Below are 139,812 nucleotides of genomic sequence, written 5' to 3' on the forward strand. Positions count from 1 at the left end.
CACGCCCATACAAAACATACAGGTGTGAACATAAAGCAGTCATTACTGCAAAGCGCAACAAGATGTGAGCTACCAGGAAGTAAAATGTAGTCGAGGTTCCAGTAATTCATGGCAGTAAAGGACACGGCAGACGTGTCAACGTGGGAGTGAGAAAACTAGCTTGACCAACTGAGTTAGGGGAAGTTGGGGCAAATGAGTGTCATGTAGTCTTGTGTCATTGGCTGAGAGAAGCACCATATTGGGAAATGACGATCTACAAGAAGTCACAAATACAGGAACTATGTGAAAATGTTGTGGACTTTCTATTCAATTGGACCCATGTATGAATTATTGAAATTAACCAGAAATTACAGTCACATATAACAAACAAGAGTGGGATCAAAACGTCAAACCGGAAAACAGCAATTTCCCTTCATACATGAACAGGAACTGTGTCCAAGCTGTTCTATTTGTTGGGTGTGGAAACAGAGGCACAATCACTTTATTCACCAAGCACACATCAAACGAACCTCATTTGTCCTAATGGCCGTGCCGCAGAGACGTAACTTTCACACTAACACAGTACATGTACTGTGTACTTACCAACTGTGCAAAGACAGCAGGACCTCAGTTAGAGACAGTAATAAATCATACCCCTGACGGGTCATTTCCTCCTTGATCCGAGAAGGTGCAGCACTGTGCAGTGTCAATCACATTTCTGTACCCTGCTATCTCCATCACAGTGAGTCAGCTGGAGGCGTGGTGGAGAGCAAACTCCCTGACACTTCTCCTGTTCTTTCTGAATCCACCAGCTGAGCTGCAGCATTTCTGGGGCTGTAACGTGGCATTACCACAGCCCTGGTTAGTGTTCAATTCCCCTTATCCTTTTGACCAGAGATCTGGGGTACGGTGGTTATTTTGGGGGAAATGTGTTACTGAACTATAAAATAATTGGCATGTTGCTGTCAAGAATTTGCCAAAATGTGTTTCAATCCTGTGTTAGGTCTTGCATAAGAAGATGGTCTGTTGCCCCAAACAGTCTGTCTTACTTCCCTTTGTATTTTCTTGTCCATACAGCAGTTTGTATGCAACCTGCATGTTCAGCTACAAAAGCATTTTCTTCACCGTCTGACTGCATTTTCTGATGAAAATTCTGCCTTTTTCTCAACCACAGCACATTTGGATATACTTCCACGGCAACACGTTCTCAAACAAAACACTTGCTGTTACCTATTGGGCATACTGCTGCATTTATATTTATATTTAAAAGATGACAACTAAATGAGATGCTTAAGTACTCTAATGGTTCTTGTCAGTTATTGTTCCCTAATAAAATCAACTTTCAAATTTACCAGCCTTTTTTTGCCCAGAGTCTCATTACTTTCTGACCCTGAAATGCACCAAAGCACTGCGAGGTGCTGCAAGCATCCTATAAATGGTAGATGAGTGCTCTAAGTAGGACAGCCGTGTCAAAAAAGATTAGACCATTCCCTCCATGACTTGAGGAAAAAGAAAAAGACAAAAATGGGGGCAGTTGTAGCCTGGAGGTGGGTGTATGGTCAATGTTAGAAACAGTTGACCTGCGGCTGAAACGGGGTAAATAACAATGTGCCCTCCTTTCAACAAATCATGTCTCGTTGCCTGTAAGCAAGTTAATAAAGGCACTAATCGTTCCTTTAGAACTCATTAACAGCCAATAAGATTCTTGAGGCAGATAATGAGACACCAACTTACACAAACTATACAATCCCAAGTTAGTATGTGAACTTTTCTGCTGCCAAATTAGATGCAGGAAAACACTTCATAGGGGCATAATCAAAACAAAACACAACACAAGGGACACAATGTGCATAAAAGTGGCAACACAACAGGAAAATCTCCATTAGCAGTGGAGACTGTTGTGTCTGAACTCATTTCAAAGAGCACAGTAACATACAATGGTGGAAACCCAGCGCATACTCTGATGCAAATGCTATGGTAGTAGAATAATGACTGACGAAGTGGTCAACAGGTACATACTTTTGGGCTGAACAAATTGAGCCAGAATTAACTTGTGCTGATTCATTGCTCTTCAGTAGCAAACAGACTACAGACTACGGCCACTTGACTCTTGTTTCCAGTAAATGTGTTGTAATGTATGAAGCAGAAACACTCATTGATACCATTCCACAGAAAAGGGTATTATAAAAAAACACAGTGAAGTTGCGGACATGTGATGAGGACAGAAGACCCTTTAAAATCGAGTACAGGCCTGGCTGGGAGGTGAGAGCTGATATGTCTGCTTCTTTGGCTGGTTTTGGGAGAACGTTTTCTCAGCTGTGTGTGACAACATTGGGATGAAAAAAAACTGAATACATCATATACTCTATACTCCTTCTTTAAATCCTGATAACTCCATTACAATTATACTAGGTTTTTTTGGGCAGATCGGGCAGACCCATATCTGCCCAGCATGAGCTGAATATGTACATTTCCTGATAATTGGTGTGCTTCAGGTTAATCAGAGGGGAGAGCGTCTGACATTTTTAAACAATGTATGAACAGGAGGTAATGCAAAATCATGAGCTGTATCTAGATGGCACCTACAAACAGACTGTGAAATTACCACAAACCAAACACATCATCATCTTGGACTACTGCTAATGCATTAGTCATATTTGCCAGACACTTTGGCAAACATCCAACACAAAAATTTAACAGAGTTGTCAAGCATTAGAAGTTGTGCATGTGTGAATTGATGGAAATGATGCAACATCAACTACAGCCTGAGGATAACCACATTATGGCTGATTTTCAAACACGTTTTAGTTTGAAAATTTTCTACATATGCCAAGAAAAAAGGATTAGCTATGCAAGCTATGTTGATGGCCCCAGTAACAACAAACTGAGCAAATCTGACGTGCTCCACCGATCAATTATAATCCAGGTAGGTAATAAGGAACGTGCAACATGTGCAAATCTCTGCTCCATCTGCATGTTAGCCAACAGACCATGACATGAAATTAAGAGACAGACAAACAACGGATAAGGAGAGAGACGGGGATAAACCCAACAGGATCAAATTAACAGAGAGGGATTGATGCAGAGAGCAACAGGGAGCGCTCCTGTGATAAACACTGTCAACGAAAATAGAAGGACGACAGCTGGCAGCAGGGGTAAGCCTTTTTGTCAAATTCTGTGATTCACTTACTACAACGGACGTTCCCAACAGGAATGTTCAATTCATGCAACACCCACACAGAGCCAGAACTTATTGTGATCCCTTTGAAATAATGGATGATCCTAATTCGACAAAGCAGATCCTTTAACTCTCCTGACTAAACGACACATTTTTTAAAAACAAAGACACTGTTTGATCTTGTTCTTGTCTTTCAATCTAGCCTCCACTTTGGGGATGGTTAAGTATCCTGTAAGCTGCCAATACTTTTGACAGCTGGCCAGCCGATCAAACTCACTCACGTGTCACCACAACCACTTTGCATCAAACACAAAACTATTGTTAAGTGTTTTTGCAGACCAATAACGTGTTAATTGAAACTGTTCGTTCTGCATCATTTCCTAGTATGACACAGCTTTAAACGCATTATTAAAGTGGTTACTGTGTGCTCTATGATTCATCAGCCTGTCCTTTAGAAAACCCCACACAAGCAACAGTTACATCTAAAAGCCAGTGTGTGTTTAAGCCAGGAAATACCCCACGCAGTCTTCAGCGTGGAAAATTAGCCCCAGCTTAATGATGGCTGACTGACTGCCGGCTGATGAATATTTCAGTTTCCGACAGAAACTTGGCAAGTGTTTCTCCTCTGACACCTGACATGCATTTCAGTGGGTGGTGAAATTTAATTTAGTCCATTATTGGGAAGAGAACAGATTATTCTTTTTACCAGTGTGTGCAGCACACGCATTATGAAAAACACACCATGAACAGTCTCCCTTGAGACTGGTTGGTGATATGTGGACACTAATAGGGCTATTGGCTTAATGCAACAACGGTCTAACACACATGTTGAAGATGAAAGCTACAACACGTGTGTGCTCAAGAGCATGTCGGGGATCTTGGTTTCTAAAAAACTGGTCATATTAAAGCAGTCTTCAGACCTTAAACCATCTGTGTAATCATCAATGCTAGATCTAATGCCTCAATAAACACAAGCTTGTTAACGAGCACATCATTTCATAATGCATACTTCCGTTTTAAGACTCCAATCCTTCTAATCTAATTTTAAATAACTTAAATAGCTTAAATAAGTGGACCATTAAGACTAGGATGAGCAACTGTTGCACAGAAAACACTGACAACACAAACTGCAGATTCAATTTTAAAATGACCTGTTTGGAAGTAATGCAGGGATGCAATTAATTTACATTATCATGGATTAGAACATGCTCCGTTTCACAATTAAAAAATTTAAGAAATAAAAAAAAAACACCTATTGCGCACGTACCCCTTGAGAAAAAACAACACTACATGGCTAGACAATGCACTCAATATGCTTACTAGGTAATTACCACCAGCCAGATGTAGATCTAGTCTTCAGTCTTTAAATTCCCTTTGTCATCAAAGCGACAGACATATGTGTCATGAAGATGCCCATGTCTATTAGGAGACTTTTAGGCCAAACTGATCAACTGGTCAATTAATTAAAATTGATATCAGCCAGTCACTGTACTCTGATTACATTGCAGTGGAGGAGAGGGTACAATTTTGGTAAACAGCTTCAAGGGTGACTGTGTGTAAACCCAGGAATAAAACCTGCCTCACCATCTGTCAAAATGTATTTCCCTTCCTTACACATTTTTAAAAAGGACTGCCAGGGTGAAATGAAAACCACAATACAGTGCATTACTTCTACTTATCCCTAAAACTATATCGCACATTTCTACCTTTGATTTAATGTTGTATGAAAAGACTAACATACATGTAGAACATTGTCACACCACCATCAATCACAATATGATGACGGATCCATGATTCATCCAGTCCTGGGTGTCAAAATATTTTACACTTATGTTGCGTTTTCTCTTTTAACTAGTACTTTGTGTGGTCTACTAGCCACCGTAGCCAACGCACAGAAAAGTTGTGTGTCTTGCCTGTGAGAGCTCCCAGTGTTTAGTCAAACATTGTTTTTAAACCAGCTAGCTGCTGGGTGGGTCACCAGAAAGATGGCGTCATCACAGAGGCAACAGATGGCTAGTGTGTCCGCAGTGGGAGAATGGGTGGGTGGCCCCGATCCAAACGAAACACCAAGAGAGACCCACACATTTTATACATGCGACTTATCTTCACAATGTACATGACAAAACCTCACATTAGCAAAGCGTGAAACTTGAAATCCCCTTCAAGTAGGAGCGGTGTAATTTTACTCTATTGTCACTGACATGTTCAAAACCCCAGAAAATACAGGCTTAGTGTTGAAATAAAGTGCCCCAGTGGTTTATTTGAAATCAACAGTTTTGAGCAGGTTAGCAAAAAAAAATTAACAATCTACATTAAAATACCAGGAACAGCCATTCAAGAAGTGAGCCGTTAGGAAGCCGCCTGGTCAGGAAAAAAAGCCTCATTGTTTGGCTCCTGCCAATCCAGGCCAGTTTTTACGGTTCCGTTTCTAAGCATTACTTAAGTTTTCACAGTTTACCGACAGCCTACGTTACAGTCTGACCGAGCTGTCTCGGTTTTCGGAGTTCATACACTGAGAATACAGCAGTTTTCCCCTCAGCACAACTGAGTGGCAACTGCGGAAGCGGCGTTGAAATTGAGGTCGGTTAGGGGGAAAGCTAACTTAGCTACCGTTAGCTAACCTCGCTAGCTTTTTAGCTTTGACACCACGGCCTCTCAAAGCTCCGGACAACTTTTAAAATAACCCTATCCGCTTTTAAACTGCGCAACACGAAAGAAGTGGCACTTCACAGCGCCCTGGTGTTCCAGAAAGTAGTTTACCTGCAGTTTATGTGGCGAGCGGTTGGTTTTTTTCAGTGTTTCCCGGAGCAGAGTTGCTTCGCCGACCAGTCGAGTCGCTCGCTGCTGCTTCCTCCCGTCTCAATCTGATACAATGAATTAGTTGACGGGAGCGCGCCGCCAGGGTTTGTAGTTTGTAGCTGGGGGAGGGGGAGCGGTGTCGGGCACGAGCCTGAGAGCCACACCTGCGCGGGCACGAGGTGTGTGAGAGTTACAGGCTCGTCAGCCGTATGGAAATCCTTCACGTTAGGGGCAATTACATCGAGCTATAAACATAGTCTATTTTCAGACGTGACTTTCTCATAACTCTCAGGGCTGACGTGTGTTTAAACTAAACTCACTGTAGATGAGTCTATGTTTAATCTAGAGCTCTACAATGGTGGGTGTGTAATTAAAGGTAATCTAAATAAAGGTTTACTAACTGGGGTCCAGAATGACTCACTGTCGAGAATTACCTCAAATCTCGTTTTTAAACAATTGCTAATCTAAGCTTCTGGCTAAACGAACGATAACTGACATTTAATGGGCTCTACACAGGTCCAGTGTGAAGTAAATTCTGGGGTTATGTCCCTGCTGTGATATAGAAAGCTGTGAGCCAATTGTTTTATTCCTCTAATCAGAGTTAATTGAGCCCATTGCAGCTATGCCAACACTGAAGCCATAACTTTTCTTTCAATCTGACTGACTGAGCCAGGAGCTAACTGTCACAGGCTGTACTTACTGCGCCACCTGGCGGCCAACTTAGGTAACTGAACACATTCAGAAAATAAGAGGGCAAATACAGCAAACATATTAAAGAATAAAATAAACAAATGCATGTCACCCAGATATAAGATGAGGGTGAAAGGTACTGATTAACTACTGCTGATACTGTATTCAAATAGTGCAGAAGGACCTGGAAACAACAGTAGAGTAGTGCTATTATACTGTGGCTCAGGAGGTAGAGTGGGTCGTCCAGTAATCAGAAGGTTGCTGGGTCGATTCCCGGCCCCCCTGCTGCATGTCAAAGTACCATTGAGTAAGTCAGCACCTTGCATGGTCATGGCCATCAGTGTATGAATGTATGGGTGAATGTGACAAGTGTAAAGCACTTTGAGAGTCAGTAGACTGAAAAAACACTATAGAAATGCATGTCCATTTACCATTGAGACCAGGACGTTGAATAACAGCAATGCTAACCTGGGGAGAAGTCTCTAAAGGTACTTAGAGGTAGTTCAAACTAAATATGATACAAAAAAGTCACAAGCCTGCAAAAAATAAAACCCATTTTAGTTTATTGCAAACAGTGCCCACTTGTTCATACATAAAGAGGCCATAATCCAAAACATATATAAAATACCCCACTAATCATGGAAAAGTGCAAGAAATGTCAGCTTAGGTTTAGTCAGGTGGAGGTATTGCACCAGTATTACTCAGTTAGCTACTAACTTCTGAAATAGCAGCAAATTCTTTGACAATTTGATAATAAATAGCAATAATCAATACTTATTACTAATTGACACCTAATATATCTGAAAGATGCATTGCCCAGCCATGCACATGAAAGAAAAGGTTAATGGGTTGGGTCAAAGGGGGCTCAATTACAGAAGAGGAAAAATAATAAATAAAAAACAAATAAATAAATAAACATTTCTTTCCTTTTATGACCTATGATTGTTTGTAGTTTCAGTGGTTAACTTTACAAAAAGTGGCAATAATGTAATTTAACTACTTGACTCACTGCAACATTAGGTTAAACTACTAGTTTAAAGTAGTCACTGTAACTGTGTGTCCAGACAGACCCTTGTTAATGGTGCCATACTGTTTTTTTTGTTTATCATGATAATAGACAGAGTATTTCTCAGTACAGACTCTTTTAAAGTCTTTCATGATAATTATGGTCAACTTTAAGTCTCAAAGTAAAGCCTGTCCTTATAGTAACACCTCATGTGCACCACTGCACAACTGCAATGCAACAAAGACTGAAACACTCATTTCAATTTCATACAATCGTCTTTTATTTCATATAGAGATAAAGAAATATATCTGAAAACTAAAACAGAAGAAGTCTGTGCAACAGCAACAGTAGAGAGGGAAATAGACTGTCATTAGTATCAACAAGATCTGTTGGTGCAAAAGTAGAGACGGATAAGGAAAATAAAAGTAGTGAATACTATTAAATAAAAACATTGCTGTGAATGAATCATAAGTCAGGAATTTTGGGGCTTTCATACACAAGTCACAGAGGCTGGTGTCACCATTTTACCAAACAATTAGATGTGAGAAAGTGGCAGAGGCACCTTTCATTGTAGCAGTATGTTAAGCACTGCAATAACTGAGTAATCAGTCTGTACTTGCAAATGAACAACTTCAAAATTAGCATTTAAACCATCAGATACATTTTATTTCCTGGCAACATTAAAAGCCCATTTACTCCTTAAATTGGTAATTCATTAAACAGAAACTGGAGCAGGGCACGATCACCAGGTAGTGGCAGATAAATCTGGGTTATCTTTGCTCTTCATCAGCCACTTTGCACGGAAACCAACCAGGGAAAAATCAAATTTTTTGGGTTCAAGTGAGAAAGCACTTGCTGAAGATTGAAAATGGCCGACTTGCCTGTGGTGTGTCTTTGATAAAGACAAGAAATTTGTGTACAGAAAAAAACCCAAAAACACTTAAGAACTGTGTTCATGGACTAAAAGGGTTTTGGTCACTGACAAACCCAGTGACAGTACTGACATCATTCATTATCTTCACCTGTAGCTTTTCTAGTTTGTCAACCCCAACTGTAAATTGGCATCATTCACAGAGTATGTGATTGCAGTCTTTTCTTCTTGTTGAGGATGTATACATGGAAATACAGAAAAAAACAAAGGGAACAGGGATGGAGGGGGGACGTGTGGCTGAAAGTCTGACCGGCCAGGCTCAATCTGAAACCTCAGACTGCCAACTACAACATCTCTACGCCTTTTCACTGATCAAATTACACAACTAATTAGACAGTTATCACCGACGTCTATGTTAGAATGTGTTTTGCTGCATTGCTGATATTTACTGTATGATGCAAGCTGAGTTGTGCCAGCAGTTAAGCTAAAAATATCATGCTAGTTCCAGAGTAACTTGCAAGTAACACGGCATGAGAATGACACCATAAGAGAGTGGCTGTTACTATCAGCAGTAACTGTATATACAGGTTTGTGTGACACTTTTCCTCCGTTACTACTGTGAACACTTTTGATGGTATAATGCAGTTTGAGATTTCAGATATTTGACAGCAGCGCAACCTTCTCCACCCTGACTCTGGATTTGACTCAGCTCTACTCTGAATCCATTCACATAAATACCATCACTCATTCATACTGAATTACAGAATGCAAAGTAAGCATCTTCTCACCAAAATAAGAGCACAGTGAAATGAGCAGAAGGAAGAAGGAGAAACACAGGACACAACATAGAATTTCATCACTCTAATATGGCTTATCACTTCCCGTACATAACACGTTTCCATCAGGTGAAAAGCGACCGTTTCATTGCTTTTACAAAAGATGGACCAAGATCAACCTCTATATGTTGAATCTGAATTTGCAGTACCTCATAAAGTTAATCTGGAACAACTGTCAGATTAAAACATCAGGATGGGTTGGAAATCTAGGGGGACAAAATGAAATTAAAGTTTGAATATCAGACTGCTAATGTGATCTTTTTCCCCCCAGTTGATCATTTGGGGCCATGTTTTCCCAGGAGCACGCATTCCTAAACTGGTTGGAGTTAAGTCATACAGCAATAAACAGAAAAATTATAGGCCACTACTTCTGGGAGGACAAAAGAGGAGATTTGTCCTACTTGTTAATAATACAGGGCAATACAGGTCATAAATAAACCACTCTGTCTTTTGTTTTTAGAATTGATTTGGTCTGTTTTCAGTTCGATGTATGCCGACTCAGTGGCAAATAAAATGATCAGCAAGGCCACTGCAAGATTATTCTTCACAAAGCAAATATCAGACAAACAGAAGAACTTTACATTTGAATTAAACATGTAACAGCACATCTGGACCTTACTGGCAACCCACAAAGACAGAACAGCAGGAGCAATCTGCAACTTTATCAGTTTCCCCTGCAAGTTGGCATCACCTTTTGTTCTTTATCCTCCTTGTTAAACATGTGCAGCACAGGTATGTGGTTGACTTCATAACTATTTGGAAGTTTGATTTTAAATTTGTTGAAACAATTTCACAAGTCCAAAAATAATTTATCAGCCTGTCATCACTGCCAACGCAACGTCTGAAACAATTTACTGGCTGCAACTGACTTGAATCAACAAGGACAGGTGGGAAATTGGCAATGCAATGATTTGGTCATTACCATAATATACTGCGACATCTACAGCGATGACGGCCCACAAAACGAATGAATCGCTGACCTTTTGGTCTGCAGAGAATTTACGAAGCATTTTATATGAAACAATTTAGCTGCACGTCAACCTCCCTTGAAAATTACTCCCGCTGGCCCCTGCTCGGCGATTTGATTTTAGAAATGACAGATGTTACAAGTGCAAATGATGTGACTGGGAAACCCTGACCAGGCTGACTACTGATCAGTGCAGGATTCCTCTGTCTATGGAGTCATTTATCTGCATGAGTCAGTGTCTGAGCGTTGGACACATACAAACTCTGCAACTCATGAATCATTATGATTTTACATCCTGCACCTATTCTCTACTCTTCTCCAGGACTTGTAATAGTGCTGAATGAGTAATACAACCATGACAGAACATTTCTCTGCATAACATGCTCCCAGATAACTGAACAGCTCCTGCGGATTCATGTATCATTTCCGATCTCTAGAAGGTGTAGCTGTAAAAGGGTATAGGATGTGGCTCTCGGAGTAGTTAACCTAAAAAATGTAATCAACTCATAACTCGTAGAACAAGAAGAATCATCATCCACAGATCTGCGTGAGTGTAACGCCATTAACATGTCATGTTAGTGCACAGAAACAAGTATTTGTTTTTTGATTTTGTTGAGTGATGAACAGACCCAGAAGAAAAAAATTAAAATACAGAATTGTTCTCCATTGAATGACAATTAGGGGAATTAAAAAAATGGGTACATGGGCGATTTCTCCGCCTGTCGTTACAGAAAGACAACAGGTGGCAACTGAACCTGGCCCAGTAAATTCTTTCCACCTTGCACCTCGTTAACTCTTGAAGTTATGTATCATAGTTCCATTAGCAGGACAGACCTGCAGCAGCTTCTTTCCTCTGGTCCAGCAGTCAGAGCTTCTCGTGCTTCTTCCGTTACACACTTGGTTACAGACTCAGAACCAGTAAATCAAAAGCCAGTGTCCTTTACAGCCATTTTTCAGCGCTTATCAAACCGGTGTGCGTACAGTTGACCTTTCAACGAGAATCAAGAATTCGCCGTGAGTCTCTGTCATTGGCGGCTTTCTTGTGGCAGGCAATCTGAGAACAACTGTGGCTGCTCCAAGAAAGATTTACAAAAAGGAATATTGTACACCCATTCTGTCATTTATTTAGAAAGCAAGAGAAAGAGACACATGAAGCGGTGGACAGAGCTCTGCAAGTTGGGATTAAGTCCGGATGAGACGAGAGAATTTCTGGTTTGAAGGAGAAGTATTAAGTGTCCATGTTGCCCCACTACACTGAGCATTTACAACCAACACGTCTGAACTGAAAGCACTGTACAGTTAGCACCCCTTCGGGCTTCACGATGACATCGACAAAGTGTTCGTGTGTATGATGTTGTGTGTGTGTGTGATATCGGGTGTGTGCCTAACCACAGTCACTGGATATATCCGTATACTAGTCAGGGACGCTGAATACACTAGTATACCTGCCAGTGACACCGAAAAGAGCGTGCGTATCTGTACACGTGTGTTCTATTTGTTACGATCTAGAAGGTGCATCCTCGAAGCTGATAATGCTGGACTCTGGGTGCTGCGCTCCGCCTGTGGATGGCGCTCCGCCGCTCTGTGACAACGAGGACGAGGAGGTGGAGGAGAGGGAGGCGCCGACGGGTCCCCCTGCTGGTCTCGACGTGGAGGAGGAGGGGTCGCGCCCACCTGGGAGGAGCGGCTGTGTGTCGGTTCTGACTTCGTCATCGTCATCGTCTTCCTCATCGTCCATGCTGGGCCAGGCTGACTGGTCCTCCACGCGCTTTAGACGCTCATTCAGAGCCTTGAGGGCCAGTTGTCTGGAAGAAGAGGGAAAGAGAAGAATTAACCCCAGAGGAAAGTACAGATGTGCTTCGACGGAGATGTCATCCAATGCCTCTATAGCATCACAGTGCTTCAATAAATGTATGAAACATGTCCTGTAAAGCAATTTAAACATCAAGCAACAACTAAGGTGAAGAATCCCTCATCTGTTATACAGACATAAAATCCCTACACAGGCAGAGTATAGGGTAGGCCAAAGTGAAGCGCCATTGAGGGTTCAGTGCCTCAGTCAGGGGGCACTTGGATCAGATGATGGGCAGAGTAGTTTTCTGACATTTTTATTTATTTTTTGAATATCCAAAATACAATTTACCTAATAAACATCAGAGCTGTGATCGGCACTGATTTCAACAATCAATTCAATTCCAATTTACAAGGTCCCGATTGGATTGGATAACGATTTGGTTAGAGATATTTCGGTTACAATACCAATTTTGCTCGGATATGAAAGAGGTTCTGAGAGAAGTCATGATGTAAATTGTACAAGGACTCTTCTAACATGATGTGTTATTAAAATATTAATTTTAACATTAAGAATTGAATTAAATGGTTTTGAAAATATGTAGTTAAAATCTAACTAAGGCGGAGTATGGGATATTGTTATTATTTTGGCATCTAATTATCAAAAATGCTGTATTCTTGTGAAAGAAAGACAGATGTCGGCCTATATATTTTAACAAAGGTAATCAATATTAAACAACCCACTCGGCCATTTGAATATTGATTTCAGAGTTTACGAGGTACATCTGAGTGCACCACGAAGTCCCTTTCCCTTTGATGTGTGTGTGTGTGTGTGTGTGTGTGTAGAACGATTTTGAATCAGAATCACATTTATTAACACAGCCTAGTAAAAATGTCATTATATCCCCAACTGGCAATATGTACTTGTAAAAATGTAATTTCCAACTTGTTAGCTGGTATTAGAAAAATCCAGGGAAATAACACACTTTTCACTGATACTGTTCTTAATGTTGGCAATCAAGAAGAAGAGAGAATTTATTCAATAAATGTATTGTTATCATTTGTTGATGATTTTTCCTGTAAAAGCACCATGTATCTTTTAAATCACCATTATAACGCTAATTTCCCATTCAGCAGATCTCTCAGTCACCAGATAATCAAACATTTATAGAAGCCTCGTCTAGCCTAGTCATATTTACTACATATTTTATGACATGACAAAATGCAGCCCAACCAGTTGGTGAATACAAATGTAAAGATGTTTGACAACAGGGAAGTTTCAAGTTGGTGTGTGTGTGTGTGTGTGATCGTTTGAGAGAGCAATTACATCAATCTGTAACTGAATCTGTATGACAGCTTGGAAGTGTGTCTGCAAGACAAGAGAACAACAGAACAGGAGGAAAAGTGACCCCTGACAGCTTGAGAGTAGATGTTAGTGAGTGTGAGGAAGAGTTAGTGTGTTGTGGAGATAAGGCATGAACACGTATGAACTGTTTGAAGAGTAAGACGGAAAAAGAAAACAGACGCCCAGCAAACTTTCCCAGAGTAAATATAACTAAAAACAAACTGTGCTTTGTCTCTGACTAGTACATTTATTTGACTAGATGGGTGTGTGTGTATATTCTACATTGCCTAGCCATTGCCCTGGAGAATTACTGCATTGATTACTATGTTTCAGCTGGCAACAAGTTATTTAACCCTAACTGATGCAGTGAGTACCTTCTCATTTCTTAAACAACCATATCCTGTGGTCTGGAAAAGATATTACTCTGTTTCAGAAGGCTCAAATTATTGGCTTACATCAAGCAAAAAAAAAACAACTAAGGAGATTGCTGAAACTACTAAAAATTGGATTAAGAACTGTCCAAGGCATTGTTAAAACCTGGAAGGATAGTGGTGGACCATCATCTTTGAGGAAGAAATGTGGTTTGGAAAAAATCTTGAATGATCGTGATCAGAGATCAATTAAGCGTTTGGTGAAATCAAATCGTAAAAAATCGACAGTAGAACTCACGGCTATGTTTAATAGTGAAGAGCATTACCACATGCACAATGCGAAGAGCAATGGAAAAAGGTCATGTGGTCTGATGAGTCCAGATTTACCCTGTGCCAGAGTGATGAGTGCATCAGGGTAAGAAGAGAGACGGATGAAGTGATGCACCCATCATGCCTAGTGCCTACCGTACAAGCCTGTGGGGGCAGTATTATGATCTGGGGTTGCTTCAGTTGGTCAGGTCTAGGTTCAGCAACGTTATGTGCCCAAAAAATTAGGTCAGCTGACAACCTGAATATACTGAATGATCAGATTTTCCATCAATTGATTTTGTCTTCCCTGATGGCACGGGTATATTCAAAGATGACAATGCTATGATTCATCGGGCTCAAATTGTGAAAGAGTGATTCAGAGAGCATGAGACATAATTTTCACACATGGATTGGCCACCACAGAGTCCACACCTTAACCCCATTGAGAATCTTTGGGATTTGCTGGATAAGACTTTACACAGTGGCCTGACTCTCCCATCATCAATACAAGATCCTGGCTATATATTATGCTAAAATATTATTCAGTATTTCTTCTGATTATTCTAATTAGGATGAAAAAGCTTCTAAAGCAGCATGTAGACCATTAGGGCAGAGTAAAACTCAACAAGGCCACAGAGGAATCTCCATCACATCTGGACTCCAGTTGGCCTTTACATGATATCAGTGTATACACATACAAACATCATACATACAGTATAGTAGGGCTGCAACTAATGATTATAACTTGTCGCTTAATCAGCAAATTATTTTCATGATTGATCGATCCCTAGGTCTATAAAATATCAAAATTGTGAAAAAATGCTCATTACAATTTCCTAGAGCCCAAAGTGACATCTTTAAATTGCTTTATTTGTCCAACCAACAGTCCAAAACCTAAAGTCTCTTCATTCACTATAATAAATCAAAAATCCTTCCATTTAAGAAGCTGGACCAGTATTGTTTGACATTTTTACTTGAAAAATGACATTAACAATGAATCTACTATCAAAATAGTTGGCAACCAATTTTCTTTCAATCGACTAATCAATGCAGCTCTATTGTATGCAGATGTAAATGTCTGAACTCATTCCTCTTTGCTGACTCACCTCCTTCTCTCTGCGTCTTGTGGGTCTGTCCCTGGCAGGCTGATGGTGATGGAGGAGGGCGCCCCAACGTCATATCTCTTCACCATCTTCCTGCACACCTTAATCTTCACCAGGGCGGCGTGGACCAGTCCCGCCAGCAGCCCCACAGCCGGCTGCAGCGCCTCAGGGAAGAAACTAGCGAAGGCAAAGTGGTCCGACATGTCGCCGCGACCCCGGCTGTGCCTTTGGTAAAAGCGCAGGTAGACCCAGCCTGACAGGGCGCCGTAACTGAACGCAGCCAGGGGGGCGGAGCTGTCGAGGAGCCCAGACAGGCGCAGTAAGGCCAGGAGGAGGAGGACCAAAGCCGGTGCTGCTTTGAGTCTCACCTGAGATGACAGGCAAAGACAGATTTTAATTATTGTGAACAGAAATCATCAGACAAAGGGACAGCTGGCATTCTGTCTACAGACCACCATGACTGCCAGTTCCCACAGTTCACTCAAGTCAGCTAGATTCAGGAACTGGAACACCAAACAATAGCTGGTGTCACGCCAGGGCAGCAGGCCGCAGTCATAGTCAAATGTACCAGAGTTTTGACAGAGCACATTTTCTAACCTGCTCAGCTGAGATGAAGGAGATTAGAGAGAAGTAACCCAGTTTTATACAAACTCATAACAAGCACAAAAAGCCAAAATAATGGTGGCCAAAGTGGAGTGACCTGGTAGTTTTAGCAAATGTGTGCTTCAGCAAATAACTAAACCCTTCTGCGCACACTCAGTGTAAACTGCCCTGCAGAAGGGCATCAGATTTAATCTTAGAATGTAAATTAACAGATCACACTGTTGTCCAAATTTGGAAGAGAATCACATGCCTAAACCAGAGAACACAGGCCAAATAGGGCAAACACTCAACAGTTCAACTATTGGCCTGTAAACCACTGGCATATATAGCTTTAATACAACAGCATGATCACTGTATTCGTGTCTAATTTGACTACCGGATACATGTGTGTTTACAAAATGATTAACCATTCTTACCACACCATGACACCATAAAAAATATAATTGGAGGAAGTGTTACTTGAATGTAACAAGAGTAAAAACAAAACACCAACAAACAAAACAAATGAAAACCTTCTGTTCAACAGGAAAACTAAAACAGAGATCACCAGAAACCAAGTGACACAACAGTATTTATAGCAGTTTTGTGCCTACCCCAGCATTAAACACAGTTCAAGAATTGTGGAAGTCGTCCCACTCAAAGCTTAGTTCGATACTGTCAAATGTCTTTCACGCTTTTAGGTCGCAGGAAGTCCTTGAGACAAATAGATATTATATTGCATGAAGGGTTTGCAAAGTAATGTTTTTGTACATGGAGAAAAACACAGTACACTGTTCAACCAGACTGACAACTGAAAGAGACAAAGACACCTCAGAGCAACATTTAAGTAAGAATATCATTAATCACCAGTTATTGGTAAAAGAAACTGGAAATTTAGCTTCAAAATTTGGTCAGATTTAAACAAGAACAGGTTCCTGTTTTATATGTCATGTGCTGAAAAATCACAGTTTAAACCTGTTCAATCTACCCTCTGGAAAGACTGCAGATAGCCAAAGGAAAACCAGGAGCTCAAATATTTAGAGTCAAATTGGAGTCGTTGTGGTTCAATAACGACTGAGGGTCAGCAAGGCTTTTTTTGGACTGGAAAACTAATTTATAATTGATAATCACATCAGCCAAAAGGAAGTTGTAATCATGTAATGATTCTTCTTTTGGGACAAAAACTTCTATGTATTGTTATTGTTACTGTTGTTATTCCAAACTTTTGAACAGTAGTGTACATTCACAAATGGTTTCTTGATTTGTGTAGTGTAACCTGTCGTGTGTACCCCAAGAAAACACTTGGAAGTCTTGTTGTCCTTACTCTATGTGTACCAATTGTGAAATTCTACATTAATTTAAACAAAAAACAAAGAAAAGTATCTTTTATGCTATTTTGTGAATGTCATTGGGGGCATCCTTGATGTGTGCAGGCCATAATCTTACACAAGTTTGTTTATGTACACACCTCAAAGACTAGTGGTTATGTTTCCAGTGCTGTTTACATCTTGCTGGGCTACATTTTTCAATTTAACTATGCTGTCCCACTCCTCACTGGCCTGGTATTATTTGCAAGCTCTATAAAGGAACATGCCGCTTGCCAACAAGCATTAAGGAATTACTTTCATTATTTGTTAGCCTCACCTGTGGCACTCTGAGCACTGTCGTATCCCCCATGGTCTGCTTCAGTGCCACCAGGACACCTCCCAGGAACCCAGCTGCTCCGTGCACGCGCACAGCAAACAAATAGTCCAGGTCAAAGGTGGCCACATAAGTGAGGAGGTAGGAAAGGCCTGCCAGGAGGCCTGCAGACACATTGACCACTGCGAAGAAGATCAGGAGCTCCAGAGCGCCCCACAGAGGCTCCAGCAGGCGCCCACAGGCCATGATTGTCCCAACATTGGCTGCCACACCCCAGACGTGTTGCTCCACCACCCCATGGGTAACCAGTGTCCACACCCAGAAGTTGGGTGGAAAGAGGTAGCCTGGGGTCACGCCCAGTGCGTATGGAGTGTCGACGGCCCATGACAACAGATAGAGGAGAACCACCACAGCACTTATAGTTTTTACCACCACACTGGTGCTGGCAAGGGCAGCCAGGAAGTGCTGTCGAGCCACCGGCAGGTAACGATTCATTGTGGTCTGTTTGGAGGAGGATCCTTCTTGAGCAAACCAGCTCAAGGGAGCGTAACAGCAGATCAGTTGCCTCAGGTGCAGCAGATGTTGGATGCTGGTGTGAGATTAATAATGCCAAGCAGAACAGGTGACACCTGTATGTCCTGACAGCATCAAAATCCACACTTCTCTGTGAGCCTTCATTCGGGATTTCAAAGGGGGTACAGATAGCTTTGGTAATCAAATCATTACGTCCTATTCTTTCTGGTCCAACCAGGTAAGACACTTTGGGCTGCAGTAGATAAGCCTGAAGGTGTGATAACCTTAGCTAGGAGACCTTCTGATCTAGCTGGCTGGCTGGCGACCTTCAGACGGTGTTGACAGAAGCAGAACAAGCTTACAAATCACCACCAGGTAGCAGGCAGGTGGTAGGGTCCAAGTATGCAAATCCTAAATCAAACAAATGTAGCTAAGTGCCAACTTCTTAAGAGGACCTCGGCGGAGTTAGCTTGTAAACACAGGAGAGCTAATGTTAGCTAGCTGTCAAACTGAAAGCCTATTGAGTTACGCTGATTGATATCCTCCACAGAGGAGCAGGAGAGGTTATGTCTTCGTTTGATTACAATAAACGGCAGCTCGCGTCCGTAAAACCTGACCGTGCAAACTAACCCACGTAGCTCATGTCCCGGTCCTGTGCGATCTCTCGGCCCCGTGTCTACCGGGCTAGCCCGAGGATTTCCCGTAGCTAGCAACAGGCCTTCAAAACAATGTTAGAAACGCTTCTGTACCGTCGTCAAACCGCGTATTCTTCACAGGCTTTTCATACTACCTTCTTCCTCTTCATTCGTTTGTCTTATTGTTCTTCCGTCTTTTGAGAGCAGGTCGCCGGGGAGAATTATATTATTTTGGCAGGCACTCCTCCTCCCAGTTACACCACTCAGCTACTGACCTGCGCCGTCTGCCACCGTCATCAACACTCAGGGAAAAAACGTCAAGTCACGTAACAGCAGAGCACGCTGGGAAAGCGAGTTCTCGACTAATGACGTATCCAGTACGCCAGGATGACAGTAAGATGTAAGTTTAGCCGAGTTAAAATGTATTCAGTAGATGACTTCGTTTATATTTATACCTGTTTGGTGAGCTAGCAATTGCCTGTCGTGGAAAGCAGCTAAATACATTTATTCAAGTGTTGTAAGTACAGTTTTCAAGTTTATTTACATTTTCTGGTTGCCTTCTTCAATACGTCAACTCCACCTCAGTTCAGAGGGAAATGTCTTACCTTTTCCTGCGGTGCATTTATTCGACAGCTATAGTTGGGCTACTTCTTACTTTGCAGATACATATATTTAATAAAAAAGGACTTTAACTTGTCCTACCTTATTTTTTGGTTATCATCAAATAATCATTAAAGATATTATTTTTTCTCTCACTGCTGGTAGTTGCATAGTTTTTTCCTCATAAATTGGAAATGTATTTAAATGGGTGGTAACTGAATTCATAATAACCTTGTTATTAGTGTGGTAGGAATGCCCCCTCCCCTTTCTCCAATGCTATTATTTCTATAGAATATTAGGTCAAACACTTCCTTCAGTTATGTTTATGATTATGATATTTAGGCTAGTAATATTATTGTTCACTTTAAAATGTCTGCTTTGTGTATTTGGTCTCCGAACAAGCTCATCCTTTTGTTTCTTCGTTGAAGTGACACAAAAACACACAAAAATAACACAGATGCATTCATTTTTATTCTAAACAATCAGAACTCACAGTTACTGTCACCCACAGTTACAAAAGAGGACGCACCACATACAAATAGGTTGCAACAGGGAAACATGGAACAAGGACACAGACTGAACAGCAGCCTTCAGTCAGAGTTTACAGAAACAAAGATCACTGCCAGCACTGAATATAAAAAGAAAAATCAGAGATTCATGTGATGATATTCTTTGTGCTTCGTGGTACAGGCTGTGTAGTTTCCCCAAAAATTAAGCACTCACACACCTTTATACACCACCAGCCAACCACTGATTTATTTCTGGCTGTGGCTGATAAATTTAATTACTCTGGCTTATAAATTTGATTTGGAGGCACAACTGAGTTTTAGATTCCTCGGTCTATAGTGATAGTGGATGTGAATTTAGCTATTTACAGTCAATGCGGCTGGTAAATCGGTGTGTAATAGTTCTGGATCAAATGAGATCTAGTGGAAGTGCAGGTGTACATACACAACCAAGACAGGTAGTCAATCAGTGTGTCTCTGCAAAGCCATCATCCTGTGTGTCAACAGGACATTCATCAAATGGCCACATTTGACCTCATTGGAGATGGAAGGTAAATATCCATTTTCTTTTCTTTTGGTGGGTACAATTAACTATATATGAGCCAAAAAATTTACTGAAAGTAACATTCAGGAGACAAACTTGTTGGTTCACACACACAGAAACTCCACTATGTGACTGACCGATCATTTCAGTAGGATGTGGAAAGCAGGCCAGCACAAACCAAACCTAAATTTCATCCTTGATGTTACGCTGAATTAATTTTCTTACAACTACATTAAAAGATCAGGATAATCAAATATACTGCCAGAAGCAATGACATTGAATGTATTGACATCTATATAAATTAATCAACTAAATTGAGATCAGCTATTTTTAGCTGGCCCAATTCCTGCTGTAAACAAAAAGTCTTTCTAAAATGTTGGCAATTCATTTTGTAATTTGGCCTATCAGACTACCAGCTTTCAAAATCTCCTGTATTTTATGTTTTGTTTCAACCATATTGTAAAAGTAGGCTTCAAAATAAATTCAAATAATGAATTAACCGATATTTATATTGGTTCATTTAGAGTCAAAGCTCATCTCTTTTTCAAGGTAAGGAAAATCTAAAACATCATTAAAACTACACAAGAATAGTTTTTCCATGTCTTCTTGATATTATCTGCAATGTGTTCTAAAGAAATCAATGAACAGAATAAAGTAATATCTGGAGCTAACTCCAGATTGACTTTTTAAAATTTTTTTAAATCATGTTTGAATATTTATCGAAGGAAAGAGACAAACAAACCAACAGGTACTAAACTGACCATGAACTGTGCGGTACATCAGACAGTACAGTACAGTTGCTGTTGCCTGTGCAAGTTTAAGGGCTTTTTAGTTAATTTTCTTTCTTAAAAGGAGCCCAGAGTGATTCTACTGTCTGTCTACTGTTAAGATTACACCTGTACTAACTGACAATAAGCATGCAAAGTTTTGTTACGTCAAGACAAATATAATATACTAGTAGTTTACAGTGCATAAATATGTCATGTTTATGTATTATAGGGTTGTGGTTGAGAACAATGTATATTTTTATATTCTTCTCTCCATGTGACTGTAAAACTGTCCAAGTGGAAGCACTTTTCCTCTCAACTTAACATGTGCTCGGTTGCCTGTGTGTGTGTGTCAGGGAGAGACAAAGGGAGGGTACGTACTACATCTGCTACTACTATTGATGTAAAGAAATTAGGAAATGTATTATTTAGAACATGTTTCTTTTTATTTACAAACTTCAAAAAAAACAAAAGGATCTAAAAGTAATCCAAGGTCATACACATTATCCATTGATAAACTACACAACAGGCTTTGACTAGAGCCAATCCTCAAAGACAGCAGCTTTAATCTTCTCCTCGGCTAAAATGGAATTGAGACTGTCGGCCCGGCTCGTCCGGCCGAATCGATTTGTATAAATAAATATGTAAATTCAAGTAGAAAGCTGTGAAATAAGAAGAGCGGTCAGTCGGCGCAGCAGGCGCCTTAGCTGACGACCAAACAGTTCAACACTGAGGAAACTCACTTGTTTGCCGTCATTGGGATAACACAGATGGACATTTCTGGCGATATGGTAATGAGCAACCAAAGAAAAAAACAAAACAAAAACAATGAGAAGCACTTGATATCATTATTTTCTTTTGTTTAAGCTGATGTGTGGTTGGGCTGCCTCAGTTTCTGACCCATTACTTGTGAATTAGCTTCATTTACATGCACAGAAATGGCTCATATTCAGATGAAATACTTGGATTTGTATCCCAACTGTGAACAAACATGTCCGCCAGGATATTATCATAGATAAGAGAGAGGTTTTAACATAGATCAGTATCACGGCTAATATCACAGTATCCCTGATGTCCTTTTTTGGGTTTCTTATAATCAAGAGTTGATCAGCGTGATCATAAATGGGATATGATATCGCGTCTTCTTAAAGATGCTCTCCTGGCTATTCATGTGCACAGTAACGCACTAATTGGTTGGTCCACATGCAAGTTCTGCACAGGTTCACATGCTCTGGGTCAGACTGGCAGATCATCACTTCTGCAAGAGTTTTCCATCTGTAGTAACAACAATATGAGCATACAAAATAAAGAAAAGCAACAAAAGGAAACCAAAAAAAAAACATTGTACAAAAATAAAAATACAAATGAATAAATATGCACCGTCATAAATAAATTAATTTGGTAAATTCAAACATTGTAAAAAGAGGAGAACAAAAAATGAAAACATAAGTAAACTAACAAAATACACAAAAGAGAAAGAACAGGAAATGCTTAGTCTTTCACTGATTTTCCACAAAAGAGCTGGTGATTCTTAAAGCTCTCGCTGCAGCCATTTTAGAGGAGAAGATTTCCCACACAAGGACAGATCAGTTTGTGTGATCAGAGGGGATCAATCGGAACAGCAGAACGATGGTTAATGGTTTATCTAAAGGGAACTTGGTCACATGATGAAGCTTTCAACCAGCCTACAGACGTATACAGATTTGTGTCTCTTTTACAGTGCAGTACAGTGTACAGTGTTACCTGCAAGGTCATACAGAGAGATGGATATGTACTTCTTGACTGTGGAGAGAGCGTGTTGCTGCGGTGGTTTTTTTAGTCTGCTCTACATTATTTGGTCTCTGAAGACACAATCCTCTATGCTGGAGGTTTCTGATGTGCTTGTTCATTTCATGTTTTCTTTTCTTTTGTCTTTTTGGCAAAGCTACACCATCTCTCCAAAAGAATAAAAAAAAAAATCAGTTTGGTTTCAGCAGAGCAGAGGTGGAATATGTGTCAGTCACCAAACCGAGCAACACAAGCTTCTATTTATTTTACTTTTTTTCTTTTTAAACGATTCCTTTTGTAACCCTTAAGAACACAACACACAGATACGAACACAGTAACGACACAAGCGCAACCAAAAAACTTGCGAGCTTAATTCCTCTGGGGTTTGTACGAATACATATATAGGCTTGAGTGAGTGTTTTGCATCGTTTTTCGCTAGGCTACAGTAAGACTGGGTGAGATTCAGAGAGCCGCAGTGACCGCCCGTCTCTCTTTACCTCTCCTCTCTCACAGTTAACATTCAGAAAGATGGAGGCAAAAAGGCATTTTCTGTTGGTTGTTTCTCCGCTACAAGGAGGACACCTCGCAAGAACACAGTTTTTTTTTCTCCTCATTTTCACCTGGGTGTTTTTAGGCAATGATTTTTCTTTAAAAAGTAAAAGAGATTACATATATATAAAAAAAGAAGAAAAATCAGATCTTCCCACGTCTGATGCCTAAATAGAAGGAGTCTTTTCAAAAAGGCCTGGTTTAAAGGCATTTGATTAAGCATACATTCTTTCATTAGAGTTTTAAGGTTTCAGTAATTGTCTTTAACCTCATCCTCAACAAGCCTCTTCATCAATAATTCAAGATGATCCTGTTTTCTTTTTTTTTCTTCAAGGACAAAAACGTACAATACCCCCTGTCCTGGCAGTGAATTATTGAGTTAAATCAAAATGCTTTCTCAAAGTTCTGTTTGATCTTTTACCCTTTCTTTTACCATTTTAAGAAGAGTTCAGTAGCAATATTCGACAAGTGACAGACAATACCATTTCAGTTACTGATATTTAACAAATGTTACTACCAGCTAACTTAATTATCAAACCTTTTTTTTTTTGTATAAGCAATTCCACCCTACTGTCGTCTTTATAATTAGCTGAAAATAAGCAAAAGAGTCTCAACATGTAGCAAAGCTGCAACTAGAATCTCTAAAGTCAACAGTACAACTAGTGGCCATTTGTGGTCACTGCAGGCCCACACTCAGCAGTACTAAGTCCAGTGATTAGTATTTCAATGCCAGTATTGGACAAAACTTGGAAGCCCAAAGTCCTAAGATTATCATTTTCTTCTTCCATCTGGAGCTTTTTTATCTTCCGATATTCAGCATCAAGATTTGTCGCTCTGTGTTCGCTTGCCACTCAGACGGTTTCTCCAAGGCAGTAGAGACGAACAGAGGAATCACTTTAGCAGGGGCTCAGATGTCATCGCTTCAATTGTCTTTTATTTTTTGCCCATTTCCCTCGCGGCCTCAGCCACGGGCTCTTTGGAGCCTTCATCCTGGCAAATAGGATGTCATCCTATTTTGATGATTATTAAATTGAATCAAGCTCAAACAACCACATCGTTCACCTGTCACTGTCCCCTCACCTCAATTACATCATCATCATCATCATCCGAGCTGCTGGCGCTGCCAACATTCCCACCGTTCACCAGCAGTGCGCTCCTGTGGCCCTCTGACCGAGCTGAGGGGGAGAAGGAGGAAGGAGAAGATGAGGAGGAACTGGAGGCAGCAGTGGGAGGATACTGGGAGAGGAAGCTGGCTCCTGCTGGACCAGGAGTGGCAGCTGGACCTGGCAGTCCACCTGGGAGCATCGACCCTGCGTAGAGGCTGGCCAGAGACTGACTGTAAGAGAGAGGAAAGCCTGGCGGGAGCATCCCAGCCATGCCCGCCATGCTGGGGCTCAGCATGAATGGCGGCAGGGATCCTGGAACCAAACTGGCAGCCTTGACTGATGGAGGTGGGGACGATGATGAGGAAGTTGAAATGGCAGTGGAAGTGGTTGTTGTCGAGGAGGAGGAGGTGGGCACTCCGCTAGCTCCGCCAAAGCCAAACAACTCTGGGTACATGTAAGTGGGGTCACCCAGCTGAGTGTGGGGGAGCTGGAAGTAAGGCGAGCCTGCCCCCATGAAGAGTGGGTGCCCAAGTGAGCCACCCAACATGGTGGGGTTGAGTCCCAGAGGTGGGAGGCCATAGCCCCTGGTGAAGGGGAAGCCTTGTGAGGCCAAAGAGGCTGAGGAGTGTTTGCCCGCAGAGGGCTGCTTACTTGGCCGCTCGTCCAGAGGCGGTGTGGAGGCTTTGCGCTTGGACCCTGTTCTCAGGTCTTGGGCGGTGTCGGCATCCATGTTGGGTTGAATTACATTTGTCACAGAGGCATCACGGTGGCTCAGATTTCCACTGCCATTGTTCTGAAGCGGTTTGGTGGAAGGCAGGTTGTTCTTGTTGCTCTCTGTTGGAGCTCCGGAGCCTCCTGTGGCGCCCGTGTAACGCTGCAGCTCGCTTATGATCTCCGGGCTGTCAGGTGAAAGAGGGCGGGGCATGTTCTTGTCCTGCTGTTTCCTGTCAGGTGACAGGCAATCGTTTCTGCCATTGGTTGAACCTTCTTCCGGTGGTGTCTGAGAGTCTGAGAAGAAGAAACAAGAAGGGTTAGATATAAAGTCAAAAGTGTATTCTTCATTATATTCACCTTATAGTGCCTTATCTTTTTGCATCTCAGATGCTTTAAGCTTAAAGTAGAGTTAATATCCTACCTTTGGGTGACGCTGTAGTACTCTCCTCTGCAGTCTTGGCCTTATTAGCTGCTCTGATGGCAAAGATACGACCGTCACACGTTCTGATGTAAGTCCCTAAAACAGACAGAGGTGAAAGAAATGATCAGTACACATAAAATGTTTACTCTGTCTGGCTTAATCAAGTGAAGCTGATGATATGATTGCATATAGAGATAAAACCTTTGACTTTTTTTTCATTTTTCTTTTATTAATTAATGAATTGTATTGTCTGACCAACAGTTCAAAGATATTAAGTTTAATACCATGTAAGAGGGAACATCGCAACACAAATTCTCACATTTGAGAAGCTTAAACAAGTTTCATTCAACAATTAACTGATTATTGTGGTCAACACTCAAATGTTTTCGGATATAGAATAAAGCGGTGTTTATACCTTTGGTGCCCCTGATGATGTGGATGCTCTCTCCAGCGTTGATCCTGGCCTGGACATCTGTTGAGCTGTTGGTGCCTGGAATCACAATATCTGGAAGAGACCAAGAAAGAGAAATTTATCAAGAGGACTGCTGTAGACACATCAATTATTCTTCACCTAATATTATGAGGAGTGGATGATTCTAGGAAAAAAAAGACTGATTGAATGAAGATAGAATAAAAAAAATGGCATGGAGATGGAAAACAAAATAACAGGAAAAATAGAAAAGTACCATAACATGTACAGTTTGTCTACCTGTAGTGGTGACGATCCTCTGCACAAACACGCCAGCTTTTTGCAGGCAGTTGACGGGGAAACCTCCAAGGCTGGATTCCGATGAATCGTCGCTGGGGGCAGAGCTTGCAGACGCCTGTCGGGGCATCATGGGAACTGGAGTCGACTGGACTGGCCGAACATTGGCCACTGGTTTCTCTTCAGAACGAGGAGGTGGGCGCCTGAGCAGAGAGTTTATAGAGATTAGATCATTAATTCATGACTTCATTCATTAATTAAAAGCAGGTTTAGATGTCAGAGACCTTTGATAATCAGTTCCTTATGAAAGGTATCTTTTTTTATTTGAGCTTCTGAGATGTTGATGATCTTTAAGCATTGTTTTATTTTAACTTTGCGTCCTTATATGTCACTTGTACTTGTTACGCAAAAGCCAGTTGAAAGACAAAATGATAAATTAACACACAAAAGTAGGAGAAAGTTGTTTTTTCTAATTAGTTTGTTCATTTTTTTGTGAAGGTCACTGACCAGTTTCTCTGGCTGAAGGCGGGGATGTTGGTGAGGCTCTGGTCGCTTGCTGGGTAGTAGTGAGCGTAGGAAGGGCGAGTGTACGGCACAGAGGCCCTCTTCTCCTCTTCGTAACCCTTCTTTGCCGCTTTCTTCTCAGCGCTGCTCAGCTTCAGCTCCCGGCGGTCTATCAGCAGGGACTCGTGGGGGAATGGTTGCTGGAAGGGAGAAAAGGTGGATGAGAAAAGATGTGAGATAGCTGCCATTCATTCTTTGGTTCTCATTGAAAGAAGCACAGGATGCCATCTTTTTGCCTCGATGTGAAAGCTTAAATTTTCTTGCTTGTGAATTAAAAGCCAAATCGGAGATTCTTTGCCTTACAAAGACAACTTAAAATCTTGTGAGCTCAGTTTTTTTTCCACTGGGAATTCAGCAGGGTTAATTATGAAGTGTCTCAGCACCTCACACTCACAAACCACATGAGCGATGTAAAACAGTGTTATAGAAATAAAGAAAAGTGTAATTGCAGCTGCCTTAGGTCGTTCTCGGGGATTAGAGGGATAATCAAGGAAAGGTTTGAAGATTTCATTCCAACAACCAGCATAACAGCTAGTGGCTTATTGAATAAGAGAAACAGTTTATCATCTCTGGTACTACCTACTTTAAATGAAATCTGTCTTCAGCTAATTTTAAGCCTCACAAGACCACAATTAACAAAGCAAAAAACTAGGCAGGGTTACAGTAGAGCCTACAGAAACATTCTCACATGTCCTACTTTGAAACACCACTAGGAGGCATACAGGAACAGTGTTTCTTTCTCAGTCTCCTCTCTTCACCTACCTTAGTAATCAGGTGAGGGTAGAAGTGCAGCCCTTTCCTCAGGACGCTCTCCATGCTGTCCTGGGGCTGCAGCTGGACCTTGGAGGGGTCCGGCTCCTCCTCCACGAAGTGAAGAAGAGACTCCACTTCCCTCCTGGTGAAGGTCAGCACAGGGTTCAGGTCATCCACCACCCGGTCTAATGAAGGGAGGGAGAAATGAAGAGGATGGGTTCAGAGGACCCAGGTGATTGGAGGAGGAAGAAGAGAAAAGAAAAGAGATTAAACTGTGAAAAACGGTTTGATTTCCAACAGCCCTCCAAGGCATAAGCGGCCTCAATGTGTCTGCCTCGCCAGTCAAGGCTCACAGCAAACACTTGAGACAGTTTACTCTGTCAGACAAGAGCCTCTTGGCAGAAGAACTCTGGTTTCAACACAAAGCTGATTATTTAGTTCTGGGAGGTCTGTCTGCTGGGTGTTCACACAGAGCAGCCAGGACTGGTCTTTACACCAAGTCTGATTCCTGACAGATGTTTGATTGAGTTGTCAGCTGAAGAAATACACAATATACTGTACTTTTAAGGAGACATTAATATTGATTAGTGACTGTGATGTGTTTTAAATGTTAAATTCTTAAATTCTCCATCCTGATCTGTTTATGTGGTTCATTTCCTTTTTCTTCCTGCTTTCATTAGTTCCAGTATTCGTTTCAAGTTTTAAATTAAAAATGGAACTAATGTTCAAAAAATGTACAGAAAACATCCAACGGGCAAATGGTTTTTGCACACAAAAGGAAATGAGGCAAATATGATAACAAATAAGATGCTTTGTTTGTTCTCCATCTGTGAGGAATAAGTCAATTTAAAAAACAACAGGAAATAAAAAACATGTGCACATGAGCACGTCTCTCCTGAAGCCATATTCTAACATAACACATCGATGTATTTTCAGACTCACCTGACATGCCCTGCTTGGAGATCTGTCGGTCGTAGATCTTCTTCTCCAGTGTGAAGTCGCACACCAGCCGGTAGATATGACAAGGCTTCCTCTGACCATAACGGTAGACGCGGCACACGGCCTGGGCGTCGTGGCACGGGTTCCAGGAGGCGTCGAACACCACCACGCGGTTCGCTCCGATCAGGTTTACACCCAGACAACCAGCCCTGAGGCACAGAGAGGTCATGTTATACTTTGTCCTAACCTCAATATTTCTCTTCTTTTGTTTTCCTCCATTTATATTTTACTGTTTTTATGCGTGAGTGTTACCTGGTTGACAGCAAGAAGACCCACGCAGAGGTGTTGGACGGATCATTAAACTGGTTTATCAGTCTCTCTCTCTCTGAGGCAGTCGTACTTCCATCCAGTCCTAAAAAACAGTTAGAATGTTGTTTTCACTCGCTCAGAGACATTCAGTGAAAATACAGTTTTATCTTTTTCTGTTTTTTCTCTCAATTTACCATTTTAATTTTCCTTCATTCATTCACTTGTGTGCTACCCTATGGAATTGAATATCTAACTGCTGTTGTATGTAATCTATAGGTGAAATAAAATGCTCCAAAAGTTCCCACTAAAGATAACATTTGTGCAAAATAACGTAACTGTAAATGTCCACAAGAGATCATGGCTGGCATGACTGAGGTAACGGGTACAGCTCAGGCTTTTGTTAGCCATCAAGACACAAACAAACTCTACAAAAGCTGCAAATTCCCTTCTGTGTCTGTGGGGAACCATAAACAAAAGTCTGGCAGTTATCAAGAATCAACAGCAGATGGCAGCACTCATTGAAAGTCAATGACTGGAGTCATACTGCTGCACAACCAAACCACTGTAGTCAGAAATGCCTTCAAGGAAAAGCCACAAATTTATCAGTGTGTACCATCAGTTAAAACAGCTTTTCAATCAGTCTCCTCCTATTTGTGTGTAGATATTTCGGATATAAAGCATATCTATTGAACCAAATACTGAAAAATGTATAACTTACTGTAGTAGTTGAGGTTGCGGACCCAGTTCTGGTTGGGTCTGTCTCTGTTGGATGTGTTGGGCGATGGGGGAACTGGTCTCTTAGCCAGAAAATCCTCGATCACCGTCAGTGTGTTCAAACTCTGACTGCAGGTGGCAGACAAATGGCAAAATTAGAGACTGCAGAAAAATCTTCAATTGTTAAAAGTACTGCAAAGTTAACCAAATCAGAAAATGAAACTGGAGAAAACCCCATTAGCTGCACAAGTGATTTGTTTAGCTACAATTAGTTTTGGTTCGCTGTTGTGCTCTTTTGTCATCTGATCTTTTACCTGAAGACGAGCAGTTTGTCTCCCTTCCTGACGCTCTCCTCTATCAGGTGGAACAGCAGCACCATTTTCGCTGAGTTCTCCAGGATGCCGGGCTTGTAGTCACACATGATTTCCTTTGCCTGGTCATGTGAAGAGATAGAGAGAGAGACAGTTACACTTTACAGTACTTTTTAACATAACCTTTACATTATTTAATCAGCTTAAACTGATTTAAAAGAAGTGAGAATACATTGCTGGTTTGCAAAGTTTAAACACAAGATGAAATAACAACCAGAGCTGTGAAGCACTCTGCAGTTTTCTGATCCAAAATCAGCTCGTTATCTCAAGATTGTCTCTCACCACGTAGTACAGAGGTCCCACAAAGGTCTCAACATTTCTTGATATTACTGAAAACAGCCAAGTCCCCACAGTTGCTGCTGCTTTCTAGCAGAATCTTTAATCACACTTGTTGCTGCCAGGCAAATAAATCTCCAGCGAGTGTAGTGAGTGGAGTGTAATAAGGCTTAGGAACAATTTTGAGCTCCATGAGGCCTCATATATCAGGAGAGGATAAGTGTTCGAATTTTGCAAACTTTAATCGTTAGAAATCATGTACTTAAAGTTGGTGAGTCCATCAACGTACCCATTCATAAGTGATGACCTGATTGGCTTTCTCCTGCAGCTGGTTGAGACTCAGTCCACCAATGGGGTTGGGATTCTCCAGGGGTTTGGACTTTTGATTGGGTGCGGTTGGACATCGGGCGGGACCTGTGGTAGTGATGTCATCAAGGTCCAAGTCCTGGTCATTGGCCAGGTTTTCCTTTTGTAAGGCCTCGTAGAGCACGTCAGGATGGTTCCAGATCTGAATAATAACAGGAGATCAGCGGAGTGAAAACACTTTCTCAAGGTGAGAATCACTGGATTTGCCAAATAGTATAAACATACAGGAATTTATCTTGGTGCAGAAAAATGTTGACTAAGATAATAACTTGTGTAACAGGACTACAAGGACAGCAGGACCTCATAAAGAACAATATGACTTTTGTTAAAGTAATTTTGATTTTAATCCTCTAATTGCAGATAAAATTACCCTGAATTCAGGTAATGATCCACATACACGCCCTCCTGCTCACCTTGCAGCAGACACAGAAAGCCTTCAGCGGGTTAAGGCTAAGCCAGCCAGTGTTTCCTGCCTCCCTGAAGCGGTTCATGAACTCTGTGTAGAGTGCCCTCTGCAGGGGAGACAGACGCACCAGGAGCACATGTTCTTCTTTAGAGGGCAGCTGGTCCTTCAGGACGTCATGACCTCGTCTGGAATGAAGTGTTATTAAAAATGAAGTCTGAGCAGTAGAACCTTTGTTTCTCTATTAAATGTTTAAAACAGTTCAAGTTTTGTTTTTGGAGCAGTAGTCAGTAGTCAGCTGTCTCACCTCTGTACGAAGCCCTCTAGCAGGCTGTGCAGGACGTGGCTCCTGTACCTCATCAGCTGGACGTCCTGAGGCGTGCTGTCCACACACTGCCCGTTCAGAATGGGACGCTCAAACATGTTACTGAACTCCTGCCGCGTACCTGAAGTCCACACAGGATGTAAAAACTGTAGTTAGAAGATTAACAGGAGAGCAGCCAAACAACCTTCATGACCCTCAAAAATATGTCCTGAAACAAAAAGCAGATCTTGTCCCATACCTAGGAAGTCGGGTCGGACAAAGTCGACCATGCACCAGTATTCAATCAGGTTGTTCTGGAGCGGATAGCCGGTCAGGACCACGCGCCGTCTGGTTCGGATGTTCTTCAGAGCCTGTGATGTGCTTGCGTGGCAGTTCTTGATGCGATGGCCTTCATCACAGATCACCACATCTGGACCGGGTCGAGCCAAGGCTCTCTCGATACCTAAAGGGGGAGGACAGGAAAATATATTCAACGATATACTACATCAATGCTTTAAGTAGCAGAAATGACATTTTCCCTCCATTTTCCACTTCTCTTCTCTTCATCTCTCCCACCTTTGAGCAGCTCCTGCTGCCTGTCCTCTTCATCCAGGTCGATGACAACAGGTCCCGTCGCTTTCTTGCCCTTCTTCTTCCTCCCGGCTACAAAGCTCTTCTTCAGTGACAGGAGACGGTACATCTCATAGCCCATCAGCAGCACACCTCCATCCTGTGCCCAGTCCTCCACCACCTTGGCCCTGGTCGCTGTGTTCCTGGGTAACATAAGAAAGAAAAGGCAAGTTCAGTTTATGCTCGTATTGCACAATTATTTTGTATTACAGAGAGTTTGTATCTCTTTGAATCTGCCCCAAAGCAATACAGAAAGTTGTAAAAGACATTGTAAAGTAACATATCTTCCAATGTAGTAACCCAGCTGCTCTCTGTGGTGGGTTAGAATGTGAACTGTAACCCCTTTAAGTGAAACTACAAGAATGAAATATTTGAATGAATGCAAAAAAGATGAGAAAGAGGGTAGAGAAGGGAAAAAAATAGCTCAGCTTTAAAGAAAAAAACACAAATTAATATCGTCAATCACCGTAATTGTAATACATTCCCAATTATTTACTAAATGAGCAACCGTCATTTAGCAGTGCTCGAACAGCTGGAACACACGCTTGCCAATTTTGATCATTTTAAGGGGTTCTGTTTTTTTAACTGAGCGGACACATAATGAGGTTACTGTGTCACTCTCAGACGAGACTGCATCATGGAACTGCACGCTCATCATGTAGCATTCCTCCCTTCCTTTCTAATCCCAAACACACACACACACACACACACACACACACACACACACACACACACACACACACACACACACACACACACACACACACACACACACACACACACACACACACACACACACACACACACACACACACACACACACACACACACACACGAGTCAGAAAAGTATTTCCAGCAGAAGCAGCTGTTGAGAAAGAGGATGACAGAGAGGACGAGCCAGACGAGGATCAAGTACAGAGGCAGGTCAGAAGGTCAGCGCCGTCTTTTCTCAAATTCGGAAGTAAAGTCTCTCGACTGCTTTACACAAATGTAACTGCATCCAGCCTCCTGAGATTAGCCAAAGACTCTGCTGCATGTGTGTGTGTGACCACTGTCCTGCAGTATCGTATTCTGACTTCATGTTTTTGAAGAAATCAATTAAGTTCCTCTTTCTCTACTATTTTTCATAAAGTTTTGAATAAAATCCTGTTACTCACTTGTGTTCGTCGTTGAGGATGTGAACCTTAAAGCTACGAGGTGTCACCAGTCCGGGATCAGTATCTGTAGGTAACGCCTCCGGGGGTGGGACCCACATGTTGAACTCTGACAACCAGTTCTGCAGCGTGTTCACCTGGGATGAAATCAAGTTCATATTTAGTCCTCATCATCTTGTAGCCTCCATACTGAGTCTGTTTATGTTTCATCTAGCAATGAAATTATCGACTGACAAGCCGACTGATAGATTATGTTACAAATCTAACTCAGATCACTCGTTTTAGAAGCAAAAACACAGAAAACCTGCTAGTTATAGCTTCTTAAATGCAATGAACTCAGTCGCTATTCTCCACTTCATAAATCTTAGATTAAAATGCTTTGCTTTGTTTTCAAACTAAGTAAGTGACTTTGAGACATTAGGATCTTTTGGAGTATCTTGTGATCCTTGTGATTCTTTTCTTATTCACTTTAAAGAGAAGCTGTTTGTCCGGGGGGCACTGAGCATATCATCAGCACACTTTTAATTCAGTGCTCCACATTCCCTGGTATACCAACATTAAATGCACAGGTGCTTACAGGTACGATGGCGAGCACGGTGTGAGCCTGCGTGTGTCTGAACAGGACGTCGATGAAGGAGATGACCTGCAGTGTTTTGCCCAAGCCCATGCTGTGAGCGAGGATGCAGCCGAATCCGCTGCTGCTGCCAAACCGCTCCACAGACTCCACCAGGTTGTCGTACAGGAAGCGGATTCCACCGATCTGAGGAGGAGATGGGAAGGGAAGAAGTGGAGGATGAAGAGATGGGACAGAGAGAAGAGAGGGGGTGAAATGAGGGAGGGAAGAGGGTGACAAAAGAGAAAGATGGAACCATGGTGATAAGAGGGTGAGGTGGCAGAATTTTACTTTAACCATTCAACTGAAGGTCAATTTGAATGTAAGACTTTCTGGCAGTGCAGCAGTAAAAATACCTGGTGAGGTTTGACTGCTCGCGCCAGCTGAGCTGACAGGAAAATGTCCTTCTCTGATTCTGGATGGTTCAAGTTGACCAGTACTCTGCCCTGGGTGTCCGGCCGGTTAAGGGCGTCGTTAGCGTGTGCGCCACTCGGCTCGCTCTCTTCTTCCTCATTGGTGGACTCACTACTGAAGTGGACAGTGTCGTCCTCGCCCGAGCTCAGATCAATCACATCTGCGTGGAAAATTACATTGCAGGTCTTTCAAATAGTTCAGAAAATACATTTTGATCTCAGACTGACATCTGTATATAAAAAGGGATTTTAATCTGCAGATGGTGAAATTAACTAGGATGATAAAAGAATTGTTTTACACTGCTTAACATGATATCTTGTCCCCTCTCTACACAACATATTCCAGTCTGATTGGCCAAATCTTGAGACATTGAGATGCCTCTGCAGCTCCAAACCTCACTGTGACAGTGCTCATCATTTCAAGGCTCCTTCCAGATACACAACAGATGATTCAGCAGTTTTCACATGTGCAATTAATCAGTGATGGAATGTAACTAAGTACATTTACTCAAGTACTGTACTGTACAATTTGGAGGTACTTGTACTTGAGTATTTCCATTTTCTGCAACTTATACTTAACATATTGTACTTTTTACTCCACAATATTTATTTGATAACTTTAGTTACTAGTTATTTTTCTGATTATACCTCCCGAGTGTACTTTGACCCTTTTAAAGTACATAAAGTACATTTAATATGAGATACTTTAAGACCTATGACTTTCACGTTCATCTTTTCTTCGCATTAAAACTGTTTTTGAAAGGGTTTTAAACACCTTCTGATGAAGAACCTTGTAAACTTTATCACAGGACAAACAAGTTAGGAAACAAACACTTAAGCTGCAGCTTTTCCCAATAAAAACAATTACTATTATATTTTATTGGCCTTGATGCATTAATCTCAAATGACGCGGTGAACCGCAGCTCAGTCACAAGCACAACTTGTGGGACGTTACATCAAATGTGGACGTCACTCAGCGTGAGGAGTGGAAAGACTGAAATCCATTTCTGATAAAAAGGACTTTAACGTCAACGGTATCAAGTGGTGAAAGTTACACAAGCCGGCAATCTGCGAGGGCATGACGGAAAGGGGAGAGGTGTGTGTGTGTGTGTCAGTATGTTAGTGTGTGTGAAAGAGAGAGAGCGCTTATATAACCACACTGAATGGCTGGTTATACAAGTAGGATTAGAGTGGAGGGGGAGACTGGTTATGCAACCCCAACTAGAAATGTCACTGTGCCACTGCGAGCGTGTGTGTGTGTGTGTTCGTTATGTGTGTGTTCTGGCTCATAACCAGGATTAGCCAGCTTTATTGCTCCACAGACCCACTCTGATCTGCCCTACAGACACTCTCTCCTTTTCATCTCTCCTCCCTTCATCCGTTTTGTTCTCTTCTTTGCTTTTGTCTCTCTCTGCTCCCAAATCTACATCTGATATGTCTTTGTTCATTTGTTCATCCCATCGCTCTCTCTCCCTCACTCTCTTTGTGTGTGTGTGTGTGTGTGTGTGTGTGTGTGTTGCAGGTGTGTGCGTGTCTTTGGTTTGCCTCCGTCTTGTATGTGTGTTTATCTTTAAATGTGTGCGTGTTGAAAGTGTGTCTATATCCTTGACTGTGTGAGTGGCTCTGTGAATGTGTGTCAGGGAGTGTGTGTGTGTGTATCTGGGAGTGTGTGTGTGTGTGTGTGTGTGTCTGCGCACTCGGGCAATAAGGGAACGGTACATGATGTACCCTGTGGAGGTTTTAAATATTCTGATGCACAGGGCAGCTAATCTACCCGAACCACACACACGGACAAGCACGCACACACATGAACTGAGGAGATTTTTAACCTCACTAGTTTAAATGTGTGCAGGAGACTTCCAGTAATTGGGTTTAGATGTGTCCAAAAAGGCTGCGGAGTCTGTTCAACTTTAAAGTAAGTTAAAGAAAACTAAATGAATGCCAAGTTTTACTTTTTTCCTTTATATATATATATATATATATCTTTACCAAGAGCACAAAAGTCACACAAGAGAACCAGCAGGATCTTTTGTAACACTAAACTGTCTCTCTGACAAATCATCCTTTTTTCTCCGCATCTGAGATGATCTCAGATGAACACTGGCCCAAATATCTGCCATGTTTCACCTCATTTAAATTTTTGGCTTGTTTTTCTATCCTCTGATTTTTTTTTTCTTGGAAATTCAAGTTGATGCAGTCTTTTAAAGCAACTTTCCAGACCCCTGGGCTCCAAAAAGCAATTTGAAACAGAGTGTGTAATTTAATAAACGCATGGCTGTCATGAGGCTATTAAGGCTGCTTTGCTTAATCTCTGAGAGACTGATGCTTTAGAGATGGGAGATTTCCACCAGACACCGAGTATCCTTAAAGTGCACCGGAGGATTGGCTTTATGTCCTGTGGTTGAACTGGGTGGCTGAATGTTAGCTATTAAACACACAGCTGCGTCCTGAAAACCTTTCCAACACAAAAAGTTAACCACTGTAGTCAGATTGAAACACATGCAAATGTCAAGAATTGTTCCAGGGTTCGTTTAAAAATGATGAAAAACAATTTAGATACAGCCTGGGTTGAGGAAAAAATAGAGCTGCATTGTTCAACAAACCCCTGAATTTAAATTGTTAATTTTGCAGCTACACCACAATCTGCTACAGTTCACTTGGATTAAACACAGGCTGGACTAATTGGGAACACCTTTGAAAACCAGTATTGAAGGACTCAAACACCAACATTAAACACGTCATAAATGTGCTGGCAGTTGTACACAACAGTTTAATCTTTGAATAAACCAGCAGTCTGGCAAGAAACATAGATGCACCAGCTGTTTAATAAACTGGTTTAATGCTACTTTTTTTATGCACAAAGAAATAAACTATAGTGAATGAGGCTTTAATTTTAAGATGTTGAGACGAAGCTCCTTCACTTTGAATGATTAAAACCTTAAAAAAAAAATCACATTTCCATCTTGCATTCATGCTATATGCTTACAGTTTAAATTTCCATCAGAACTTTAATGCATGTCATCATTACAGCCTTATCCATAACGTTTCTTTAACTGAAACCTATGATAGAAAACTGATAAAACATGGCTATAACAAATAGATTAAATGAGAATTATTACAGATTTTATGTCTCAAGGGAGCTTCAATCTTTCTTTCAGAACTCGCAGCATAAAAACGCACATCTTTATATGTTGTGGTTAGAAAGAGGACCATGAAACATGCTCTTGCTACAATCAGAAGTCAGTAAAGTAAAGTAAGTTTGTGACATGATTTTGTTTGGAAAATACTGTGTAGACCTCTGACTTTTCTGAGAGCTTTTGCTTTTTAAAACTGCAACCCATCATGGTTTTTGAACACTGAAGCTCTTTATAAATCTGTAATAAGCATGATGATAAAAAAAAAAGAACAAGATCGCAGTAAATCCTGGCTCAGAAACAGTGAAGCAACCCTTTCATTTCTAAAACTGGAAGCTAAAAGTTGGTGTAACTTGACATCTGAAAGAAATCTTCACACGTTGTACCAAAGCTCACACTGTGCTGTTTAGGCATCTTAAGAATCAGCAGCTGGCGTACTTAAGGCTTCATCGAGCTATGTGGACAGCTCAGAATATACAACTGGATGACGAGTAATAAATAAACCTCACAGCTCAGTGTCCCTATCTGCTTTCATGAACTACTAGCCCACTTACACAATGAAAGGTCAAAAGGGGCAACCAGGTCGGAGACCCTCAATGTGTGATGAGTGCACTCATCTGTCATTATTCACTGATAGAAATACAACCCAGTTAACGTGTGAAAGCACTGAACTTCAATTGAAATCTACATTCTTCGGGGAAAATTTGATTTATTTGAGTGTTTTGGGGTCTTTAAGTCTGAGCTTCTCTTTTCATTTCACTATTTTATAAATCATTTTGTAAATATTCTAAAAGTCAGCGGCTGATTCTGATTATTCTGTCCAAACATGGTGGGCTAAGCACATAATCATGCCTGCATGCTGAATTATCATTATGTTTGTCTAGAAGCTTAATCTGATCCCACACTGCTACCTTTCATTTTACTTTTGCTCACTCAGTCATCAACAAAATTTAACAAGGTAATGTAATTGTTTTCACCTTTGAAAGGTTCTTTTTGAAAGACGCTTGTTTTCCACTAATATGCTCCAGGATTAAAACACGTAACACAAAATAAAACACTTCATTTGTTTCAAGGTAATGAGGCTGAGGCATGAAAATCAACACAAACAAACAAACTCCTTCGCTCTGTTCGCTTTTTTGTACTCAATTTCCTCAAATTTGATATTTTAGTAGTTTTCTCTCAAAATTACGATTGAATGTATAAGTATTTAGGTAATTTTTTATTTATGTGCACGTGTCTCACCTGTTTTGCGTGTGTGCTCTGTGGTGGCGGAGGTGGGTACGTTAGTCTTGCCGTCGTCCTTGCTGATGCCTGTGCTGCTGGAGTCCAGGCAGATCACTTCCTGTCTGGCCAACGCCACTTCTGGCTGTGATGCCGATGATGCAGACGCATGGTTTGTCACATCGCCTGGAGAAAGGGACAGGAATGATTAACAGAGTTAAAAAAAACAAAAGAAGGAAAAGAATTGAATCTCATTAAAGCATACTGACCAGATACTAGCAAGCTGTTTGTACTTTTTTTTTTTTAATGGTTGGGTTAAAGAACCTTGGGTGGCGTACAGGTTAGAGAATTAGTAGACGCTGTTATTTTCAATGGAAGCATTTGTTGTGGGGTTGTATGCTCTCACCAGTTGTGTATTCAGGCAGCAGTGGTACAGGGAAATCCTGCTTTCTCTGCTCCTCCAGACGTCGCCTCCTCTCCAGCTCTTCCTGCTGGGCGACTTTGGTCACTGCCTCCAACTGATGCTCCCTCAGTAACTTCCTACACAGACAAAGACAAAAATAACACAGCATAAATATAGTAATATGTTTTTACAAACTGTCACTGTATTTGTCAAAAGCTTGGAGACACTTAGTTTTCATTGTATACATACTCATATGATGATGAATCAATTATGAGAGTCAAACCACAGAGTGATTTCTTCACAGCTGCATTAATCACCATTTATTCATTATGACCATGAAGGGAAATTACTCTGTAATAGAGACGTGACTCATTTAGGAGTTATCACTCTGAGTTCCTTTAGCTAAATGTATTGGTTTAACAATGCAATGCGCAGCAGTTTTCAGCCAAAAAAATCTAATAGGCCCACCGTAGGCTACACTACCTGTCAAGCTAACGGCACATGGACAAAGTAAGCAACTAGTTACAAACATTTACTTGCGTAGGAGCCACATATTTTTCTCAGGAGTTGGTGAATATTGGACCTACATGTACTTGTGGACAGAAGCACGACTCCAAATAAATGTTGCTGGAGGTTTGAGAGCGTTTGCTAACACGTTAGCCAGAGGGGCTGCGTCATGACGGTGTGTCCGTTCTGCTGCTCTCTAATGGCCAAAAATGAATGAATCCAGTAGGGCTAAGTGATTATATGATTATGTTTATTTAGCTTTTGTAATGAAGAACACATTGTGGATTTGCAGGCTATTATTTGTGAGATACTAGATGGAGTTTCAAAATAAAAGCAACCTAAAGCAATTAGCTGTCTTAATTTTAAGTATCATTATATTTTTTTCCGACTTCTATGACTTTCATTGTGCCACTGGCTCCAGCTGACTCTTCACTCAATAAATCTCTACAGAAACAGAAACAAATGGTCAGTCTTATGACAGCTGTATTTCATTATTTGAGAGAGAATTTCATTAAACAAATGATTCATTGTTGAAATTCTACACTATCAGATTCTAGGAAACAAAATCAACAAAGATGACTCCACTGAAGCCAGAGTTTGCTTCTCTGACACATGTTTGATGTTACTTTCGCTGTTATGTAAAAGCAACAGCATACTTGAGGTCGAACCACATCATGGTTATTGACAGTCAGAGGAATGAATCTGCAAACAGAGCGATCTTAAGTATAATCATCGACAGATTTCATCTGTAATTGGCGAGTGCTTTAGAGAGTGAAAATAAGTAGAAAGAGATGCAGCGGGGAGGTGATAAATCCTATTATTCAGCCAACAATGAAGGTTATTAGAAATACAATAAGTGTTGAGTAAGCTGAGTGTTAGTTTACTCTGCATCTCAGCAGAAACGTACTGAGGGGATTGTGTGGTAATCCCTTTCATCTCAGGGTTGACTGGTTACTGCTGCCAAGCATTGAGTCATTTCATGAAAATCTGGTTCAAATATAACAGAAAGCAACTTCTTGTCCAGTTGATTATGTTTGTTATAATAATGTTTTATTGTGTTATTCTCTGGCATAATGTTGAAGCTGTGCTCAATTTGCGTCACTTTTGTTTCTGTTCACGTCACTGGTGATGACCCCAGATGTCCAGGAACTACTGATGAAAGCTGCGGCGTTGAGCAACATCTGGACAAAAGCATGTATGTATCCAATAAAATGCCCCATGAATGTCTAATCCTCTCCTCTTTTTGGCATTATTTGTCTTCTCCCTGATCCATTTAATCTATCCTACCACAAAGATCTCTGAATAATGTCTTCTCATGTAATGTGTATATCTTTTTACAAACCATTATGGTCTGCTCAAATCCATCTCTGCAGTAATGTATTTTTGTATTTCATGGTAACCTGTGCTTTAATGTCATGGCAACAGCCTCTTTCTAATTCTTCTTCTTTAATATAGTAAGTTCATCTCTTCATCTAAAGCTTTAATAAGAAATCTCTGCAGAATAAACAGGCGGGTGTCCGTCTGAACTCTCCTCTCAGGTTGAAGTGAACGAGTTGAGTTCAGTACCTGATGTTGCGTCTCATGTGTGCTGGTTTGGAGCCCCTCTTCTTGGTTCCTGTCAGGGCGGAGGGAGGGGAGGGGCTTTGGCTGGCCGGCCTGGAGCGGGGTCTGGATGCGGGCTGGGAGGGAGGAGGGTGGGCCGGCGTCTCCCCCGAGGGTGAGGTAGATGGGGGAGGGGTGCACTGCCAGGCATCCGAGTCACCTCCCTGAGCCTCATTCTCGGAGCTGAAGGGGGCGCCGTGGGGCTGGTCTGTGCGAGGACAACAGGAAGAGAAGAAAGGAAAAGTTATTGAAAGAGTTGTGAAAATAAAGTTTCAGGAATCGACTATGAATTTAATTCCCAAAAATTCCCACCTCTAGCAAAGCACAAATCCTGCTGTTGTATCATAAATTGATACTGAACATACTGTGTAAAAATACAGTATTGTATAATAAACTTCTGAGTGCTTCCACAACTGAGGAGCCTGTTTCAGGTGTTCACAAATGAGCAGCAAATAAAACCATAACAAAATATTCCCAACTGCCACAACCAGGACACCCTCCCTTTAAAGCTCAGGTGGTTGTGTCATTAGATGAGTACAGTCGGGCCCTCTGGGCGTCCAGTAACGCCTCACCACCTGTAAGTGCTCCCAGCACACACCTATTAATTATAACTGTCAGTACAACAGGAAGATATAAATCGTATACATGAATTATTGGGTAATGTGAACAATCCAAGTCAAACATGCAAATCCTCCCATCAAGCACGCAGACACTGTTAATGCATCAGCACTGTCTGCTTCCATTACGATGTTATTCACTGTACAGTTAACATGTTTGTCCACGTTCAGGCAGGTGTGTGATGAGATTTTCCTCGTCCATAAAAATAAGACAGGGACGTTACTTGGTAAAGCACAGACTGTTATTTCTCTTTTACCAAAAGTGCAGTTTATGAATTTTGGGGACAAACCACAATCGTTCTTTCTCAAGAGACTCTCTGGTCACCATTATTAAAAATATTAAAGGGGCACTATGTAGCTTTGGAGAAGAAATTCAAACTATTAATGAGGTAACACTAAGAAACAGAAATATGTATTTTTTCCCCAGAACACTGTTTGAAGCTAGAAAAGGTGGCAGGGTACGCCACATATAAACAAAGTAAAGCAGTATGAAATGGTGTTGTCCTTTAAGGTCAGTTTGTTTATTCAGTTTATTCAGTCATGAAAAAGTTTGTTGAGGCATCTCTTCTGATTAAATTTCCTTCCCCAAAACTACAAAGTGCACCTTTAAGGCACAAAATCACTCATTTGCCACTTAAAAAAAATCCAATAGTGTTTTTGTGTATATAAGATCAAAGATTAACCAAAGGAATCATTAAATTACATTTTAATGAAATGGTGAAATGTCAATCTATTCACACATCTTGCAGCATGTCTTATTCATCTGGACTTGTTTTTCGAGCTGCTGACATCTTTCCAATTACGCCTTCATCAAAATGGTTCGACTCGTTCGAGCAGCCAGAGCCTGTAAGTTTTCAAATCGATTCAAATTAACATTTAACTTTACTACATTTGGGAAACACCAAGAAGATTCCTCTCATCCAGAGTCGAAGCATGCTTCAATACAAAATGGTGAAAACCTCACCGTATGGCACCTTTAACCCTCTTCAGTTGGTCTCACTTCTATTCTTCAATCTAGTTTTCTCTGTTTCTTCTACCCTCAATCTGCCTGTATTTCACTTTCACCTTTCTTCTTCTTATTCCCTCCTCCTCCTCTCCCTCTCTCAGTTGTTCTGGCAGAGACACACTGAACCAGATCTGAGGCTTATGTAAGAGCTGGATCATAAATATGGACGACTTATGAAACACAAGACAGGACACAAACACTGACACACACACACACACACACACACACACACACACACACACACACACACACACACACACACACACACACACACAGATAAAACCACACACACACACACACACACACACATTCCAGTGGACAAGTGGTCACATAACAATATAAATCAAAACACACACACACACAGACACACAAATGTGTAGGCCAGTCCAGCCAAGGATCTGCCTGGGATGAGTGAACAAACAAGGACACACTGCCAACACACACATGATTTTGAGTTTCAACACACGCACAAAGAAATGCCAAGAAGACATGTTCACTGCATGACACCTGGCAAACCTGCGTTTCAGTTTCCAACATTATGAAAACACACACACACACACACACACACACACACACATACACCCCTAACATAATGGAGCATGGAGGCTGGTGATGAGCTCAGTGCGAGTTGAAAAACAACTTACATAAAACGCCCCTTCAGTCCGAGACGTGATAACAAACTTCTTGATGTGGCTGCTAATGACACGAGCCAGTCACAGTACTGAATCTGTGTGTGTGTGTGTGTGTGTGTGTGTGTGTGTGTGTTATACTTATGTGTCTCAGAACAGCATTTTGAAACAATTCATTTGCAATCATAGTGATATCAAATTAGTTACTGCCTGAGAAGAGAAGAGAGTAAACAAATTAAAATCCATTACAGCACAAATGTATTGGAGAACATTTATGACACTCATACCTCCGCGAAGCAGCACAACACTCTAATTTTTGTATGTTGACATGTTCTGTCTGCACTGGGATCAGCATCCAAATACATCCAGTGACAGACATGCTAGATTAGAGGAGCTCACTGGATCACTCAGCGCCGAGTAAACAAGACCTGGACCGGAGACCATCAAGCTGGTCTTAACTGACAACACTGGATGGATTGCCATGAGGGATTGGTTTGGTTGGAATTTGACATGGCATGTCATGACATCTGAGTTTTGTATTTATATATATTTTTCTAACCATGGTTTTGTATCAGCAGCTGTCTGAAGTGGTATTTTTTTTGTACACATTTTCTAATTTTTCACTCTGTTGTTTCTAAACTGCTTGTTTTTTCAACAGTCCCTGTAATTATACAACACTTCTTTTCTCTTAGTTTGAGCAATTTACATTTGTACTGGTAATCGCACAGAACTTTATAGTCCTCCGTGATGAACACAACACGGCGCAAAGTCGGCATCGATGGAGACTCGCTGTTGGAGGGTTTTATAACCAACTTCCACTCCAGTTTAATGTTTGGTTTGGGACAGTCCTTAATGTGGCGGACCCTGCTTAATGATGGACAAACTGACTAAAAGTGGGTAAGGAGAGGGTGTAGTGGGTAGTTTGAGAAAGGCCTTACTTTTTCTTCAGGCTACAAGTTCAAGGTAGGCCGAAATGTCTCTATGCTTAAAAATGTGAAGTTGCTGCCTTAAAAGCTTTAAAAGTTTTAGACGTGAAATGAGTTCCAGATGATAAGTAGTCAAAACAAAACAGACCCTGATTTAATAGTAAAATGTGTGCCGCACTGTGACGTCTTTCCTCTGTTTAGAGTTGATTGCTCATGCTAACTACCCCGTCCTCCTCTTTCCATGTATTTCAATAAAAAAAACAGGAAACATTAAAACACATAATGTCCTGTGCACCGCATGACTTTCTTTTTTTTTTTCCATGAATGAGCTACCAGACATTGTTTGTCTGGAACAATAATGGGAAAGCTTTCACAAAAATGGACACGGTTTAATGATTATTATACTTGTTATCAGAGATAAGAGCAGCAGAACATCACGATGTCCCAGATTTCAATTACACATTCACTCAATTTACCCCATCTTCCTGCTTTACCCTCCAACTCTACCTGACAGAACAGTTATATAAGGATTCCTGAAATGCACAGAGCCTCAACCATCACACACACACACACACACACACACACACACACACACACACACACACACACACACACACACACACACACACACACACACACACACACACACACACACACACACACAGTGAACATTCGAGAGAGACACTGAGGGGGCAGACAGGAAGGGAAAGAGGAGAGGGGAGAGAGATGAAAGCGAGGTCATCATTCAAAGAGAAAAAGAGAGATGTACTTCAGAGTAAGAGGGGGTGGAAACGCACACACATTAAAAAAACATGGCGGCGACACACAAACAGCACACGCAGACGTAGATTCTGGGAAGAAGGACCGTTTCCTCTGTAGGGTCAAGAGAACAACATGTCCAGGAATTATTCACCGCAGAGAGAGAGAGAGAGAGAGAGAGATGCTGGCAGGGCTTTTATGATATACGTTACAAAATATGATTTTAATAGTTGTTTAACACAACTTGTGACCACATACAGTGTCCACGCCTGCATGCAACACCTGATTTCAAGATGAGTGGTTCAGAGATGTTTCGGTGCAAATGGTTTAAAATCTAGCACAGAGCAAAAAAGTTAAATGGTCACATCAGATTGTTAAGGATTAGGATCTAGAACTTCAGTTCTATCCTTTCTTGTGATGTTTTATATCAAAGTGTGGACACTGACGTCAGTCTCTTATGTAACTTGTCACTTTGGCTGAATGCCAGCTTGTACTCAATCAGTTGTTTCTGTTATGCATTACAAAAACATACTTTGAAAGAGATATCTCACAGAATAAAATGTAGAAAAACAAGTTTTATAACCTCAAAGACACATGTCTACTATCACCTTTCTATAGCTCCATAGCCTCAGGATTAAACTTTGACAGTCACATCAAATGAGCAGCTGTAGCTTTGTTATCGTAGAGCAATTTGGAAGCTGTCAAGGAGAAATGCTTCTCTTTCTCACACACTCACACAGACAGTCATGTTCACAGAGATACAGGGAGACGTACACATTCAAACAGCTTGGGGGGGAGTTTTACTCCATCATCACCAGAAAGTAGGGACAGGTTATACAACTCACACACACTCAAATGCACAAAACGCATTATATAACTAATGAATCATTCCATACTTCCCACTGGGACCATGGAAACTGAAAACCTCTCTGGAATCGTGCTAAACAAACACACACACACACGTTTCGGGTGACTTAGAAGGAAATGATGCTACGACACAAGAATGGCAGCCCTCCAATCAAAATATCCAGTCAAGATAAAAGCTGTGAGATTGGCTGCATGGTGTCAGACACACACAAACACTACATTATACAACACTAATCACAGCTGCATTAAAAATAAATCAACGCCTCTGTTTGTATTCACATAAATGACGCTATGACCAAGTAATTTACAGTAAATATACTTAAGTATTATAAGTAAAAGTAAATTATACATATAGCTAATTACATGTATATACAGTATAAAGTGTATTCTATGGGTCGACCATTGACCTGCCTTTATTTCCAATGGCCAATAAAAAAAATTGAAAACTGTTCTCTGATGCGTCAATCTGCAAAGTAACTAGTAACTAAAGTTATCAAATCAATGTGATGGATAAAAAAGTACATTTGCCTCCAAAATGTGGCAGAGTGGAAGTTTAAAGGGGCAGAAATAGACGGAATACATAGATATACTGATATATGCTACATCTTATATAGATAGAAACACTCAAGTAAAGCACAAATACCTCAAAATTGTGTGCAAGAACAGTATTTAAGTAAATGTACTTAGTTACATTCCATCACTGGCTATGGGTGATATTCTGATGATAGTATCATTTTACTTGTCACATTACGGTGACTTTAGACAGAGCCTCTTTGTTTTACTGTAACTTGAGAGAAACCAATAAGTTAACAGAACTAACCTTCGTCTTTATCAGAATTATAAAACATGTTGCAGCTCGTCACAGATTGACTGCAGTAACCACACAAAGGTTTTAATTCTGGTCTATATTGAGCTTCCGAGACCTCCCTAGCTCATTAAGAAACACTCCCTTGTGCCCGGGTCCAATGGAGGTGTTTTCTTAAGGTGAAAATTAGTGTTTGGAGAGCCCGTGTTGCTAGGCGACTAAGTCAAACTCAACTACGTGGCAGCGAGCGTGGAGGACAGGGCAAAAGAATCGTGATGATCCGTAGGACACATGAGACGATACACAAGGTACGAATGCATTTGAACCCTGGGACTCCATCACTAACACTGACAAACACCACGCAGAGAGAGTGAGAGTGCCGCCAAAGCGTGTTGATGAAATGCTGAATCATCGGCAGTCAGTAAGTGTCAGAGTAAATAGCATCCGCAGCAAATTTTCTAACCATTAATTTTTTCTGTTGGACACTCCCTGTGGGTTAAAGACTTGCTGCTCCTCACAAAAACAACACAACATGGACTTGGGAGATATGCGGCTCAAAAGAATGTGAGGCCAACGGCAACTAAATCATGACTCGTGTGTATGTGATGTGTGTGTTTGTGTCTGTCTCAGAGGGGGGTTGGAGTGGGGAAATGTCTTCTGCAACCACAAGGTTATGTAACCACATACGTATATGTTAAGTGTTTATATAACTCCTCGCACTGCGCTGATGAACATAACACCCTGACCGTGTAACAGCACTGTGTGTGTGTGTGTGTGTGTGTGTGTGTGTGTGTGTGTGTGTGTGTGTGTTTCAAATCAGTGGCATGCCCTGAAGTGTGTCGGTGTTCAAAAGGAAGACAAATAGATAATGAGAGTCCACAGGAAAGATTAAAACTACAGGAGGAGAAAGAGAAAGCAAACACTGTACCCCCATATGAAGAACTGTATCCACAGAATGAATGTGTACAGTATATAAAAGCTACTATACTCCATACACAGTGGGTTTTCCAATCAACTCCTCTGTGGTCGGACAAATGTGTGTGTGAAAACCCTTCCAACCCTCACTGGATAAATTCAAAATTGCATAAGCTGTTTACTTGGCTCTGAAAAAAGTGTTAGTGATACAAAGTTGTCACCCGACAGTGATGGAGACAGCTTCAGACTGCAGCGAGTCAGGTTTTCATGTGAGCTGTCAGTGGCTGCTCTTCAGAGAAAGGAAAAAAATAACTTTTCTGGAACAGATCGGTAAACGTCTGCCCTTGAGCTCGAAACATGAGTCGAGATCATAATCTGTCGTCGAATAACATTATTAATGACTATTATAACAGCGTTGACTGTGACCTCTACTATGCAGTCTGGTTTCTAGGAACAGCAGTCGCAGCACTGAGACCTTTAACTCACAACATCCTGAAAATATCTAAATGAAAAAAGGGGATTTGTGGTGTGTGTCCAATCAGAACAAACAAACTTTCACAAATGCACTCACAATATTTTAAGGCAAATTATATCACTGGTACAGGAAATGTGAACTATTCCCCAGACTAAGAGATGTTATTCTATTTTTGTGAGAACTATTCAGCGACCCATGGAAATTAACTTGCAATGCGTGTTGAGTGTACCGACCCTCAGTTCAAGAACCAATGTCCCTGGATGTTTAACTGCTGCAGGAAACTTGTAAAGTGGCGTAACAGCTACTTTTTCTAAACTCTAAATGCTGTACATTTTGGTTGACGTCACACATTAAAAAGGACCAGCGTGTAGGATTTAGTGACATCTATCCATGTGGTTGCAGATTGTAACCAACTGAACACTCCTTGTTTCACCCTTCCCTATGTAGGCTGCGAAAATGCTAAAAAGGCGAAAGGCCCTCTCTGGAGGAGGTTTGATTTGGTTTGTCCTTTCTGGGCTACTGTAGAAACATGGCGGGGTCCGCCATATGAAAGGCTTCATCCAAGGCAATTAGTGAGCAAGGATCTGACCAATGTAAACGCATGAGTAATGCATGTGCCTGCTTGCAGTGCAGTGTTTTGAGAAGTTTTTATGACAAACTTGAGATTAATGGCGGTTAAATCAGACGCCGACTTCAACAAGCCACAGCCGATGCCGTCTGCAAAGATGCAAATTACAAGCTTTTCACAGCTGCTTCAAGTCGAGGCTTGCTTGCCACTTTTAGGTGAAATATCAGTTTAAAGGTTGTTGAATATTTTTGAAACCACAGACACAGACTGGAATTCAGGTTCATGCTCATGTTTTTGGGTGACGACCTGCAGCTCGACAGAGACTGTTGTTGAATAATCAGATACTGAGGGAAACTTTTTAAAAACATCAAATATCTGGATTAGATTTATTTGCATCTGTAAATCAGGAATTCAAATAACTGAACACGCAGTCACACAGGAAGTCTGAGGTCCTGAGTGCTTGACCTACATACCAGATCCACTTCTGTCACTTACCCAAACACAACAATAATGAGACATACCACACTGCTGAAAATAAGGATCCACTGTTTTCAGGTGTGTGTGTTTTTTCAGCAGCTTCCAACACAAACTCCTAAAGTCTAAGTCGTCTCTGCTCCTGTTCCGCTCCCTGTGAGTCACTGACCTACAGTCTGGAAAAATTATTAAATAAAATGAGCGGGTTGGACAGTCTGTCTGGGTCCTGCCCTACTGTCCGCCAGTCGCTGTCTATGTAAGCAGATTACGGATGACCTCAGATACTACATTTACTACACAGAGAATCCTCTACGTCACACATTTCACAAACACAAGCTGTCTGGTTATCCAACACAGACAGGAGGTTCCAGGAAGTGGACAGGAAATGAAGCCATACAGAGTTCATAGTAGCAGAACATTGAATTAATTCATCTAATCTTTATATCAGAAACCGTCCTAAGGCTCTTATCTGGATGTTTCCGTTGAGAAAAATGAATAAATTGTTATTCCATCTATACTAGGAATTATAAATATACCTACTCTGTCATAATTATTTAATATGTTTTTGGAAAACTTAACTTAAAGCCCTCATTTGTTTTACAATTCACAGCCTCTCTCCATGTATGAACCTGCTGTATTCATGTACATAGTTCTAGCCCAGTTATATCACTACACTTCAGTTACACCAATCCTTAGGTGAAATCAGACATGGTGGAGATTTACAGTTTGTGACGGTCCTGTCCTCCCCATCCTGTGTCTCATTTTCACTTTTCTGTCTCATCATACTTCCCTCTTATCTTACTCAACTCTCATTTAGTCTGCTTCCTCCCCCACTGCACTCTCCTCATATGTCTCTGATTCTACCTGCCAACACCTTCTCTTCATCCTCCTCCTCCTCCTCCTCAATCACCTGGCTGTACTTTTCCCTCATCTTGTTTCATTTCTCCTTCACACCTCTCCTCTCTACTCGTTTGCCACTTCCTCTGCTAACTTCTACCTGTCTTCTCACTCCTCTCCTCTTGATGTCTTGTACCTGTTATATTTCCGCGTTGTCCTTCACCTTACCTCTCTTTTCCCCCAAGCCTCTTGTTCAGTTACATGTTTGAGTGCGCTCGCAGGGCCGCCGCATCCTCCTTGTTACATAAACTCTTCTTGCTGAGGTTTTGTTATAAAACAGAGAAGAAAGCCTCACAGGGCAGAAAGACCTGCAGACGTTCGGCATGCTGCCATCATTATAAGGTTTTATTACATCAGACTTTGACATCACATGTTCTGATGAAGTTTGATCAAATCACACTGCAGAGTTTGTGTTTAAGCCATCGTAAATAACAGAATGATAGACTGAGATATCCTGTATAATGTGAATGCAGAATGAGAATGTATACGTTTAAGCTAATTCAGCTCATAACAATAACGACAAACAAATAGGACAAAAACCAAATAGGAGGCAATGAGTGTTACTGTATTACTAAAGTGGAAATACGACAATGTTTGAGCAAAACTGAACTTAGAAAAACAAGTAATCATAGAAGAATTAAAGCATGAGATGCCTGTTTCAGAGGGAAAAAAAAGGTTTATCTCTATTTCAAATGACAGAAGAGGAGAAAAATCCCATTTCCAATGAGAGTTTGACATGATTTTATTTTTGTAACTGATCAGAACAACAAGGCACTCCCAGCAAAAGATCAATTCTCTAACTTCATCCAAGAGACACATCATTTCCTCGTGTCAAGTCTGGATTTCCTCTCATTTCGTAAATAAATACAATAACCTGATCCAGCCTTGGCTTGTGGTCAAACTATCCACCTGATAACATGGAAATCTATTCCGTCCTGTTCTTGAGAGGTCCATCAGAATGACAGCCAAACAGGCTGACAAGGCAAAACACATGTACATAAAGACAAGAAGGAAAACCTCCTTGAAAGCCGAGATGTGATGGAAAAACACAAAACACAGACGTCAAGAAACAGGAAGCCAGATTTTATCTGACAGTTTCCAGCAGCTTCCGATTCAGTAAGGTGTTTGTGTTTGTGTTAAAACGTCAGGAGGGGGTCAAAATGTCGACGTGACAAAAATGGAGACGCGATGAATGTGAAGGCGTTAACGAGGTCAGTGGGTGACGTGTGACGAGTCGAGGTCAACACACGTAACTTCTCTTATTCTCTTTTTTAGTACCACCTCGAGAGGCTGCTGCACTCAATGAGACGACCTGCTTTATTAAGAGTCTAATTTGCTTACACACACACACACACACAGACAGACACACAGACAGACACACAGACAGACACACACACACACACACAGTCTCACTCAGACAGAAAGTTGCTCTCTAACAGACAGTCAGGCCACCGACGCTGAGGCTGGTCGGACAAGGGGGGACGCTTATATAACCGCTGCCTCTGGCTGTTACACAACCAGCATGTTCACAAGAACCTCACGTCCTGCACGCACACACATACGCACACAAAGATGTACCACGTCACGCACACCAGAGCTCACAGACCCAGACGAATACGGTGGCATTTCAAGAACATCTAGACTTTTAGAAACACATTCGAATATACTCTCACAGCCGCACATATGCCACGATGAGTATGTCTGCCCGTGTATGTGTGTGTGCTGCCAATGTCGTTATTTTCCGCCTCTTTCCTGCTGTTTAGCAGCGTTCATACTGTTCTCTCACTCTTACGGCTGCTTTCCAGCTATCTCAACAAGAAAAATGTCAGAGTGATGCAGGTGGGGCTGATGAGAACATAAATAAGAGGACAAACACAAAACCGCAGATAAACACGTCAATAAATCAATCGAGAACGAGACAGACTGAAGAATTAAACTCTGATTTTCCTGCCAGATACTCGCTGGAAGTCATACACGGTCCAGACTGATGCATTAAGCAACCAGATTCTTACTAAATGTCGCATTTCTCACTCATTGCTTCCACTGATTTCATGAATGTTTGTTGTTCTAAACTCTCGGTTGATTTTATCTTTCAATGTACAACAAGGAACTTTTAACTAGTTATGAAACTGTATGAGGCCTCTGTATGACCTTCATAATCAAACAAGACCATCAGTCAGAAGACTGGATATTCCTTTACATATAAATAGCTAATCTAAATGAGTTCAGAGGATGACTCGAGGAGTCTCACAGCCAGAGGAAAGATGCTGCTCTGTAGTCTGGTGGTAGCCTACGGTACGGCACTAAAACAAAGTTTACTTTGTTTGACCGTCATCATGTTTGGTTGCCAACACTGATATAGTTGTTGGCAACCCCACTGGCCCCCCAACTCCCGAGTGTCAGCAATTTCTACTGAGCACATTGTGCAAATCTTTGAGGTCTGAAAGCACGCGCACAAAACAAAAAAATGCTCAAAAACTCTAAAGAGTACCTTTAAAGAAATTGATGTTTTATCTACAAAATGCTAATTTCACTTCCACACCTTCTGTTTCAACCCATCATTGCGTCTGCAGGGGTGAACAGAGGATACATCTCACATCAGACCCAGAGTTTAAAAAAAGAAGCCAAAACCAAAAAAAAAAAAAATACTTGTGGTTTCCTTCCCAGGACAAATCAAGATTTATCAGGGTTACATAACTTGCCTTGAGAAAGACAAAAAAAAAACCATATAAAAAAAACTAATGCAGCTTTCAACATGACAACACACACACACACACACACACACAGCACTGACACACACAGACACACACACCTCTCTTACATAACCGACTGCCCTGAATGAGTTATTAAGGCTGCTTTATTAGAGCGAGGCAGGTGAGTTATGAAACCCTCCCGCTGGCTGCATGTGTGTGTTCAGTGTGTGTGTGTGTGTGTGTGTCTGCGTGTCAGAGCAGCCAGAGGCGCTGAGAGACAAACACGACAAACAATGAAGAGAGACAGAGAAAGAAGAAACGATGACTGTGTGGCAAAGAGAGAGAGGTGAGGCGAGGTGGTACGCTCTGTTCTGTTTGTAGGCCAGTGTGTCACTGCAGCAGAGGAGGGAGGAAGAGGAGGAGGAGGAGGAGGAGTGAGAGGAGAGGACACACATGCACGCCTGGCTGCTGCCACACATTACCACAGTGCTGGTCAACCTCGGAGAAATCTCACCTACACAAAACCAACACAACAAAACCTTCACACCTCTGCAAATTGTCTATCATAATGTATCAGACTGAATATGAGCGTTTTACTTTTACTATTCTTTTACCCCTTGAAATTGCTCCATACAGCTCATCCAGCATGATTCAAGTCTCTGGAAGCGGCCAGATCCCAAATTGTTTTGAAAGGACGTTGTTCGCACCCTTTCGAACGCCGAAATTAAATGTAGCTGCTAAGCTAACAGTGTTAGTGCGCACCTCATCTGAAGTGGGTGCACAGGCTTGACCACGCGTGTGTCAATATTGTCTTTTCAGATCAATTTGGGGTCTCGGGGCTTCCACAGAATTGGACCAGCTGGCCCCAAAGTTCCTGTGCTAGCCGTATGCCATCATATAATCCATATTATATATACCCAACACTCCCCCGGTGCTCCAAGCTGTTGTTCTGGACCACTAGCTGCACCAACTGAGCTAACTAGCTAAAGGTAGCTCCAGAAGGCTGCATTCTGGTGATACGCAGCGCCCCATTTGTTTTGAGTATGAATTCAACAAGAGGCTAATTTTTATATACTGCTCCTTTAAGTTTCAAATTATGAACAGTTTCTAGTCAGATTCTACACAAATAAAAGCTCCACAGGCTTTATATAAAGGTGCCTACAATGTGACTGGTTGTGGTTTGGGATGGACGCTGCCGTCATGAAATTCACTCTCTGATCACGAGGCTGCTGTAATGTAACACTATACAGCACTGCAGCCATTTAGTGAGAGAGAGGGTCGAATGAGGCAAGACAGAGACAACAGCAGTTTGTTCATGTGAAGGCAGGAGGGAGGGATGAAATCTGCACTGAAAAACACAAGGAGTGAGAGACAAACAGAAAGAGAAGAAAGAGAAGCAGAGAGAGAACACAGGAGGGAACAAAGTGACTGGCATTGTGCAGCAGCGAGATAAAAAAAAAAAAGAAATCAGCCAACAAAGAGAACCTAAAAGGGGGAAATTTACATTGAAATGAGAACAAAGACAGCGGCTATAGCATCTGACGGGAGGAAGGAGAGAGATCAAAAAGCCCAGACGTTTAACAAAGGCGACATTAGGGAAGTGGGAACGAGAGCCATGTGGCTGGCCCGGCGAAGCCTACATCCTCTCTATGTGCTGTGGCGTTATGAAAGCAGCCAGACTACACGTGCTCCTGGCGTTGGCCCTGACCCCGGAGCTGGTCTGAACTGGACACGTTGTTCCTGCCCGGCGTGCCGAGGACAATCGCAAACCGAGCAGAGCGTGCAGCGCAGCACAAAGGAAAATAGGAATCAGGACAAATGGCTCCATCCTGTTTTGTTGGACCATAGAGGGGTTGTTACTGCTGTTGAACTAACTCACCTTTTTTTCCAATCAACCATCCAATCAATTAAGATTATTTGTCACATGTAATCTTGGTGTTCAAACGCTTTAAAGCCCTCCTGATGTCACGCTCAGAAAGGGTGAAAGGTGTGATTGGTGCACCCACCGACCCACTAACCTCTGCTTCAGCCATTTTTGTCTCTTGACAGCCTCAAAGTGAGCATACAAGTTGGTGTCTCAGTTGCTAGAGACGTGTCAGCACTTGACAAGGAGGGGTGGGTGGGCTTACATTCTGTCATAGTACCCAGACCTTCCAACATGTTTCTGGGATTGACCTACTGGAGTCGTTCTCCCATCCGTGACGTCGACGGTGGTGTCCTGGAACACGCTCCAGACTGCGTCATGCAGTGAAGTCTTTTCACAATAAACATTTCATCACTGATGGACAGACTGTACTCGCAGGAAGACGGTCATAAAAACACACTCACGCACACACCCTACATAATGCATCAAGGGAGAACAGTGTGTTCTTTTAGCCTTTATCACTACTCGACACGCCACATTTGCAGCCATGACAAGGCACCTAGTGTCTTTGCACAGCGAGCCAAACACCCAGAGCAATCCCAGGAATTACAGGCACGTAGATGTTAGTTGGTTCTGAATAAACGATCCCTGTGAATATGTGTCGCGATAAATGCCAACACAGTGAGAGGCAGAGGCAGAGAACACGATGCACCCTGAGCAAAACCACAAGGAACGATGACTAATGATGAACAAATAATGAAATTGTGTTTTGTTTTTTTTGCAAGATCCTTCACTGATCAGCGCAGAGGTGCTGAATAATGAACTGATGAACTTTTCACACAAATTTTCACGTCACATCTACAGCTGTAAATGAACTTGAACTTGTTTAGTAACCTTCATGCTGACAAAATCTGCATTTTTCTAATGTCAGACACAGCCAGACAGTACAGTGGAGACTGCAGGCAGTCAGGAAAATTATATGTTTTTCATTGTTTTGTCTCGGTGCCTTGGATTTGAAATGAAAATGACTGTAATGTTGACTAAGAGCTTTAATTTGAGACTGTTCACGTCGGTTGGGTGAACACTGGGACATTTGCAACGAGAAAACAATACTCTACATACAGACATAGTGAGGAAGGCGTTTTTAAACGGGCCAGGCTTAAAAGATTTTTACTGGCAAAGTGAATCACATGACCTTAATAGACCTAATCATGTCAATTCATCTCCTGAGTGTCTGCATATGTGAGTGAGACACCAGACGGTCAATTTTCAACAGACTAAAGCAGGGGTGGACAAAATTTTTTCCCTTGGTGAGACAAAACTGAAACCTAATGGTGTCTGATGGGCCAAAAGCAAGCACCTATTGTGTTAACATGCTAAATGAGAGGCAAGTGAGAAAAGAAATTCTGATGATCAAATTAACACATTTTCTCTCCAGTCTTTTTAGAAAAAAGTTTTAAAAAGGATAATTTTTCAAAGTTCCTGACGAAAAAAAAACAGCCACTATCCTCTCTGGGTTTCCATAATTCCCAAGTTCCCTCACAAACAATTGAACAACATAAACAGCGCTTCATAATATCATTTTCTTTTTATCATCACTTGTTTTTTCACTAGAAACATCTGGCGGGTCGATTCAAACCTTAAAACCAGCCCTGGACTAAAGTTTACATTAACTCGTACATTTAGTCAAGATCCCTAAAACTGTGAGGCTTTGTAGAAAAACTCCTATAATTCTTGTCTTGTTCACCTGAGGTGAATGTAAACACCTTTGAATCAAAGCTGAAAGTCAACATTTAAACTGTACTCATATTTTCATTTCAAATCCAATGTGCAGAGACGGCACACAAAATATCACTGTCCTACCATTTACACACTAGAAGTGCACAAAACATTATAGGGCGGCCTTTAAAAATAAGTAAAAACCCTTTGGTTTGTTGTATATTGCATTGTCTACACTTTGAAGATGAATTCACTGTCTTTTAATGGGGTGTTAAAAGGCTTGTTTGATGAAAAAAGCAACAAAAACATTGGAAGCAGGGATTTAACGCAGGGTTAATTGACCTGAAATTAGCTGAAATGAACCGTACCGGTGTAAATTCATGGCACAAATCCCTGAATCCAACATGAACTGTTAAAAATACTCTTCTTATCTCCCTTTCTTGTTGGTAAAATAACACTTTGAACTCTTTCAGTTCCTGCCTTGCCTTTGCTGACTGAATAAATGAAGAAATAGAGCACATTACACTGAAAAAAAATAACACCACTTCACAGATTTTCTCCGTTCATCCAGACAAACAGCGGCGGCGCTCTGTCCCCGCCTGCCACCTCACGCTTTTACCCCCCTAACCCACTGGTCTGATGAACCATATGTTTTCCTGCCTCCACATGCTCACACTTCCAGCATGGCCCAATCCTACACAGACCCACCAATCAGGCATCGGCATTGGTTTAGGTAACCGTAGAAACAGCCAATGGGAGGGCGGGCCTGAGACCACAACACGAGAGCGAGGCAGCCTGCAGCATGGGGAAAAAGACCGGCTGAGAGATGGAGAGAGTCTGACTGAGGGAAAGGAGAGAAAATGGGACGAATCGAACACAGAATGATGACTGTGAGCGAAAGTCGAGAAAAATGAAGAGCTCGATAGAAGAGCAGAGAGAGGAAAAGGAGAGAGAGAAGACAGATCGACCGTGCATGTTTAAGTAGGTATGGAGCCGGTGTTACACAACAACGTTAAGTAACTTCACAAGCGTCAATTAGCTGCTGCTCATTCTTGACATTTCAGCTCAGTTTTCAGCTCATCAAATCCTATTTTTACCTCCCTCATGTCCTCTCTGGCTCATTTTACAAAGCAGTGTTCATCATCTCATCATCAAGAGATGAACTACTGAGTATCTCTGCAGCAACTCTCTCTCTTCTCAAACCTTTGTGCTCCCTCCCAATCTCTCTTCATCCTGCAAACTTTCTACCCCTTTTCTCAATGTCAGGGATTCATCCCTTCTCCAATGCTGCCTCAAAGGTCAGAGTGATGATGTCACCTACCTGCAAATGACTCTGATTCGTCCAGGAGCAGCATGGTTATCGCCGCTAAAGAAGATCTGGTCTTCTCTGCTGTCCTTCTTCCTCTCCTCTCTTATCTCTTGCACTCCCTGTCAAACTCTCAAAACTGCCTGAGAGGAAGTTAACAGATGTATTCCTCCTGCCTTTGTTTTACACGCGGCTGCTCTTTAATCTACTGCCTCAGTGACTGACTGACTCACTGACTACTGGCTGACTGCTCTGTGTGCTCCTCTCTAGTCAATAGCACTGTGAATGTGAGGCAGAGGCAGGCAGGAGGGCTGGCAGCTGAAAAACTTACATAACCCTTCATGCTGGAGCCGGGGCCCCGCTGAGGGGTACTCGTACGGCTGATCCTCTCTCATTCCCCCCCACCTTTCCAAAAAGAAAAAAAAAAAAACACTCCTCCATAACACACAGAGCATGTACGGAAGCAGCCGCCCACACATTCATGCTGCCTGTTTTTGTGTTTGTTAGTCAGAAAAAAATGTGGCGCTTCGATCAACATGTTTGTCACTTTAAATGAAGTGCTTAAAAACTCAGAAATACATAGAAGTGACACAACTACATCAGACAGTATTTATGTGTGACTGATCCTTTTTATTTTATCTATTTGTTTTATGCTTTTATCGTTATTGCATGGGTTGGATTTTACCTACTGTTTAACCTCCTTAGCCCAAGCATATCTCAAACTCAGACATTTATTTTTAATTACTGTCCAGATCCCAACTCTACCAAACACCAATACACTGTGATAAAGATAGGAACATTAGCATTAATTATGCAAAACATATCTAGGGTTTTACCCTTCCATGTAATAGTGAAGCCCAAAACATATGCAATATTTCAAACTGATCTGCTGACCAAAAAGGAGTCCAGCGCAAGGATGGCATACCCGCCACTAACAATGAAAACTACTTCATAGACAGGTAATATAAAAAGGTAGATACAACAGGATGGCTATTATGAAACCATGCAGACCACAAGTAGCTTCCAAAACAAAGTCTTGTTTCATGAAATTAAGGAAATACTTTAACATTTAGGGTTAATAAGCTTAACGTATTACATGCTTTAAAAGGTGCAATATGTACAAAATGGGTTTCGGGTTTGAGGGAAGTGTGTTTTACGATAAGTTAACAAGGCAACTAAGCTCATCTTCAATTTGTAAAAGAGAGAAACTTGAATTCAGAACGTTGAATTTGTTTTCATAAAAAAAATAGGTATAAAGTTATTTACTTTTTTGACTTTTGTGATATTAATCTGTTTGTGGTTTGACTTAAAAACGAAAGTACAGCTTGTTGGGCGAAGCAAACTTGCAGCTCGCACACATCTCTCAGAGACATCAAACGTCAAATCTCAACTTGACAAACTGCTAATTTTAGTCAATTTTCGAATGTTTTATACTAAAAGTCTTACACATTACACCTTTAAGAGTGAGTGTTTTCACTATATCTCTCTTTTTATGCTTAATTTAAATTAGCCCCGCTAAAACAACCTGTAATCAATCATGTTGTTATGGAGATAAAGTATTGAATCTTGAAGAATGGATTTTACAAACACACTTCTTCCTGTAGGAAACACTGACTTGAGTGCTTGTATACATTAGAGTTGGAGCCCTGGTGACCCAGACAGACAGTTTGTATGTCTGTGTAACATAATGAAGGGCACAGGGGAGTAACATGGCTGCTGAAATCTGTGTCAAGGTCCCTGAAACACCTCAACACTCACTCCAAAAAAATGTTGTCTCAAAAGTTACACAATCCATACAGAGTACTTCAATAACTGATGATACTGAGCAAACAATTCATTTACACTAATCTTTGTCCTGGATGTGGTGAGCTAAAATTTGGCATTTGAAAAGCAAAACTGTTTTTTCTCCACTTATTACAAAATAAGATCAACCCCAGCTTATGAACACAGGAAATGATAGTAAACAGAACAATACAGATGAAGTACTTATAAACCTGTTTTTCAGAAACCTCAGATACCATGTCCACTGTTGCATCAGCACAACTTTAGCACCAGACTACCTTCACAAAATGCGTAATTATAAGTCTTAAAGAACTTCTTCTACAATCCTCGTTTTAAAAACTCCCCCACATGAAACTCTGCTGTGCTGTGTATCGTCAACATCAAGTACAACAGCACACTGGAAACTTTACGACCATTTAAAGCGAGTACAGCGTGTCCCGAAGCAAATTTGTCTGATTTGTACAGTTAATTCATCCAGTGTGTTCACAGATCTGGGGGCACTCTTATGAAAACTTACAGGAAACCCCTCATGCAGGATTAAATGGCTCATTACTCCGAGACTGAAAGCTACTTTGATTTACAAAAACTGAAGGAAAAGAGAACGCTTCATTCAAGCTTCTTCTAGAAACACCATCTTAAATTCAACGGGTAAATTATCTTCTTATCAAGCAGAAATTAGCATAAAAAGTAAACTTTTACCCAAATTGTGAATTGAGACAAGGATTTCTTTTTAGGCACAAGGACAACTCTTGCATCTATTTCACAACATGCCTTATGAAACCTCTGAGCTCTGCTCTGCCCGAGTGGCCCGGCCACAGACTTGGCACTGCAGCACATGTAGGTCAGTATGATAGAAAGCTCCCTTGTGTCTGCATACATACACTGATAAGTAGACGTACAGCAGGAGAGATATGGGGACTGACGCAGGGAAGAGAAGAAACCGATATGTGATAACAAAGAAGCACTGAACCAGTCAGCTAACAAGAAATGTTCAGCTACTCACCCATGTCATGTGGTTGAAAGTTTTTTTTGTCTCCTACTTCTTTGCTGAGAGATCCATGCCTCCTCTCCACTTTCACTCTAAACGTACTCCAGCTGGTGTGTATTCCTCCTTCATACTGCTAGTAACACACTTCCCTCAATGTCCTGTCTAAACTGTGTCAATGTGTGTGTGAGAGAGTGTGTGTGCGGCTCTGAACATCTAGTCTCGTCTCGCAGCTTTACCGGCGCTCCAGCGAGGACAGAAGGCCATTGGGACAATTACAAAACAATGAGTCGCTTGAAAGCTGCCCCGGCCTGCCGTGTGTAGGAAACCCCCCGCTCGTGCTGCTTCTCCTCCTTCTCGTTCTCCCCTCCCCCAGCCAACTGACACAGGAGCGAGTGTGACGACACGAAGCCACGCCCACTCCATAGAGGCTGCCTTAGGTAACAGGGGTAATGGGGTTCGACCAGGAAAAGATGTATAGAGGAGGAGGAGGAAAGGGGGGGGGGGGTTGAATGCAGGGATGTAAAAGGATAATCTGGAGTGTTTGCTGCAATCTGTGGCGTTGCTGATTTGTGATCATTTCACTGGACTCTTTTGAAGATCACAACTCCAAATAAAAGACAAGCATTTAAAATGAAAATAAATTCTGTGACGGTGTCTGAAATGTGAAAGGATGAAAATAAAGATTTGATGGAATAAGGAGGACAAAAACAGAAGGACAAGCCAAAATCATTCATATTTGACTCAATTTTGTCATTACAAATACAAATCCCAATAATGATCACTATGATCATTTGTCATGATGAAAAATAAAGTAACTTGTGAGCACTTTAGGTTTCTCATATCAAGTCTCGGCCATTTTAAACTATACATGAAGCAAAAAAATATGATTGTTAAATCAATGACACAATCATGATTGAACTCAGCCTATGCCATTAACATTGTAAAACGTTATTGTTATTTTGTCCATCTTCACATGTTGCACAAACATCAAAATGACTTCAGTTAGAACACAAATTCTCAGCAAAATTATTTAAAAAAGGATAATTTTCCCTCAGCAGGCACGTGAACAGATATGTCCTTGTTGATAATATGCAGCAGACACTACAATGCTAACATGGTTACAAACCATGCCATCATCATTCAGGCCTTGCTATTATTACCCCTGTGGAGGAATGAGGCAATCAGAAATGGACAGGAAGGAAGGAGGGAGAGGAAAACTACAACTGGAGAAGGAAGGAAAACAAGAAAACTAAATGAAGAGTGAGAGGAGGATTAAAAGAAGAAAAAAAAAAGGAGCAGGGATGAATCGAGTCATGTGCTACTACTTTCTGGTCAGCGCACGCGGCGGAAAGTAAAGTTTGGCTTCACGGGACGGTATCGCACGTCGTAAACTGCAATAAACACTTCATAAACACCATAATTGCCACAGACAGTAAATTTCAGCAACACGTCAAGGCGAAAACCATCAATGCTGAGGATGGTGAGTAGAATTAAGGGGAAATACGGAGTAAATATCCAAGACAAATGACAACTGGAAGGGAAAAAGGTGAGAGGGAGGCATGGAAAAAAGGAGCCAAGGGTTAAAAAAGACAAACCATTGCTGAAAAAAGGGAAAATAAACAGTAAGGTAAGGATAGAAACCCGTCAAACAGGTGAAATGATGAAGTCAACGGGAGTACATGAAACCAGGAAACAGAGAAAATCAGTGACAATAAGGGGAGGGGGCTGTTTCAAAACAAGCCTGTGAACCCAAAGACCCCTTTAAAGCCATGTCGGTGGTGTGGGCTTTATCCTTCACAGATCACTCAAACACATGCACACACACACACGCAGGGTGGAAGGCGAGAGCCCAGTCTCACATGGCTATACACACTAACCCACATTGCTACAGAGCCTGGGGGAGGGGCAGCGGAGCGAGGTGGGGGAGGAGGCAGGAGGAGGTAGGAGGAGGAGGCGGTGACAGCAGCAATGTGAAGCTGAGGACTGCCTGGCAACGTATGATGGCCACTCACACATACACACGCATTCACCTTTGCCACAGTACCACAGTTCTGTTCCGCCACGCCTCCTCCTGTGGGGAAAGAAAGCTCACATTTCACTGTTTACATAACCTCAATTGACCAATAGAGAGAGAGAGAGAGAGAGAGAGAGAGAGAGAGAGAGAGAGAGAGAGAGAGAGAGAGAGAGAGAGAGTCACAGTGTGTTGTGAAAGGGCTGGAAGAAGAACAAATCTACGTCCAAAAATAATCTGTTAATAATCTGTAAAAATATGACAATATGCATTAGTGAACTGTCGGACTGATCTTTCTGTTCTCAGAATACAAGCTTGTTTTACTCCAATATCAACAAAATGTAAACATAGGGCTTTAAAGTTCATCGGAAGCTCATGTTCGCTCTTGCAAGCTGTTATTCCTTGTATCAAGAGCTCTGTCTGTTTACAGGCCTTTAAAAAAGGTGCATAGTGAGCCTTTAATATCCTGTTGGGTTTATCTCAAACAAAGTGGGTCGAGAGAAATAAAAGATTAGCACTGGCCACAACAGAAAGTTCCCTGGATGAGAAAATTAAACACCTAAATATACTGTCAATTTGATATATTGCCTGACAATATACTAACAGCTAATTACATCACAGAAACAACATTTTTTCCAGCCACAAATGGAAAACCCACTTTCCTATAAAAGCTCAGCAAGGTTGGCTAAACACACTAAATGCTCCAGATTTACTGAATAGATGAGTGCTGAAACGGTTTCACACAGAATGAACAGCCCAACAGTAACAAAAATCTTAAAAGTAAAGAGCTGGTACCAAGACAGTTTTGGTGTATTGATACTTTCAAAACTTAAAGTCCCGTCTTGCCTTGAAGGTAAGAACCACCTACATCAGAATTCTTCAGACTTCAGCTCAGCATTAAACACAATATCACCCATGAAGTCATAAAGCCATGAAGCTGTAGGAGTGTGGAAGTGTCACTCCATGGTCCGTGTGTATGATGTGTTGGGAACCCCCCACTGATTAGTTTGACAAAAGTCGAAGCCGCATTGTTTTTAAGCTACTAGCATGCTGGTCCTACTGGTGAGCATTTGTCCTCAATGACGGATTGAAATTGAAAAAAAAAAACAGGATGTGAGGAAGATCATTGTGGTTTGGTTTATACTGGGGCACAAAACCAAACTGAGTGATCACAAGTGAAACATTTCCAAAAGTTGAGTCTGAGTTTCAACTTTTTCACCGCAGCCGGCTTTTTTTTTTCTTTGGAACCCACTGTGGCCCGCACCACCACAGCCAAAATGGACTAACCTCATTCAAATGAATTGGAAGACCTGCGTTTTAGCCACACTGCCTGATTTGACCTGAATGTAGCCTCACACCTCTACTGCTCAACACCAGAGCCCCCCAGGGCTGTGTGCTCAGCCCCCTCCTGTTCACACTTTACACCCATGACTGCACTCCCAGACACCGGGCGGGACACCACCATCATCAGACAACAACAGAAAAGCCTACACTTGTTTAGAAAAAAACAATGGTAAGAATCATTGAAATGCTGAGAAGGAAGCTCAGGGTGTGTAAAGGATATAGTGACAGAAGGGTCAGTTTTTATTCCTAGCTTCAGTTTACCCATGACTAAATCCCTGACTTGACCTCAGACAGGAACAAAAGCAGTTATAAAGCAGTGAGAGGACACACTGCACCTAAAAGATTACACAGATACTACAGGGTTAGTGGATTATACAGTTGAGTAAACAATAGTAATTTAGTGGCTTTTCCGCCCCTTTTGAATGAAAGTGTAGATTTCTTGTCCATGTTGCCTTAAAAAATAATCTGAGGTTCAGTTTGCCTGCTGATAAAGATCATGTGAAATGATCAAAAGCTCCAGAACACAGACTCAATGGACCCTGTCCTAAGATTGTTTCCTCCACTGCTGTTTCCAACGTCAAGAATGAACCTTGGACGTCAGCATGAGTGGATGTCATGCCTCATTAAGAACACGAAGAGCCAGTCAGTGCTTATCATAAGAACAATTTGTACTTTTTAAATCTTCTTCATTGGTGAAAATACGTGACTTGTATTGTTTAGACTTTTGAATTTACTAAAAACACCAGATCTATTGAGACTTGTGACACTGTAAAGAAATTAATATTGAATCAAAAGGTTTTATTCTGAATAGTCAGGACACCCAGATGTAAACAATGATTATATCTGCCATGATTTCATCTCTCTTAGTCCTTTATTTTCTCACGATCGGAAAAGTAAGTCCTCCTCAAGTCAGGATGACAAAGAAGATTTGTATATCTTTAGTTCTTGCTGTTAATTCTGTTGAGTCAAGTCAATCAGGCCCTTGTGGCCCACTTTTAATGCCTTACCTGAACATCATTATTTAAACTCTGCACTGACGGATGATTCAATATTCTTAAAAATTACCCTCAATTGGATACAACAACATAACCAGAAAAGCTTCTTTTGGGAAGGAAACTAACATCATGTGTTTACAGTCTGACAGCTGAGACTAGACTCTGTCTCTTCTTCTGGAGCAGCCTAAGTTAAATGAGTTAGCTTGGACGAGGCTGCAGGAATGAAGGTAAACCCGCACAAAATGTCTCAATGTAAACTCTACATAGAGATCTCAGCATTTGGATTAAAGCTGTTCAGTAGAAATTATATTAAACATGTTGAGTCTGGTAAGTGTGGTTCAGACTGAAAAACTCCGCAGCCGCGAGAGACCCAGATCGGATATTCTCCTCTCCTGACCGCTGCTGAAAAGGTCCGCTCACCATCTGATGATAAACATGTCAGCAGGCCTCCGCAGAGTGACTAATGTGAAAATGATGAGCCAACAGCTAACACATGAACAAAGATGGCAGGTGGTTTTACTGATGAATTAGTCCAACTCATGATCAGTTAGGCATCCAGCCAGAGTGTTACCTGATCTGAAGTCTGCTCAGTATGTAGAGCAGGTGGTGTTACTGTATCACCTCCTACACTTCACTCTGTTTAGCCCTCCATCAGGTCACACATACACACGCAGTTATGAAAGCAGTGTTTTTGACTGTTCTACCAAATTAAACAGTATCAGACGAGAAAGACCACAGAGAGTTTGATCATACTGATACTCATTATCTAATTTAACATTTTATCTAAAAACATCTGATTGCAGTTTATTTACATAATCCAAAGACTGATAAAATAACTGATCAGATTGCAGATAGAAAGGTCCTGAGCTGATTGTAATGCCCCGACACACAACATACCTCTACATGTGCACGACGGCTGCTCTGCTGAACTGCTGTGGCTCACACGTGTACAGTATGCGTGTCCACACCATCTAATCTATGTAATCACACTGAGTTTGCCTTTAACAATGGCCATCAATAATACAATGCTTCATTTCAATATAAATATCATTTATATTTAGTTTAAACAAAAATGTAAGAAGCGTTTGCTCAATATTATATATATATATAATTTACTTTTTTTAGACTGATATAAGGAAGTAAAACAATTCAACAGATATTTCAGCCAATATACACAAATTCTTTTTGCAATGATCCCTCAAATATGGTTATTAGCCACAAATACATGTAATGCAGGCAGTATATTTTACAGTTCAACAATAAACGTTATTATGTACAATAACACCAGTGCACTGAAACAGTGAACTCCTCTGGGAATTTAATAATTATCTCAAGCATCCGTTTCTGCATTATTATCCCCCCCCAAAAAAAGTTTTCATATCAGACAACATATACACCAATATCAATATAACTGTGATAGGCCAATATCGGCCAAAATTTTCAGCCAACCGATGTATCGGCTGGGCTCTACAAAGGTGTAATGTTGCTAGAATCATGTTAATATGATCATTTGTACTGGTGCGGTTATTCCTGATTGCAGAAATGAAATGTGATTTGTTACTCTAAGGTACACGTGAACATTTTCAGAACAGACTGCGTTGCGTTACGGCCATAATACGATCACGACTGTTTCAGATAATACTTGCGTCCCAGAAGCACCTCTCCACTCCAAGAGAATACGTGCAGAATAAGCGGCTTGTGAAAAACATCCAGCACAGAGCACAAGTATTCACATGGACTTTTTCCCTTTTACTTGATGAATTTAAGTTCAATACTCACTCTTCTTTAAACTCTGGTCTCTTACTCTCCAACTCAAATAAGCATCTCTGAGTCTTTAGCTGCTAAATGCTCCACTATGTTCCCCAGCTAGTTGCTAGCTTTGTTGGTCTGCAACTTGGTGCTGAGCACGTTGAGTACAGTGGGTTTAATAGAGCTTGTTTGCTAAACGTAGCTCCCTGTAGCTGCTGGAGTCAAACTTGACGAGATCACTAAGCATATATGAAATAATGAATGTGCCGTAAAACCAAAACAATGAGATAAAAGAGGCTAAAAAAGCTGCAAGGTTGGTTGCAATTCTCCTCCCTACGAGCGACACCTTTCCACATTACATGTTTGAGTTGAGGTTTTTATCAAAGCTGAAGACCATAATGCTCTTCCACCTTGTTCCTGAGCCGTTTATTCCTTCCGACCCTCTTTATTAATAGTTGAAAATGTGAAGTTGTATGTAAAGAATACAGTGTTAACCATGAGCCTTACAAAGGAACTACCTGGTGCTTCATCAGTCCTGTTTTGATGCAAGTTGGTGAGGTTATGCATCTTGACGCTGATTAAACCACCAGGTGTCTGTAACATTCGTGGGAGGAAACATGTTTACTTGTTTTTCTTCAATTTGAACTCGAGAGTGTGAGCGTGTACTCTGCTTACCGACGCCTACACACAGGCAGGGGAGCAACAGGCTAATTAACAGACTATTACTCTGCTGCTCTCAGGGGCCAGTGTGTGTGTGTGTACATATGTATATGTGTGCGTGAGTATCTTATGAAAGATGTGACTAAACCTCACGACAGCCTCATCTGAGCTGCAAAGAGCCAATAACATGCAGCACACACCCCTCAATCTGTTCACACACCCACATGCAAGAACACACACACAGACCTGACCCAGAACAGACATCCCAGCAGCACTGTGTTGCTGAGAAGGATGATTTTATTTTAGGAGACTGGTCCCACCTCCCCAAGTCCATTTCTCAATGTCATTTTTTGACGAATGGCCTCGCTTCCACACGCCACACACACACACACACACACACACACACACACACACACACACACACACACACACACACACACACACACACACACACACACACACACACACACACACACACACACACACACACACACACACACACACACACACACACACACACACAATTTTTTTTTAGAATCACACATATTAAAAGTGATTTTCAAATTGTGATTTTGGTGCCCCTGCACCAAAGATTATATGCTTCTGGTAGAAACACAGCTTACTGCAATACACAGGTTGTTTACCCGCCTCATTCTATATCCTGATCAATATGCTGTATATTACAATATACGTATATAGACTTCATCAGTTGCTATGTCTGATACACACCCCTGCAGTGGGTTTCATCACATTTGTCAGATTGTAGGATTTTAGTTTCACTCTGCGACTGTGTCTCCTTTTTAACATGTGGCGAGCCCCTAGGTTCAATTCTAGGACCATCCCCTTTTTCCTTGGGTATCATGTTTCTTCAAATGCCTGATTAAATTAGATTTTTGAATTAAACTTTTTTTTTTTTACACCTACGGCTATGCCATTAGTAGACTATTGCATCTGGATTTGTAGAGACCAACACATGATTTGTTTCATGCCCTGACAACCGTCATATACATTTCTAAAAAGATAGAACTATTACCTTTAGATCTCTTATTGTTCAGTTCCTTGTCGAGCAGCTCAGGATGGTCATTGTTGAGCCATGTGTAGGCCTGTCGCGATAATCAATAAATCAATTAATCTAACGATAACAAAAAATGAGGTCGATAAGTTTTCTGGGGTCGATAATTTTCATTTATCAAAGACACTGGATGTCAAGAGAGTTAACTCCAGTGCATTGATCTTGACTGATTACTCGCGGTTCCTTACTCCTCCGTGGAGTGAACCATCTTGTCAATCACTCACTCTTTGTCTGTGTGTGTGTGAGGGGGAGGGGCGGGTCTCCTGGCGTACACAGTGCAGCATGCGAGACAGGTGAGGAGTGGAGATAGAGAGAGAGAGATTTGGATGACAACATGGAGTTGGTTGCAAAGCCAAAATCAACGGCGGATGTGTGGGAGCACTTTGGATTCAAGCCAAATGACCGCGGTGAGCAACTAAACCTGAATGAGCCAGTATGTCGCATCTGCCACAAAACGGTGTTATCCAAAAGTGGTAACACAACTAATCTGAACCTGCATTTGAAGCACAACCATCCCATGCAGTATTCCCAGCTTGGAAAAAAAACTACTACCAAAACTACAGAGGGGCAGTCTCCGTCTTGTCGACAGGCCACCATTAGTGGTGCGTTTGCTAAGCAAACAAAATATAAGCGTGACAGTGCTAAGTGGTGCGCACTAACAGACAGTGTAGTTCGCTACATTGCACAAGAAATGCAGCCCTTTAATACCGTCGAAAAGCCGGCATTTCGGCAAATGTTGTTTATTTATAGTTTCAGTGTGGTAAGGTTTTTATTTAAGTTAATTTTTTTGAGAGTCCATGTCATTCATTGTTATTGGTTGTTTTGTTTATTTATTTTGGATATTTGCAATGTCTTTTTATATAACAATTACATTTTAATTTAAAAATAAATGTTCATTGATCTTTAAAAAGGGTGAATTTGCATTTTTATAGAACATCATTATATTTGAAAAATGGTACCTAAACGACAATATTATCGTTTATCGCAATAAATTTTGGGACAATTTATCGTCCAGCAAAATTTGTTATCGTGACAGGCCTAGCCATGTGTTCCCAAATCACTTTCTAAAAATGTATTTTTACTGAGTAGCCTCTGGAAAATCTTAAGCTTGAGATATTCACAGTATACCATGCGCATTTTGCATCTCTGCTAACCCAGTGAATCAAATACCTACAAGTTAGCATACTACACATTGATGCATACTTAATGCTTCTTGTCTTAACATAAAGATTTCTCCCATATAACAGAAGATACTTCCACCTGAAGAGAGGACAGAAATATCTAGACACCTGTCCATCTGTTTATCAGCGAGCCTCCTCGTCTCATCCTGCCCGTCTGTCTCTTTTGAGTTTATCATGGAAAAAAAGTCTGTCTCCAAATGACCTTCCATGCCAGTCGAGTACATTTCCATTGTGTCATCTTTACTTGTGCAGTCTTTTCCCCTCTAAATGTTGGGAAAAATGACAGCAAAAAGAAAACACATGCACATGATTCCCGGCATTGGAATGTGAACACAGCCTCAATCAGAAACCAACAACATGCTTGGAAATACTTCAGTGATGACTTCCCAAACGCACGTTTTCTAAAAATACCTGCAAATAGCAACAGAACGTGTCATTTGCAACATGGATGCGTGAGCTGTGCATGTAGGGGTGCAAAATGTGATGCAAGTGATCACCATGACAACCCCAAATCTCTCTAGAGATAAAACTCATTAAATAAAAATAAAATTACAACAAAGATAAAGTAGTTAGAAGAAAAAGTAGGGACAGAAAGAATGAAATGAGTAGAGAGGGATGAATTTAAATGAATACAGATCAGAGAAAACTGAGAAGAGTATGAAAGGGACAAAAAAAAAACTGAGGGAGAAAGAGGAAGAAAAGGGGATCTGAACCTGAAGGAGGAACCTGTCACAACACTGACAGCTGTCATGGCAACCGTGGGACAGACGCAGGAGACGGCAGGGGGTGATGATGTCACAAGATCAAAACAGATTTGCAAAGCGAGGAAGATAAAGATGTCCATGTTTTTTTCTCCATCATACCTTTCACTCCTTCCACCACCTGCCAGGTGGAGCTTCAGATCTTCGTGATCGAAATAAGAGTGGCCTCTTAAATCCACGCAGCATACAAGATTTCACTTAAAATCTGACCCAGTGGCTGAAAAAGTACACAACCTCAGGGGCCAGCAGAATTCAAACCAGCCTGCTAAGAAATTTAAAATGAAACTGAAAGACACGAGTGGCACGATAATGGCCGATAATGTTCTGAAAACCAGCATGGCTTGTTTTCACATGCATCTCAAGTGACCATTGTGATTGGCTCTCACCTCCCTGCTCTATATGCAAATAAACACTAACATCACTGGGACAAATAGACACAAAGGTTTTTACTCAAAGAAAGAAACAACTTAAAATATAACACGTGCCGAATTTACAAGAATGCCCACGTAATTAAGAATTTGTCATAGAAAGCGTTTCACAAAGTTATAAACTCAACTCAAACTAACTCAACAATTCACAAAATTGAGTGATTTTATATGGGTGTCTGGGGAAATTCTCTCCCTCTTCATCTCTTTGCAGTTGTTGACTATAGCTGATGTAGCTGTTGATGTTCAAGTTTGCCACTTGCTGTCATGTAAAAAGCTCTCAAACTGTTGTAAATTGTTGTTAATAACTATTAAGTTCTCCTAGCAATTCAAATGAAAATAAAAAACATAAATATCGCGCACCATTTACATTGATGTCATTATATAGACCCCTCACTTATTGACTTATTTCCTACTTTGAATGCCTTTGCAACCTGTCAGTACTGTATGACAACAATCCTTAAAATACAATGATTACTTTAGTTAAAATATCATCCAAGTTCCAAGTCCTAGCTTATAAATTAGGAAACGTAATAGAGCAACATTGAGCAAGAAAGCGACAGAAACTTTTATCTTTAGTGCAGAAATGGAGATGACCCGGTTGCTAGGTGTGACACATTCTTCAGCTGTGATTGGTTGATCAAAAAAAAAGAAATTGTCATAAAATGTAGTCTCTATTAACACATGGTATAATAATGAATATTATTTTATGTAGTGCAAATCTTGAATAAATTGTAAGAGGCTGACAAAATGTTTGAAAACACAGGCCTACTTGTGTAGTAACCTATCCACAGATTTTCACCTTAGTAGCTAAGGTGTTTTATGAAAAGCGTATCTTTACAAGCATCTAGTCTTAATTTTAAGGAAAATAGTTGGAAAACATCAGAAATTTTATCAGACACTAGCAATAGCAACAAGGTAGGAAGCTTTATGAATAAGGCCCCTGTTTTTTTTCCAACTCTTCAGGGAATCTCACTGGCAACCTCACAGCCCCAAAACCATTGTGCTGCTGCTGCTGCTGGGTCAGTTATACAAAATGTTGCACAACTGTTGTGTTAGAAAAATGTTTTATAAGCCCGAACAGTAAGCAGGAGCGCACAGAGACCTGAAGCTTTTTTTGTTGGATGATTAATGGTTCATTGTCGTCATCCTCTCTCTCTCTCTCTCTCTCTCTCTCTCTCTCACACAGTGAGGGCCTACATAACAGCATTAAAGCTATATGGCATCCAAAGTGTGCTGTAATTAGGACGACATGTAGAGTGAGAAATAGAGAGCAAAGGTGTGTGTGTGTGTGTGTGTGTGAGTGTGTGTGAGAGTGAGTGAGTGAGTGAGTGAGTGAGTGAGTGAGTGAGTGAGTGAGTGAGTGAGTGAGTGAGTGAGTGAGTGAGTGAGAGAGAGAGAGAGATCCTCACAGGTTCACAGGTCTCTGCTGTGCTATCTGCCACATTTAAGGGTTATTCACATGAGGAGCCCACATCTCTCTATATGCTGAAAACTTCAACCAAGTTACGTTGGGACTGGCCTCTCTTTGAGTGGTGTCCTTTGCTTTTAAAGAAATATTTCAACATTTCCCGACAGTAAAGTACCACTCATGTCTGATTAGAAAGTAAAGAGCTGGATTCTTCTTTAAGCTGGCTGCATTCAAAATTCAAAATGATGCCTACCAACACATCTAAAGCTCACTAATAACCCTTTCAACGAGACAAAAACGCACCGACACCCACTTACATCTGGCTTTTGTCTTCAATGTAAATGTGTACAAGTGGCATTCACTTGGGCTTCAAATGATTGTGCAGTCACAGGTGTTTATCAGCTCCGATAAACCAGCTCCGATTGGCTGTGATGAAGACACAACACTCAGGTGGACACGCTAATTTTTGCCCCTTTTCAAACACAATGCTATGATGCAAGTTTAAGTTAAGCCTGCTGGCTTGTTAATACTTTTATATATATGTATATATGTATTTTTGTGTTTTTACATTCTCTGTTCTACCTTCTTGTTTTAACAAGCTTTAGACGCGCCTTCCTTGTGTTTGTCTCGACTGTTGAGTGTTTACTCTGTAATATTGTCCTCCTGAGTTTCCTGCTTTAGCTTAACTGTCAAAGCACTTTGAAAACTCTCTTTTTAAAAAGGTGCTGTATAAATAAATGTTTATTATTATTATTATTATTATTAAAGTACGCCATTGAACATGATAAACTTAACTTTGCATTGACATATTAGCCTTCCTCTTCTGAGCGTGTTAGCATGTTGATATTGATAAGTGTGGTTAATATACAGCGCTGCCTAAGTACAGCTTCAAAGAGCAAGGATAGCTCTAAGAGGTTTTTTGTCAATTAGTTTTCATTACTGAATGAATGTTATGTCCCTCTTGATCAGGACATTTGACAATCCATGTTGACAGTGTGCAAAAAATGAAATACCACTTGAGGGGCAAAATGTGTTCCCACCTCAAGAAAGACAATGTCCTACATTTTGCATACATTACTGTACAACTACTACATACTACAAAATAAAGTTATTTAATTTTTTTTTCAATGTATTATTATTATTATTTTTTTTTTATTCAATTCAAAATTTAAACAATTGTTTTGAAAATTGTGGGAGAAACCGGAGCACCCGGGGGAAACCCACAGGGGCATGGGGAGGACATGTTAACTCCACACAGATAGCACACATATAGCTTGAAGTTACTTCGGAAAGACACCGTATGGGGAGCATTTCGGATTGCGAGATGTCAGCTTTTTGGTTGACATCTTTATGAAGGTCCTTTTTCTTCTTCTGCCTGGTGTTATCTCTCACCTGAGTAGCTATCTTTGCGTTGCTGAGAACTTTCTCAGCCGCTCTAGCTCTCTGGTTGTTTCTTTTCCCCTGTTGATGTACATTTCTTTCAGGGTGTTCTGCTTTTTCAGCCGCTCTTTTGTGTCTTCCAGCTCTTGAAGAAACGTCTTCCTCTTGAAGCTTTTCTTTCCCTCATTTTCACGGCTGTGTCAGTGGTTGAAGAAGAGCTCCCCGTACTATGTCTGCAAGATATATGTGTGCTGCTGTGGGAGGTAACGATGATACACTGCCCCCCCCATGCCCGACCACAGATGACATATGGTATCTACTGGCTGTCCGCAGTAGAGATGTCCTTGGTGTTGATGTATGATGGTGAATGTGACAGCTTGAGTTGTTGAAGCCATCTTACTTCTTCCACTTCTTTGGTTTCCCCAATCCCAGAAAGTGACGGGCTCTTTTCCAGACAGTCTTTTTTGGTTTGCCTGGGAGATTCTCCTCAGAGACTTGAGTCACGTCAAGAAGTTCAGGGGCCAGTGCAGTAGTGATGGACTCCTGCTCGCACGCCTTCTCCTCGGGAACTTGAGTCACCTCCAGAAGTTCAGGGGCCGGTGCAGTAGTGATGGACTCCTGCTCGCACGCCTTCTCCTCGGGAACTTGAGTCACCTCCAGAAGTTCAGGGGCCGGTGCAGTAGTGATGGACTCCTGCTCGCACGCCTTCTCCTCGGGAACTTGAGTCACCTCCAGAAGTTCAGGGGCCGGTGCAGTAGTGATGGACTCCTGCTCGCACGCCTTCTCCTCGGGAACTTGAGTCACCTCCAGAAGTTCATGGGCCAGTGCAGTAGTGATGGACTCCTGCTCGCACGGCTTCTCCTTGGGAACTTGAGTCACCTCCAGAAGTTCAGGGGCCGGTGCAGTAGGGATGGATTCCTGCTGCTCACACGGCTTCTCCTCAGGGACTTCTTTCAAGGCCTTAAGCTCTGTGGAGAGATCAAGGTTGAGAGAGATCTGAACATTAAGCTGAGTTTTCAGCTCCTCCAGATGTCTCTCATAATGTCCCTCCTTCTCCAAGGTGTTTTGCTGGAGATTATTGATTTCCTCAGTCATCCTGTGACGGAGGTCATCCTGCTCAGCCCTCAAGTTGGTAATCATCTGCAAGCCTTTCGACACTGTGTCTGCGTGAGACTTGACTTCCTTCTCAAGCTCCCACTGCAGAGTATCAGCCTGCTGTCTCACAGTGATGACTTCAGTTTCATACCTTTGGCTGATATCACTGATCCTGTCCAGTTTGTCTTGGACTAGGTTGTTCTTCTGCTTCTCCACCTGGAGCTCAGCAGTGAACTTCTCGTGGCTGGATGTTTGTCCCCTTTTCAGCTCCTCATGTTCTTGTTGAAGGAGTTTTCTTTGCTGGACTTCCTTCTGAAGCTCATGTTGAAGGGTCTCAGCCTGCTGTCTGACAGTGTTGACATCAGCTCTATACCTTTGGCTGATCTCTTGTTGTGAAGCACTGATCTTGTCCAGTTCTTCATGGAGAAACTTGTTCTTCTGCTCCTCCACCTGGAGTTCAGCTGTAAACTTGTCCTGGCTGAGTTTATGTGCCATTTGCAGCTCTGCATACTGTTTTTCAACAGTTGTCTTCTGCTGCATTTCCTTCACAAGATCATGCTGAAGGGTGTCAACCTGCTGTCTGACTTTAATGACATCAGTTTCATACCTGAGTCTGAGCTCATTGTGGGAGACACTGATCTGATCCAGATCTTTTTGAAGAAGCTTGTTCTTGTCTTTCTCTGCCTGGAGGTCAGTTTGAAACTTCTCCTCATTGATTAAATGGGCAACTTGGAGCTCTTCATAATCTTTATGAAGGTCCTTTTTCTTCTTCTGCCTGGTGTTATCTCTCACCTGAGTAGCTATCTTTGCGTTGCTGAGAGTTACATCATTGCTGTACTTTCTCAGCCGCTCTAGCTCTCTGGTTGTTTCTTTTCCCCTGTTGATGTACATTTCTTTCAGGGTTTTCTGCTTTATCAGCTGCTTTTTTGTCGCTTCCAGCTCTTGAAGAAGTCTCTGCCGAGACATGTCTCCTGGCTGCTCGCTATAGAACTCCATTTCCTTCGGCTGGTATAATCGGTCTCAGAAAATTGCTGTTGTCTCTGATAAACAGATATTGTCCGTATCAGACGTCTTCTTCTTGAAGTGTTTCCTTGCTTTTCTTTCCCTTGTTTTCACGGCTGGGTCAGTGGTTGAAGAAGAGTCGGACTGAAGAAATGTTGAAGACCTGATATATACTTCTATAGGTTCTATTTGGCTTTGATTCTTTTGGCCAAAAATTATTTTTCTTTGATTCTTTGATTTCACACACACACACACACACACACACACACACACACACACACACACACACACACACACACACACACACACACACACACACACACACACACACACACACACAAAACATTTGTTTTCAAATACTTTTTGAAAACAAACATCTGTTATGAATTTTTGGAGTTTGGCCCTCTGAGCTGAATTTCAGCATTTTTGTGATTCCTTGTATGTGTATTCAAAACGTCACCAATCGCTCATTTTTCACTGGTTTGGGTTGAAATTTGTCCTGAACACCAAAAAGACACTAAGGAAACTTGGCAACATGTTTTCATTTGCAAGTTACAGCTTGAAATGACTTTGTTTGTTGCATATAGGTGATGTCATACTGCTCTGTGTTCGATACTAATCGAATGCTGTAAATACATTATATCAAAGGTAAAGGCATTCCCATCAGCCTCAGCTGTAATATTGAGCTAATGTTAGCAGCACACTAAAGTCTGATGTTGTCTCCTTATCGTTCTTAGCGTCCTTTATTGATTTTTTATTCTTTATTTATTATTATTAATAATTTCTATTTTTGCATTACTTTTATTTCTCTCTTTCTTTTTCTGTGATTTTGCCTTTTTTTTCACTTTTATTCCTTTTCTTTTAAGAATATATTTATTGGTTTTCGGCGTTACATTTGGACTATTTTTGTGTTTTTTGGGGTGGTTGTTCTGTGCTGATGTGTTTCAGACGTGCTGTGGGGTTGGTGGGCGTGGCTTTCTGGTGGCCTGAGCTATGGCTGATCACACACACCTGCGGCAGATTGAGGTAATCAGCGCCAGGTTAAAAGCCCTGGCCTCCTCTACTCATGCTGCCAGATTATTTTGTCAACCAGACGTGGTACATGGTCTCCCAGTGCAAAGAATCGTATTTCTACAGTTACTAGAAATAATCTGAATAATAATCAGATGAAATGAATTAAAACAAGTGTAATGTCTTCTGGATGAAGTACATGGCCTGCTGATTTCTACTATTAACCGTTTAGATATAGTGCACAGAAGTGAATGGGTGGATGGACAAACTCAAGAAATAGCTACGCCTAAAACCAAAAATTTTACATTTCAGCTTGTGCACGAATTGAACAAACAAGATAAACCGCCATAGGTAGTGAGCTTTAGAGATGTTAGTTGGCATATCTTGAACTTTGGACAGGCTAGCTGTTTCTCTTTGCTTCCGATCTTTATGCTAAGCTAGGCTAACCAGGCTCTAGATCAGTGTTCTTCATTCCTGGTTGTTGGGGCCCCTGCCCTGCATGTTTTAGATGTTTCCCTGCTTCAGCACACCTGATTCAAATCAGCTCATCATTAAGCTCTGCGGAAGCCTAATAAAGAGCCATTAGAATCTGTGAAATTAATTTGTTGGGGCAGGGAAACATCAGGGCGAGGGTCCCTGAGGACCAGGGTTTAAGAACACTGATCTAGATCCATCCAAAAAAGCAGTTTTTCTCTTTTTATCTCACTTGTAGAAAGACAGCAACTTATTTCCTACAATGTTGAACTATTTATTTGATTCGCTCTGCTCACAGTCTAAGCTACTAGATCAATCCAAATGGAATGAGAGCAGAGTATTGTAGGATTTCTAGGATTGTAACTAAAGATCAACTCACATATCTGGCCGGACAAAAGTTTAGTAGCTACAGCAAAATTTGCCCAAAACACTATTTCTATAAAATAAGTAAATTTGACAAAATACTGTTGTTTTAAGCCAAAACAAACCATCTTTTAACACATGCTGGTTAGCAGAGCATGTTAGGAGTTCAGCAGGTATTAGAAGTGTCTTTTATATGTGAAAAAAGGAACAAAAAGAGGGGACATGACATAATAAAGACGGAAAAAGAAAGAGTGAAGACATTCTGGAAAAGAAACAGACAGATATTGTCTGTGTGCGTGTGCGTGTGCGAGTGCGTGTGTGTGTGTGTGTGTGTGTGTGTGTGCAGGGTGGGTGTTGAGCTTTTATAATGTGCTTGTGTAACCTCTCACTGTGGCAGAGTGATAAACCAAAAAATAAGCTGGGACGGAGTAAATCATGCAATTTCTATACTTATGTGATAGACCTATAATTATCTTTCTAGCTCCTTATTTAACCCATTTCCCCCCCTAAAACCCTCAAACAGCCCGTTCAAGGCCTCGAACTCATGTTGGTTTTCACACAGACAGAAGTACAAGAGCACACATGTAGTGAGAGCACTAAATACAAAAGGAAAGGGAGCAAGCATATTTGAAATCCAAGGACAACTGTTATTCCTGCAGTTAATCTTGCACTCTTTGTCTCTTTCATTTAGTCTACGCTTAAATACTTCAGAACTGGAGATGTTTATTAAACTGCAAATCAACTTCAAAGCTGTCCAAGTGTGGGAGGATCGTTACTGCGATACATGAAGTTCATGAAATGAGACGACAAGTTAACAAGGTGCTTTCTGATGGCGCTGCCCCTCCTCCCTCCATCTCTCATCATTTCAAATCCTGACGACTGTAAATACTAAAAACCGCAGGCTGTTCTCTCCCCGTAATGAGGTCAAAGTCATCCAAAGACTGACGCCATTCAAGTTATCCAACCAAAGTTTACATCTTACCTCCTACACACAAAAACACAGTGCGAGAGACACACCGCCACACACACACACACAGACGACTCGGCATCTAATAAATCTAATAGATGATTCATTGGGTTATGTAACACATACTGGCAATAGAAGAAATGAGAGGAGGAGACAAGAGAGTTTGGAGGAGTTTGTTTCCTCTGGGAGGACAGAAGGCCACAGGCTGATGTGGAGAACTGGTCTGGTCACACATGTGGACGGTTCAGTCGCTGCTTTACTTTGTTCTATAACCTCCGTTTAAAACAGCAATGTTATATGTTAAATGAGAAGGTGTGGTTGTACATTATGTTTTGTCTTTCACTGCAGCTTGTTCAAAGTATTATTTACAGATCTGCTCCAAGGAGGATGTTTTCAGTCTCAGTTGTTGTAGATTAGCAGAATATTTTGGAAACAACTTGACAGAATTTAATGAAATTATGTGAAAAGTTTAGAGAGATTTGTAACACACTTGGCTTGTGCATCTTAAACCATTAGACAGAATAAAAATGATTTTTTTCCCCAGATGAATTCCTCAGTTTAAGATTATTCTAGGTCCCACCAGTGTTCACTTAAAATTACTTCAATAGTTTTTAACTGGTTATGAAACAGTTAATATAAAAGGGGCTCTATGTACTGTAACACTTTATTGCAATATTCGTGTATTTATCACTTTTTTTTGCTATATGTGAGCAGATTGTAACATGATGTGAGGAGTGAGACCGTCTCCGTCTCTCTCAGTTGCCTATAAAAGCCTGTGGATGATATGTTTTGTTGTTTGTTGACTTTGCACGTTCTTGATGGCTGAAATCATTTCAGTGCGAGCAACAGAAGTGAACGTTTAGAGATGGAGTCTGCTAACACCAGCAGCTGGCTTCCAGCACAACACTGAAGTTCCACAAAGCCCCCTTAATACCGATGCCTCTCTATGACTGGCACAACAAAACAAGTGAGGAAATGGACCATTTCTTCTTCATATATTAGAGTTCATCTTAATGCCTGCCACCTCATACAGCCACCAACAGATACGTTACTTTATCTCCATGCATCTCTTCAAAAAGTTGTGTTTAAAATAGCATTAAAAAATACACTGTCTTCCAAAACAAATGCACATGCTAGCCAGATCGAGATCGAGAAGTAGTGGTGCTCATACCGCTTTTGTCCACAGGGGCCGCCAGAATCAACAGTAAACAAAAGGTAATTGTAGGTGCTTTAAACATATTTTATGTTTTTCCAAAAAATGTCATCTAGTCGTCACCAAACTTAATTATTTGAATGAGCCTGAAAAAAATGCCAAGTTCAATATGATAACCCATGATTTTTTACGCAGGTATCAGCTCCAGGTGACGTGTCTGCAGACGATGAGTCTTCCAGAATTTCAAAGCTGAATGCACCGCAGGTTTTAAGTTATGCTTGATCTCACTGTATTTTATGAGAGCTTATGAAATAGATTTGAACATAAGTTTTTCATTCATATCACAAGTTTTATGTATCTTACGTTCAATTCTGTGTGTGTTCTGCAGTTCACCCCGTTGCTGCAAGACAACTTTCCATGTGAGACCGTTAAGTTCAGGTTAGAGCTGAAGCTGATCCAGGAACATCTGGTGCTACAGCAGTATGATTCATTTAAATGATCTTGTTCATGTTAATAGTGAAAACAAAGAGGACATTGTGAAACAGCAACCAGTAGCGATTAGCTTATAATATTCATATTGACTTACCAGGTATCCCCTCATCTTCGTCGTCGCCATCGTTGTCTTCATCAGTCGTCACATAGCAGATCTCTCTCTCCCCTTTCCTCCAATTCAGTCGTTCCTCTTCTTCATCGGACATCCTGACCTGCAGGCTGCTGCTACCTCAGCATGGCAACACTACAAAGCCGAAACACAGAGTGGAGGTATGAATGAATGGAAGAACAAGCACAGACACACAAAATAAATGAATTTTTGATGTACAGTAAATGATTCGTCTCTGTTCATCTGCCATCTGTCTCTCAGCGAACAAACAGTTCGAAGCTGTTCTCATGAGAGGAAAGATAACAGGAAGGGGGAAACTCTACAAGTGTTTCAAAATTGGCTTTACCCTCATGCCAAAGCCCTCTACACAGTATCATAGTACAGGGTGATTTTGTGTAACTGAATCTGACAGCACAAAACTATTAAGTACACTTACATAAACCAAAATGAATCACATCGATCACAATCCTTGTTTGTGTTGATCAGTGCCAGTGCAGATTAAGATACTACAGTGAGAGAGAAAAGTGGACGATGCCTGTTCAGTATTCATGGTCTGCATGTGAACCTCTCGGCTGAAAGGTTATGAGCCACATGGTTTTGTCACTTGCCAAGACTTACAACTATTTCCTGGAACCTTTACTGACTAATCCCAAACACTCATCCTGACCTAAGAGGATAAGCTCACCCAAAAATGAAATTCAAGTCATTATCTACTCACCCTCATGCTGATGGAAAGTCAGGCGAAGTTTTGTAATTCAAAAAACATTTCTCGAGCTTCACAGCAAAACAGTGATCTTAATCTGCGGAAGCCTCAAGATCCCAAATTGGTTGAAAAGACAATATTTACAAGCTCAACACAGCTGAACCCTTTAGCTAAAGCTGAAATCTTCACTGTAGGTGCTAAGCTTAAAGTGTTGTTATTAACATCTTTTCAAATCAAATCGGGATCTTGGGGTTTCCTGAGACTTAGATTGCACCAGATGAGCTGTATGACAAGCTTTTTTTTAAGTCCCTATTAATGATCAGTTGTTAAAGAAATGCTGCATCACTGTTTTGCTGTGAAGCTCCAGAAACATTTGTGGACTAGGAAACTTCACCTGACTTTCCATCTGCATGGGCGAGTATTTCATGACTGCATTTTCATTTTTGGGTGACCTTGTCCTTTAAAAGTTGCAATATGTTTTTTTTTTATAAAAACGAGTATCCAGATTGGATCTGCATGTAGAGATCTTTGGTAAGGACACATGCGCCCACATCATTGTATCATCACTAATTAAACCCCATATTTAGGATAAGATGGGTTTAGTCATTCAACTGGAATTTAATTTGTAATAGAGAAATATGACAGAATTCTTCCTGCCTTTATGTCCCACAGGGTAAAAATAAAAACATTGAAGGATCTTGGGAGTTTCCCAAAATACAGGAAGTAATTCTGCAATTTTTTACTTTTCATTTGGTAAAAATGGCAATAATACCCTGCGCCCAACACAGAGACAGACAGAATGCCACTCATCACTGAGAGGTCTTTGTTGAATACAAACTATGCATGTTATGAAACAAGACTACAGTTAAAGTTGAGATCTAATCTAATCTTTAAGGATCATATGCTTTCTTAAATTGTTCACAGGTTCTGTTTAATGAATCAAAGCTATCAATGACATGAGAATCAAACATCAAGAAGTGGATAGCTAAAGTGACACTGCTGTAAAATATAAAAAGATATTTTAAAGCAGATATAGAGAGCTTGCCTGTAGGGAAATTTGTGATATATGCTCGCCATTTTAACTTAATTTAAACATTCTAGTTAGTTATAGTTTGATGCATTGCCTTTCCTCAGGAGAATACACAAATACTTTCACTCCTGCTGCACTCTAAGTACAGTTTACTTCCAGGGTTTTGAATTTACTAGACGACAGGACGGGTGCATTTTAAAGGCCCTTTGTGAGAGAGTGAGAGACGTAACAGATCAGGGCCGGCAGATGAAAGACAGAGCCGTAGAGCAGATGGACAGAGGGGAAATGTGCCACACAGAAAGACACACGGTGAGAGAGGTGGAGAGCTCTCAAGAGTTTCTAGGATGCTTTTAAAGCTACGTCTCAGCAGCAGGAAAATTACACTCACATTACTCACAGGCTTTTCTCTGCGCCAGAGTGAAACAATCATAAACTGAAACCACAGACTGCAGCCGTGCCCTTCATTATCAGCTGTGGTTTGGTAAAAGCAAAGTTCTGTTCCTCCTTTGTTTTATAGCACTGTAATTCAGTTACGTGCAACAAGAATCATAATCATTACTTAAATTGTGCTCTTCAAAGCAATTACATAAGGAACAAAACAATATGCAATAATCCACAGCAGTATTAAAGAAACCTTGACACCACAGAATTTCTCGGCTGTTTAGAAAACAAAGACAGTCTCCATGCATTTTTTAAATGAGACACACATAAATCTCATTCACTGAGGCCTCTGAGTTATTACAGTGAAGCGTTTCCTTGGCCTAAATCTACCACCATACAGAATAATCGCCTTGCTTAAATACAAAGGCTTTGAATAATTTGCACTCCCCCTCAGATGAGCCCAGACACACAGAGGTATCACAGCAAGGTTTACGCTTGATCACCTGCCAGCTCACCTTGCATAACATTACACAGCAGGTTACACAACAGGTAGGCTCCAGCCAAGTTGACTTATTGGTCCGACAGGCGCAGTTTTAAATGCCTCATAAATCTAACCAATCTCGACTTCATGGACTTGTTGCTGGGCTGAAAACCAGTAACCACGGACCTGGTGAAGTCACCTTTACTCTGATGTTCTGGTTTCCCAAAACACAATGGATTTCAGATTTTATCCCATGCATGCTAAGCTTTGTTAAAGATGACTTACTGCAGGATTCTGCAGTGTAGGTATGATAACAGCAGCAAGTTTGAAAGTCAAATAATCATCATGCCCCCATTTGAGTCTGCTCATGTTCCAGGGAATGAAATAAAACTGCTGCTCATTTTCCTGTGAAACCTCCTCAATCAGCTCGAGGACTGTGTGAAGAGCCCCCTGACCACGCACTCGTAATCACTGCTGCAGCACTGATCCTGTTTCCTACAGTGGGTTAGGCAAAGATCAGATGGGTTAAAGAAACCAATGTTTGCTGCTGGTAGATTACAGGACGTGACTCGTGGTTTTTAACCTCCTCCCAAGGACTTTCGTGTGGCGACACAACCATGTGAGACTCTTTCCGCCTACACCAGTGAACATAAACAGGAGCTCCTTTAATCTTGGGAAAATCTTGCACTGGAATAACACCAGCTGTGAGCTAAATGCTAATATAAGTATGATAAAATGCTCATACATGGCAATGCTAACATGCTGATGTTTACCATATTAACAATATTTTTTACATCAAAATTAGCGTGTTTCAGGGTTTTTTTCGCTTGGGTAAACCTGCTAAACTGCCAGTTGACTAGTTTGCAGTTACATTGTTTTTCTGAAATGTCACGTTCAACTTTGCAGTGGTAAATACAAGGAGCAGCAGAAAGCAGCATGGAGGCCAGTGACAATTTTATTCTTTGACTTAAGTCTCTTTCAAACTCAAATGCAGGCTTAACAGTGATCGGGTGCTATTTGAACGGAGACATATGGCAAAGGAGTTACACGCCGATGTCAAGAATTTCAACACTCGTCATAGTACTGCGCCAGAAAAGGGGCAAAAATGTACGTGACCAAACGCGTGTCATGTTTCTAACACAGTCAATCGGAGCTGGAGTCAATACACTCCTGGAGAGTAATTTGACTTGAGAATGAATGCCAACTGTAACCTTGCCAGCTGAGGATAAAAGCCAGATGTAAGTGGTTTTCTTTGTCCACTCTCTGATTTATAAACTAGTTACCTGGAAACCGCAACAAGATTATCAACCACAGACTAACCACTGTTACCAAAGAGCACTACAGTAAATTGGGAAGAAGCACATTCTGTAGTTGGATCAGTGACATTCTTATGTAACATGCCAGAGAAGTGTTGGCTGCAGATTTTGGCTGAGAAGTCTTTATGTGGGCCTCTTACTGGTGTGTGTGAACATACTGTTTGTGTATCTGTGTCTCAGGCTGCAATTTAAAGCCAAGCAGAGTAACTATCTTAAACCTGACATGGAAAAACCTGTCATCAAGAGGTCACAGAGGTCTTTCAGCTCATTTTTAACATCTTAGTTCTGTACTGAAGACTATTTGCCATTTTAGTGCAGGGTACTGTTAAAAAATAAGTTTCTTGCTTAAAGAATAAACAGGAAAACTTTTAGGACGCTCTCAAGAATCTTTCTTGTTCAAAAAGTGCCTAAAAGCAACTTGACTTGAGTAGCACATCGTCAAATGTAGGTCATTTGAAACTCCCACAGACGTACAGCTTGGTTTTACCCTACATAAAGAGGAAAATCACATCCAGCCAAAAACCACTTGATTCATTGCCATCAAGCTTTATGTAACTTTATATAGCAGAGGAAAGCAGGCCAAACTGTTCATGTCAGGCATCCAGGCTGTAAAATAACTTACGTAACATACAGCATATGTTTGCTGCTCTGAGAAGCTCAACCGCATGTAGGTTAGACTCTTGGTTTTAGATTTCTTCTTACCTGACATGACCCTTTTAACTACCTGGAGGTACTTAAAGAATTATTTGAGCACATTAAAATGTAATGAAATCATTCGGCTAGATTTACAGCGTCAAATGCACAAGCCCAGAGGTGAGGATAAATCCTTCACAGTTTCAAAAAGAAAGCTTCAGAAAAGTAGGATTTATTGCAGGGATGTTGCAATGGATTGCACGAGGCGGTTCTGTTATGTGCAGGTGTTTGTGTTGTTGTGTCCTCCCTGTGTGAAAGTTAGATGTGTTGACTCTGCACTGATCTGATACCTGCTTCTCAGGGTTCATCACAGGCCTTTCCTGTTGGTTTGACAGTGAACAAGACAGTTTACAGACTGAGGAAGTGAAAAGAGTGCAGTTGAATACTCAACCTGACCTTTTCGGGATTTAAATCCAACTATTGCTCACAGCACAACACAAACAACAAAGGCAGAACAGCACGTCACAAAGCATTCACCACTGACACTTCAAGTCAATGTAAACAGGAAAACATGCAAGAGATGGATGTAATGCAGAGAAGTATGCATATGTTGTTTATCCAGGCAAGATGATGTTAAGGCTGCTGGCTTACAGTACTTTTCCATCCGTCTCTGTTCAAGCAGCGCTCAAACATCGTTCAGTCGGCTCTGAGTTTGATAAACCGTCTGAAGTCAAAGATATCACAAAAGTAACCACTGTGGCTTCTATGTCACTACCTGAGCCTTGCCAGCTGCCTGCCACTGCACATGTGCAACTCTCAACAGAGATGAGAAAGGAGCGAAACAAGTTTTAACATCTTCTGGATGTAGTCTGATGAGGTATATGCTTTCTGTTCCCTGTTTTCTGGCATGTTCGTGATGAAAAAAACCCAGATATTTCAGTATCAGCATATTTGTTGTCCGATATGTGCTGATTATACATTTTTTAACCTTAAAATAACAGCTTCAAAATCATTTTGACGGTACAGTGTCTTGTAACAGGGTGAATGGGGTCTCTGTCTCAGCCACTCTGCCCCCCTATCACTTGTGTCTGCACTATGTACCTTCAGTGAGAGGGTAGGATCATAGCGTTACATAAATGTTTACTTCAACATGTTTGTAGTTAGCACTGTAGCATAACTAGCACAATACGCACACAGATCTTCATTTGTGCTAAAGCAATAACTATAAACTTGCAAAAACATTCAAACCATTTAAACTCTCTTCAAATACTCACAGAGTGCAAAAAAAGAAGAAAGAAAGAGAACTTTTCATGTTTTACCCTCTACACCATCTTACCTTACATAACCTCATGTAGTCAGCAGGCCAAAGAGGCGTTCAAAGCACATCTGAGTCAGCCAACTTTGCATTGTGGAGTGCAGCATTAGTTTTGACAGGGCCAGACAGAGTAAGAGGCAATCTACATTCAGTGAATATGGAACCAGGGTGGTGATGAGGGCAAAATATAAAAAGCACAAAGAGAGGAATAAAAATAAGAGAGAGAGGCATGAAGAATGACGGGGGAGATGGACAGAGACGGGATGAGCTGTGGGAGAGAGGGGGTGTATGGGGAAGCAGCGGGGGAGGGGAGCAGTCTGGCCTGTCTGGTGTCCTTAAAAACACCCCCATGACCAAAGGGGGGAGGGGGTGAGATAACCTAAATTTCCCTAGTAAAAAATAGGACAACACTGAAGCCTGAACCGGCGGGAGATCACAACATGGAACCAGAATATCTCAAGATACACGGACAGCTGAGGTTCGTTATGAAAGTAAAACCTTAACTTTTCTTGATTTCATTATCAGGTACTCTGTTCATTACTCTTTTGATTCATTGTTATTAACAACACGCACGCACGCACAAATAAAAAATGCCAGCGCACATCACAGCACATCTTCTCTCCTGTTGATGCAGATTTTTGAACCAGAAAAAGACAACAGTTAAGACAACTCTTGAGGCAATATGTAGCCTCATATCATGATAACAATATAATATTGAGACATTGCTTAGCTTTAATTTATTTGTAGCTTTTTGTGCTGCAAAATTGCTTTGGTTTGCATGAATGGAAACTTTCACGTGGCTCCAGTTAAGACTTAGAGGAGATAATAGTTGCTACAGTGTGGTGTTTCACTGCATCCTGGAGGGAAACAGATCCCAGCACATTCAGAGCTTTGTCTAATAAGGGGCTTTAACCTGGGAGCAGTAGCCACAGGGAGACTGTGGATGGAGCCCTGACTATAATGATAATTACCTTATTCAGGGGGTCAGACTGATGTGTCATATATGCTTCAGATATTTATTTAGTGGGAGTATTCCTGACCTGTCATCACATCTGTAATGTCTTTGTTTCTGCGTGAAAATGAAACTGAAACTGATCAGAAATTAACTTGTGAATGCATTGTTAATGTCCAGCATACTTCACCTTCCCTTCAACCAACTTGAGCCAACCTTAACAAACAACATGTGTGTGGGAACTTTAATATTAAATAAGTCAGTCAAGTGCAAAAGTCTGTGAAATCGTCCCCTTCGATTTCTGATGAAAGTGCCTCTTCTCTGTGTGAATTGTGTACTTCCTGTCTTGGTAATGATGTAATATAACATCACACACCTTGGACTGTATCTTCTGGTACATTCTGGTTCAACGGGGGTGAACATACATACATACAGCCTCTTTCACATCACAGTCATATAAACTGAGAACACATGAAATGTGTCCTATTCAGGGTTTATTGGATAAAATATAGGAGACGTTACACTTCACATATGCACTCACAGAAACCATGTAATTACCTCTAGAAAGATAAGAGAGAGAGAGGGAGGGAGAGAGAGAGAGAGAGAGAGAGAGAGAGAGAGAGAGAGAGAGAGAGTGAGTTAGGGGGGAGAAATAAAAACAAATGATAAAGGAGGAGGGCAGAGAGAAGACAGCTGCTTGCATAAGCTGCATTACATAAGATCTTGCTAATAATGCCACTGTTCAGCTTACTAGAAAAAAGTTATACAAGATGTATGCCAAGATGCAAACACACACACACAACCAAAGACACACAAACACATACTTATACCTCTACGCTCGCTGACACACATTCTCGTGCTCCTCATCTTAACCTAAACTCAATCTAAGCCTCAAAACAGTTCTTTGAAGAAATCAACAAATGACAAGATGTCCTCATTGTCAAGGTCTGGGATTGAAAACAGTGTCACAAATATGTATGTACAACCACACACAAACACACACGCTCACGCCGACCGCGTAGCCTGGTTTCATATGTCACTGGCATTGAACATTGTGTACCAGGGCCTCATTATAAACGCTGCAGGAGCTCAGAGCAGATTTAAACGAGGGAGGGAGGAGACACATTGAAAGACAGAGAGAAGGAGGGGGCAGGATAAAGAACCTTGAACTTACTTAAAAAGCCTGATTTGGCACAATCTGAGATCCATTTCATTGAAACACCGTTGGAATTCAGGGCTATATCTATGATGAGCTCGGAAAAAATGACAGAATGAAGACTTCCCTTGTAGCTCACCTTCACATGAAAAAGGAATAAATAGCCACTGCTGAACAAATCAACCCTGTTGACTGTCTGAGATGGATGTGACAGGGAGAATACACATCAGCAGGAAAAAAAACCTAAAAAGCACCATAAAATGAATGGAACCCATTCTTGTAGCCTCCATTTTTTTCTTTTGGTAGAGACAGTTTCCTTTCATTTACTACCATTAACAACAGATTAGTCTCCTCCTTCGATAAACTCACTAACAGCCCGACAGACTGTTGACGCACTGCGCCGACGGCTGTGGCACCGCCCATTTCCAATTCATTTGCAAGAATACTAAAACCCTCCAACGCTAGTATATGGCTCTGAAAATGGATATTGTATAACACCTTTCCTTTTATATTGGACTGGCTCACAGACTTAGAAGATCTGCATCACATCCCCTCGCTTGTGTAACAGAATTACACAATACTGAAGCCTGCTGATGGTGGTGGTGGTGGGGAGGGAGGGAGGGAGGGTGGAGAGGGAGGGAGGGTGGGGGTTAAATCATCAAGTCAGGTTGCTCTCAATCAAAGGCAGTATGACACACACACACACACACACACACACACACACACACACACACACACACACACACACACACACACACACACACACACAAAGTTCATCTTTACCTAATGTGTGTCAGTGCAGCTAGTTGTATTTTTTTGTTTTAAGTCTCTGTGGTCTATTTATCACATTATAATTCTTAACATTTGCTGTTATTTTACTGGTGAGGGGGAAAAAGGGACGTGATTTTCCGATTGATTGTTTCTCATAATAAAATGTTATAATATTACATTACATTCACTGGAAGACGCTAAGTGTATTTAAACTCTATGGAAACAAGAAGTATCATTAAAAGTTAGCAGGGCGTTCCTTACAAACAAAGAGCTGTAGTACAACAGGATTATAGTTTTTCAGCCTTGCTAGGAATATGGTGGTAGGGATGACAATGCTGGGCTGTTGGTCAGTCCATCATTTTTGGTTTATGAATAAATACCAGCAAAACTAAAGACAATCCCATCAACATCAACTGTACTTTGTGTTTGGTGCTCATTATACAATAAACATAGCAAACATTAGTGATGCTCCAATAATGGATCTTCCAACATTGGGGGCATAACATTTTTGTTAGGTTGCACTAACTGGAAACCTAAACATTGAATTTGAAAAACCTTAAAAACCACCACAGTGCTCGTAATTGCTAAAAAAAACCAAACAATTTCCTTCAGTCTTATGACCATTGTGTAGTATTTGCTTTGTTTACATAATATTAAACAACACATTCAAAAAGCCAAGTCACAGAGATCAAGAACCAAGCTTAAAGTACCTGACCTGTAACTGACTGTACATTCCTCCCACACCTGCAGCCTGCTGCGTCTCATTTGGACGCAAACTGTTTTTCTAATTCGGTCCTTGAAGCTGTAAATACCTACAATGCGTACAAGTTTATACAGGATTAGCCTGCATTGAACACTTTGACCGAGAGGTCACATGCACAAATTGGTGACCTGGATCAGTGAACAATGCTGACCTGAACCCACTCGCCTCAGAGGATATTTTTAAACAGGTTAACCCTCGAGGCAATCCCACCTGGGTGTCATTTCTAATCCCCACCCACCTGAGCTTCCTTTGGCCTGCAGCATCTGAGCTCAATTTAACAAAGACAACGAGAAGAGAAGAAAAACACACCCTCCACGGATTGTACCTCTTGTTCCAGAGCTTTACAAGCCAGTGAAGACACAAATTAAATTATTCTAAATTCATTGAGTTATTGACAGTCAAAGTCAAAACACCATGTTCATTTTTGTTCCAACGTCTGCTGCAGAGCATCAAATGAAGAGATTTGGCACTGAGTAATGCAGGAGCTCGCACTCTTGATCAATACTCTGAGTCCATCTAGATGAACGGGGAGGGGTCAAGAAGCAGCGAGGGAGGGATCGGAAATCATTGTGCAAGATGGACACTGATTGGACCCTGCTGGCTGCTCTCCAGCCAATCAGTGAAGGTGCAGCGGGTTCATTGAGGTTGTTTTGGGTTCACATGGGGACAGTGGTGGGGAAGGGTCTCCTCTGTATAACCTATAATAACCTTGACACAGCAGTAGGCAGCTTATTATGCTGCAGAGGAATGGCTTCAGGTTGACAAGAAGAAGACTGGACTGATTCTGAAAAGTCACCTTTATGATGGAAAAGCTTACGTTTGTGGACGAAAATGATATTTTTCTTTATAGTAATTACAATAATTATCATCATTTATCCAATATTCTGTTGAGGTGTGTGAGGTGTGAGATCTTATGACTCAGAAGTTAAACAGTGATCAATGATAAGCTTCATTCTGAGTCACGGGCACAAGCAACTATGATTTCTCTCCACAGAAATCAATTTCTTTCCACTATCAAGACAAATTCTTTTGTAAACCACATTGGCGAGCCAGAAAATGTTTATCAAAAGAAATCCGATCTGAGATTGTTCCATCTGTCTCTGCCAACTTTTATCTCCTCTCTCAGGTTTATCAGAAGTACTACAATTGTAAAAAGAGGAAGTGAACCAACAAGGAAAAGTGTGGAAGACAGATTGTTCATCAAACATATGGTGCAGAATAAAAGTATTGATAGCTGAGCCCAAACGTGTGTGTGCGTCTTTAACATTGTGAGATAGGGCATTTTTCATTACTTTCATTAATTCCTCAGGAAATAACACATGGATCTTGATTAAAAAAAAAAAAATCAGGCCTATTTAGATGGCTGGTATGTATGGGTGAGTAAAAAAGTGGACTGTTGGGCATTAGTGGAGGTATGCGCGCTACTCAGTGCCATCCTAGTGTAAATTACTTGCCATTCACTGCTTCCTGCCTCTGAGATGTCAATATTTGCCATTTTATTCTGTTTTAAATCATTTTTAAACTAAATTTATTTAGGTAATACACTGGTGCTTGGACAGAACTTAATATTTTAAGACATCTTGGGAAGCTCAGGAAACTGTGACGGACATTGTTGTTGACCAGTGACCATTTTATTGACTAAATGATTCATTGGAAAATCATTGATAATAAAATAATAGCTAACTAGTCATTCTTAGACATATATTGAATGGTACATTCAATCAGGGTGTACTGAAGGTTACTGTTAATATAACAATCAACAGTTGCGAAACTATGAGCTACCTCATTAGTCAAACACGTTCTGACCCGCGAGCTTAATCATTAATGGGACAAAAACAGTCTGGAGAGTTAAACAACGGTGGCTCGGCCTTATCTCTGCTAATCAAGTGAAAGCGAGTAAGAAGAAAAACACTTTCGGACCATCAATCTGTTTATACATTAATGTGGCACATATGTCTCTAGACTGTGGCATTCAAGCTTTCTGTAATATTTAGCACTGTGGAGCAGCTGCAGAGACGTCTGGCTCTGACAGCAGTTCTGATTCCCATTTGTTCCAGTTGGATAGATGGATGAGTTCACATTTAACCTGCTACTCAAACATGTGCACAGTCAGTTTGGCTGCTATTACATAATTATCACCACGACAACTCAGACATGTTTGTTTCCATGTGAAGCAATGACTTCACATACAGGCCAGCAGGGGCAAAAATACATAGTCTGTGTTTTCGTTTAGGGTGGATCGACAGCGTACAGGTGCACACAGCTCTCACACACACCTGAGGCTGCTGAGTGACCCTCAAATAAATACACGGTACTTAAAATGTGAGAAAAATATGATGTTCCTGAAAAAACAAATGAGTTCAAACAAGAACATCAAGTTGACGTGCAACAACGCTATAATTTAGATGGGACGCAGGGATGAAAATAAACGAGATGACAGATGAGCACGAGGTGTCACCATGGATACTGGTAAACACATGACTAATGTCAACATGAGCAGGTGCATCTACATAGGCAAACACACACACACACACACACACAAACACACACACACAGAAAAATACCCATGTAACAGGAGAGAGCCTGGGTTATCAGAGGTCACTGGTCAACAAGTGCAACATCAACACTGACAACTGCTGTAATCTAAACACACACACTTAAGATATTACAGGTCTCCAAGAATCTTGAATATTTACTTTACATAGTTGTGTCATTGATATTTAAGTAACCAAATACTCATGATCTGATAACACGCACGCACAAGTTATGCAACCGTCGCACAGACAGAGCGGCTCCATAGCAACACACACTCCTAAAGACTAAAGAGCCATTATGTTGAACAGAAGAGGCACACAAAGAGACATACAATAGCTCTTCTATATTAATTAATTGATTTCTTAATCACTAGAAAATGAAACTGCAACTGTTCTGATGATCAGATAAATTGTTTCAGTCTTTTTTCGACCAAAAATGCCCAAATCAAGAAAACAATCAGACAAATCGATAATGAAAATCATCAGTTGAAGTAAAAGCAACTTCACGTGGTGTTTTTACGTCAAGGTTTGATGGGAATTTGTATTAAAAATACATGTTACAACTTTATCAGCAAAAAGGTTCATGTAGTCCCAGAGAAAGATGCGTGCTCTTTTCAGAAAGATCTAGCGCTAAAATCCAAACCCAAACAGGCTTGTGATCATCAATAAAAGCCTCGACTCTGGGAGGAAGACTTATGATTCAGCACGTATTGAGAAAGACGTCGTTAAATCATTAAAAGTTTACATATTCCCTGCAGGATGAGGCCCTGAAGTGAGTTCACAACTCCAGCTTGTTAGTCTTTCCATTAAAGGAAAAATAGTCTAGAGGCAAAATAGGCAACCGTATGTGCAGTCATTTACCTTATTTCTGCTGACAGCCCACACACAGCCTTGAGGTGTAACACTCATCTGCGTACATGCGCCCTCAGAACTTACAAATGCTGCTGCTAAATGAGCAGTTCAACACTTGAATAACAACTTCACTTAAGAAAGAAAAGCTGATTGATCACACAACTTTCTTCCAGACGCCACCTTCTGTTAATGCAGAAAACAGTTAATACATTTAACATGATCGCTATAAAGCAACAAATGAAGATCCACAGGCCTAGTTTTAATCTCAGCATTAAAGCAAAATGAACAATGTTGTAATGTTAAAAGGTTTCTAACGAGCTTAACCAACAGTCCCCCCGCTGGCCTGCACTCACATTCCTCCGGCCCCAACCAGGCCTGAGCACAATTACCTCTTGTACATACGTCATCACGTCATAATACGACACACGCATGGCTTTACCTCATCATAAAGCGTCCTTTAGTTTACAAGAAGCACGGTCGCGATTGTGGAGAGGAATGGTCGCATCGATTATACTTCATGTCCACGTTGCGTACCCGTGCTTGTGCTCGTGCATGAGCAACTGCACCGTGCCGAAGCACACCTCTTCCAACTGTGCCAGGGCCAAGAGTACGGTGTACGGAGCGCCCCCCTCACAGGGCCAGTACTGCAGTTTGCTGTTGCTTAACGGCACAATGTTGTGAGCGAAACTCAACACACAAGGATTTCTTCGCCACCATTGGAATCAGCTGATTTCACCACAAAATACTAGCTTGTGTGACCAGGCCTTAAAAGGTGGGTTCACAGGTTTTTTAAGCCTGTCCTCAAACAACATTCAGGTGTCAATACATAGGCCTACATCCCCTTACAGTCATTTTAGAGGCGGTAGTTGGAGGTGGTCTTGTATTCTGGGTTAGGGATGTCTGTCAGAGTCTGTGAAGGTTCAGTTGTGAGACCTATCCTTCCAACTCCAGTATTAGACAGTTATATGCATGTAAAATAACACAATGTACAGCACATCAAAGCTGCAACATAGAAAAGGCCCCGTTGCTGTATCTTTTCCTTTTCCACTTATAGTTTATGATTCTGACAACAATCAGTGAAGTAGGGACTCATCTTCTCTCAACATTTCTCACTTCTCTTGATGAAAGGTAAAAATCAGTAAGATGGAAAACTAGAAATACCCGCCCAGGGACGTTCGTCTTCCATTAAAGATTCATAAGTGGTTGTAAGTAAACTAGGGAAGTACTGTAGTAGGTCAGACACACAGCGGTCCACCCACTCCTTAAAAGTTTTAAAGAATGACTAAAACATGAGACGCAGCGGAGGTCAGAGTCTTAGTCGCCCTACATTTCTCCACTCATTCCTGCCCCCTCACTGCTTCAGAGGTTTAAACCCTCAGGCCATAAGGAGAGAGGGTAAAACTGTTACTACATCTCTACTTGAATCTACACTCCCTGCTGTGAGATGTCAGTCTTCTGTGAATATGAGCAGTGGAGGTCAGTCAGTCTGCTCTGCACAGCATCCATTATTAGTGTTTGACAAGGAGTATCGGTCAAAGAGACAGTCCTCCCCCACTGTTTGAGGATTCACTGGTCTGACATCCTTTTTATCCTCTTCTTTCCTTTTTCTCTGTATCAATACTCAAATAGTTGTGGTATGTCTAGTGCTGTTGCCTGTCAGTTGAGTTTAACTTCTTATTTACTTTGTAAGTTTCTCTATGTATCTGTACTTATCTCCGTCTTTGTGCATATCAAACACTTGTATTTCCCGTCTGGGGATTATCCCGGAAGGATTATCTTGTTTTATGATCTTGAATATTAGTCACATTCATCTGCTTTTGTTGTGCACATACATGTTCATGTTTGTAGTCTTTTTCTGTATTTAATGTGTAAAGTCTTTTTCTTCTCTTCACTGTGCTGGTCCTAAAGCTTATATACAATAGGGATGTAACGGTTACTGGTGTCACGGTAAACCACGGTAAAATTCCCGACGGTGAAGGTTACCGTTTAAGTTTTAATTACCATGGTAACCGCCGCGGTCGATAACCACGGTGTGGAAAACTCGCGAGATACTTTATCTAAGTCTCCCTACGCAGGCGCAGCGTGCAACGTCGCTTGTTATGTAGTGAAGAAGACATGGCGGAGGGAGGACGTGATAGTAGCGGCCCTCAAGGCATTTTTCCGCCTTCAAAGAGAACCCAATCTGAAGTCTGGGCGTATTTTGGTTATTATAAGAAAGCTCAGGGACAGCTGGTCGAGGACGGCAGCCCTATCTGCAGGAGCTGCAAGAAGAAAGTTGTTGCGAGGGGCGGCAACACATCCAATTTACTTACTCATTTGCGCGACCATCACCCTCAACTGTTAAGTGAATGCAAGGTAAATTAACCTTAAGCTGGGGTGCATGATGTGTGTATGTCGAGTTTTCTCTGTCTAATTTGCTGTTGTCACTAATGTAAACTGAGCAGATAGTGGTGTAACTGAACGAAGTTGATCCGTGATTTGGCACGTTATCTGAACCGCTTATTAATTGTAGATTTCACTTTTTAAAGTCGACCTAATAATTCCCCAAATATTGATGCAGAGCTGCAGTGAGGAGGATTTGAGACAAACACGTACTGGGTGGACTGAGTTATTGAATGCAAACTGACTGAGATGACTGACTTTCATCTCAGCTCCGTTCACCGGAGCAGCGTCTACCTGTGGCTCAGCAGCCATTTGACCAATCAGATTGACCGAGTCCACTGACAACAGACGAGCAAGCAGACAGAGACAGACAGCCAATATATATAAGTAATATCAGAAATATATAATACTTGTGGATTATTTGTAGAATAGACTATATATAAAGAATAATCTAAAATGGTGAATATAACAAGTGTCTAGATAGAGATAAGAGCCAAAATAGAGTATTCATAATTAATTGAACAATAATCCTTTTTGTTTTGATCTAAAAAATTATCCAACCTGTTTCTCACAAAAGTGATATGATCTAGATTGTGAGTTTTGTGATCTGTTGGTTGCACCCTTAGTATTAAGTAACAATTACATTAATAATGACATTTTCTGTTCATTTTTTTCACAGAGAGGGTCTGCTGGCCAATCGAGTGCTACTGCCAGTACATCTCATTCTACCTCTGTAACGCAGACATTACAGGATGCTTTCAAAAACAGGCTGCTTATACCCTAACCCTTTTAATATATAATAAATCTATTTAAATATAAATCTTGGTGAAATTATTTCAATTTATCAGTGTATCCGTATTTTTTCAACATTTTGAAGACATTTTAAAAATACCGCGGTATACCGATAACCGTGATAATTTTGGTCACTATTACCGTGGTGTGAAATTTTCATACCGTTACATCCCTAATATACAAGATTCTGTTTAATAATTCATGTTTTGAAATTAATTAAAGACGTAGCTACAGCCAGAGGGCAAATCTTTTACATTATTTGCACTGGGCTTTGCATTTTCACCGCAGGGCTGATCTGTTCTTTAAAACTAAAAGTGTTTCAAGATGCTTTTTGTTCGTTTTTTGTTTTCCAACTTTGATTGGTTGATTGTACTGACAATTTTACGTCATTCTTTACTTTCTTCTCCATTTTAACTAAATGCAATTTTAATATGAACTTTCATTAACCCTGAAAAACCATTGTATAACTACTGAAGCTATCCAACTGTTGGTGGCGTTCTCTGTGCATTGACAATAAAGTTGAGCCTAATCTGATCTCATTTACAGCTATTCAGAAGTGATGGGATGTTTAGGCTAACTGATGCTGTCACTTGTTTACACTGACAAAAACTAAAGTTAAAGCTGCTGTAAGCGTTAATTTCTCATTAAAATAAGTGTTGAATATTATTATATATAATCTTTATTACTATTTATTCAGTGTTTTGGCCAGTAACCCATGTCTCTCCTCCCCCTGATCATGCAGTAAAGAGAAAAGACATTACATGCCCCCAGAATAGACATCTTTCTTTGCTGCAATGTGAGAAATAAATATTGTTCTCATTCACGTTCAACTTTCTAATAGTTGCAACCTTTGTCCACTCATTGTCATTACTGGCCATGTTAGGCTGTTCACACGCAGTTCCTCCCCTCTCACGGACAAACACAGGAAATCTCATCTGATGTTCATCTTCCATTAATGTGCATCAATTTCGAGCTCTCTACCCCTCACCCTCCCTCCCTCCCTCCCTCCCTCCCTCCCTTCCATCACTCGTCTGCTGTTTTGAGCGCTCTGTTCCTGTACTCAGCCACCCGCTGAGCTCAGTAGCAGGAACAGACTGGAGGAGTGATGTAAGGATGAAGGGAGGGATGAGAAGGAGAACGCAGAAGCATCCCTTCGAAATTAAACGTGAAATCTGGGACTGAAAATCAAGAAAATTACAGATGGAGCTAAGTGCATCAAACATTTATAATTTTCTTCATGTTCTGAACTAATATGATCATTTCATGGGAAGAAAAGAAAACTGGATAGTGCACAGTTCAAATGAGAGGCCGCTAAGAGAACATAAACATGATTAGAAATGACAACTTTGTCTTTGATTTGGGAGTTTGCACCGTGAAAACATTATTAAACGTGGCAGCCTATAATGTAAATCTTTGAAGCAGACACATATGGGCTCTGAACCGTGGTTGGTCTCTGAAGTTAAAAGTATCAACAGTATGATGTAAATAAACATGACAGATGGAGGCAAACATGCACTGTAGCCTTCACACCAACACATCTTTGACACCAACTTACTGCAGGTTTAAGATTTTATGAAGACAGACTGGCCTTCAGTCTGAGAAGCAAACAAACTTTACAAAGACGACAGAGGGTTTCATCAGCTAAGGTTACGTCTGGCTGGACCAGTTTGCTGGATACCTGATCCAAGGTCAGATTAGATGAACAAAGTCTCTGAATCAACGCTGACAGCCGAGGCAGACAGAAAAAGGCATGAGAATCAGACTATCAGAACATAATCTTCCTGCCACGGGTCGTTTACCTCGGTACTTGGAACCAAAATGCATGATCAGCGTCACAAAAGTCGCCCCCAAAAAACACTGAAGAGTGACAGTGACGATATTTGAAAATCACAGCCAGTAATCCAAGGAAAACACAGCAAAAAAGACTTTTCAGCATTCAATGTTACATATACTGTAATTACATTTTAGATAAAAACGGATGAAAGATAACAGATTGAATGTGTCCTTGGCTGCAGGGAACAGAAACCTCAAGCTTCAGCTCTTAATGTTTTTGTTGCAGATAACTCAAGATCAAGCAAAGGCTTCCTCACACAGAAATTCACATCACATTAAAGGCAACACTCACAGTGACCTCAACTGACCACAATGCACTGCAACCAGAAGTCATGTTGGGCATTGATTAAAGGGAACGTCTCGCTCTTTTTCTCAGCTCTTCAGCTCTCAGTAGCACTCTCTCCTTCTGTATAGAAACAGTTCACACCCCTCTCTGGGGGTTGTAAAAAGAGATTCTGGGAAATGGAGGAAAACACTGAAGTACACAGAGGGAAAGTGAGTACATCACAGAGGAACTCCAATCACGTGTTAGATACAAGTGGGGAGTTAAAGCTGAAATCTTGCAGGTAATATTCAGCTACTTTTGTTCTTCTTACAGCAGATATTTTGTCTGATATTACGAAACTAGTAAAATTAAGAATGGCCCATTGACAGTCCCAGTGACACTGCATGTCCCATTAAGACATAACACTGGGCTATTAAGCACTATAACGAGGCTGTGGTACCGGCACACATAAATGGAATGAAGCCATAATTTAAGTCATTACTTACACCTGTGCTCTCCCTGCTGTTGGACTAACTGCATTGGAAACGCTTTAAATACGACACTAATGCCTAACAGCATTGTAAGTCTGAGGATCGACTTTACTTAATCACCATTTAGCCTCGGCCCTCTGTGATAACTTTTGTTGCTTCTCAACTTCTGACTTCCCCCAAAATACGATACACACACCCACATAACTCGCAGTTTGTCGAACTGGCACAATCACACGTTTTCAGTTCTCAGAGGAACTAAACATGCCCTTTCACTCTGGTAACCTGAATGCAAGCTTGCCCCCACACTTCCTGAACGCTGCACAGCTAAGACACTACAACACCAGTGTGTTGGAAATAGGCGGAAGTACACTTTGATTAAATGGCATGGCTCAGTGTTTTCACAGCCTGCAGGTCTGTTTTAAAGAGACTCCACGGAGGTCTACAGGTTGGCAGGAGTACTACTGCATAAACAAAAATTCGGACCTCTTACTAGAACAAGTACAGTGGAACGCCACTTGAAGTCCTACTTGTGAACTTGAGGCAAATCCATCTACCCTGATTTCAAGAGGGAGCAGTGATCTGACGTCTGTTACTTTTTGTTATCGTCAGTTTTTTGTTTACTTTTGGTGTGGTGCACCTGGAACGCTCTCAGGTGGCAAGTTGGAAATTTCAGCCAGGAAATTTCAACCTCCGACATTGATTGTAATGCAGCACTGGGCCGCGGTCACGCATTTGCGAATGCAGGTGAATAAAAATGTCTTGCTGGTGCCGAATGTGGGCAGTGCAGGACGTGAACGCAGTTTGCTGGTGTTCTTTTGGTTGTGGCTGCAACTGCGCCAAAGTTGAACTCCATGTGAAGCCAACATGCAGATTTTCTTCACCGCCGGATCCAAATGCGATGTTTTCTGTCCCTTTGTGTGCATAGAATGGAAGTGACCACGGCCTTAGTCAGATTAATTTCCTCGAGTGATGTCACTTGAGTCAGTCAACAAGAAATGATGTTAGCAGACATCTGAGGCCTGCTCCTCATCTCTGCTTGAGCAGCGGCTCGAGACTGCTGCTAATAGCATAACACACTTGAAACTGGGTCTGAACTATTGGTGGGGAGTTGCATTGTGGGTAATTCATGTAGATTTATATTGTAAAACTAGATACCTGATGGAAAGATTGTGGTGATTCAAACCAATGAGAACTGCTGGCCTAGTACTGGATTCGGCGTTTACTTCCTGGTTCCCTGCTGGCCCCGCCCACAATTTTCCACTCAGCCCATAGACTTTACATTGTGATGACATCATGGATTTACTTTTAAATCGCTTTATAGAAGTTTTACATGTAAAAAACCTCCATGGATCAGAAATGCTTAACAGAGAGAGTCATAATGGACCTCGTTTGCAGTTCTTGCTGTTTTTCACTGCAATACAGCGAGCAGCCACCATGCCAGACTGGAAGCAGAGCTGGGCAGCACCCTACCGGGCCTGGTAATTTAGGTGATTTAGATCTTTTTTAAACTGTCTTTTGTGAGTGCACTGCTGAATCAGTGAAGCACCTTTTCAAGTCTTTTAAGTCATGTCTTCAGCTCTCTTGTGTGACCTGCTGTCAAGCATTTCAGTCTCATTCAAGCTAGTTCAACCAAAAAACAAAGAGATCACTCACACACACCTGCAACCTCTTTCCTCCCCTGAGCATCTACATCAGCACAGTCTCATCTCTGCCTAGTGTTGACATACGATCAACTGTGACAGCTAATGACCACCTCACTTCCTGTGTCACACCTCAAATCTTTAAGGTTAAACCAGACTAACTGCGGGTGAGCACTGGGTGTTCCGGCTGGTTGTCGCCTCAAATGCAACAGTGCTATATCGAGCCGTGAGCCACCCCCGGTCTGATCTTTAACCTCTGAACTCCTCGAATGCAACCCCGGGGCTTCATCTGAGCATGAAAAGTTCACAACATCAATCTGGCTAAACTGAAAACAACTTCAGGGGAAGCAGCTGCAGACCAGATCATGACTCATTTAAGTGATTATGGAAATGTAAAGCACCTAAACTTGACATCTAAAGCCTGAATTTACATAACTCTTTACATAAGCCACTTCCTATTTGGTTTGCCCTCACAGCCTGGCTGACTGTTAGGTAACACCAACACAAACTGGGCGCTCATTGGTTTTCAGCGGGGCTATTTAACCCCGCAGATGTGTCAACTGTGTCTGCGTCCCGCTGCTCTCAGCTCCGCTGCGGTCACGGCTCGTTCCGAGGGGCTCGTTGTGAGGGAAAATAAATAAATAAATATGAAAAAAGAGAGAAAGCAGCGTGTTTGCTTGTTTCGTAACACGGAAGGAGGCTACAACAGCAATGCAGAGCAGGAGGAAGCGGAGGAGCACAAGTGCAGCCCGCTCCTCTATTGTCTGGAGCCTAATTGACGCTCCGCACCAGTAAAACGCAGACAGAGAAGAGGGTGTTGAACAGACAGGAAACATGTCCACGCCGGTGTGTGTCTCTCACCTTCCGTCCCGGTTTTTCCGCGCCGACTCCCTCCAAGTGAGAAGCTTTTTTGTTTGTGAAGTGGTAATGAGGTGCGGGGCAGGCTCGGCCGCTTTCACTCATTCATCAGTTTTCTGGCTCAAAGAGGAGGGTCGCTCCTGTGGGTCCCCCTGCACGCGCTCTGCACGAAAAAGGCATTACGAAAGTTCCGGAAGTGCACGAGCATCCAAAGTGTTGGGGGGTTAGTGGAGGTCCAGAGGCTGCACACACAACAACAACAGAAGAAGAAGAAGAACAGCAATGTTGTGATTACATTTATTATTATTATTATTATTATTATCATCATCATCATCATCATCATCATCATCATTATTATCATTATTATTATTATTATTATTATTATTATTATTATTATTAATAATAATAAATAACGTACAGGCTGTTCTGGTTTTTGTTTGCCAATAATTTCCATAATGTATTTTTATAATGTAGGCCATTTTATATTTTTTATATATAAGGTATAAGTTTTATAAGCTCCTTTACCGGCCTGATTGTCCACTTTCTTTGTTTTATTGAAAGAAAAACTCAAACAAAACCAAACAAATGCATCATTTTTCTGTGAATGTTGTTTAAATGTACACCTGAAAGACAAAATCTGATAGGTAATAATATTTATTTTATATTTATATATATATATATATGTGTATATTATAGTAAAATAAAACATACAGTTGGACGTTCAAAGTTGAATGGAGTTATGGTGGAGAGTCCATGATGTCACCAATCTCTGCACTCAAAGGATAAGTTCACCCAAATATGAAATTTCAGTCATTACCTACTCACCCTCATCTTGATGGGAAGTCTGGCGATTTTTCGTAGGTCACAAAACATTTCTAGAGCTTCGCAGCAAAACAGCGTTGCAGCACGGTGACTTGTTTTAAATCAGGGAAAAAAAGACTGAAAAAGAAAACAAAAAATTACTCCTTACAGCTCGTCACACGTAATCCAAGTCTCGGGAAGCCCCTAGATCGCAAATTCATTGGGAAAGATGTTATGTACACCCTTTAAGCAGAAAGTTTCTCTGTAGCTGCTAAGCTAAAAGTGGTAGCACGCACCCTGTCTGAAGTGGGTACATAAGCTCAACCAAGCATCAAAGTGAAAATAACATCTTTTCGGCTCAGTTTGGGATCTCAGACCTTCTGGAGACTTTTATTAAGATGGACAAGCTGTATGGAGTTTTTTTTTTTTTTTTACGTTTTAAATAAAGTCCCCATCTACTTCAGTTGTTTAAGAGAATGCTGCAACACTGTTTTGCTGTGAAGCTCCAGAAATGTTTGGTGAATGACGAGACTTTCCTTTGACATGGGTTTGAGTAAATAATGACTGAATTTTAATTTTTGTTTGAATTTCTTTAATAAACACAAGTTCATTTTACTTGCCATTTTTAAGTTTGAACAACTGCACAATTAAGTAAATCTAGCAGATATATATTAAACAAATTAGAACAAAAGTTCGGACTAGTGGTCATATGGTCATATTAAGTAAGATCAGTTTGTCAGATTTGACTGTTTGTGTGTGAATGGTTACAGTAAGGGGAGACAGATGTCAATCGAGCTCAGTCTGTACAAACACACACGGTCCCGAAGAAGAAGAGTTTTAATTTAAACTAAGAAACCATTACTTAAAAACATGACATTGTCACAATAACTTAGTGGAATAGACCACTGATGTGATACGTGTGCAGTCGGTCCACTCACACAGCTGTTTAAATGTTTGTTGATTGGATTAACATTCCCCATCTCTCCTGTTGGTCTTGTTGCACCTGTTAGAGCAGCACAACGTTCACTTCTATTGTTCTGTAAGGTGTTGGGTAACTTCATGTGGCTGCTGCTTGATGCTGCAGTCGGACCTGAATGGACCTCATTCATGGGGGACAATCCACGTGTCAAACACAGGTGTGACTAATGATAGATGGTGGCTTTATCCCATTCAAGTGCTCCGGGGTTGTGGTTTTGTGCATACAGTGTCAACAGTTAAACCTGCATTTTCCTTTTTTCTTTTTTTTTTTACTTGGTTGTCTCTTTTTCACTTGTTAAAGTTCAATAGGGTGAGACCTGAGTGAGATGAACTATGTGTGCCTTCGCTCTCTAGGCAGGAAGCAAAAGCAAATTTGACTCTGCCCTTTCCAGAACAAATGAGTGAAATTTGGTTTGACCACAGCGTAGGTGGAGGTCTATCAGGCCGAGCTCACTCATGACCAAATTGGAGTAAACCACTTCAATTATCAGACAACAAGTAGATGTTTTTTTTCCATGGGAAAATCTTCAGTGGTGATTGTTCTCCACTAAATAGTGGGCAGTGTGTTTGTTTCCAAATGATGAATCACACGAAAACACCCCAAGAAGGAATAGAAAAAACAAGCGTCTTTGAGATTTTCACGGCAAGTTTTCAAAAATGTGTGTGGATTTTCAGCTTTCTGGATTAAAGTTGAACTAAAACCACTCAGGAATCACTAAATAAATTCATACCTTAACAAGCCACAGTCCTGAAGGGAGGGCTATAGAATGGCTGTGTTCACTAAACTTTTAATTAGGTTCTTATAGCTGAAGTCGTGACTGATCCCCCTTTATAGGATACATTTTAAGATATCTCTTGGGATTTAGCTTGATCTTTACTTTGGATTAAAACAAGTGAATAAATTCCTCAAGCCTTTGACTCTAAAATCTTATTCTGACTAACTCTCAGGCCTCAGGCATATATGTACCACCTATCATACCCAGTTGATGCTCTTGCTGTTGCCTAAAGGTACAAACCAGTGGTGTGTTTCATCACTGTCTGTCTGTTTTCAGATAGTTGGGGAATGAAGGACATAAAAACAATAACAGTGTCATCTCAAAACAAACTGGCTATAATGCCACCTCAACTATGCATGTCAACAATATCATCAACAGACCTAAGACACTGTGTTATGAATCCGATCAGTGGGTGGACATCTGCACGCCTCTCTACCTTGATGACTGAACATACAGTAACATTGTGTACCTAACCTTGTACTGCTCTGTACCCTCTCCTTCCTTCATTCATACAGTGCCCCCTATTGGTCAACGGTCCACAGTGCTTTGCATAACACTGGATTATACAACTTTGGCAGTGAGGAGAGGCTGACAAGAATGAGATGGATGCCGGTTTGGGATTGCAACTTAAATGCATTGTGTGATTGATTTGAGTATATCAGAAGAATGAATGTTAATGGGAGCAGACCTAGTGACAACAATCAGTGCTGGTGAGTGATCAGTGCACAACAACAAATTACAAGACTCCCAATGTGAGACATGCCTACTGTACCTTTTTATATAAATATTAGCAGTATTTCTGTCCAGTCATCATGCATGATATAATACATATAAACAGTATAGACATTATAAACAAGGTCTATGTATTACGTAGTGAGTGAACAGGCTTAGAAAGAAGCAAAATGCTTATCGATGCCTATCCTACATTCTTATCAATTTAAGCCACCCTCAAGAAATATGAAGAAAACAACACACTTGTAACCCTCAAAAATAGCTTTGGAAACCCATTCTTTCTGAGAACTGGAAGCGAATTACACATTAGATATACATTTATATTGACTCCATTTAATAATTTAACCCCAACAATAAAAAAATACATCTTAATCCCATTTAAAAAAGCTTTTTGCACAGTAAGTTTACAAACACCTCTCACATCATATTTTCTCTCCTTTATTAAGAAAATACTCCATTATTCACATTGTTTTATATTAAAACAAGTCATTACATTTCATAACATGGGGATACAGAAACAGTGGATTTGTGTGAGCATAGTAATCAGTAATAATAATTATAATAATACGTATGGCTCTTTTAAAAAAATGAAAATCTTATCAGCCTACCTTTATTTAAACTTTAAGATCATTGAGGGCAGGCCCTCATTTACAATGATGCTGAGTAACAGTTTAAAATGACAGAAAAGATACAAAATATTGAGATGTAAAAATAAAAACAATCAATTAAATAAACAAGTGTTCAAATACAAATATCAATATGAAAAGAGTTCATAGACGATACAAGAAGAATTCACCAAATAGTGTCAAAGCATTCATTTTTAATGAGTTCGGGGGAATAGAAACTATAAGCACATTTTGGAAGTTCAGTATAGACTCGAGGGACTCGCAGTGACAGCCAGCCATTAGACTGAGTTTGATCCTGGACCAGAGGACCAGTGAAGCACAGCAGATATATACTGCGGCCACTTCCTAATAAGAAAAGCCTGTAATGTCTCACAGACAAAGTCTACCCCACTTTCTCAAGCAACGTACAATGATGAGTGCTATAGGCATCACCAGCATCCAAGGGCTTAAGGGTGGAGGCAGAGGCATGCCTATCACGATAATCTATTACAGAGAGAAGACAGCTTCCACAATTTTTCCAACAAACCACAGGAATTTTAGCTCAGTTTCTATATATATAACCCACACAATCTGTTGCAATTTGGAGACAATATTATGTAAATTTGTCATCAATCCAGATATCAAGGTGTTTATATTCTGTGACTCAATGTTGGTTCCTCGTACGATGAAAATAAACTTCGTCTCTCGCTCTGGAGAACATTATAAACTTAGTTTTCTGTGTATTCAGAGCAAGTTTAAGATCAGTTAGTGCAACATTAGTGCAGATTTTCTGCAGCTAGGTCAGCAGAGTCAGCAGTACAATACAAGATTATATCATCAGGGTATAAATGTGCATTGCAGTTTGATAAAAATGACAAAATATTATTAATATAAACAGTCAAAAGAACTGGACCTATAATAGAACCTTGTTTTTGTAGTAAGACAGATACATTTATAGCAGTTTCAAGGTCGACCAACACAATTTCACACAGTAATGCTGCATTCATGTGCTCCTCGGATGGTCCTACTTCCTGAGTCCTGAAATCGCTCTTCCGACTTTGGTTTGTTCATCCGCATCAAGTCAGAATGTGGGAGAAACATGAACGCCAAAAATAAGTTCTTTTGCATTTTATGGTTTAAAGCTTTTACAACACATTGATGGCTGTTTCCAGCACTTGAGTGACAAGGAAGAGGAAAGGAGAACGGATCATATAAGCCATGAAATATATTTCACAAATATGCATGTTATCAACAACCAATGTTTACTTTTGTCCGCCATTTTTACCGTCATATGACATCAACTTGGCAACTCATGTATCAAAATTTTCTCTGACTTTCCGAGTACCAACTTGAGGGGGCGAACGCAGTATAAGTAAGAAAGATTAAGTAAGCAACAGATTATATTCAAGACCTTATAATGCATGCATCTCTTGATTTATACAGGTTTGCCTTTGACTTTGATTGTTTTTCCCTCGGTATATGTTCCAGTTAAACTGAAGCTGATGCACTGAGTTTCTGTTAGTGGGATAACTGAGGAGAAACATAGTGATTATCATTATTACAGAACCAGGGACAGAGGGAGGAATCTGTCTTGGTGATGTTGGTCCATATTGATCAGCAGTACTGGCAGTGAAAGGACAGCTGTAGTCTGTAGGTAGCACTGCACAACAGTGGAAATTTCCATAAACAACCCAAAGCAATGAAGACTTTTCTTTCCCTTTCAGTCTCCTCATTTATTTATGGCTGTCTCCATCTCCTCCACCCATCCCCTCTCCGCTATTGATGCATCTCCATTTTCTCCATGTCCATGACTCTGCAAGTTGCTCTGTCCTCTACAACTTGCTATTTTGGGACCATCCAAATAATGTGCGAGCTACTCTTCTGCTCTTTTTTATTTATTTTTTTCCTTTTCTCTCTCTGAACATTTGTTGATGTTTTCTATATCTCTGAAACCAGAGGTGTTTGTACAGCAAGGTAGCCAGAAACAGAGGAGTGGAAAATAGGATAAACGTCAGCACAGATTAAAGAAAGGCGTTTGTGCATCTGTGTATGTCAGTGTGTGATTGAGGTCAGATATCTGTGGAGCGACAGGAGAAGACGGACGTTGCTGGCTGTTCAGGAAATTGGAACAAGCTCTGAGTCTCGGCCAGCCTCCCTTTTCTTTCATTCTGTCTCTCTCTCACATGCTTTCTTCCTGTCTCATGTCAGTTTCAGCTGATGTTTCCTCACTAAGTGAACAAGTAGCCCAACAGGACAGCAATGCTTTGATTTTTGTGTAATGCAACCAAAATACAGCTTTATTTGTTGTAGACTGATTGTGATTAACTTCACAGTAAACCAAATTTGCAATTCAAAGGCAATTATCAACACAGATTGCCGACATTTATATTCATTTATTGAAATTATTTTAATGCTGCTTGTATTAATTCAGTGAATAATTTAGAGTAATTTAATTTAACACTCAATTTAATTAAATTTGCTTTGTAAGTAATTTAGTTTAATTGAGTATAATTCATCAACTGTAAAGGTAAATATCTCAAAATAGACACTTGCAGGTTATATGATATACAAATTTCTAGCAATGGCCATTTCAGCATTCACACTGTATTTTCAACAGGAAATGCATTTTGTATGTTATAATGACAGCACAGAAACTTCTGAAGACCGTGGAACAGTGTCTGTGGGGGCTTAACATATTCTTAAAGGGTAACTCCACCAATTTTACTCATGAAAGTGTGTTTGCAGGTCTTGGGGAGTACTACTGCATATGTGAAAAAAGTACTATAAAGCCTTTTGTGGCTCCAGAGGAAGCTGCATTTAATCTGATAAATTGCTCTGATAAATCAATGATCATGGTCACTCAGTGGTTAAGTTGCATTATGGGTAATGTAGGCAATATGGTCTGAAGAGGAAAAATAAAAAAGGTGATATCTCTGGTTCTGCTGTACCGATTTTGATTATTGGTTCCTAAATTGTCCGTAAGTGTGATAGGAGTGCTATGCTGGACCACTGACTGCTTTTCAAATCCTGGTGCCTATATTACCCACAATGCAACTTTGCCACTGAGTGACATCACTGGAGACAACTGATCATATTACAGCTTTCTCTGGAGCCACAAAAGGCTTTCTAATACTTTCTGACACTGGCAGTAGTACTCCCCAGGACCTGGAAACACACTTTAAAGCAACATTGTGTTGAGATTGGCATTTGGGCGATTTGGTACAGTTTCTGAGTGGAACACAACTGTGGTCAATACAAATCCCAGGTGTGTAACAATTTGTCAGACATAATGTAGGTGCTTACTACAAACAAAACTCTTTACATCATAACAATGTTATGTGTTGACAACCTGTATGTTGAAGTAAACATGTGTGTTACTTTAAAGAGGCACTATGTAGTTTTGCAAAAGAAATTCAAACTCAAGGTCCATAAAACACTGATGTCTGTATATGCCGGGCCTTGCCACCTTTCTAGCTACAAAGTAAAACAGTATGAACTTGTGTTGTCCTTTGAGGTCAGTTTGTTTATTCAGTCGTGTAAATGAAGATGGTTTGTTTAGGCATGAAAATCAATCAGTGAAGATCTTTCTGTTCTGATTAGATTTTCAGTTTTATTACTGTCTCAACTATTCAAGGCCTCCCCTCCAGCTAGGCCCAATCCTCTGAACATCCAAAAGCATGTGGCCGTCACGCTGCATTCACATGATGTGGAAGTTACAGCTTGTTAATGTCTTCAGAATTCTCAAGATGGTGACTGCAATCAAACACAATCCCAGAGAGTCGATCAGGCACAGAGGCAGTTTAAATCTCATCCTGCGCTGACCTCATCTGTACACTAGATAGAGCCACTCACCATGTAATACTCCACTGATAGCTATATTCCTTCCCGAAGCGGGTTTTAAGAATGCTGTGTGTTCACACTGGGACACAACATAGACTGACATGTTAGTGGTTGTCATTGCGCGCACAGAATCTGCATGATTATTCAGCCTTCTGCTGATTCACACCAACTGTCCCACAATGCAATTCATGAGGAGCAGAGGAGCTGCTCCTCCCGCTGAGAGGGCGAGGGCTCACAGCTTTCCCGCTGCGCCGTCAAGGGCTCTCCGTTTGACTTTTTGAACATTTTATAAACACTTTCCTTAAATGTGCAACTCTGAAAACTTTCCTTGAAGGAATGACCCACAATGCACAGCTTTGTGACGCTAAACAGAGATGACAATGGAGGTCTGGAGGTGTAAAAAGATAAACATAAATGGCACTCTGTGAACTTCAGCTACTGGACATACTGGCATGTGATCGCAGGAACAGCTCAGGCGTGATTAATACAAATAACGAGCGCTGCTTACTTATACTGATACTCAGAGTCACCGTTAACAAAATGAGTTCCACCGGTGCTTTCACTGCTACAACAAGTCAAAACGTCGCTGTGAGAAAAGTTTATTAACGCCACTATGAGCCTGAGTTTATTATCTCCATCATCCACTGTTTCAAGGTCTATGCTCACTGTTTTTATTCTCCTCACCCATTCGTGTGTGTGTGTTTGTGTGTGTGTGTGTGTGTGTGTGTAGTGCAGCAGAGAGGAAATCACGTGTCGGCTGGGTTGCTCACTTATCAGCTCTGCCATATGCTCCTTTATGTAAAAACAGAGTCTTGTTGAGAGGCCTTATGTCAGATCCAATACAAGCAATAAACTGATAAAACTGCAGTGAATCATTTTTCCCTAAAAGAGTACCTCTGCCTTAGCCCGACCTGCAACACAATATGCATATAAAACTTGTAGAATACTGCCTCCATTATTGCCAAATGTCTTCACTGTCTGTAAAGCATCTTGTCCTCTTGTGCTCTGACCCCACAGCTGTTATAGGTTAGGGTTAGGGTTACTATGTGAAGGGATTTACATTCATTAATCTCTTTGTATTGTCAGTGTGTGAATGGATTGCAACATAACTTAAAAAATATGGCCTTCACCAATTTTGCCTATAACAGCCTGTTGCTTAGTCAAAGACCGTTTGGCAGCAAAATCTAATGGATGTGACGTTTGCACACTCCTGAGTGCCTTGCCTTTCGTCCAATAGATCCTTGTACCTAAACCACTGAACAGGTCGATTGCCTAAAACATAAGACTTTAACATATTACTAACATTATACATTACAACGGCCTCCTGTGTGAAAGTTTTGCGTTCGTTTCACCAAACCATCCATCTCTGACCTCCTCCTTATGCAGACTTTGTCACAATACGACTCTGCCCGACTTCCTCCTTTGCTGCCGTGATAACAACTATGGTCACTTGAGGTCGCTGCCTGACAAGAAACGTAAATATGGGCCGTAATAATCTCCTTGCACAGTCGGCATTTATGGTTGTTTACAGAAGGGGATGCTCTCTTCAGTTCCCCTGCAGTGCCAACAGTGTAACACACTAGCTAACATTAGTTTAGAAACTGAGTCTGTTAGCATCAACAAATGAGTGTCACCCACCACATAACAGTCTCACACCACTACCTGTGTTCTCCCTGCGTAATTCTGCTCTATTCCCTCGAGCTCCTCGGTGCATTTCTGGACAAAGTCCTGTTGTTTTCATTTGCTCGGCTGCTTCTCTCTCTTTTCACTTTTTGTTTCCCTTCATTGGCAAGCTTCACCAGCCAGCCATCTGTTCTACTAAGTATCTCCCTCAGTTAGGTTGGCTTATAACGGGATAGGTCTGTATTACCGTCTGACCCAGCTTTAAATGAGGCAGCCTGGCAGACTCTGGTCTACCTTTGTGCACGACTGCAGCCTGTAGATCTGATATGAAGCACATGACATTACAAAAATATTAACGCTGCTTAGTGGATATCATTTTCTTTCCTTTTCTTTAATCACACCTACCATAGTCTACTTTATTGCTGCTTTTAGGGAGCTGTTGGAACTGTGGGTGATTTTTTGCCAAGCAGACCTCTTCAGAGATGATCATTCTGGCACAGATACTGTGTTTATATTAAACTTTCAATCTCCTCAGATGGCTGGACAGTTTTCCAGTGGAGCTGTCCAAGGTAGAAAGAGTCGATTGGGAACAAATGTGTTCACTTCCGTCAACTTTGGAAGATAAATATAGGAAAAACTTGTGTTTCAACATTCAAGATTTCTAAAACATAGCAGCGCAATGCAGTCTGTGGTGGGTCCTGGGACGCTGCCCAAACAGAATGCTGACGAGCACCGAATCTTTCCTGTCACACACATTAGAGTAATTAACTCTGCATTGAGAGGATGAAAAAGGTTGTGCAACTCTTTTGTGAGCTGAGAAAAATTAGGCGAAGATTAGGTATTTTTAAACACAGTGTTTTTGGTACGGGGCTACATATTCTGTGGGAATCAGAAATAGAAATTCTTTAGCTTTAAGTTAAATAAATGATGTCTTTCATGTTCAAGATTACATTGAGATGACTTGAAAGAGCTGTTTGATTCATTCTGTCATGACTTCCACGGGGCGAAAAGCGACTGAGAAGAAAGAGAATTAAAACAAAGAGGAAAAAAGAAGTGAGAGCAGCCTCTCCTCCTGCCCCCTGTGGTGTATTATTATTTGTTATTGCAGTAAGTAATTGCATTATGCTCTCTGTATTTATGAAGCAGCCACATAGAAGAGAAATCACATTTAACAGTACTCATATTTCTCCCCCTTTAAATGATTGCAATTTGGAATAAAAGCTCTGATCCCTTTTTCCAGAGCTGGGGTAGGGAGAAAAGAAAAACAACCAGGAGCCTCTTCTGAGACTTGCTCCAAGGTACTCTGATGTACAAACAAACCAAAACCCAGACTTGAGGACTCTTCATTTTGAAACCCAGCATGTGTTGTGTGACAGGTAAACAACCACTGAATCCACTTGTCCTGTTGGTGACAATCACCACGGGGAAATAAACGTGTCAGTTTGTTCTTCAACAGGATCACAATGTTTGTTGCACAGACTTTCAGGATGAAAGAATAATCTTTGCTCGTATCCTTCCACTTAACTGAGACATAAGTTGTACATAATATTGATCTGGTGATGTACATTACACTTTAGTGTATACAGTTCATTTCAGAAAACAAAGTGATGAAATATGTTCTGACTGTGATGTAAAAACACTGAATCCATGACTGCTTTTAGCTCACCACCTCTTGTTTGCAGGTTAACTTTTGCTGTTGTGAGGCTAACGTTAAGGTCATATAATTGTTGGTGGCATCATCTGCTAACTTTGGCCATTAATATGAGCAAGGGAAGATTACAAATTTAATAGTAAGATAAAATTATACTTAAAAATACCAAATGTCTGTAACAATACCTGGGAACTTGTGGTACCATTCAACATTAGACCCATGATGACATACTAATAAAAGTGGGTACTACTAGCCATAACTTTGGCCATCAAAAATGCTACAATAAAATGATATGTTCTTAGCAGTAAGCGATTTGATGGATGAGGTGGGATACATCCTCCTTGTTCGCAAAATGACCAAAATTCATTACATTTTTTAACCTGCCATCCCCAAGCAGCAGGGAGCGTGCAGTGGCAGAGGAGTTGTTCAGTTGAGTATGTTAGTCTAGTCAGCCCGACTCATTGATCTGTTATCTCACTAAGGTTTGTGCGGGTTAGAATCTATGGCCTGGACTGTCGCTGTGAAACATCAGTAACCTAACTGTGCAGTGTATTGATAAATCCATGGTGCTGTCTGTTATGCTGAAGTAGCAGACGGATTTCTAAGTGCAACTTTTTCTCTCAGTCATGTCTTTCTGTCAGTTCTGACTTGGATCTGTAATATTCTCTAAATGATTTACTCTAAATACTCAATTATATACGATATTGTTGTGAATTTACTAGTAAAAAATAAACAGTGTCTCCTTCATGATTAAAGGAACAAGTAGCAATGTGTAGCTGTGGAGGAGCGAGAGGAATATATATATATATATATAATATATATATATGATCACTGTGCTGGTGAAAATACAACCCCCAGACCAAGTAACCTTTGTAACATAATATTTTAGGGTACACATGACTACAGATATAGTTTTTACTACAGGTTAGGGGTTAGGGGCCAACCGCCCTGCACATGTAAAGACAAAATGAATGATGGCTGATGTGTCAAAGCAGTAAAAGCATAGGTGTGACCAATGATGTTAACAATGACTCCATTCTATTAAGTGTCCTAGGAAGCCATGTCAGTGAATGCAGCCATCATTAATGTTGTAAATACCACCTGTTCTATTCTTGCTTGAAAAAGGCAAACTGTCTGCTGTGAAAAGGACCTATTGTGCGTGCTAGGTCACACTATCACGGCTTTCTGGGACACTTTTAACTCAGCCATCGCAACTCTCCAAACTTAGCATGAAGTAGCAAGAAAAACAAAAACAACCAATAACCTCTCACACTGACAGCTTCCTTTTAATTAACTTCACAGTCAGAAAAATTGAAAAGACTATTTCTGTCACAGCCTTAGTTCGGCTTAATTTCCTACTTGGGGGGAAAACAGAAATTACTTCCTCATCGGACTCTGTTATAGATAGAGAGAAACCGATTAATGGAGGAATAAGATGGAGTGGATGATAACCTATTCTCTTCAGACTTGTACTTTTCAAGCAAAACACAACATTTGAAAAATTATAAATTGCTTTATATGATATTCATGAAAAGGTTCAAAACAGTGGTATAGCCCTTTAACTAGTCAATGGGAGATTAAAAATGCCATTAGTGCCTCTTCCCTGACTTGTTTGGCGAGAAAAGGTGAAGTCAAAGGAAGGGCAGACACTCTGGATGGAGATGAATGACAAGAACAGTCTCCTCTGTTGCTACCTATGGACTTGGGCAGCAAAACTGCTGATTGAAGTCTATCCCGCCTATCAGTCATTCAATCAACCATTCACAGCTGACCAATAGGGCTTCCCTGCCTTGGCCTGTTGCTTTGAGTGAAGTGGAGTGCTGGCACGTTGCTCATTTTAATCTCCTTAAGTATTCGCCCCCACAGTAGCGTCAATGAGTCAGTCTGTCAAAGCGATCGATTCTGGTGTTGCAGGTTTCCCGAGCAGCCGGGACTCTGAGCCGGAGCAGGAAACTGTACGCTGGATGAGAGACTGGATGTTGGATTCCACAATTCATTAGACACTTCATGATAGCATATAAGAGACCGCTTGGACTCTTGCCACTACAGTCTGGTACTGGAGAAATGACAGATGTTGGTGATTATTTTATAGCCTCCCGAGGCCGATTTATAAGTTCCTTTTGCTTACTGCAGCCAGCCAAGACTCAACAGGGGAGTGTTTGCAGCATTGTTTGATTGATTGTTTGGACCAAAATCATTTCACAGGTGATTAGAGTCTTTGACCAGTCAGAGGGAGGCCACTCATTAAAAAAGGTGATACATTCAAAGACCTTTCATTCCTCCTGTGCACTTGTGTGGTCTTAGATCTTTCTTTAAGTGGCCGTCCCTGATTAAATGCACACACAAAAAATATCCACTTACCTCGCAGGCATCGCTTAATCTGCAGGTTTTATGATATCAGCTATAAGGATTTCTATTCAAAGCATTAGAACATGTTGAAAAACTCAACAGCAACATCTGTTAATACAGTGTCAGAAATGTCCAAGTTGGAAGTGGAGACACACAACGCCAACTCAGTGTGAAAGGTGACATGTATCTTCTGGATGTGCAACTAAGCCACTGTTTTTATATCAAGTTCCCCATATTGACTCTAAAAGGTGACAATATGTCTTTGTTGTGTTTACAGCTTGTGTCTGCTGCCCCCAGGTAGGCAAAAGAAATGTTTTGGGGTTTAAAAGCTCTGAACCTGGTGAGCTGACCTTTCTGCTAACATTCTCTCCACGGTACCCTCCTCCCAAAGGACATGAAAGAATATCCTTGTTCAAATGTCCGAGGCACCTGCCATGAACCACAGATCTCTCTGTCAAACAGCAGCAGACTGAGAATGAAAAATGGCTGTGGACCTGTGACTCACGCCGGCCCTCTGCAAAAACATCTGCATGACTGCTTTTGTGATTTATGTGCTTTTGCAGTGCAGATCTGAAACATTTTACAAATCTTACACACAGAGGGAAGATGGCAGAGCACGGACAGTCACACACTTGTAGTGAAAATACTGCATTGTCACCTAACTCACATGAACACAATTAGTGTATATTTAGTGAAGTGCTTCTTGTCTCAATAGGTCTCAGTTATGCAGAGCAGGGGGAGTGCACAGTTATTTTATGCCCATGCTGGTACAGAGCCAAAATCTGATCGAGTTTGGCACTTAGCTGGGTTTGTCCCTGGGGGTTGCTCTCTTTCCATTTGCATTGCTTTGAATGAATTCAGCATTGTTACATTTAAGTGCCTCCTTAACTCTGTGATTTCTTGTCGTGGAGCTTCCCTCACTCTCTTCAAGGTCTTCAGGATGACGGTGGTTTTCATCCACTCTCTGCTCTCTTCAAGTCTGAAGTGTGTGTTATATGTTGCAGACAGGTGTTCTGCCTGTTGTCAGTGCTGCTTCTGCTCTGTTTCAGCTTCTGTGATGCAGTATTTTGTGCTTAATGAGACCGTCCCTATGTTGCTCCTGCTTCGGTGATGCAGTCGTGTTTACTATGATCCAGAAAGGAGTGAATTTAAACAACCTACAGTAGTATTTATACTTTTATGAGTGAGTTTTCTTTAAGCTCCAGTTGACATTCAGTTCATTCAGTTTCTCTTGTTGTGTGTACTTTTTGTCGTTCCTGGTGCAACCTTGTTAAAAGCTGTTCAAAACACAATCATGTGTTAAAACACATGTTTAAAACATGAACAAGGTCACGCCAGTTTTTAGCCCAGGACTAACACAATCTGTTACCAAGAGAGAAAACAAAACAGTCTAAAATGAAAACTAATAGCATTATTTGTGAAATGTGAAAGCTGAAAGAAGCTTAGAGGAGAATTGTTTCTCCCTATCTTTTTGCAGATGCAGCACCAGCGCCACTTTGTCTCTTTCGTCTATGCTGAGAAAGATACTGCACAGTAGACATGCGGCGCTGAAGTTAGCAGGCAGGGTTTAATCGTCTCTTTAAAGCCTGGCCTCAGAGGGGGACACTTGGCACCGGAACAGAGAGTGGACCTTTTCCCAGCGGCCCGAGGAGGGGACACGCTGCTCGGAGGCGGTTATCTGACCGACTTTGTCGTTATTGTTGTCTGGGATGGACTTTTCACTTTGTTTCTCTCAAACTCTTTGAGCTGCTGATGTTGTTTTCTCCTCACTGCTGCTCTAACTGATGGTGACGCTGAACAGTTTCCAGTCAAGTTAAATATAACCAAGGTAAAGTCTTCCATGACCCGCAGGCTGGTCACACGTCATGTTTGAATTTGGACAACTTCACAGAAAACGTTTCAGGTGCCCTCCAACACAAATAAAGGAAAGTAACATTGATTCTGCATTTTGCCAAATTTCATTCAGAAACTGTTCGGCTTTTTTTCATATCCTGCTTCATAACAGACAAACCCATGGGTCAACATAACTCTCTCAGGAGAGCTGATAATGATTCTACTGGATATTTTACTACAATGTTACTGCTCACCAACACTTCCATCTGCCTTAGTCAAATGTACTTAAACTTCTTTTTATTAATATTCAAAAATGCTGAAATAGCTTTCAATTCCAATTATCTCCTTAAAATGACATTTATAGTAACAAAAAAAACACATTTTCTACAATACACATAAAACCTGTAGTCTCCTGTCCAGATGTAGTCTACCTCCAACATGTCAAGTTCAACAGATAACTGTGCACTAATGTGAGCCAGCAGGAGGGACTCATTCTGGAATTGAAAACGAGCACCCAGCAGGTGCGTACTGTAACACCATGGAGTGTTTTGGACACGTGACGCGCCGGTGCAGTCTCCAGTCAAGTTAAATATAACCAAGGTAAAGTCTTCCATGACCCGCAGGCTGGTCACACGTCATGTTTGAATTTGGACAACTTCACAGAAAACGTTTCAGGTGCCCTCCAACACAAATAAAGGAAAGTAACATTGATTCTGCATTAAAAAAGTGGTGTTGACTGTTGTTCCACCTTTTTTATTCAGCTCTTTGGCTTCCTCTCTACCCCACTTGCTCTTATTACCAACTTGAGTAGCTTCAAGTGCAGCTCTACAGTGACGAACACCGTAGCAGACAGGCTCAGATCAACCCATCAGGGAGCCTCAGGGCAAAAATGAGCTGTGTGCCCCTGTTCACTGTCTGATTGTGGTTAAACACGATTCATTCTGGATTTGTGGATCATGTACAGGGATGCAGTCACCCGTGTGGATACATGAGTTACGTCAGTGATATTTACAGGTCGACTGATGAATCGATCATTATGGGTGAAGTATAAACAAATCAAGGTAACGTCACCTGTGATAACTTATATTCAAATGACAATTAACTTTATATAAGACGGCCTTTATTTTGAATTTAGGAGCATCTTAAAGTTGTTTGCTAAAGTATGACATTACTATGACATTATTCATTTTAGTGATCTCCTTTTAAACTGGCCATAGTACAACTATTATGAGTACAGTGACAGTTCAGAATGGGCATAAGGAACACAACAGTCTTAACTTTGGTGAGTCCACTTTGTAGTTTGCAGTGCGACACAGTGTAACATGCAACCGTCCCACACGTACAAGTTCACAGGCAGAACTCCAGCATTGGAGCGGGCTATCGGCCAATTATTTGGCTTTTTTCTCCCCTAGACTATCGTATCTTTAGGCCTTTAAATATCTACTATTCATTGACCTCTAGTAATATTCAGAATTCATCATGAAGAAGACTTTACATTTTACAATTATGCACATATAACACATGTTTTCTTTTTCTTTTTTGTAGACTAAATGTATTGTGTTTATGAGAAATACATAAATAAATTTAAATAAAAATGAAAGAAATTTAGTATTCTCCATCAGGATTACATACCAGGCACCAAGACAAAATGTAGAGACAGAAAATACAGATCAACAGTCACAAATTAAAACTTACAGTCCTCTTTATAGCTCTGGACACATGAAGATAAAACACAGGGACTTGATCAGTTTTGTCGAGAGCTTCAGTTTTCCTTATTCCCAAACTAGATTTTCAGTTAATTAAATGACAACAAGCCAAGAGACACACAATGAATGTGGGCCCCTGAGGGTCTGCGGCCACGGGGCGGTTGCCCACTTTATTTGAGGTAGCAGAGGATCAGGAAACATCCATACACCATTTCTTCTAGTGGTTTATAAGAAAATGAGGAAACTTGCCACTAATATTATGTTAAAAATGTTTTCTTCACCTTGGCTTGACTCTTTGCCAAATTTCATTCAGAAACTGTTCGGCTTTTTTTCATATCCTGCTTCATAACAGACAAACCCATGGGTCAACATAACTCTCTCAGGAGAGCTGATAATGATTCTACTGGATATTTTACTACAATGTTACTGCTCACCAACACTTCCATCTGCCTTAGTCAAATGTACTTAAACTTCTTTTTATTAATATTCAAAAATGCTGAAATAGCTTTCAATTCCAATTATCTCCTTAAAATGACATTTATAGTAACAAAAAAAACACATTTTCTACAATACACATAAAACCTGTAGTCTCCTGTCCAGATGTAGTCTACCTCCAACATGTCAAGTTCAACAGATAACTGTGCACAAATGTGAGCCAGCAGGAGGGACTCATTCTGGAATTGAAAACGAGCACCCAGCAGGTGCGTACTGTAACACCATGGAGTGTTTTGGACACGTGACGCGCCGGTGCAGTCGATCCTGACGCCTTCTGCGCGTCCACGACACTCCTCGTGCCCTTCTTTCACTGAGAAAAAGTGTCACGTGAACGCGCACGCTCACCACCCCACGCTCTCCTCCTCCACTTCACTCTCTCCTCAGCATCGGCGCGTGCTCGCTCCTGTGGTTGCGCACCTCTGGACCAACTGGTTGTAAATTCAATAACGTGACGATGGGAGAAGTTTCTGGTCAAATCCAGACAAACATATAGACAGATAGAGATTTGTACGAATAGACAGTGATGCTCAACGTGCTCATTTTCACATCACGTATTATGTTTTTCTTCACATCTGTTTGTCTCTTGGGTGATCTGTAATGTAGTTGAGCTTTATTGCTACATTAAGAGATGATGAGCCCAAAATTAGTTTACTCGTTTTATATGAGAACATAAACCTGAATGTGGGGAATTCTTGGAGGACATTACAGTAAATAAAAAGAGGATTTAATGTTCAGGGGGAAAACAACCTGACACATAATTGAATTTTGTGTGTTTCTTATGATGGCGGCCTGCTGGGAGGTCAGAGCGTTCCCTTCTTTTCATTTATCTCCAGATTGCTCGTTTTATACAAATCTTGCGTCTCCTGCGACCCAATCTGCCCCACGGGGCTCATTTAACTCCGATCTAATCTAATCTAATCTCGCTTGCTCTCGCCTCTCGCGCTTTTATTCCCCCCCCTTTACCGTGGCCGGGGCTGCGCGGCGCGCTCCCGTCACCACGTCAGGAGGCAGCCTACTGGTGCTGAAGCTGACGAGGATGATGATGATGATGATGATGGCGGTGATGGAGGAGCAAGGCTGACTTCGCTCTCCCAGCTTTTCTCTTCCCCTTTTTTTCTCCATTCATTCTCTTTTGATTGTTGAGAAAAGAAAACACAGCGATATAACAGCGACGCCAACGATTCGTCCGAACACCTTTCTCCACCTTCCTCCCGTCTCCTGAGCCGAGATGGGGAACGAAGCGAGCATGGAGGGCGGCGGGCAGCCCGGTGAGCCTGGAGCCGCCGGGATGATGGGGTCGATGATGCCCGGAGGACCCGCAGCAGGACCGGGGGCAGGACAGCACATGAAGCCGGTCAACGGAGCGGCTGCCGGGGGAGGGATGGGAGTCGGAGGCCCCGGGATGGGAATGACGAGGTAGGAGCAGCACTGGTGGTGGAGGTGTTTCGGGTAGATTGGGTTTGGTGAAGTACTCTACTACATCCCCCCCATGCGTGCGTGTGCGTGTGGTTGTGTGTTTTAACACGGACACGGTTGATGGCTGACACAAGAGCAGATGTCGTCTGGTTCAGATTTTACAGGGGTGGGATTAACAGGGTGCCACTAAGTGTTTCCCTCTGTAAGAAGGACACAGGAGCGTCTGATGGGGTGTTATTAGCAGAGGAGTGATCCCGCGCCAGCCTGGCGAACCACGGAGCTGTCCGCGGTGCTGGAGCGCTACGAGCCGCAGCAGTAGCTGAGCGGACCCTGAACGCCTCTCTGTGACAGGCTGTGGTCCGGTGTGACATTGTATGTAAAGGTGCTTTACAACCTCCGAGCCCCTGTGCGCTGTGTCAGGGCTGCTGTCTGTCATGTGCTGGGATAGTATTTCCTCCTTCCCTCAGCTCGGCTTTGGCGTAGTGTGTCGCGCGGGACATGTTTTTTTTTTTTTTTTGGGAAAAACGCACACCTCGATTTGATCTCGATGATCATTTAAAAGACCTGATGTCGTTTATGAAACGTGATCATGAGACGTTTTAGTGTTTTGTGTTGGAGATGTGATGCAGCTGAAGCGCCAAATACTCGCTCGTTTCCGCATGGGCGAGGAGAGGTGTGTGTGTGTGTGTGTGTGTGTTTGTGTGTGTGTGTTTGGGGGTAGGGTGGGATGCTGAGCGTGTGTGTCTGTGCTGCATGTGTGCGCGCGTGTGTGTGTTTGTACGTGAAGGGGCTTGCCTGCCTGGCTGTGTAGGCGTGTGTTTGATGATGCTGTGTGTGTAGTACTGCTACTATCTGCAGCGCCAACGTTTCCCGTTAATGACGTAGAGAAGTCTGACACACAGAGGCTGCTTGACCAGCGTGCCATACCATAACGTGTTATACCATACTATACCATACCATGTCATAACGTGTTATACCATACTATATAATACCATACCATGTCATAACGTATTATACCATACTATATAATACCATACCATGTCATAACGTATTATACCATACTATATAATACCATGTCATAACGTGTTATACCATACTATATAACACCATACCATGTCATAACGTGTTATACCATACTATATAATACCATACCATACCATAACGTGTTTTACCATACTATATAATACCATACCATGTCATAACGTATTATACCATACTATATAATACCATACTATGTCATAACGTATTATACCATACTATACCATAACGTATCATACCATATATGTTATTATAACTGAAACGAAAAGTCCAGTTGCCTACGATATGGCACTTACAATTACCATGACCTGGATGACTAAGAACCTTCATCAACATATTATACCATACAATGCCATACCACACCATAATGTCTTATACCATACCATACTGTACGATACCATACTATATCATACCGTAATGTATTATACCATACCATACCTTATTGGATTATACCATGTTGGATTATAAAATCAACCTCAGCAAATTTAAAGCCATCTCCTGTTCCATTCACATAATACCAAACCATATCATGTTATGATAAATGTTATCATAGTCAACAATGCAGATATTTTCTACCCTGCATTGATCATTTGAGGATTGACATTTGTTACTTCCATAGCTTACTACTCTTTTAATAAGCCACCTCAGTGCGGCTAATGAACTGTCTAATCTCATTTTCCAATATTGATATTATCAATATACATTTAGTGGATGTAGTTAAAAGGCTATAAAACACCCATGTCATGCTGAAACATCCACAGCACCATTTCAGTCCCGTCATATGCCACTAAACCTTGCTGTACCTTACACACACACAGTGGCATTTTTCGAGTCTGTAGGGGCCCAGGGCAAAATTTTGAAGGGGGCCCCTCAAAATGATGTTCACAGCATAAGGAAATTTAGGAAATTCACACCTTTTAAACATTTTTCCCCAAATGTTCACATTTGTAGAATTTTCAAATCCATAGAACTTTAAAACCAGAACAATTAAAACTTAATTAAAACGACCAGACCTCACAGGAAATTCATGCTTGTTTTCATGACAATAAATGCATTTTCTGACATGTATATGCATACGTGCAACCCTGTTTTCACCGTAATATGACTGTCAGCATTTTTCAAGGACAATTATATGAAAATGCCTGGTTGGAAGTCATTTTAACATACACAAACTCCACCACACCATCCAATAACATAACCTAGCACCGTGACATGCTCTGTGTCCCAACATAACCTGACATATCAGCTGCACTGTACAATAGACGGCACAACACCTGCAGCTCCTATCTCTCCTTTAGCGTGGCTCCGCTGATGCAGGTGCAGCACTCTTCTCTTCTCTTACAGTCCAGGGAACCTAACTTACTGTACCACCTCATCCATAAAAGCCTCCTGCAGCCACAGAGACCAAATCAGGTTGTGGAAATAATGCCGAGTGGTAATGAGTAGGGCTACAGCTGGCCTACACACACCAGTGTGTGCGGGTTATATTTAGGACACATCCCGGGTTTGATTCATGCCTCTGCAGGAGAGAAGAGCCGAGCAGCACAGGCCTATCCATCATTATGTAACACGGGGACTCAGAGAGCAGATGACAGCTTCAGCTTGCTTCCGATGAGCCGAACATGCTCTGATGAATTATCTCTGCATCACTCTGTTCAAAGGGGAGTCACGGTGATGCTGCTTTTATTTAAACCCCCCCCCCCAAAAAAACAAGAAAACGTGGTGTTTTCTGCACTCCTGATTTCAGAGCTCTAAATCACCGCCCACATTTCAAATTCATTCTGAATAGAAAAAGTCGAGGGTTGTTTTCCCCTTTTTTTTGCAGCATGCACCGCCTCACATTAAGTATTTATAACGGCGTAATACAAGGCCATGTGAACAGATTGAATCACGTGCAGAGCGTGTTTGCTCGCCCCCGCCCCCCCCCCTCTCCCGCTCTCACACACTCTCACACACTCCCTCTCCCTCTCCCTCTCCTGCACTGCTCTGCCTCACTGCCTGCTCCTATCACTCTCTCTCCACGCTCCCCATCTCCTCTGCCGCTGTCTTTTCCTTCTCCCTCTCTCCCTCGTTTTCCTCTCTGTCTCTCTCTATATCCTTTGCACACTTGCGTTCTGTATACAGGAGAGAGGCTGGCGTTCTCTCTCACTCCCTTTCCTGCAGTCTCTCGCTCCTCTTATCCCTCTCATTCTATTACTTTTGTCTCTCTCTCTCCTTTTTACTCAATCTCTGCACACTGCCACGCTTACATGGTCCTCCCTCTGTCTCTTGCCTCTATCTCTCTTGTCTTCCAATCTTCCCTCTGAATTAACATGCCGCTCAGTTATTGTTTTGTGCTATTTATGATATTAATCTAAAGCAGCACGGCCAAGCAACAGTACGTTTGTTTTTCTTTAAGGGATCAGTGCCGTTATTCAAATGTCCTTACTGTGAACAAAACCAAACGATGTGTTGGTCCATCTCCCATGCTTTTCTGATCGTCCTTCAGTCTGCGTGAGATGACACTCAGCCCCCAAGCTCATATAAATCTTTAAAAATGCACTTCAACAAGGCTCAGTGACTTTCCACAACAGCTGGGCACTGCAGTTGTTAGAGGAAGAAGTTAATCAAACAGGAGAAAACAGTGAATTTTTAGGACTTTTTTCAGCCACGGATGGAGACAAATTTTGTACTCTTTAGTCTTTTTAAGGCAGAAAGACATTATTTGAATAAACTGAAGATACACAACAGTGTCAATGTTCAAGGTAATAAGGGAACATATGACACAATGTGACACACATTGCCCTCTAGAATGACGCATGACACAGGTTTCTGATCATCAGTACAACATTGGTTGTTTGTGCCTTTAAAAAATCATTACACATCATTGTTGAAGAATAAATACAATTTATAATGTCCTACACGCTATGTGACTGAGGTTTGAGACCTGCATCATCATGCTGACAATTATAAACTGTTGGCTGGAAACAAGAAACAAACAGCAGTTTATTGCATTAAAGGTGCAATATGTAAGAAGTGGCCACCAGTTGAATTAATACCCAGAACAAACAGTAAACCAGAGTAACCGATAAATACTGCAAACTGTAGCTGCCGTCGGCCAGTCAGCTTTCATAGCCATGCAGCTGGCAGTCTGGACTGGGATTTTATTACTGAGGAAGTGTTGGTATTTGCACTGCTAGCACACAAGCTTTGGACCAAGGCGGGCCGGGACAAGCTGTTTAGCATGCCAAACATGCTTTGCAACAAAATGCATAAACATCATAATGTCAGAATGGTTATTCCTTCACGTTCTGCAAACCATTGAGGCATTCACATTTGTGCATTTAATAGTTGCCATTTTACAAAATGTGTCATATCACTTTCCAGCCATGTTTGTGGCGACCGAAACAGTTTTTTTTTAAGCCAAAACATGATCTTTTCCAAACCCTAACCACTTGGTGTTTGTGCCTAAACCAGAACAGACAATAAGCACAGCGTTGTCACAACATAACACAGAATATTGAACCTAAAGAAACATATACATGGTTTACAGAGACCTACATTGCCAACATTTATTCTGGTGATTGGTCCATAATAACATCCCCTGACTTCCTCCTTTGCTTCCGTCATAATTACTATGGCCACTAGAGGGTTTGTCTCTTGAACGTAATCACATGTCATTTGGGGACATGTCAGTGCTTAAACAACCGATGCTGTCGCTCTTCATGAGAGCACAGCCTCTGTAAATATACTGTACACTTGCTCCTTCTGTGAGTATCCCTCCCCCTCTATCTTTCTCTTTCCCTCCTCGCCCCTCTTTTCCACCAATAACCAGCAGCCTATAAATGGCTCTGCCTTTACGATGAGATACAACCTTAGTGCTATATAGGGTATGGGAGTACAGATAAGGAGAGAGAGAGATAGTGAGAGTAAGGGGAAGGAGGTAGGTAGAAAGAAATAGATCAAACGTAGCCGGCTATACAATGGGATCAAACCTAAAGGGATGCAGGAAGGGGGAAGGGAGTGATAAATCAGGGTAGTGATAAATCAAAAAGGTGTGTAAAAATGTAACCTCCAGTCAGGGATCATCCAGGAACAACCAGAAATATATAGATGTGTATGTAACATACATATATGTCAGCTTGATGAAAGGATCTTTATGAAATCAGGTGTATTTAGATGTCTGGTATCTATGAGTGAAAACAATTTCATGCAGATCCTAGATCTGGTGAGCTTAAATTGTGGTTAAGAGGTTATGGGTGGTTTAACATACAAGTATCAATATCCAGATGGCTGAAGAAAAGGGAGAGAGAACGAGAGGGAGAGAGGACTTTAGATGTACAGCACACATGGAGTGTTGATGAAGGTTCTCAGTCATCCAGGTCATGGTAAGTGCTGTATCGTAGGCAACTGGACTTGTTTCAGTTTCTTAAAGACGTTTCACCTCTCATCCAAGAGGCTTCTTCAGTTCTGACTAACTGGCGGGGAGTTAGCAGGGTTTTAAACTCTGTGTGGGAGTGTCCTTACAGAGTCGTTAAGGACACGTGTGAGCTCTCACACAGAACAGACCCTTCATTTGCTGTGGCATCATGTTCACTTTACATCTGACTCTACTCTCACTCATGTTTGTAGGCGTATTTTTCACATATGGGCCAGGCTGTGTGTACATTTGTGTGTGTGTTTGTGAAAATGTGCGTATATGAATGTAGTGTGTGTGTGTGTGTGTGTTATGCATGACTATTTGTTTTGTGTGTATGATCAGTAACTGTGAAGTGCTGCTCGATGACTTGCGCCCTCCGGCAGTCATAATTTATTCCCTATATACACTTATGAAGCATAGATAGATAGATAGATAGATAGATTGACGGAGTGGGAGAGTGTGAATATGTCTGACATGCTACACACCAACACCAACTCAAACCAATTTTCACTTTCCTGACAGGCATGTATGTAGTATGTGTGAGTGTCTGTGTGTGTGTGTGTGTGTGTGTGTGTGTGTTTGTGTTGAAGTGTGACTTTGTTTTTTTCACCTCTTGCACACAAGCAGCAGCCTGTCACTACTGTATTCAGTGTGAATGTACAGGACAACTGACTTTGTTATCGAGGCTTTTTGCTGAGGCTTTTGTTCAGTGACGTGATTTTTTTCCTCACATCAGCAGAGGAACAAATGCTGATGCAATTCAGTTCCTGACGTGCTGAGTGGGCTGATTACAGGCCTCCTTCTAGCCCTTTGTGTCTGAAATCGACAGGGAGGTCAAAAATTGTTGGGTGTGAATTCTCAGTAAATGTAGGCCAATGTTTCAATTTGAACAGATGCACTGTTGGTGACATACGTCTAATACTGTAGCTGTGGGTGTTTGAGTTGGTCTGCTCATTTCATCCTTCATCCAAGCTTGGCGTCCTTACTCACAAACAGCATGAAACTGGTGCTGCAGCACAATAGGTATAATAGCAACTGGAAGCTGCTGTCGCTGACGGTCCTTGTCTCAAGCTAGCAAACAGTTGTCTGGTATTTGCACATTCAATAGGCACGCAGAAACATTATCATCACAATGGAGCTGTGTTTGCCTCCACCTGATGAATGTGAGTCCAATATTCACTCTCCCCTGAGCTCTGTTTAGGTCTCCACCAACTCCTGAAAAAAATGTCTGGCTTTTCAGCTTCCTGACATTTTGCTGCATTAATGTGGACTTATTGGAGGTTGTTCACTGAAAACAGCAGATGACAGGTTGAACTAACATGGAACTAAACAATTAAAAGGTAACTCCACCAATTTTACTCATTAAAGTGTGTTTACAGGTCTTAGGGAGTACCACTGCATATGTGAGAAAAAAGTAGTATAAAGCCTTTCGTGGCTCCAGAGGAAGCTGCATGTAATCCCATTAATTGCCTCAAGTGATGTCACTCAGTGGCTTAGTTGTATTGTGGGTAATGTAGGAACCAGGTTTTGGAAAGGAAGAACAATGAGTAGAATGAAAAAGGTGATATCTCGAGTTCTGTGTATCGATTTTGATCATTTGTTTTTAAACCGTCCATAATGACTCCAACAATGTCATAGGATTGCAATGCAGATCAGTGGACTCCTACTCCAAACCTGCTTCCTCTGGAATGATTATTTAATGTGTAAAATTGGTGGTGTTAACTGTTGCCACTAAACCAAAACAATGAGCTAAAAGAAGGTAAAAAGCTCTGTAGCACTGCAGAGTTGAGTTTTTATATTAGGAATAGATCTGATTCGTCACCAATAGAAAAATGTATTGTAATAGTTTTTTCAATTACAATCACTCAACAAACACTTAAAATGCTTCATTTTCATCATCATCAAGACAACCTTTTCAATCGTGAAGGTGATTTCAACTTTATTAACTATGGTGAACTGGCCATTCAAAGGGGAAACGAATCCACATTCTGGGAGAGTTCACTGAGTGTGTTACACTAAAGATGACATGAAACTCCAAAAAACTGGAGTGATAATGTTATCGCATGACAACAAAATGCATCTGAGCGGGTTTATATTTCAGCACAAATCTCTGAACCGCTCTGACAGCTTCAGGAAAAACTAAATTTGAATATTCTGCTCACTTACTCTCAGGGAGAGATTTGTGACTTGCAGAAAACAGTCGGATTTCACTTGCAGCTACGTTTTGAGCCTATAATAGCTCAGTTGCACTCACAGGACACAGTTGTGTTATCGTTGTGAGCAGGGACCATTTTCAAAACTGTCCTGGGGTTCGGCTTATTTAAGGCGTCACTATCGTGAAATTTGTTTATTGAAAATCAAACCCAGGAAACAAGCAGTATGTAACACAATTTGATGTCAGAGCGTATGTGAACACACCACAGGGAAAGATTTCAGAGCAGTCCCTCAGTTCAACTTAACTTTATTTATAAAGCAGTTTAAAAACACAACCGAGTTGATCCAAAGTGTTTTACTGTGCAGAGAGGAACAATCGAGATGACAAGGAAAATAAATATATATATTATATGTGGATGAAACTGCACACAGGGCAACAAACGACTCAGAGCAAAAGCAGGTTTTGCCTTGAATTAAACCAAAAACCATGATGGTCTATTTTATCTAAATCTCTTTAATGTGATCTCGTTACTGTAAATTCTTTGTCTTTTCATACAGTTGGAATATTCTGTCTTGGCCTGAAAGGTCGACTTTCTGACTCGTACCCGGAAAGGCAGTGAGCAGAATCTTAGTCACCATCTTTAATCACCTGAAGGTTCAATGACCTCATCCACCAAACGACCTCCAAATCTTAACGCGCTATTAGAGAGCGACTGTGAACGAAAATAAGAGAGAATGTGTTCCTGTCTGTGGGCGTGTAAGTGTGTGAGCTTGAAAAGTGAGATTTTTTACGAATTGTGTGTTTGTGGATGTGCGAGACAGTGGGCGAGACACGGACAGAGGCTCTCTATATATTTACACGCCCTGTTATCAGGAGGCCATGTTTGCGGGGGCCTCCAAATACTAAATGTGTTTGGGTGGCTGCATCAGGAGATAAGATGGCAATAAGCGCAATATCACAGACCAAGACAGTATTAGTTTTCGGCAAATAGATGCTGTCGCTGGAGCTTATGAGTGAAACCCAGAAATAGATTGAACAGAAACGATACGGGTATCTGAGCAGGGCTGAAATCTGTGAAATCACAGGAAAGACACTGTTGGATAATGGATTATCTGTTGGAGACAGAAAGAAAACTGCAGTCCAGTGTATAAGAATTTGTCCTGGTATACGTAGACATGGCAGGTCAATATTACATTAGTGCACAGACTATCCCCCTAAAGAGTATCCTGCTGTTTCTCTGGTAGTACTGCTCCATCCCAGCGTGACAATCCTGAGGTCACACCGACACACAACTCCAAATTTCACAGTGATTCTTATTATTCTGGTGTCGAGGACTTTGACCTTTATATCCGCTGGTTGGAAAAACAATCAACCACTTGGCCTATTGAAGGCGAGGTTAAGAAGGTGGGGTCATCTTCCATATTTTCAAATGTGAACTACAATTATGAACTAAAACATGCGGAAAGTAAATAATGTCACGCGTGAACGGGACATTTGGAACAGGGACAAGGACTGCAAATCAGCCACGGCTATAGGTCCTCTATACATTGCATAGGTTTCATTTTAATAAGATGTAACAATGCCTACTGTGCTGTCCTTGTCAAAAAAACTCATAAATAAATAAATAAATGAAGCATAAGAAATCTAAAATTTCACATGTGAATTAAATACATTCATTACATTTCTTAAATTGTTAAAACATTAACTGCTCCAAACATGCCTCAAACTTTTATAAGATAACTTTCAAGGCTGCTGGTGATAATAAGAAAGGCACATTATTTGTGCTTTTGATTTAGCTCAATAAATAAATACATACACAGCAAATAAGCTTCCATTTGGCGTTTTATACTCAAAAGTTTTGTTGTGGAATATCCCTTTAAAATGTGTATTTATAATGGAGCAGAAAACAGACCTGTTTGGACAAGGCAAAGTTTGTGACATATCACAGATAGGACACACCCTTTATCTCTGCGAGTGAAGGATCAAAAGTCAGATTACGGAGGCTCCCTGGTTTTGGCTGTCAGTCCTGGAGTGCTGCGTTCCCCTTCCAGGGCTCAGTGGGGATTTGTAACAGACACCAGTCTGGTTGGCCCTGACCTCATGTTGTTAGCAAAGTGCAGCGCTGCCTCAACCAACTCAGCCAACACTGCAGGTTTCCACAATGCTGCCGGGGTGGGGGTACAAACAGGGCTGTTGAGGACGCTGGTCATCTCCACTGTAACAGATTGTACAAGAAACGACTCCTTTTCCATTGAAGGAAATAGTTTACTTGGTTCCTATTTTTCACTTCGGGATCTCTTAGTGCCAATACATCTGCTTTTTTTTTTTTTTTACAGAAAATCTTTGCCATCCAGAGCTTACTGATTAGCCCTTCAAGGCCAGAAAAGGGTTATTCAAAGCTTAATCATCATTCATGTTCCTTAATAACCCCTCAAACCGCATAATTAAGATCCAATCTCTCCATCAGAGACCATTTGTTTGCTGAGCTATCGGCTGAAATAGACATATATTGCCTTTGATGTGTGAGATTAGTGCTTTGATCAGTTACATCTTTTCCTGATCCTATAAAAAGTATTTACATCTACTGTATCTTTTTAAAATCTGTTCAATGAACAAACCCAAACAGGAAAAGATTATATTAAACTTCCCCTCAATAAGCACTGATTGAATACTTTCTTTTAATATTTTGCAATGTGAGGATGGTTTTTAGATGATTTAGATTTAGACTTAGATGTGTTAAGAACTCTTTCACTTTTAAACCAAACGTTAGCCTCATTTATATTCGACGTCTCAGTGTTAGTGCCTCTCGGACCCAATCCCATCAGGATTGCATCCATATTAACAGCCCAGTCACCAAGATGACCTGGAAGTTGGGACATTTCCAGCCGTGTTTTTGGCGACAAAGCCGGGTGTTATTAATGAGACCACGGGAAAATTTCTAGTCATGTCTGTTGGGACCAAAACAGGTATTTTGAGCCAAAATGTCATCTTTCCTAACCCCAACCAAGTGGTTTTTGTGCCTAAACCTAACCAGAGCATAATCACAGCTTTGTCACAACATCAAATTGATAATGAAAGCTGAAGAAACGCCAAGTTGCAACATAAAGAAATGTAAAGTTGCAACATATCAGTGGTTTTGCATTGCCACGTTCATTGCCATTTACTCTGGTGACTGGGTTTGGCTTGATTTGAAGTGACAGTATGAGTGACAGTATGAATTCTTGCTGAACTGCTGCTGTGATTTTTGAGTCAGAGGATACAAGCATTGAAACAGTACTTAGATGTGTGAGAAATATCAGAAATGTTTTCACTGTATGCTAATTTGGGTTTCTCTAAACCCCAAAGTCAGAATACAGACTGAAGGCACAGAGGGACGTTTTTGGGAGGCAGTTAGTATAAAACTTTAGCTGACAGAGACAATGAAATGGATTTTCATCTGACAGACAAAGCAGAGGTTTGCATTATATATTAATCATTGTTTGGAGGTTCAGAATGACAGTTTTCTACATAAATTTCCACTCTCACTGGAGGAATTTCACAACTATTGATTTCACAGTTTCAGGTGAACTTACTGTGGGTTGAGAGGTCCTCTCACCCTGCCAAGAAATCCTTTCTGAGTTAAACTCTGGTGTTCACAAATTGATTGGCTCCGAGGCGAGCTGTGACCCGCCGCACCGTGAACATCTGCAGGGTCAACAACCCAACTGCACAGCTCCTCCGTCTTTGCCAGAAAGCAACACGACAGGGGACGATTAATAAGCCAGCTCTGGTCAGGAAGAACCGTCCAGACACTGAGGCCGAGACCGACCTGACATGTACCTGGATACAGGTGCTCGCTCTCCCTTTGGCTTGTATTTGCCGTGGGGAGTTTAGCGTGTTTGGATTGAAGAGGCTTAATCCTGTAAACCTGGCACTGAAAACAATCAACGAATAAGCCACTTTTCTAATAACTGACGTAAAATGAAGCAGCGGGCTGCTTTGCAGGAGCAGTGCAGGAGTGATAGCTTTGCACCGAGCAGACATACATAACAGCTCTTCTGTAATACATTCAGTGCAAATGTCCTCAATATATGTGGTTGGGTCTGTTGTGTAGGTCAGGTAATACGTCTGCCAGACAACACTGTTTGTGTCTGAACCAGGACATCTGGGCTTCACTTCACCCCTGTGCTGTAAAGATCACGCTCATACATATGTTACCCTTACCTCATACATAATATGCAAACATAAACACCACAAACGCATTACAGGACAGGCACATACTCGTTTCAAGTTGGATTTTGTACACTGAAGATTTAAAAAATATGTAAGCATCTATGTTTTTTATAGTAATTATAGGACCAGGGATTATATCTGGCTGATAATGTATAATTTACATGTGATATACAGTACAGTACGTATGCTTCATGAGCTATTCCTCCAGCTATCCACTGCTGATGATGGAGGTTCCTTCCTGATGATAATAACCGCACATTGACATTAAATAAGGGATAATGCCCGACAAGGTGTCCATTATCAGGAATTAATGGATGACATGGAGGCCAGAAGTTCGCTAAGAAGAAGCCCATTAATTCCTGAATATTGACGCCTTGTTGGGCATTATCCCGCTCATACCATGGTCACTTGCCAAAGAACAACAACATGAGGACCATTAACGGATATTTCGCTGTGTTTTGCGATCAAGTCGTTCATAGGCAGTAATTCATTTCTCTGGAAAAGTTTGACTAATAGCTGAAACAGTCATTACAATCCCACAAGTTTCTTATGTAGTGGAAACATTGTTCACTACTGCAGTAAATAGGACGGATCCATAGATGCGACTTAGCAACGGGAGGTAAACTAGTCCACTCACCTCATTAAACCCTTCCCCCAATCAATAAACATACTCACAAACAGATATTTCAGAGGATGATGCACTGAAAGACTTTTGTGTTATAAATAAAGTATTCATTTAAAAAAAAAGTATTTTAAATGTCGATGCGTCTGCAGCCTGCTGATGCCAATGGCGCTCATTTTATATACAGTATATAGGGCATTCATTCAGAACAGTAAATGGGCAGTTTCACTGAAACTACTCGAGGACTTCCAGAGGTGTCCATTAATCAAAAGTTAATTGACAGCCTCCAGCCAATCAGAATCGGGTATTCAACCAGACCATGGTATAAAATAGTTTTTTTCCACACTTTTCATAGCTTAAAAAGGTTGTCATTTAAAAGTGAGTCCTTTGCTTTAGTTGCAGTGGTCACTCTGCCTGAAAAGAACCATCAACACTTGAATGGTTTAATTACTTTGGGTCTGAGTTTTTGTCTTAAAGCTGGCTCAAAGGCATTTTGACATTCATTCACTAAAGATTTAAAATCCAGCACGAGCACTGAATACTTTTATATTTTGGCAGGAAAAATTGTCCAATTAAATGATAAGGAATCCTGGCATAAAATATCAGCTAAATATATCTAACTTCAAAAATATCTATTGATCCCTCAGGAAATTCATTCATTTAAGGTCTCCGGAATGTTGGACTTGGAGTCAAGTCAGTAAATTTGTTCATTCATTTATTCACTCTATGATTAGCCAATCTGTCCCCTAGTGGTCATTATAAATATACGACCTAAGATTAAAACTGTGTCAGAATTTTATCTTCATGTACTATCCCAGTATGTGCACAGTAAAACAAGAATTTACACTCTTCACCATCATTTATGCAACTTTTTATACTAAACAGCATTCGATATTAAAGGTTACATATTGTAGAAAGTGAGATTTCGAAGGTTTTTATTACAAAGCAGGCCTACGTGCTAAATAAATAGTTTGAAAGTATGAAAATGCTAAAACCATGCTTAAGTGCACAACTGTTGAACAAAATGCTCACTTTAATTTTTTGACTATTTTTTCTTAATTTTTAAACTGTTGCACAAATGCATCTTATTTTTACTGGTACACTACAAAAGGAGAACAATAAAAATGCTTGAAAATAGAAAGATTTTAATCCGCATGCTGACTTCTCGTTCTGCATGCATCTTTTTGTAATTTTTCCAGTGTAAACATAAGAGTTAGAAATGGTAAACAGCTGCAGATGTTCAGCCTTATTATAATATTCTTTGCTTTGTACGCCCACTCAGTGCTGTTGAAGTGTATATGTCCATACTGCGATGATGCCTGTGGGTAAATGGCACCCTACGCTCGCCGTTTGTTTCGTTCAGTCGGGGATACATTTCCCCTGACTTTCATTTGTTTGTCAGAGAATATTATGCTGCGCTCTGCCATTTTTTCCCTGCTGCACTAGCGAAGGTCACGCCGTGTTTTCTCATTATGTTGTCGCCACCTGATAGTAAATGTTACCTGTATTGATGCTGTGGCTGAATATGGTGTGTGTGCATGTCCTGCCTGTGTGTGTGAAGAAGTACAGACACAGCAGCACCTGGAACAAACTACAGGACACGCTGTTTGTGAGTGTGTGTGTGTGTGTGTGTGTGTGTGTGTGTGTGTGTGTGTGTGTATCAACTCGCATTAGCCTTTTTCTCCAGTATTGTGAAGCCTATTGATGAATGGGTGCTTTTTCATAGTCAATATGTTTCAACCTTTTCTATTTGTTTGTTATGGAGCATTAAACTGATTTACTGCTCTCTCCTTTATCCTTCACTGTGGTTTATTCAAAGGCAGTGGAAGAAGAAAAGGCTGTTTGTCTTGTTGGAAGCCCAAACAGAAAACACATACTGTAAGAAACTCTGAGTTATGTTTAAGTGAGATTTAAACACAGAATCCATTTTAAAATCAGCGGTAATCATAATGCGTTGTGTTTGTTCCCCGAGTAGAGTTTCCTCTGGATGCCACGGTTTAATTTTACGCACAGTTCTGTTCCTGCAGTCATTTGGACCGGCACAACGAAAGACACTCAAATGGAATGTTTTTTGTGTTATCAGCATGAAATTAGAAAAAAATGGGATTTTTGAATTTAGGTCACTTTGGTTGATGTGTTCAAAGGTTTTCTGCAGCTTCAAAAGGAGCTACGGCGTCTGTTCTTGTAATTGTACCGACTTGTCTGATTTTATACATGAGTCCTTTAACGAACCATTCCCGTTCCAGCGCGGGTAGACAAAAACTCTCCACTTTTAGAAACATTTGAAATATCTCACTGCAAGATAGAGATAGTTGATTTAGATTGTGTTTTTACTTGCTTGGCAGTATTAAGTTTGATACAAAATAGTAAGTTCAGCTGAAAATGTAGAGGGAAAACAGAAAAAGAAGGATATTTAAAGAGACATCAGTTTCACTTGTCTGATGCAAAGTTTGTAGTCCGTCACAAAAAGACAAAGAGGTTTAGGTCTCTGAGCTGGAGCAGTACAGTGGGTCTATATTTCTTCTCCTTGTACCTGTCGCAAATATTTTACAGCTTCCACAAGGTGTGAAATAACTCTTTTAATGGTTCTTCTCCTTAAAATCAACTTCTGAGTAACTCAAATATATAAAGAGTCACTAAAGCACATCTGTATTCAGAGTTCTCAAACTGTGCACTGTACGCTTCCGAATACTATTTAACCAAATCAGCTGTGCCTGATCGGTGAGTAGATTATAGTAATCAGAGCTTAACAGTGTCAGGGATATCAGAAGTTTCATTCAACAATTCAACTGGTGAATTTAGAAACTATGGATAGATCTGGGTCATTTTACACCCAGGAAGTTGATGGCCTTTTATGGCTTCACTGAGCAGCTTTCACAGGAATGAACGAGGCTCTTCCTCCTGTGCTGTATCCATATTTCCTTAGTAGATCCATGGATGAACCCACAGGCCCAGAGGGTCAATAATTATTTATTGCAAGTTATAAACTGAACTGAGAGGTACCCTGCAGGGAATTTTGACGACTAGTAGTGCTATGGAGCAATGTTTTTACAATAAGGTCCCTGCTTTGTTTGTGTACTTGCACAAGGACACAGATACAGATGACACGATTTATAATCCTGCTGCTGGTTTCTATCTACACTTACTGCAGCAGTAAACCACAAAAAACAAACCAGGTAAAGGAAGAGGAAGACTGCATGCGAGCAAATATCAATGTAAACAATACACAATTTAAAATAGTGGCTTTGCAGTATTTTACAACAAAAGATATCGATTTAATATGTTCTCAGGCTTCAGGATACACACAGTGTGTTCTGGTAGGAAACCCTAAAAGTAAACATACATTTTGTTCATATTGGAGAACTCCCTTTAAGCTAAAAAGTCAATTCAATTTAAAACATGTCTGGAGCCAGCACTTTCTCCCGCTCTGCATCTGTGTAACAGTAATGAAAGTACTTCATTATTTATAAAACTTATATTTGTAATATTTGGTTCAAGGCCTCAGTTTCCAGTGTAGAGCTGAAACTAAACATGTAGTAATAAAAAACTAATGAAGGCAGGTTGTTTTTCAAATCTTAGAGTGGTCCGAGTTTTTGCAAGAGCATAATGTAAACCCTAAACTGCTTCAGTCACAAATTTCTTTAACTATACATATTTGGGAATACAAAATGAAGGAAACCATGGAAAAAGGGGACTAACAGCTCCTAACTGAAGGCCATGAGTCACAATAAAAACTTACAAGTGACAAATGTGTGGCGTGTTGCGCTGTGAAGTGAGCAGCTGTCTGAGAGCCCTGCAGCTCTACTTCACTTTTGCTACAACACCTCTGTGTTTCTGAAGGCCTCGCTGAGCAGTCTGCCTACTCTGGTCTCTGATTGTGTTTGACAGTCTTGTATGACAGTTAATGAGCAGAACAATGGGAGGAGTGAGAGTGAGAGGGAGAGGAAGAGAAAGAGGGAGATGGAGGTGAATCCAGCAGGACATATTGTGGCTCAGCAGTTCTGTTTGGGTTGTGGCTCTGCCAAGGACAGGCTGCGTATCCTCGCTGTCACACAGCAACCTCATAACTCCGGTCTCTTATTGATTTTACTCTCCCTGTATTGAGAAGTGACAGAGTCCTCTGTGCGCTCGCTGGATTTCTTGACCTTCAGGCCTCCGCAGCCTCATTAAAACCCTGGATCTGGTTTCAGACGTGGTTGATGCATCGAAACCAACACATGATCGATGTTTCACCACAGCGTTTAACCAGCGACTTTGATTACAAGTGAAATTACCTCAGTGCTAATTCGTGCTTTGCCAGCTGTGAGCCTCTTGGCTAGCAATGTGATAAAATCAAATCAGCAGTAAATACTTCACGACTCCAACCTAAAGCCTAATGGCAGCATTTTCATCCTGGCACAAATTTTTCCCATCTGTTTCTGTAGAGCAAGTTTTTTTTTTTTTTTTTTTTTTTTTCTAATTTAATCCAGCAGCCTGTTAGGACTGTACTGCAGCCATTCAGGCATCAACTTCAACACTTCATTCAGAAGGAAAATTATAAAAAAAATGGAAATGACCTGCTTACTCATTTTTCCAGCTGGCATCCAGTTAGGAAGACGCATGGCGCTAATGTTATGTAATCAAATACAGGAAAAGACCCATTTATGATACATCGAGCGTTGACTACCTAGACTTTTACAGTAGCTCTCAAATAAATTGTCCATTTTGCATCTCATCCAGAACTTGAACAAAACAGATGAATTATAAAAAAGTAAAAATATAAAAGCTTAATCCTCAGAAGCTTCAAGACATTGACATTTTCTAAATTTAACTAAATACTTAAAGTAGCCCGAACAAAACTAAAAGAGTTTTGTGGTTTATTAAAAACTCAACTCGAAGTCAACTCCTTTTTCACAGCTTCCTTCTGAACTAGCTCAGTTGACATGCATGACGGATGGGATGGGCCTCCTTGATCTTCTACAACTCCTGTTCAATGACCGACAGATTCCTTGTCAAAGAGGCTTTTAGTCAGTTGATGTGATCTCCCTGAAATATGACCACTTGTTATCACGTGACTGACAGTCTACCTTAAAGGTTCCATGATCACACCTGAGCAGATTCATAAAAAGTACCCAAAATATTAATTTGTGCCATCTATGTGCTTCTTCTGTCCGCATATGTGTCCTTATGTGTGTTCACAGTGCAAACAAAGTGGGCACTTCTTGTAAAAACATTGCTCTGTAGCACTACTAGTGGCCAAAAACTAATCAGGGTATCTTTAATTAAGATCAAATTCTAACCAATTAGTGTGGAAGTCCATTCTTGACCTTGGACAAACAGTAGTAGTTTGAAAAAATAAATAACTTTAAACTGCATGTGAGCAAACTTTTTTTTTCACGTCATAATGTTGAAGAAGAACCAGAGGGAAATGTGAGTAAATGTTGAACACCATACCAGTGTTAAGAAGCTCACACTCATTGGTGATAATTTGACATGTTTTAACACACAAGCCCAGACAGATAACAGAGATCTCTGCTGTGGGGTCGCCTGTGTTACATACTGTCAGTTATACTCTCAACCTGTTGCCCTTGTATCATGCTGCGTCAGTATTTACTCATCATGTTATTACATCAGTTTTCATCGCACGGTTATTTTTCTGGTTGGTTTAGATTTACACACCCACAACAAGCAAGAGGCAGAGTTATCGACACGGTAAACAGAAAAACCCTCAGGGGAAAATCATAGTAAAGATGCATGATTAAGAAACCCGCAGTAGAGATAATGATGAAGATGATGATTTTTTTTGGTGCAATCTGTGTCAGGAAACAAAAAAGTGTTGAGTGAGGTAGTCTCTATTTATATCTCTCTGTCCCATTTACTGCCCATTCTGAGTCTTAGCAGCACAAATTAATCCTTTTATGACACATGCAGCATGAAATAGCCTACTGCTGCTGCTGCTGCTGCTGCTGCCGCTGCTACTGCTGCTGCTGCTGCTGCTGTGAGTGGGGCAAAAACATGTCTGGATGGGGGAAAACATATTTAAAAGTGAGGAAGGAAGAGATGGACTTCTGTCAGATGTAAAGAAAAACAAAACGTTTTTACATACCTGACAAATTGTTACCAGAAACACTGAAGGTGTGCAGGATGTTAATCTGAGAGCAGTGGATGCGTGATGGAGGGTTGCCATAGAAACAGCTAACTTGCAGAGCGCCCAAATTATTCCATCAAAAATGACCTCCAGAGTGACTCTCAATTAAATTACTGTAGTAATTATTGATTTTACATAATTAATTAGTAGAAATGAAAATGAAATGAAATGAAAAAACTTTGCGTTAATTCTCACTATCACCTGTTGGACAATTTCCTTTCTCAGAGATGCACTTATATCAGGGCTTAAATGCAGAGGGATATACTTTTAGCTTTAAGATCGTTCTCTTATATGATAGATAGGGGTCTAATTATTATAGTTGAACATGTCTGAACTAATGAAACATACTCTTTCACAATGATATGATATTACAAACACATGATTGGTCAGTTTAAAATGACGTTCCCGGAGCAGCATTAATTATGATATTCCAGGAACAACACCAACACGGCGACATTAGATAATTTGCCTACATGAGGCCTCACAGAGCTGCTAGCATTACTTCAGATGACTATGTAAAATATAATTTTCACAGCCACATTTATAGCATAATACCATGACATGGAGGTTGAACTCTTTTTTTTTTTTTTTTACAAAAAAAAAATGTACTTCCAATGTACTTCCTGAAAACAGGAAGTACATTGCTGATACAGTCTGATTTATTAATCATTGCATTCAATGTTTGAGACGTTACCTGCAAGGTATATCCTGTTTCTATCTATGTCTTCTTGATGGGAAAATCCATACTTTTTCTTCCTCTTTTAGTATAAATGTACATTTCTCACATGCTCAGCTCAGACTACCCTCTGCTATCACTGTCATCAAATCTCCTGAGGGATAAAATATTATGTAATGTTAGAGACTTTGGGCACTGGTTATATTTAGTCAGTGATCAGTGGTCACTCGTCACCTGGGGGGAGGAGTGTTTCATGTCAAGATGTCAAAATATGAGCTTTATAAAACAAAAACTGCATAGTGTCATCTTTCAGCTTGGAGAGGAACATTGACACTGTGATTCTCATCCTCTAAATCAGTTTGTGTGAATCATGTTTCCATTTTTTACACTTTTGAAACTGCTTCCACCAAAGATGAGGAACTTTTTATTTACTTACTCTGACTTGGCTTGGAAAGGCACATGTAAAAATAATAGCTAGATTGCCTCGTGAACGTCAGTGATTTGAAATAGCTGCAGAGATCATCAGTGACGTCAAGGCTAAAATTGTCAGTTCAAATTACCCCCGCAGATTTTAGTCTCACGGTCAAGAGAACCAAATCACAAAGCCAGTTAATTTTACTCACAATCATCTATAATTGTTCTGCTCTGGGATTTATTTTTTCTCTTTTGATTTTTTTTCTGTGTTTGTTCAGTTCTGCAGCTGTGAAGCTAGA

General features: G+C 41.0%; 3 protein-coding genes across 5 annotated transcripts in view; all 3 read right to left on the reverse strand.

The window, feature by feature from the left end:
• rhoab (ras homolog gene family, member Ab) overlaps nt 1-6,025 on the reverse strand; it is a 13,321-nt gene extending 7,296 nt beyond the window's left edge. The window contains exon 1 of the mRNA XM_073469895.1: nt 5,918-6,025. The gene's annotated coding sequence lies outside the window, so the exon portion shown is untranslated. The remainder of the gene's footprint in view (nt 1-5,917) is intronic.
• Nucleotides 6,026-11,425: 5,400 nt separating this feature from the next.
• On the reverse strand, nt 11,426-18,902 carry tmem115 (transmembrane protein 115). The gene is made up of 3 exons (XM_073470142.1): nt 17,472-18,902; nt 15,249-15,613; nt 11,426-12,131 (listed from the first exon to the last, which is right to left on the reverse strand). The coding sequence occupies exons 1-3, from the start codon at nt 17,961-17,963 to the stop codon at nt 11,825-11,827; spliced, it is 1,164 nt and encodes a 387-aa protein (XP_073326243.1). The 5' UTR covers nt 17,964-18,902; the 3' UTR covers nt 11,426-11,824.
• Nucleotides 18,903-21,457: 2,555 nt separating this feature from the next.
• LOC140999389 (helicase ARIP4-like) lies at nt 21,458-101,158 on the reverse strand. 3 transcript variants are annotated; one of them, XM_073469749.1, is made up of 23 exons: nt 101,069-101,158; nt 79,903-80,052; nt 40,937-41,180; nt 38,867-39,000; nt 38,482-38,646; nt 34,049-34,266; nt 33,657-33,839; nt 33,083-33,216; nt 31,872-32,068; nt 31,555-31,758; nt 31,299-31,437; nt 31,002-31,179; nt 30,512-30,730; nt 29,890-30,008; nt 29,580-29,704; nt 28,865-28,964; nt 28,556-28,761; nt 27,623-27,798; nt 26,804-27,000; nt 26,300-26,499; nt 26,006-26,095; nt 25,591-25,686; nt 21,458-25,463 (listed from the first exon to the last, which is right to left on the reverse strand). In XM_073469749.1, the coding sequence occupies exons 2-23, from the start codon at nt 80,012-80,014 to the stop codon at nt 24,415-24,417; spliced, it is 4,485 nt and encodes a 1,494-aa protein (XP_073325850.1). In that variant the 5' UTR covers nt 80,015-80,052; nt 101,069-101,158; the 3' UTR covers nt 21,458-24,414. The 3 variants fall into 3 exon arrangements, with proteins under 3 accessions (XP_073325850.1, XP_073325852.1, XP_073325851.1); XM_073469751.1 differs by lacking the exons at nt 79,903-80,052; nt 101,069-101,158 and adding an exon at nt 60,278-60,475; XM_073469750.1 differs by lacking the exons at nt 79,903-80,052; nt 101,069-101,158 and adding an exon at nt 57,508-57,732.
• Between the last annotated feature and the right edge of the window lie 38,654 nt (nt 101,159-139,812).

This window comes from Pagrus major, chromosome 7 (assembly GCF_040436345.1).
Source record: "Pagrus major chromosome 7, Pma_NU_1.0".
NCBI classification, from domain to species: domain Eukaryota; kingdom Metazoa; phylum Chordata; class Actinopteri; order Spariformes; family Sparidae; genus Pagrus; species Pagrus major.

Bases quoted from the DNA above. Each gene is read 5' to 3' on its own strand.
- tmem115 (XM_073470142.1), bottom strand. From the start codon at position 17,963: ATGAATCGTTACCTGCCGGTGGCTCGACAGCACTTCCTGGCTGCCCTT. The intron at 15,614-17,471 runs GTGAGGCTAACA...CTGTCATCTCAG, and splicing joins CAGTGCTCAGAGTGCCACAG to GTGAGACTCAAAGCAGCACC. The intron at 12,132-15,248 runs GTGAGTCAGCAA...CTCTTCTTCCAG, and splicing joins CAAGACGCAGAGAGAAGGAG to ACAACTGGCCCTCAAGGCTC.
- LOC140999389 (XM_073469749.1), bottom strand. From the start codon at position 80,014: ATGTCCGATGAAGAAGAGGAACGACTGAATTGGAGGAAAGGGGAGAGA. The intron at 41,181-79,902 runs GTAAGTCAATAT...GTCCTCGCACAG, and splicing joins CGAAGATGAGGGGATACCTG to ACCAGCCCCACGGCGCCCCC. The intron at 26,096-26,299 runs GTAGACAAACTG...GGTCTCTTCCAG, and splicing joins GAGGATCGTCACCACTACAG to ATATTGTGATTCCAGGCACC.